General features: G+C 38.8%; 4 protein-coding genes across 5 annotated transcripts; 2 read left to right on the top strand and 2 right to left on the bottom strand.

Moving 5' to 3' along the window:
- The first annotated feature begins 15416 nt into the window (after positions 1–15416).
- SUPT5H (Transcription elongation factor SPT5) lies at positions 15417–45972 on the top strand. The gene is made up of 8 exons (XM_051215408.1): positions 15417–15682; positions 27972–28616; positions 29975–30235; positions 31655–31981; positions 38336–39013; positions 41885–42085; positions 43563–43701; positions 44336–45972. The coding sequence occupies exons 1-8, from the start codon at positions 15470–15472 to the stop codon at positions 44407–44409; spliced, it is 2538 nt and encodes an 845-aa protein (XP_051065910.1). The 5' UTR covers positions 15417–15469; the 3' UTR covers positions 44410–45972.
- A 747-nt stretch (positions 45973–46719) lies between these two features.
- Positions 46720–56327, bottom strand: RPAP3_1 (RNA polymerase II-associated protein 3). Of its 2 annotated transcripts, XM_012943741.3 has the most exons (5): positions 55944–56327; positions 52043–52278; positions 51728–51979; positions 49580–49761; positions 46720–48042 (listed from the first exon to the last, which is right to left on the bottom strand). In XM_012943741.3, exons 2-5 carry the CDS (start codon positions 52226–52228, stop codon positions 47127–47129), a joined length of 1536 nt encoding a protein of 511 aa, XP_012799195.1. In that variant the 5' UTR covers positions 52229–52278; positions 55944–56327; the 3' UTR covers positions 46720–47126. The 2 variants fall into 2 exon arrangements, with proteins under 2 accessions (XP_012799195.1, XP_051065909.1); XM_051215407.1 differs by having other exon boundaries at positions 46720–49761.
- Positions 56328–62542: 6215 nt separating this feature from the next.
- MFI2 (antigen p97 (melanoma associated)) lies at positions 62543–86209 on the top strand. The gene is made up of 9 exons (XM_051219275.1): positions 62543–62621; positions 63716–64075; positions 64118–64523; positions 71952–72253; positions 73351–73627; positions 75863–76062; positions 79358–79589; positions 83726–83938; positions 85689–86209. Exons 1-9 carry the CDS (start codon positions 62561–62563, stop codon positions 85975–85977), a joined length of 2340 nt encoding a protein of 779 aa, XP_051065908.1. The 5' UTR covers positions 62543–62560; the 3' UTR covers positions 85978–86209.
- An 8125-nt stretch (positions 86210–94334) lies between these two features.
- On the bottom strand, positions 94335–116066 carry MS3_00007151 (uncharacterized protein). The gene is made up of 9 exons (XM_051215406.1): positions 116022–116066; positions 113466–113605; positions 113304–113425; positions 113097–113251; positions 112921–113048; positions 107866–108772; positions 106616–107382; positions 101807–101949; positions 94335–96262 (listed from the first exon to the last, which is right to left on the bottom strand). The coding sequence occupies exons 2-9, from the start codon at positions 113595–113597 to the stop codon at positions 96118–96120; spliced, it is 2499 nt and encodes an 832-aa protein (XP_051065907.1). The 5' UTR covers positions 113598–113605; positions 116022–116066; the 3' UTR covers positions 94335–96117.
- Between the last annotated feature and the right edge of the window lie 5203 nt (positions 116067–121269).

Here is a 121269-nt window from a genome sequence, read left to right as displayed (position 1 = left end):
ACGGCGTGATCGACACACGTGCACAATTCCTCGCAGCAGTCAAGGCACTACCGCGCGAATTCAACAGGTACGTAAAACCTAGTATGTTTACTAGTGATGTTTCCGATCCTTACGAAATCTTAAAACGCTCGATTCTTAAACGAGGAGATCTAACTGATCGACAAAGGTTAGATCAACTCTTCAACAATATCGACCTGCAACACGGTTCTGCGACGGACATGTTGCAACGGATGAGAGAGGTTATAGGCCCAAGAACTTTCGACGAAGGTCTATTCAAACAACTCTTCTTGTCAAAACTTCCCCAACAGGTGCAAGCAGTTCTGGTCTCGTTCCAGAACAACGGCTTAGACGAGCTAGCTGCATCTGCCGACCGCATTCTAGAAATTACGAAACCTTCTACTACCGAGGTATTTTCAGTCAAAGAAAAGCCTCACACGACTCGGAATGATATAACCGACTTATGTCACACACTCACGCGTTATCTTAGTCTTCGTACCGACCGTAAGAGATCGCGCACACCACACAGAAGCATTTCTCGTAAGCGATCTGTCTCTAGACCACGAGAGACAGATAACCCCGACTGGTGCTGGTATCATAACCAGTATGGAAAGCTTTCCAGAAATTGCAGAAAACCCTGCAATTTTCCCAACACGAAACCGACTGATTCGAAAAGCAATTCGGGAAACTTCCAAGCCGGCACGCGTTAACGGCAACCGTAGCCGGCGAACAAAGCCGTCTGTTATTCGTCACAGATGTGACAACGAGAGTTCGCTACCTCGTCGACACTGGCGCAGAAGTTAGCGTTCTCCCAGCAAATCCTAACGACCGGCTTCACGAATCGACCCTAAACTTACAGGCGGCAAACGGAAAACCGATCGCTACGTATGGCAAAAGGTACGTTTACCTTAACGTGGGTTTACGCAAACCCATTCACTGGATTTTCGTTGTTGCAGATGTTTCTATACCAATCATTGGTATGGACCTTCTACAACACCACAATCTGATCATCGATACGCGCAAACGGAGGCTATTAGACGGGAACACTAATTTGTCCGTTTGCGTAACTTCTTTTACTGGTTGTAGAGTATCCCCAGTCACAGTTAAACATATGATAGACCCACTCTATCAACCACTACTCGATAAGTACCCTGGGATACAACAAACTCAACCGAAACTACCGTGTGTAACCAGCAACGTTACACATCACATCACGACTACAGGACCACCTGTATTCTCTAAAGCACGACGACTAGCTCCTGAAAAGCCAAGGTTAGCGAAAAACGAATTCGACCATATGATAGACTCAGGAATCATACGACCGTCAAATAGCCCATATGCATCTCCGTTGCACATGGTCCCTAAAAAGGACAGCAACGATTGGCGTCCAACTGGTGACTATCGGCGATTGAACGCGAAAACCATTCCCGATCGTTACCCGTCGCCTCACATTCACGATTTGACAGCTACCTTGAAAGGTACAACTGTCTTTTCGAAAATCAACTTGGTTAAAGCGTATAACCAAATACCTATGGCTACTGACGACATACCGAAAACAGCTATCATAACTCCCTTCGGACTCTATGAATTTTTGCGAATGCCTTTCGGTCTAAGAAATGCTGCTCAAACATTCCAAAGAATCATAGACGACGTTTTTCGAGGTCTCAACTTCGTACATGCGTATGTTGACGACTGTTTAATCGCAAGTCCGGACAGAGAAACATATCTCAAGCATCTGGATCTTGTTGTCGAACGACTACAAAAACATGGCATAACTGTAAATGTTCAGAAATGCCAATTCGGAACCGACTCGTTAGACTTCCTAGGACACACTATCGATGCTCAAGGTATCCGACCCCTTAGAACCAAAGTGGCGGCCATTCTGGATTACCCAGAACCGACCACCGTCAAGCAATTACGCACGTTTAACGGCATGGTAAGTTTCTATAGACGTTTCATACCGAAATGCGCATTACTTATGAAACCTCTGACCGACCAACTTCGTGGAAATGCGAAATCCATCAATTTGGACGACACCGTGCGAAAAGTATTCTCCACAGTTAAGGAACTTATCGCTCAAGCAACAATGCTCGCTCATCAGAACACTGAAGCACCCATTAGTATCGCAGTAGATGAATCCGACTCAGCAATCGGAGGAGTCTTACAACAATGGGTTAACAACTCCTGGCAACCCTTGGCATTTTCTCTAGAAGGTTGCTAGACACCGAATCGAGGTACAGCACATTCGGTAGGGAACTCCTAGCTATGTATTGTGCTGTACGACGTTTTCAACACTATATCGAAGGTCGTGAATTCATTCTTTTCACGGACCATAAAGCGCTCACTTTCTCGTTAAGCTCTCCTTCTGACAAGTACTTTCCCCGTGAGTCTCGACAACTGGACTACATTTCGCAGTTTACTTCAGATATTCAACACATCTCTGGAGCAAACAATGTAGTTGCAGACGCCTTATCTCGCATAACTTCCTTGAACAGTTTCCAAGGAATCGACCTTCTTAAACTCGCCGAGCTTCAAAAAGAAGACAGTGATCTTCAGCACGAGTTATCGTCCACAACACTTAAACTACGCATCAAACAGATGGGAACAGGTAAAGAAACCTTACTTTGTGACACATCTACAGGTAGGGATCGCCCAATCGTGCCGAAACATTATCGACGCAATGTCTTCAACACATTGCACAAACTTTCGCATCCAGGTGTTCGTGCAACCATCAAGCATATAGCAGAACGGTTTTGCTGGCCTGGAATGAATAAAGACGTGAAGGAGTGGGCACGCTTCTGTGTAAGCTGCCAAAAATCTAAGGTTGTCAGACACAATAAATGTCCCTTAGGCTCGTTTAAAACTCCCGATGCTCGTTTCGACCATGTTCATCTGGATTTGGTAGGACCTTTACCAGATTCAAATGGATACTCTTATCTCTTAACCTGCGTTGACCGTTTCACTCGATGGCCAGAATCAGTACCTATCAAGGACACCACTGCTGAAACAGTGGCCCGCACCTTCGTCGAACGATGGGTAGCAAACTTCGGCTGCCCTTCAACCATCACTACAGACCGCGGACGTCAGTTTGAATCTGATCTTTTCCGTCGTCTGACCACACTTTTAGGGACCACTCGCTTCCGAACGACTGCCTACCACCCACAAGCAAACGGGTTGGTAGAACGTTTTCACCGACAACTAAAAGCTTCACTATCAGCTGCAAACGTTTCACAGTGGACCGACGCTCTTCCACTCGTCTTACTAGGTATCCGCAATGCAGTGAAAGCTGACATTGGATACACTGCGGCTCAACTCGTTTATGGAACGACATTTCGACTTCCAGGAGAATTCGTGGATCCTTCATCCTTTTTAATGGACATGGATCTAACCTCCTACACGAACAGGCTTACAAACGCAATGCGTTCAGTTAAACCTGCTTCCACTCGACCTCAATCAACTGATGTTTTCGTTCAACCTGACTTACGATATAGTACACACGTTTTCGTTCGTCGAGACTCGCATCGACGACCTTTCGAATCAGCATACGAAGGACCTTTCAAAGTTCTTCAACGCGGACCGAAGTACTATATAGTCGATAAGAACGGAACCAACGATAGCATCAGCATCGATCGCTTAAAAGCAGCGTATTTAGAAGGAAATCCTATCTACGTCAATTTTCCTTCGATACAATCGAACGACACGACTCCACTCATAATTCCTCAACCGACAACCAACACTAGCGATGATACTCCGAATTTATCTGAATATAAACCTAAAACAACGCGTCCCGGAAGAAGAGTAAGATTTCCAGAACATTTAAACGACTACTGCACGTAAATCACTACTCGACATTTTATATTATCTCGATCTTTTTTTACGATATATATTTTTTTTAAAAAAAAGAATTTTAATATGCTCATATATTTATTTTTTTTACTTAAAAAAACAAAAAAAAACATTTTTAACGCTATTATGTGTGCTTGAGTATATTTTCCATTTTTCGCCGACATTGTGTTTTTACGCACATACGAGTGTATTTCGACATGCACTTACACTTTCTTTTTTCTTTTCCAGGACGGCTGGAAAAGAACAATGCAGTTTACGAGGAATCGAAATTTTTCGTTGTAACTTTTTCTTTTTTTACTATGTTGTCCCTCGGTCCCATATAGTAAGGAAAGACGACCAGACGCTGCTACACTCAGTAAGCTATCAGAAGAGTGTTTACCAACGACAAACTCGTTGGGTTTAAACTTCTGGCTGGCCACGTCTTAGGGTCGTCACTGCCTCACTAGGGGGAGAGTGATCTGTAGCGGTAAATAAATCCCCAAAATAAATAGCACTAAGTTTTCGACATTGGATGCTGACCATATGTTTTAGTGAACTCATCTAGCTGAAGGCGCTCGGTCATGCATCCGCACCAGATCACGTGTGGTAACGCCGTGCTCAACATCAACCGCAATCGCTAGCCAGATTAGATCAGAGAATTCCGATATATTGGTCATCGCCAAATATACTCTTCCGATCTCCTCGACTCTGTCTTTTGATTTCTCTGAGTGGGAACGAAATACATTAGAAGGTGTTGCTGGTAGAAGCGTTGTTCAAACACTGAATACCTGTGACTTCATCAAGATAAATGGTCAAACAATCGAGGTAGTAATGCTGGCGATCAATAAACAACAATCAGCGTAAACCTCGTTAGTACCTGCTGAGTTAAATTAAGCTTCGAGCATTCTTTTGTAAGATTCGCCTTAGGAAAGCACTTATGTGGCTCCCAATAGGAAGTTACTCAACTTCCTGACTGGAATAACGAAAATTTTTTGATGAAATTTCGTGCGGACACTTTAGTTTTCTAGCTTGAATGAATGTCTATTGAATGTGACATATTAGCGAGACGTATGAGCTGACTATTCGGTGAAGTATGAATAACATAATTCACCGTGATCACATCTTTTCTAATTCCCTGATTATGAACTTTCTTAGGAGCTGGGCTGGACTTATTTTCAGTCACACAAAAATTTTATTCAATCAAGATAAATAGTTCTAGATGGAATAGAACAACCCTACGTCTGATGGGCTTTTCAACCTATCAGCGATGGATCATCGATGACTCCATGTTGGAACCTACGTATATCAAATGATAAAACAGAGTATTGTTCGTAGATCATAGTGATACAATGTTTAGAATTTCTAAGAATATATCAGGTTTTCTCTTAAAGGACTCCTAGAAAGTCAATCGCACTTGCTCAGCCGGCAGCGAAATCTACTCTCAAGGAGTAGAAAGTGTGTCTACAATTTGTTATGCTATGTTGTGCCTTTAATTTCTGGGTGTCGCCCCAAGGTTTGTGTTGAGGCCAAACTTAAGTGATTGTTTTAAAAGGGTGTCTGGGCATGTACATAATGCTATAAGTCATGGCGATTTCATAACTGAGACGCCTATAAACCAATGGGTATAGATTCAGTGGTTTGAGACGCTCTTTATAAGGTTTGAATTTAAATCCTCAAACTGATTTCGTGGTTTCCAGTGTATTGCTATCCTTTCGGAGAGGAAGAAAACACTTCTTCCATACTCTAAACGTGGTCGAGCAATACTGTATAAGACGGAGTGGATAGTTCTGAAGTCGAACTGACCAAAAATGAGTTTCAAGGTTACCAGCTCAAGGTTTTCCCAAGAGGCATTTTTGTTGCAGTTGACGTGAGACTTTTGGTCGTTGTTATCCGAACAACTTTGAAGTTGTGTCACATCCTCCTGTAGTGACATCATTTACTCTTGGTTTCAAATCTCTCTACGAGGTTTCACATCATCAGCGAAAAGCGATGAATCAGACCGTGCATGCTAAGAGAGGTCATTTATGCGTACTGAGAAAAAGTAGGTTCTAGTACTGAACACTGGGGGAACCCCATAAAACATTCATTGGCCTGGGAAAAAGTGAAGTGAAATCTGACTCTGAAAGGTTGATTATTCAGGCGTGAAGTAAGGCAATCAATAAACAGTGACTTGATACCCCATTCGAAAATTAGTGAAATAAGAAATCTCAATGAGCGCCCACACCAAGTTGAGTGTGGATTGAGAAGTCCACTTGCTGTAGGTTGCCCTGTAGAGTTGACACATCAGATCGTTTGAAACGCTGGCACCTGTTCATAGTGGGATGTTGCAGCTCAGCTTTGACGGCAAAATTGAAGGCTATGACGGCGTGATCATATTTTCCCAAAGGGATTCAGGATTGAGAGGTTGTGTGACTGTTTCTCCACCGAGTTGGTCACCTCTCATTTTCGAATAATCTCAAACCGTAAATGAGGTCGAATAACCGAGTTTTCACCTTCAATGCAGATGTTCAGAGAAATTGACTTTAGGAAGATCGAAGACTCCTAGTATCAGAATATGAGTGTGGAATAATCTCTCCAGAATTCTATTGTCATACTGACTGTCAGGAGTAGGCTTGATGTATATGAATGCAACCGGATATCTCGAGATGTTGGACGGTTTCACTGAGCACTATATAGATTCGTCAAATCTGATAATCTCGTGAATGCACACTTGATGCGCTACAAAGTAAAATTGTAGGTACAGAGGTGCTCCGCAGCTGCCCATTCCTGTTTTTATGTCGTAAGGAACAAAGATATGCCGAGTATTGCCACCTATTGTTCCGTGATTTGAGAAGTTGCCCATCTTTCAGATATTATTAGCGTGAGTTCACCCAATTCACTCGGTTCGTTTGGAAAATCGCAGCCCCGTTGATCCTACTGACGTGCTGAGTTCCAGAATTTTGACACTAGCGTTGATGGGTGTCCCATAGATTCTTATGTTTTCGGGTACCCTTTTCTTCATACGTTACCCACCTCTGGACATTTTTTTCAAGGTTCTTGTCAGTTTGTTATTAATAATAATAATTATTTATTTATTCTCAAATAACAGTTTGTTACATGAGGCATGCCAGTTTACAGGCAAGATCAAATTGATACAAATGATACAATATCCACTGTAGTAAATTACATAGCTGAGTTGATAATTTATAAGATATGAATGTAGATGGTTTTAATCAGTACCACAGTTGGCGCGCTTCATGAAAGTTGCGTTGCGAATGTGCAACTGATGGTCAAGGATAGGTCCATTGAAGGTGGGAGCCTCTAAATGTCGCAACCTTATGTCCCTTTGTAATGTCTAAGGCTTTGAGGATGGTGCAGGATAAAATCTTTCGTTCCATATCACAAGGGGGCTGAAAGAGGGAGCAAGTAAAAGAAAGGACGAGAGGCAGAGTAGCCAATATTCACGAAGGTGTAGTGACTCACTTTTATCACGAGAACACGACTGGTTTAATAAAAACAATTATTATTATAACCAACTGTACCGGTGCTTGTTTTAATGTGCTTTTGCTTAACTGTGCTAATTATAGCCATTTTTTGCTTCCATTACCTCCCACCATTGTTTCGCGGTTTTTTGGTACTGTTCGCACGTACTCCTTTCTCCTGCTTCCACTTGTATCATTCCTTGGCACGATCTTGGTATTCGTTCGATACCACGAGATCGCCAACGAAATGAATCTGATTACGTTCAACCTTCGCCTTCTGATTTACTTGGCACGTGTTTCTTGGTAGCGGTGTTCATAGTCAATGTCGACTCGACTCCACGCTACAAAGGAATGTTTAGGGTATGATCACTGTCTAATTTTCTTTTATTAAGGTATTTTTTAAGAAAAAGCATTTTAATAGGGTAAAGAAAATAAGTGTTAACAAAATATGAGTGGACATACAACTGACAAATGGAGGCGATTCAGAAAGGAGCTGAGAGTGTGGGATTATGTGTGGTTATAAAATAAAATAAAGTGCTCGAAGCAGTATTGTGATATACAAATGGCTATCTTCCTTTTTTTATCGAAGCTATTAGAGCCCCTTTAGTTTTTTTGTATTATTACTTTTTTTCAGGTATCATAGGGTCTTGAGTAAGCTTCGTATATTAGCGAATTGTCTAGTTTGCTTATAATAGGATTACTGGGTAGGAGGTGAAACCAATTCAACGTTCGTAACACGATTTAAAGAGGTATTTTGCGTGATAAATCAGTATCAATACCATAAGTTCGTGACATCCCACCAAATCATAAGGAGCCGTAATTAAACAAATTGTTTTGCACTACAGACATGGGTGGATTGAATTTATCTCCCCACCATCATGTTTGCTATCAGCAATGCCACCCTCCCTCCCTTTGTTATGTAAGGCTCTCTTACGTTTGTGGTAAGTATGAATACTGCTTTAATCAAAGCCCATAGTTGGAATACACTGTCTCTACTAGGTCCATGTTACAAGCAAATCAGATAGTTGAAAAGTTCGTTTTATGGGTTAGATGTCCATATAATATATCACACTGCTATGAAAATAACTAATGGTTTAAAGAAGTAAGGACTAATAGCAAATCAAAAGATATGAGAGGGTATAAAATTGTAGAAAGAAAAAAAAGATTTCAGGGTAAGACAAACAAAACATTGAGAAACTCACAAGACTTTGTGGCCAAATTTTGAGCTTTGTATGATCGGCCTTAGTAGATCAGCATCCATAAGATTGAGCAATCTGTCTACTTGCAGTAGAAAAAAAGGCATGACTTTTAGGAAGTGTAATGTACATTTAACCTGTAGAGATTTGGGAACTGAAAGCTAGGGTTAGGAGCATAAGGTCATGATTAATAAACAATGAATAATAGGAAGGGATAAGCCATATATTCTGTGATTTTGTTATATTCATATTAATAACAGTCGAACTTGTTATATTCTTGTTCTTTCTGGATACTAGGCGGTCCGTAATAAAGTGCCTCATTGGTGGGCGGGAGTTCAAGGAAATGTTGAAGTTCTTTGGAGTCTAGAAATAGGGTTATTAGCTTTTTGAATCTGGTAAACGTATCATAGTTACGGATAGGCATTGGCAGCCTGTTCCACAATAAACTGTACCGTACTGTAAAAAACAACGCATTTGTTTTTGGTGTTTTACGGTAAGTAGTGTAGATGCGCTGTTTCTAAGTCTATAGGCTGTTCACAGACCTTTTACATAAATGATGAGGTTGCTCAGCAAATTCCCATTATTCACGTTGCATATGCCACATACTCATCTGCTATCTAATCTACTGAGTTTACTGCAAGCACTTACCATGAGACTTGTTCATGCTTTGTGAAACCAACCTTTAGAATTGTCCCACTGTGTACCACAGGCTACAGCAAGATGGCATCCAGGCCAGTTACTTGTGTTATTCATAACTATGGTGGAATAAGAATCGTTGATACATCTTAGTAAAACTTTACGACTGTAAGAAAACAATATGTTGAAGTTTCGTAAAACGGGTAGTGTAAAAAGTAAAGATTTACTGAATATAGACTCGACGTGGAAAGCTACAGAACCCGGATTGTCAGTGGGATCTGGACCACAGTTATCTGTTAACTTAGATAAAACCCAGTAACAAAATCTACAAGACATGAGACCCAGGGCAGATTCTTTGGATAAAAAATGGTACTTTTGTTGAGTGAGGGCACAACAAAAGTTTGAGAAATGAAAGTTACGTTGGGGCTTAACTTCCCGTTTGTAGGGTGACCGCACAGAATTCCGTGAAAACATTTCTGTGGTCGGAATCAGTAAGTCATATAACTTTCTATCTGAAGTTATGCAAACAATGTAGTGGCATTGGTCGCTAACGTGGATCGGCCTTGCGGGCTAGGTCACTCCTTGTACCTTCTTCCTTTTTTATCGAATACATTACTCTCACCCCATCGTAGATGTGGTTTTCAGAAGTTCTTGGGATTATATCGCTGATTTTCACAATTGGACGAGTCAGTGAATGCTATGATCTGACCTGTGGATTAGTTAGTCACATCATAACGAATATATAATTTCGGGATAAGGTCTATCATTATAGTACCAAAACTAAATACTGGATTAGTCCCTAAATCTGCAACCGTAATATGTTCTGAATCTTCCAAGAGACCGCTCGAAGATCATTTAAGCTTTCCGTGCCAGTGAATTTATATTGCTCTATTGATAGAAGAAACCAGACTAGTAGTGAAAATGCTTTCATTTAGATCATGCGATAGAATAGTTATAGCACAAGGTTATTATTTCGAACACAAATTTCTTCGAAAGTCGATATAAGGTAATAGGAAATATTATGCCTACACAAATTATAAAGTGGATGAATACTTGAGCTGTGATGCTCAGACATTATTGTGATATTTGCCACCTACTCCTAACCAATCAGCCAAAGTTGATGCAAGCTCTATACATACTAACGAAAATTACTCTAAGTGTTAATTCGTGATTCCATGTATTATTTGCTGGATTGTTCGACCCTTCAGCTTTTAGAGAAAAAATAAATTATATCATGCCTTTCCTTAAATAAAGACCCCTTAAAGCTACCCTAGCTAATATCATGTGGGAGAAAAATTTGCTAATTCTTCCAAGAAAATTTTAAGTTGAGGTCGGATGCGCAAAACTGAATTCTTATCGACATGGATCGATGCAAAGTATCGGGAACAATTTTATATACTAATTTTACAAAAAGCAAATTAGAATAATTGTCCAATTTAGTATTGAGACAAAGCGCGAAGAAATCAACTTATTTGTATCACCCCACTAGCAGAAGGAACATTATTTTGCAGTCTTCTAGGAAATACGAACCCTGATAACGCAGTTTACGGTATTAAAATGCGGAAGTTCATAAGGCAGCTCTTGAAGTTTATGAATATCTTAACGCAACGAACACTGGTGACCAAATGAATTCCATATGCATACGAACTGACCACATGGTTCAAGAATTAAGCACATAGGTGAATTTGAACTGAATAGCTTTCTAATGAAATATCAAGAACATAAAAGGACTTGGAAAAGACAAATGTCTTCTGCTTGGAAAATCTTGTGTAGGTAAGTCACCTCACAATTTACATGAGGTTTATTCAAACAAAAAGGATGAGGACCAGTGTGAGTCTCACATCTAAAGTAACAAATGCTTACATATGAAACTACGAGTTTACCGAACAAATTTGATGAGTTACTTGAACTAAGTAATGCTAATTCTACACTTCTGCTGAACATATCTGAAATACGTGTATCTTCTCAGATCACAGGCCAATACCCGATAAGTGGTTACTTTGAAGTGACAAAAAGAACGGAATAAGAGACAGAACTACTCTATTCCTAAGCTCTGGCCTGGTAGTAAATCAAGTAAACACTAAAAATCTTATCAAGCGGGATTAATCTATATCCTATTGCAACGCTCTCACACTCACCAGGTCATAGTGTGTCCCCAGAAAATCTAAGGCTAACACATATCACACCAGTTTTCAAAGAAGGCCAACGCAGTCGATCTTCAAGTTACCGAATAGTTGCATTCCTTACCGTACCCTCGAAAATGATGGAGTTCTTGATACACTATAATTAACTTGACCACTTATTACATATAAACTTTTACACTGACAATAACACAGTTTCTAAAAGGGACATATTCGTTTTATAAATTTGCTGGATGTAATGGACAGATGGACAACCATTCTTTATAAGGAGAGTAATGTGTGTATGATATAGCATGGTATTTCCATTAAAACTAATGTGGTCAGCACCAAATGTCGAAGACCTACAGAGCTATTGATTTTGGGAATTTGTTTACAGCTACACCTCTAAGCTCTTGGTAAGGCCAACCAAATAAGCCTCACCAATAAGTTCAAACTGTTAAGTATCAATTCGCCATCAACAGACTAATCCAAGGTCATATTACAAATAGTTTTTCCCTGTGCTTCAGAGTGTTCAAGTAGGTCCACCATGGTCCAGTGTAAAGAATTATTTTTTCATTCATCGGCTAGTATATTCCAACTTATCGCTCTTCGTTGACGGTGCAAAACTGTGGAAAAAACTTTGCAACTAGGATGATAAACTAAAACTGCACCAGCACTCCACCGGTGGTAAACCTCTTCCATGAGACTTCCATAAAGAATTAGGAGTAATAATAAGTCATGACCTAAAAACAACTACGCATTGCAACGCAGACGCTGTCAAAGGTTTTCATGCGTTATGGTCACTTCGCTGAGCGTTCAAATCTATTGACGAGGAGATGTTTCGAGTTTTATATCCCACTTATGTAAAACCGCATTTAGAGTACTGTATCCAAGCAACTAGCCCATGTCTGGCAAAGGATATTAACTCACTTGAGCGTGTCCAACGTGTGGGAACGAAATTAGTGAAGGGTCTTTCTAAACTCCCTTACGATGAGTGTTTAAAACGCCTCAACCTTTTCCCTTTATCGTATCGTAGGACGCCATGTGACCTTATACTGGCATTTCGTAACTTTAATTATGATTTCAGATTCAGACTTGTATAGTAAGGACAGAACGCCTACGGCCTATGTTATTCCTTTTCTATGAGTGTCCAGTCTTCTCTTGAATGAGACAATTGAAGATGCGGACACCACTGCTTCGGGCAGCAGGTTCCAAGTATTGATGACTCGGTGTGAAAACCTGTGTGCCACGGGTATTTTGTTTGTTTTTGGCTTTTCTACTCGCTTGCTATGTCCTCTCAGATATCTCGATCTAGCGGGTAGTAAAAGAGAGAATAAGTTAGGTCCATAATCACTTCTCAGTATTCTGTACATCAAAATTAGATCTCCCCTTAGTCTGCGATAGGACGGAGTAAAGAGGTCCAACTTTTCAAGCCGCTCTTTTTATGATAAACTCCGGAGTTCTGGAATTGCACGCGTAGATGCTCCCTGTACTTTTTCTAGTATGTCCGAGTCACCTTTTAAACAGGGGCTTGCAGCCTGAACGCAGTTCTCAAGCTTAGTCCTCACTAAAGATGTGTATTTTGTGGTGAACATTTTAGTGTCTAACTCAGTGAATGTCCGTTTTATAGCCTAGGGTGTTCGAAATCCCTTAGCTGCGACCTCCTGACAATGGGCCGTCATCTTAAGATCATGACTTACTGTCATTCCTAGATCCTTATGAGACCGGACCATGGTTAATGGAACATCCCCTGCGTTGTACCTATTACCTTTGAATCCCCAAAAGTGCACGTAGACACACTTTTCCACGTTGATAGGCATCAACCACTCTTTAGACCAGTTAATCATTTTATTTGAGTCTACCTGATGAGCACATGCGTATTTGTCTTCAGTTTTTACTCTCCAGATTTTTACATCTTCAGCGTATAATCACATTGGAGATTGTACTATTCTTGGAGGATCAATAACACACATTATAAAAAGTAAAGGACCTAGAACGGAACCTTGAGGTACCCCACTAAGTACTGCTCTCCAGATGGAGCACTTGAAATTTATTCTTACTTTCTGTCTACGACCTACTAGGAAATCCTTAATCCATTTTAATAGAGGTCCAACAATACCAAGGTTTTCCAACTTCAATTACAGTCTTTTGGTTTGCACCTTGTCAAAAGCCTTACTGAAGTCTATGTAGACACCATCCACTGAGTTTCCGTTGTCTGGCGTGTTTATCCAGGACTCGCTTGCCATAAGGAGGTTCGTTGTACAATATAGACTCTTTCTAAAACCATGTTGTTCTATATTTAGCAATTCATTGGTTTCCATAAATGCCATTATGGTTCTTTTTTGACTATTCCTTCCATTACTTTAACCACAACACTGGTGAGGCTTACAGGTCTGTAATTCGATGGAATTTGTCGCAGACCTGTTTTGTGTATAGGAGTGACGATCGCGTCCTTGCGGTCCATAGGTAACACACCTTGGTCAAGTGACATGTTGAATGTCACAGTCAGTGGGGCCGCGATATATTGTGCAATATGTCTCAACATTTTGGGGTGTAGTTCATCTGGTCCTGTTGACTTTTCCATGTTTAAGGTGCTAAGAGCCTTAAGCACATCGTCTTGATTGAAGTCCACGGTGAGCAGGTGGATTGTTGACTGTGTATTTTGGTCTGGTTCTTTGTCTAGAGGAGGTTTCTGATTGAAGACAGTCCCAAAATCGTTAGCCATAGCCTCTGATTTTTCCTGATCTTCCTCTATCATTTCAGTTTCACTACCTTCTTTAATTAGGCTGGGAATTCAATGATGTGTCTTTGTTCTGTTCATGTACGAGAATATTCTCTTGGGTTGCTTGAGTGCAGATTGTGCTAGCTGCATTTCATATTTTGTTTGAGCTTCCCGAATTTTCGTTATACACTTGTTTCTTATCAATCTGTAGCGTTTCGTCGTACCTGCCGTGACAAGGCGGATGGCGACATTCCAACATTTCTTATTTTGGTTTAGTAAACGTCGAATATCACGGCCAATCCAGGGTTGGCCGTGCTTCTTCTTCTTTGGAACTGTCCAGGGTATGTATGGTTGAGTTATCCGATTGTATAACTGCCTGAAAAGAGTCAATATCCCAGTTCTCAGCCGATGCTGCGGAGTTGACTTCCTCCATATCTGCCTTCCATATGTTAGGACGGGCCGGCGTAACTGTTTGACAGGCAATCGCAGCCATGAATTTGAATAAGATGACTGCATGGTCACTTCTCCCAAGTGGTGGGAGGAAAGTCATATGGCCAACGTCATCACTGTGTGTGAAGACTAAATCTAATAGAGAAGAAGAGTTTCTTAAGTCATAACGTGTAGGATTTCTAATGTGTTGGAATAAAGCTAATCCAATCGATGTTTCTAAGAATTTACAATCGAGCGACGTTATCGATGACCCTAATTCTAAGTTAACCCAGTTTACATACTGTGCATTGAAGTCACTCACTACAAGGCTTTTACCTTTGTTACACCAGGACTTAGATTTACTTAAGAGAAAATCATCTGCTACACATTCTGGACTGCGATATACTACAACCAAGTCAATATCTTGCCGTCGACATCTCAGCTTACATCGAACCAGTTCACATGTCCCTGAAACATGTGCCACTGTCTCAACTAATCTTATGGTTAGGGTAGTTTTCGTGTACAGGACAACCCCACCTCCCCCACGGTCTAGTCTATCAGTCCTATTAGTTAAAATACCAGTCAACTGAATTTCAGTATCTAATACTTCTGATTTTAACCAAGTCTCCGAGACAGCAATACTATCCGATTTTTCTTTATCCATCATTGACTTGAGCTGCGCCATTTTATTTAGTAGGCTGCGAGCATTTGTGTAGCATACCCTTAAGTCTGTGGAGAGCTTCTATCTTTTTGCTCCCTCCAGCACTAATAATATCCGAGGTCATAGCAAGAAGGTTCAAAGATCGCGATCTAATAAACTTAAAGTTGGGTTCCGTTTTTCTCATTGAGCAGTCAAAGACTGGAACGCCTTACCCGAACAAGTGGTATCATCCCCATCAGTGAATATTTCCAAGGAGAAGCTGGACTTTCACTAGAACACAGTCTGTCAGAATTAAAACAGGTTCACCAACCCACTATCCTTATTACGGAAGATTGAAGACTGACTGATTCTCAAAATTGTATTGGACACAATTTACCCAGAAAGTTTGCATAAGACGCTACTTTTCTGGTTAATGTATTGAGATGAGTGACTGTTCAAATTCAGACGAATCGGCAAGCCCGTCTCCACCTAAAAAAAAGAATAAAACTCAAAAGTACACGAAAAAGGATCTTTACTATGATAATGATGAAGATGAGGATGATGACGACGAGGAAGACGAAGAAGAGGATGTCGATGAAGATGAAGAACCTGCCTTAACCTCGAAAAAAAAGAGAAGAATGAATTTTGCAATTAAGGTAAGAAATTTGAACTTGTGAGGAGTTTATTGATTTTTTTCCGCCCCATTTTGATGGGAATATCCACGCCCTTTCTGATAATACCCATGAAATTTTGTACACAATGCCAAGGAATTTTTTTTTGTTATTTACAATATGTAGAATTGCAAAGCATATTTCTACATGCTTTATTATGTGAATTTGGCCTTGGTTTTTAGTTTTCGAGGTAAAATAAACGTGTCCATTACACGTTGTTGACATGTTCGGTAGATTACTCACTAGTGTACTTGTATTCAAGTCGATGTACATGTGAAGATTTAAACGCACTAAGTAAAATGAATTGATTCAACGACAATCGTTATTACATTCACAGGGTTAATCAAGAGGGCTAAATGCATGGTATTCTGTTACAGTTGGTTAAAAGAGAAGGCTAACTAGATTTGTATTAATTCTGAATATATAATTATTTCACTTACTCTTCCAACTACATTACTATCTAAGTGAAAGATAATCTGCACATCGCACAAAACGCCTCAAGTTACAGACATTGTATATATGTAGAACAAATTGATATTATTGCTCTTATTTCAACTAAATGTCTGTGAAGTAAGATTAAAAAAAATATGGTGAGTATGACAAAACTTTCTTTGCAAGACACGAACCTCGAAATTGTGCCTAAAATGCATACATTCGACCGTAGTAATTTGCTATACTCCTATTTATGGTGAATCATTAATCGAGTAATTCTAATGATGGGTGTGAATATTTACGAAGATGGTCTGACATCAATACGTTCATGGTCTCAACCAAAAAACAATCCACAACCTCATTGATAATTACCATGTGATCACTAGTGAGCAGTTTCATGAGGGAATTCTCGGAGCTCTAGTGAGAAGGCATGACCGGTGGAGCTAATCCGTATCAGATAGAAACAGGTGTCTACCTCAAGCAATGGAAGATGGTCACGCAGTCTCGTGGATTGATTGAAGTTAGACAGCACCGTTGGATGCCGGCTCAGTGGTCTAGGGGTTAATTGTTCGCGCGCGATATCGAAGGTCCCGGGTCCGAAGCCCGCGTGTAGGATTGTGGATGCGCACTGCTGAGAAGTCCCGTACTAGAACGAAACAGCCGTTCATTACTTTCAGGTTTTCAATGGTGGTCTAACATCAATCGACTCACGATCTCAATCAAATAACGTCCTCATTAATGTTCACTAAGTAATCTTAATCAGTGGTAGAGAGTTAATCATATGGCTCAGAACCAGCTTTACATTCAAATTTGTCTAATTTTCGTTCCCCGTTTCATTTTTTCTAAATCATAAACCGTTTACATGCCATTTAGATTAGACTCCCAATCCCTATTTCTTTTGTTCATTTTGGTATTTCTTTCTCAACTTATTGGGTTCCTCATGCTAAACGTTAAAACTTAGACATACACTTTCTTGCAAGGTTTTGTGTTCGTATGTATGCCTCCTGTTAAAATTCACATAATATACTTTATTGCACTCTATGGTTGGCGACTTAAATGACATAGATCAGTTTCGTCCATTTTCCTTCATGTAATTCTCCAGTCTAATCATAATTCTCATTCCACGATCCTGTTTATTGCTTTTGAACTAAATTTATTATGTCAAGTTTTACACTGACTGATATTATTTCCACTGCTTTCCTTTCCGTATTTCTAACTTTGTTTCTTATCGAGCTGATGCGAGTTGTAGGAATTCGCTTTGATGGGCAATTTCGCCAGCTCATACTATTTTCGTCTACAAACCTGTGTAATCAGTTACCAAAATGAAAAATTAAATTAACTCGTTCTCAAGCTATTTGGATATGAGCCACATTTCAAGTGTGAGAGCTAAAAACACTACCCGGTTGCCCTAACCGAGACAGCCTGGGGTGCTTGAACCTAGGACTTAGTGGCTGAAGTTAAAATGCCTAAATCACTAAGCCATCGCTCCACCAATAGGGAGTTACATGTATATTTTCTAAAAATCAAACCACTTCCGACAGTTTTTTCTCTTCGGTGTTCCCCAAGACCGTATCAACATCGGCAGTTTGTATACTTACATACACCTGTTACCCCTCATAGACGAGCATAGGCCACCCACCAGCATTCTCCACCGAACTTTGTCCGGGACAATCGTTTCCAGTTCCTATTAATCTCTCTCATATCTGCTCCCGATTCTTGACGGAATGTGCTCTTTGGACTTCCTCGTTTCTGTTTCCCTTCAGGGTTCCAAGTTAGAGTTTGCCTTATGATGCAGTTTGATTTCCACAATGTATGTCCTATCCCCTTACAACGTCTTTTCCTAATTTCCTCTTTAGCTGGAGGCTGGTTTGTTCTCTCCCACTGTAGGATGCTGCTGGTGGTATCTGGCCAACGGATATTCAGTATCTTGCGTAGACAACAATTTATAAATACTTGTACCTTCTTGATGGTGGTTGTGGTGGTTCTCCAAGTTCCAGATCCATAAAGTAGAACTGTCTTGACGCTCATATTGAAGATTCTCACTTTGATATTGGTTGACAGACAGTTGTTTTGAGTTCCATATGTTCTCCAACTGTAGGGATGAGGCCCTTGCTTTGCCAATCCTCGCCTTTACGTCTGCACCGGATCCTTCACGCTCATCGATGATGTTGCTGAGGTTAGGTACGTGAAAGATTCCACTTTTTCCAGAGCTTTTTCCTCAAGTGTGGTTGGATCGGTGTTCTCCGTTTTGTATTTGAGGATCTTGCTTGTTACCCTTTGTATTTCGCCGCCTACTAATGTAGAGGCTGATGCTACACCAGTTACTTTCATCTTCATTTGTCCATATGTATGGGATAGAAGGGCTAGATCATCTGCAATGTCCAAATAGTCTAGTTGCATCCAACTTGTCCACTGTATTCCGTGCTTCCCCTCAGATGTTGAGGTCTTCCTAATCCAGTCAACCACCAGAAAAAAAGAAAATGGAGGAGAGTAGGCAACATTGTCTGACTCCAGTCTTCACTTGGCATGTGTCAGTCAGCTGTCCTCCATGCACGACCTTGCACTATAGTCCATCGTATGAATTCTGTATGATATTGACGATCTTCTTATGTACACTATAGTGTAGATAATTGTAACTGTCTGCTGTGACTGTGCTCAGACAATAGTTTGTTTCTAACAAGCACTAATTTCAAACATAGGGAGAAACACCATCTAACATGGAGACCTTTGCTCTAAACTAATGATGGATTCAAGTTGACCATATTTTCATCAGTCATGATTGGAGAGGTTCAATAGAATGCTTCCGCTCGTTCTGGAATACATGTGTAGACTTCGATTGTGCTCTAATACTAGCACGTAATCGCTTGAGCCTTACTGGACTCAGAAAAGTCACATTAAAAGACCCACTAAAGTTGGACTCAGCGATGAGAAAGCTAAAGGAAAATTTCATGAACGACCGAGGTCACACTTGGGCGATTTCGTAAACGAGGCTGACCCAGATGTTGCTTGGGAATATATACGAACTACTGTGGAAATAGGAGCGACATCTATTAGTGATTTGAACCAAAAGGTTACGAGAAATCAGTGATTTTCTACTAAGGCTATTGCACTGAAAGATTCTCGTAAACTCATCCCATCAGGCTCTGAATCCGATGAAGAGCGAAAACAAATCAGATCTAGGTTAGCCAAAAGTCCAAGAAACGAGCGTGAGCAGTGGTGGGCAACAAAAGCAAAAGAGATGGAAAAGGCAGCGGCCGTAGTTAACACTAGACAGCTTTTCAGACTAATAAAAGAAACTGGAATTAAGAAGTCAAGTGTAAATGAGACAATCTCGGAAAATGACGACACTTCTATCTGCTCTCATGCCAGACGTTTAAAACGATGGGCGGAACACTTTAAGAGGCAGTTCAGCTGACCTTCGGCTTTTCTACAACTACCCACCATTCCCAGACAGCATGGATGGAACATTGAAGTAGGTCCCCAGATCCTGGCTAAAGTTCAGAAAGCTAGGGCTAATCTGAAACGAGGAAGAACAGCTGGTTCAGATAGATTGGCTCCAGAGGTCTTTAAGTATGGTGGTCCAATTTTAGCGATTAGGTTGACTAATATTTTAGCTAAAATCTGGGAGTTGGACGTAATCCTATGTGACTGATCGCAATCACTGAATGTCCCAATATATAAGAAGGGGTCAATATCATCCTGTGATAACCGTAAAGGGATTATTTTAACTAATACTAGCCTCAATGATTATCGGACGCCTAACTCAGACTCGTGGTCTTCAAACACGAGAAAATTAGACTGGCTTCAGACCTGATCGTGGCTGCATCAACCGCATATTCACCATTCGTCAGATTTTAGAACATAGGCATGCTTACCGGCGTCCGACAATGACAGTTTTTCTTGACTTAAAAGCAGCATTTGATTCGGTAGACCGCGAGATTCTGTGGCAGTGTCTGTCATTGAAAGGCGTACCCCAAAAGTACATAAACCTTGTAAAGGCTCTTTACTCGAGCACTACCAATCAAGTTAGAGCTTATAGCGAACTGCCATCTGCTTTTGCAACCTCAAGTTGTGTCCGTCAAGGCTGTCCACTTTCTCCATTTTTGTTTAACTTCGTCATAGACCTACTGATGGAAATAACGTTCTCGTCTACTGAACTCTCAGGCATTGATCTCCTTCCAGGAGGTCCACTTATGGACTTAGAATACGCAGATGATGATGAAGATGCCTACAGAAATAGTTACTTCAATGGTTAGTAATATATAAAAGAAAGATTGTGTCAACCACTAAACTAAGAATAGGGAGTGAAATAGTCGAACGCGTTGACGACTTCACTTATCTTGGAAGTCTGATCATCCCTAATGGGTTGGTGTCTGACGAAATCTCAGCACGGATTCGAAAAGCTCGTTTGGCTTTTGCCAACTTGCGTCGCTTATGGCGAAGGCGAGATATCCGTCTATCAATAAATGGACGAGTATACTGCGCGGCAGTTTTACTTTGCAGCAGCGAAACATGGCTATTGAGAGTAGAAGACAATCGTAAGCTACTAGTATTTGACCACAGATGCCTTAGAAATATTGCTGGCATCTGCTGGGATCACCGGGTAAGTAATAGTGAGGTTCGACGCATGGTATTAGGGAATGATGGTAAATCAGTTGATGAGGTTGTGAATCTTCATCGACTGAGATGGTTGGGCCACGTGTTACGTATGCCTGAACACCGATTACCACGACGTGCAATGCTAACCGGTGTTGGAGATGGTTGGAAGAAAGTTAGGGGCGGCCAAACCAAAACGTGGCATCAGTGCTTGAAGACACTAACTTCTAGTCTGAGACATGTTGGTAGATGCAGACTACTTGGTTGGGGTCCACGTGACTTCCGTAACCAATGGTTGGAGACTCTTGGTGACATGGCTCAGAATCGATCACAATGGCGTCGGTGTATACACTCCCTGTCTTTCCTTAAACTAAGAGATTAAAATCACTTCATATCTTTCTTTCTACGAACCAATTCTTTCTTCTTGTACTATATCTCTATATGCAATCTTTCTCTTATATATTACCACCTTTGACCTAACCACTGCTATGAATCCGGTGTTCATCTTGTTGTGCTGATGTGGTATGGCAACCTGGACCGATGCACATATGTGCCTGGTCCTACGTTGTAGCTGACTAACACCATAGTATCGAATATGGTTCCATAAAGTTCTCCCATCCACATTGTCAAACTCCTTCTCATAGTCAATAAAGTTAATGTATAGTGGCTATTTGCATTCAATCGATCGCTCAACTTTGATCTGTAGTGTTGCTATTTTGTCTGTGCACGACCGATGCTTACGGAATCCGACCGGTTGATCTCAGAGTTGGACCTCTACTAAATCTTTAATCCGGTCCAGCAGTCAGTCAGTCAGCCAGTAACAACGTAGAACTTCGTACGTACGTACATCAGTTCGAGTTGCCACACCACATTAGCACAGAGATGCAGTGGTCGATTCAAATCCCGTAGTGCTAGATGTAGTAAAATTATAAGCTGTAATCAGAAAAATTAGAGTTTGAAAATGTTATTCAATGAGTATAATCCAGTGAAATAAATTTGGAAAGAGAAAAAGAAAGGGACATGAAAAATTCAGATTAGAATTTGGGAGAACACAAAGAGTGGATGCACCTGCTGCTCCATTACAAACGATTTTGATCCATGTCATTCAAAGTCTCTAACCATCGGTTGCTATCGAGAAACCATTTTTAAAAACTATAAGACGTCATGCAATTCCTCGGAAAACTCTTCATTAACATTGTGTTCAAGGGAGATAATACCGCAGAAATCTTGAACTATCGTCTGACGAAATTCTTAAGATAAACATTTTATGTCGCTAAGATTCATATCGTCCTTTCGAGCCTCCCTATCATTCGTGGATGTGTCCATGACAAGCCCTTGCACGGGACCACATCAATATTTATTTAAAATTTTACTTGCTCCTGTGGAGCAGGTTAAGTAGAATGGGAAGAGAAAAAGAATGTAAGGTGCGTAAAAGGAAAAACAAGAGAACAATAACGACCACACATTAGTGTATAGTAGTGTAATGATAATAACAATAGCGGAAACGGAAAGGTACAACCAGAAAGAATTCTTTCACTTAAGGAAGTTACAACCACTTTTTATGAAGGACGTAAAAGAAGGTTGCAGCAGGATCGCCACTGACTTCTATTCTAAGCCATATCTGATAACGTCTCTAGCCACTGTGTTGCACTATCTCTATGACCCTAACCAGGGAGACGTGAAGGAACAACAGAAGCCAGTTCGGTACAGCTTTCTTTCATACCACGACATCATGTCATACACTGACCACCTCTCCGCTTTTTCCAACCAGTCCCACAGTCGGAAAATAATGCACGACGTGGAATTCCCTAGGACGACATTCATTGAACATGTCCAAGCCACCGAAGTCGGTGTTTCAAGATGGTGACACCAATTGAACTATCGTCTCTGCGTCCGAACACACGACGCCGAACCTCTGCATTACTAACATGGTGTTGCCACTGGATGTCAGCAATCCTTCGGAGACAACGATGATCAAACTCAGAGAGTCGTCTAGCATCCTCAACTCGGAGAGACCGGGTTTCACAAGCATAGGGAAAAACTGCTCTCACCGACGCGTTGTAAATCCGACCTTTTACAGTCAGACTAACATCACGAAGGCGCCAAAGATGGCCCAAATTGGCATAAGCCACTCTGGCTTTCACTATACATAAATTGATCTCACCACTCACACCACCACCAGCACTTATGTAGTCACCTAGATACACGAACTTCTCGACTACTTCTATCTGCTCATTACCCAGGGTGTGAGTACAGGATTAGAATCCTGCCAGTCTTGTAGAAGTACTTTGCACTTCGAAGGTGCAAAGAACATACCATATCTACGGACATTGATTGCCAACTGATTAAGTGCGGATTTCATGACTTGGGCATTATCGCACAGTAAGACAATATCATCTGCATACTCAAGATCGAGAATTCTTTCTCCAGGCAACAGATCCATACGACTACCACTCACATCCATCAGAGCTGTTTCCAGAATGTCATCGAGGGCAAAGTTGAAGAGGAATGGTGAGATTGGGCAACCCTATCTAACCTCACTGCTTGAATGGAACAGTGGAGAGAGGTGGTTGTATGCCCTCACTCTGCCTGAGGTGTTTTTATATAGGGATTTTAGGATGTTAATAAACTTCTCAGGCACACCCTTCTTCAATAGACAATCCCAGAAAACACTCCTGTCCAACGAATCGAAGGCAGCCCTAATGTCAAGAAACATTACGATTGTTGGCCTTTGATAAATATGGCGGTGTTCTAACAAATAAAATGAAATGACGATGATTACTGAAGATATATTCGTACATTCCCAACCGAAGCTGCTACCTTGACGCGGTGGTCGGGCTTGCCTATCGTGACGACCCAACCGAGCTATATTGGCTGGAACATATGTTCCTGTAGGTTCTACCATGCCAGGCAGGTCGATTGGAGAACGGTAAGACTAAAAGTAGCAACTCAAGGTCTGAGGGCGAAGTCGTACTGCTGACTGTAGAGGGGTGTGACGGCAGTAAGGTGTTTCGCTCGGACAACCAGCATGACAGCGATGCTGCCTTCCCACAAGGAGGGGCGGGGTTAGAAAAGGTCGACCCTAAAAATGTCACACCTCACCTTACCTCACGGATTTCCGTCTCCGGCGGTAAGGCCCTTTCAAGAACGGAGCCAATACATTAAAAACCTTCCACGAAAAAGCCGTGCGCGACCGGCCTCAAGCAGTCCCTTTGGCTCTGTGGTGACGCTCCTAGGTCGTTAAGACTAACACTAATCCAATTTCCTTTTCAGGTTCCTCAAGAAATACCCTTCCACGGTGTGGGCAGCCGGGAAGTGATATCAGCCCTCATACCCGTAACAGCACACGAGAACAAGTTAGTCACATTCAAATCCTTCCTACACTTCCTAATACCTCTCTTACCTCCATGACTAACCCTTCTCACGTCTCTTTATCATCTCGCACCGCTAGGACAAACGATTCGAGTACGCGGAACGCTATTCTTGGTCTCCTGAAACCACGCTCTAAACTACACGTAGGAGCTTTTAACGTCCGAACACTGTGCCAAATAGGACAACAGGCTTCCTTAGCTAAGACTTTAGAATCCCGTGCCATCGATGTGTGCTGCGTCTCGGAAACGCGCATACAGGATCCGAGTAGCGTCATTCATCTGACCTCACCATGCCAAAATAAAGAACCGACTCGATTCACACTTCGTGTATCTGGAAGCCCAGATTCTGCTTCCCGTGGCCTCGCCGGCGTAGGTATAGCATTGAGTCCTAGGGCAAAACTAGCTCTCCTAGAGTGGATCCCAGTAGACAGTCGTTTTTGCGCTGTCCGGCTGAACGGAACAGTAAGGACCCGAAAAGATAGGGACACTCGTCGTTGCCTCTTCGTCGTCTCTGCCTATTCTCCCACTGACTGCAGCGCAGATGATGTAAAAGATGAGCTTTACAGAAAGCTCTCCGACCTCCGAAAAGCTAAGCGCTCGGATGTAGTAATAATGGCCGGTGACTTTAATGCTCAAGTAGGTAAACTAAGCGATAGGGAAAGACACCTGAGTGGATCTTATGGTGTCGTGGCCCAAAGAACAGATAATGGCGACCGTCTGTTGCAGCTATGCTCAGATAACCGCCTCTTTCTTGCAAATACTAACTTTAGGCATAAGGAAAAACATCTTTTAACATGGAGACCCCCTAATTCGTCCCAACGTTGGACCCAAATAGATCACATCGCTATCAGCCACCGATGGAGGGGCTCGATAGAAGACTGTCGCTCATTCTGGAGCACATGCCTAGATTCAGATCATGCTCTAGTGCGAGCGCGTATTTGCTTGCGTCTTACTGGACGTAGGAAAGACGCTGCAAGGAAACCTCTTAGGGGCCTACTTAATGATAGTCAAGCTAAGAGTATATTTCAGGAACAACTAGGGAAACAGTTAGGCAGCCATGTATGTGATGTCCACCCCGAGGCAGCATGGAATGATATCCGAAAAGCTGTGGAAACAGCAGTGATATCTGCTAGTACGGTAAGCCGTAAGGTTAGGGAGCAACACTGGATCTCAGCAGCATCTATCGCACTGATTGATGCTCGGAAACTCATTCCACCTGGCTCTGAACATAATGAAGAGCGGAGTCAGCTTAAGCGCAAGCTGACAAGAAGTCTACGCAATGATCGTGAACAGTGGTGGGTAGCGAAAGCAAGAGAGATGGAAAAGGCAGCGGCAATAGGTAATAGCAGACAATTGTTCAGACTTGTTAAGGAAACTGACTGTTAGCGAAACAATCTCAGAGAAAGATGGACATATTATACATTCTCAATCCAAGAGATTGGATCGATGGGCAGAACACTTCAGGGATCAGTTCAACTGACCTTCAGCCACACTTCGGTTTCCCACGATCTCCAGTCAACCTGAATGGCAAGTTGATGTAGGTCCTCCGTCTCTTTACGAAGTTGAAAAAGCCATAGGAAATCTGAAGTGAGGAAGAGCAGCAGGCCCTGACAGGTTTACTCTTGAGATTTTTAAGGATGGTGGTCCAGTATTAGCAATGAGATTAACTGAGGTCTTAGGTAGAATTTGGGAACTAGACGCAATCCCATCTGACTGGTCTTGATCACTGATTGTACCAGTTTTTAAGAAAGGACAAAAGTCCTCTTGTGACAATCACAGAGGAATCAGTTTGACTAATATAGTGTCTAAAATATTAGCTTCGATAATACTTCGACGCCTAACCAAAGCTCGTGAAGAACAGACTAGAGAAAATCAGGCTGGTTTTCGACCTGGACGTGGTTGTATAGATCAGATATTCACACTACGTCAGGTTCTAGAACACAGACACATGTTCAGACGCCCCACAATGGTAGTATTTCTCGACCTTATGGCGGCATTCGACTCTGTTGATCGTAAGGTTCTATGGCAGTGTTTGTCACTGAAAGGAGTACCAAAGAAGTACATTAACCTCATTAAAGGCTCTCCACTCGAACACAACTGGTAGAGTGAGAGCTTATGGCGAACTGTCATCAGAATTGATTACCTCAAGTGGTGTTCGTCAGGGCTGTCCACTTTCCCCATTCTTGTTTAACTTTGTCATTGACGTACTTTTAGAGATAACACTCTCCTCATCTAAATTTACAGGGGTTGAACTTCTACCGGGAGGTTCACTTGTTGACTTAGAATATGCTGATGGCATAGTTTTATTTGGCGAAGACGCTGACAAAATGCAGTCTTCTGACCACTAAGCAACAATGCAAGCATGTTCGGCATGCGATTCTCCCCCTCGAAATGCAAAATGTTGCTTCATGATTGGTTTGCATCGACACCCGAACTAATGATAGGGAGCGAAGTAATTGAGCGTGTCGATCGCTTCACTTATCTTGGAAGTCTCATCAGCCCTTGTGGTCTGGTGTGTGACAAAATCTCAGCACGGATACAGAAGACTCGACTAGCTTTTACCAACTTGCGTCATTTATGGCGTAGGCAAGATATCCGTCTATCAACCAAAGGACGTGTTTACTGCGCAGCAGTTCGTTCCGTCCTGCTTTATGGCAGTGAAACATGGCCAGTAAGAGTAGAGGATATTCGTAGGTTACTAGTATTTGATCATAGGTGTCTTCGAAATATTGCTCGTATATCATGGGACCATCGAGTAAGTAATGCAGGTGTTAGGAAACGGGTACTAGGTAAGGATGGCAAATCAATTGATGACGTAGTGAAACTTCATCAGTTGAGATGGGTTGGACACGTGTTACGTATGCCCAACGACCGACTGCCTCGACGTGCGATGTTCAGTGGTATAGGAGTAGGTTGGAAGAGAGCTAGGGGCGGCCAGATAAAAACGTGGCACAAGTCCATAAAGTCACTGACAAGTGGTTTGAGTCATGTCGGTAGGTGTAGACTACCTGGTTGGGGACCGCGAGATGATAGCAACCGATGGTTAGAGACCCTGAATGACATGGCTCAAAATCGTTTGCAATAGCGCAGGTGCATCCACTCTTTGTGTTCTCCCAAATTCTAATCTTCTGAATTCTTCATGTCCCTTTATTTTATCTCTTTCCAAATTTATTTCACTGGATGATACTCATTGAATAACATCTTCAAACTCTAATCTTTCCGATTACTGCTTATACTTTTACTACCTCTACCACTATGGGATTTGAATCAACAATTGTGTTTCTGTGCTTATGTGGTATGGCAACTTGAACTGATGTACGTACGTACGAAGTACTGCTTTGATGCTGACTGACGGACTGAATTTTCAGAATGTTGGAGAAACTAATTTGTTGTTGAAAACTTATCTTTGCCCACATAGACCGAACTAGATAGGAATGTTGGGTAGTTGATAGAAAATAGAAGCAAACAAAAAATCCGAAGATAGTTAACTGGACATGCGAAGAGTACACACTCTATATCTGCCAACATCGTGAGATTTTTTTCTTCTTACACTTTAATGTCTTATTAACTCGTTATCAAGACATCTAGTGAATATCTGATCCTAGATTCTATGATCATTTTGGAAACCTATTTCATACAATCTGCTTTGTAAATCCACATTCATAAGCAGTAAAACCTAAATGAAAATACCTTCTATTATATCCTGGTGAAGATTAAATTGCGAGTAACTTCCGAAAACTATTAATGACCTAATATTATATATATATATATATATATATATATATATATATATATATATATATATTCGTAGATACCCAAAGTATTTGTTTATAAGTTTTCTGTATTGCTAATTAATACGTTCCATATTTGTATAGGATATGTTTCATGATGAAGCTTCGGTCGACGAAGACGATGAAGAAGAAGATGAAGAATATGACGACGAGGGGGAACTGATTGGTCCGGAAGATGAAGAAGCCCTGGACGCTGTACCTGCAGCTCGAGAATTAGATTCTCGCCGGAGAATACGTGAGATCATGGACCAAGATGAAGAGGAAATAGAAAGATATTATCAAGAGCGTTATGAGAACCAAAATTATGTCGATCGTTTTGGTGATGGTGAGGCTATGGCTGATAGTATTGTTCAAAAGGAACGTCTTCCAGGTATCAAAGATCCTAACCTCTGGGCACTTCGATGTAAAATGGGTGAAGAAAAGGCTACTGTACTTGCACTGATGCGTAAATTTATAGCCTATCAATTTTCTGACACTCCACTACAAATTAAGTCAGCCTTTGCTAAGGAAGGTTTGAAGGGTTATATTTATGTTGAGGCTTTCAAGCAAACTCATGTTAAACAAGCCATAGACGGTATAACAGCTTTACGACTTTCAATGTACAAGCAACAACTTGTTCCAATTGAGGAAATGACAGAAGTTGTACGTGTGGTGAAAGAAACTGGTCAACTTAAACCTGACCAGTGGGTTCGGATTAAATCTGGACTCTATCGTGATGATTTAGCATTGGTAAGCACAAAAGGTTTGCCATTCAGCTGTGCGCTATTATCCAGTGTATCTTATTATCAGTTGGTATATTTTTAAAATTTATCTATTTCCAATTATTTGTTTTGCGTTTCAGTTGAGGAGCTTTCGTTGTTATTCTAAATGACGTTCTGGGTTCAAGAGAAGTAGTACCACAATTAACCTGTAGTTTGGTGAATATTAATAACAGTACTAATCGCTTTATTCAGTACTATATGTTTGAAACAAAAGGGAATTCTCTGGATAAAATATTTAAACAAGTTCCTCTTGTCCCACACAAATATTACGAAAAATATGTAAATAAAATAAGTACAGTGATTTAAAATGAAATGAAAAGCAGCCTTTACAATTAGTATGCGAGCTTTTGTGATTGTCGAGTTTTGTAGCTTACCTTCTGGTTGACTCTAGGTAGACAACCATTAAGAACCAGGAAGCACTGGACAGTTTCATCCTAGTAAGGGACTCCTTGCTAGTATTCAAGCCCCCAAATGCCCTGGTACGGCTGAGAGTGGGGAGAGTTCGCTCTCCTTCTAGAAATGCTCTCACATGGCCACGCGTATATAGCCTCTGCCAGGGAAGTCCCACTCACTCCCTTCTCGTGACGGGAGTGTTGTTTATGAAATTGAAAGGACGAAAAGAGAATGTCCGGTGCTTTAAACGGGTTGGTGGACATGGAGAGTCCACCTAGGGGAGTTGGAAAACCCTGATTCAAAACCAATGGTGCACATGGGCTCCAGTATCCTGAAGGAACAAATGGCGTATGAACCAATTGTTGGTCACCGGTTACCATGGGACTGCACCTCTTCACGTTACTCCACCGCCTTGTGGACCAGACCTTTAGGTCGAAGGCTCCGGGTGTGCCCCCCTGAGAAAACCACCTGCTTCGGTTTGGGCACTCGAGCAGTATCACAGCCCTCATACAAATCAAATGAGATTTGTGTAACGCATATGTATTTGGTACCGCTTTGTACTAATATTTATGTGTTCAAATAAATAAATAAAACTAGTATTCATCCCTGGTCTTGCCAGGGGTCGAACCTGGGAACTAAGTACTCCACAGTGAGCGATTAACGCATTAATTTTAATCACCATTAGCTTTATAACAATAAGGATCATGAAAATGTTCATTTAAGTGTAATAAGAACTTCAGAGATAACCGCTTCTAATCACAGTATGTAAACAGTTAAAGGGTATTTAAACGACCACTGATTATTAATGGGTAAACGATGTTCTGTTTAATTCTGATGTTTTCAGGGTTTTTATTATCATATTTGTCAAATCATTATTTTAGGTTGCTTGTCCCTTGAGTTGATTATCAAATCAAAGTTTTGATCTTTTTCTAGGTTGAATATGTAGAGGATGCACAAAATTTAGTTGGTCTTAAGTTAGTTCCTCGAATTGATTATGAAAGAAAACGTAATCGTGGCACAGAAACAGAAGATGATAACAACAAGTTTAAACGTTTTAAGCGCCCAGCACCAGCACTATTCAATGCATCAAAATTATCTGATCGTGTACAACGTGATGGATCATCATTGGTTTTTGAGGGGAATCGATACGATACTGACGGATTCTTGCATAAACAATTTCGTATTAATGCTGTTGTAAGTAAAATTTTTTTTATTCATGAAATATGCGTTACATTTTTAAAGCATTTATATTGTATTGAACTCTGGATATATAGTTTAAAGTTGCGACCTTATAAACTACTATGTATTCGTCGTTTGTGTTGTAACTGCGCGAGACTAATGTGGCCACTTGTTATAACTGCGGACAAACTGGCGCTTGTTATGTGTTATAACTAAACAAGACTGATAAAGCTTGATTCAAGGAAGAAGGCAAGACTGTTGATCAAGATCTTTTATGCACCAGAACAAATCAGAATTTATCGAAATATACTAAATCATACATGATTTATTTATCTGGTCAGTAGGTATATGTGAATGTATTAAACTGGTAAAATATTTGTCATAAATTAATCAATGAATTAACGGATGTATACAATTTATAATATCAATAGATTAAACTGCTTTAACTAAAGTGTATGATTAAATTACTGAGATATGTATTTGCTCTTTCATAACAGCTTGAAACTCCAATTCTAACTTGAACACTATGTTGAAGACACTGGAGAGATGGCTCATTGATTAAAACATTAGACTTTTAACCACTAAGTTTCAGATCCGAATCCTCCCTACCTACTTCGGTTTGGACAATCGAATAATATCGTTAGCCTTCACAATTAAAGTGTGACTCGAGGCCGAGTACATGAATCCATATTTGGTATCAAGACAAAAACCTCTGTAATCGGATACTTGTCGCTCTATTACTTTATTTCACAATAGAAATACCTACGTTGTGTCCAGAACTAGTTGCTACATAAGTGAAAAAAACTAATAGTAGTTGTACTTAAGTTGTCTACTCATGGTTGTCCAATATGGATCGATATTTCTAGGATTCATAAACATTTTTTATGAAAAGTAGGATTACGTGATCTGTATCTTGAACAGTCTAGAGCTAATATATCAAAAAATAATCTCCTAACTTTGTTTATCATACAAGGTAATGTACTAGTATGTTTTGGCCAAACCGATGCATAACACCAATATATAAAATTATATTTATCTGGATCTCAGCAAATGAAACTAACCAGTTACAACATTTCTATCACGGCTAGATTCAAGCATATTCAGATGAACCATCAAAATTATCAAAGTCATGAAAATAAATTATCTTTTGACATTCATAATCTTCCTTTAAGAATTGAAATCGATAATAATACCAATTTTCAACTTAGAAATATCCAGGGGCATCCAGCTGACAAGTCCAAAGTGGGACGAGACGTGCGTCCTAGATTCCACTGATAGCCACCATCCATCTCTGCTTAGAGATGAGCAGTTCTATTTTAGTCATTTAGCCGATGTGATCAAATTTTTTTTGTAAATATACGAAAATGATGAAGTTAAATAAAATATTTATACTTAATAATTAAAAGACTACAAAATAAATCGTTCTTGTTTCAGTTTACTGAAGGCATTCGACCTACACTGGCTGAACTTGAAAGATTTCATCATACTCCTGATAGTCTACAAATGGCTGCTGCCGCTGCTAATGCTGCAGCTAATTTAACTTCAACTGTTAATGTTGAGATTGCTTCAAATCATTGTTTCACTCCTGGAGATGTTGTCGAAGTATGTGAAGGTGATCTTAAGAATCTTCGTGGTAAAGTTGTCTCCATTGAAGGCAATAGCAGGATTATTGTTCAGCCGAATCATTCTGACTTACGAGAACCCATACCGTTTACACCAGTGGAATTAAGAAAGTTCTTCAACCAAGGTGATCATGTCAAGGTAATATTATTATATGTATTATATATTGCTCCTTTAAAAACAAAGTCCGACTCGATGTCTCCTCGTAGCACTGCTCAGTATTGAGGGCAACCTTGCTACCTAATTTGGGCGGTTAACAGAGATCGGACTAATCCCCCGCCCTACTGTGAACTGGATTACTTGGGTCCCAATTTCGAAGCTCAATAAATCTTTCGGGCTGTCCGATGTGTGTGTTTATGTATATGAATTGTATGAGTCTCGGTTTGTGTAGTTGAGTACGTAGGTACATGCCAAGGGTACGCTCCGGGTTCGCAACAGGAACGTCAGCTGAAATGTCTGTCCTAGGTCTAATGAAATCAGCGGCCTAAACCATCAGGTCGAATACATAATAAAAAAATATGATAGCAAGTACTAGGAAGAAGTGAGCATCAACCCTCCTTAAATGTGTCTTATGCTTATGGCGTATCTCATAAAGTAAATATGTGAAAGTCTTTGTACCAGTGGTATGCATGTGATGTGTAAGAGAGTCAGTCGTAGCAAATACGATCAAAGGGAGCGGTGAGCATCTACCTCTCAAGTGGGTGAATATTCCTATATGTATGTTATTGGCTTCATAAGTGAAAATTTGAGTTATCGGTGTGGGTATAACGTATATTCACTCACAGAGTGAGTATACCTATGAGTATGCAAAGAGATGCATCGGTGAAAACTTGTGTTGCCGAAATGGATGTAGCGTGTACTTGCCCCAAGTGCGACGCCTGCGCGCCAAGACTCGGGGGTTCCAACAATTTCCCTAAACTATCACGTATACGCGATGGGTTTCTGAACCTTGGAAAGCGGACTCTAATCTAGATAAGCTGATCGACCTTACCAAATGGGGCTTAACCTCTGTGATCCAATACTCAGTCAGTCAGCTACAACGCAGGGCTAGGCACATATATGCATCGGTCCAAGTTGCCACACTTTACTCATCAGCACAACAAGATGAACACCGAATTCATAGTAGTTACTTCAAAGGTAGTAATATATAAAAGAAAGATTGCATATATGGATATAATACGGGAAAAAGAATTAGTTCGTAGAAATAAAGCAGTAGACAAAGAGTGTATACACCTACGCCATTGTGATCGATTCTGACCCATGTCACACATAGTCACCAACCATTGATTACGATAGTTGAGTGGACCTCAATCAAGTAGACTGAATCTACCAACATGGCTCAGACCAGAAGTAAGTGACTTTGTGAACTGATACAACGTTTTGGTTTGGTCGCCCCTAACTTTCTTCCAACTGCCTCTAATACTAGTCAGCATTTCGCGTCGTAGTAATCGGTGTTCAAGTAAATACTAGTAGATTACGAGTACCTTCTACCCTTAATGACCATGTTTCGCATCCGTAAATTAAAACAGAGCGAACTGTCGCGCAGTATCCTCGCTCCTTAATTGATAGACGGATATCTCGCCTTCGCCATAGGTGACGGAGGTTCCGAATCCGTGCCGAGATTTCGTCAGACACCAACCCATTAGGGATGATCAGACTTCCAAGATAAGTGAAGTCGTCAACGCGTTCGACTATTTCACTCCCTATTCTTAGTTTAGTGGTTGACACAATCTTTCTTTTATATATTACTAACCATTGAAGTAACTATTTCTGTAGGCATCTTCATCATCATCTGCGTATTCTAAGTCCATAAGTGGACCTCCTGGAAGGAGATCAATGCCTGAGAGTTCAGTAGACGAGAACGTTATTTCCATCAGTAGGTCTATGACGAAGTTAAACAAAAATGGAGAAAGTGGACAGCCTTGACGGAAACAACTTGAGGTTGCAAAAGCAGATGACAGTTCGCTATAGTCGTATGGATCTATTGCCTGGAGAAAGAATTCTCGATCTTGAGTATGCAGATGATATTGTCTTACTGTGCGATAATGCCCAAGTCATGAAATCCGCACTTAATCAGTTGGCAATCAATGTCCGTAGATATGGTATGTTCTTTGCACCTTCGAAGTGCAAAGTACTTCTACAAGACTGGCAGGATTCTAATCCTGTACTCACACCCTGGGTAATGAGCAGATAGAAGTAGTCGAGAAGTTCGTGTATCTAGGTGACTACATAAGTGCTGGTGGTGGTGTGAGTGGTGAGATCAATTTATGTATAGTGAAAGCCAGAGTGGCTTATGCCAATTTGGGCCATCTTTGGCGCCTTCGTGATGTTAGTCTGACTGTAAAAGGTCGGATTTACAACGCGTCGGTGAGAGCAGTTTTTCCCTATGCTTGTGAAACCCGGTCTCTCCGAGTTGAGGATGCTAGACGACTCTCTGAGTTTGATCATCGTTGTCTCCGAAGGATTGCTGACATCCAGTGGCAACACCATGTTAGTAATGCAGAGGTTCGGCGTCGTGTGTTCGGACGCAGAGACGATAGTTCAATTGGTGTCACCATCTTGAAACACCGACTTCGGTGGCTTGGACATGTTCAATGAATGTCGTCCTAGGGAATTCCACGTCGTGCATTATTTTCCGACTGTGGGACTGGTTGGAAAAAGCGGAGAGGTGGTCAGTGTATGACATGATGTCGTGGTATGAAAGAAAGCTGTACCGAACTGGCTTCTGTTGTTCCTTCACGTCTCCCTGGTTAGGGTCATAGAGATAGTGCAACACAGTGGCTAGAGACGTTATCAGATATGGCTTAGAATAGAAGTCAGTGGCGATCCTGCTGCAACCTTCTTTTACGTCCTTCATAAAAAGTGGTTGTAACTTCCTTAAGTGAAAGAATTCTTTCTGGTTGTACCTTTCCGTTTCCGCTATTGTTATTATCATTACACTACTATACACTAATGTGTGGTCGTTATTGTTCTCTTGTTTTTCCTTTTACGCACCTTACATTCTTTTTCTCTTCGCATTCTCGTTGTTTTGTGTGGCGCATATGTATTTGGTGCCTCTTCATACCACAATTTATGTGTTCAAATAAATAAATAAATACGAATTACATGAGTTTGCAATTCAGGTTGGTTGGGGATAGTGGGTAAATGAAGTGTTGCTAAAGGCCAGTTGGAGTTTTCCCTAAAGTGTTCAGTCCATCAATTCAATCTCCTGGATTAAGAGTGAATATTAGTCCTGGATTTTTAACACCTGTTTTCTTAATAAGTCGGGACTGTTTTCTGCTGTTACCTATCGCTGCTGCCTTTTTCATCTCTTCTGCTTTCGATACACACAACTACTCATGATCATTACGTGAGCTTTGGACCAACTTCGTTTAAACTTCCTCCGCTGATCATCGTGTTCATAGTCAGACGGGATGAGTTTTCGATTATCCATCAGTTATGTAGACGCCATTGAAATCGGCTGAGTCTTCCTAACCTTTTGCTTTAAGTTGCGAGTAGATGTCATAACTGTTTCCACAGCTTTTCGAACATTATACGAAGCTACTTCGGGGTGGATATCATTTTCACGGTTGACTAGCTCCCTCTGTAGCTGTTCCTGGAATATATTTTTTAGCTTTTCATCATTAGTTTGGACACTAAGGGGTTTACTTGTGGCTTTTCTACGTCCATTAAGACTCAGACAAATATGTGCTCGAACTGGGTCATGATCCGAGTCTAAACATGTGCTCAAGGATGAGCGACAGTCTTCTACGGAGCTCCCCCCCAGGTATGGCTAATTGCAATGTGGTCTATTTGAGTCTATGGATGAGTCGATCGCGGAGGTCACCACGTCAGATGATGTTTCTCCTCATATTTAAAGTTGGTTTTTGCCAGAAATAGACAGTTATCTGAACATAGTTGCAACAGATGGTCACCAGTATCTGTTCTCTGAGCCTCAATACCGTAAGATCCGCCTAAGTGGGGTTCGGTTTGGTTTATTGTACTTGCTTGGGCATTAAAATCATTTGCTACTACTACTACTACTTCATCAGAGCGTTTAGCTTTTTGAAGAAGGTTAGATAGCTTCCTATAAAAATCACCGTTAATTTGGTCTGAGCTGCAACTAGTGGTAGAGTAGGCAGAGACAACGGAAAGGTAACGGCATGTATCCCCATATTATCGAGTTCTTAATGTCCCGTTTAGTCGAACAGCGCACAAGCGACTGTCTATTGGGATCCAGTATACGAGAGCCTGTTCTGCCTCAGAACTTAGTGCTATACCTACACCAGCGAGACCACGGGAAGTAACAGTGGGGTTTTAAGATACTTGAATTTTAAATCGTGCCGGTTCTTTATATTGACAATGCGAGGTCAAATGAATGACTAGTTGGGTCGTTTAAGCGCGTTTTGGTGACGCAGCATACATCGATGGTGCAAGATTCTAGAGTCCTAGCCAAAAAAGCCTATTGTCTTGTCGGACACAAGATTCTAACAGTAAAAGCTCCAACATGTGATTTAGAGCATGGTTTCAGGAGACCAGGAATATATCATTAAGTGAACTCAAGTAATTAGCATTATTGATGCGTGGTGATAAAGATATATGAGAAGGGTTATTCGTGGGTATGGAAGAATTATTAAGATGTGAGAGATTCGATCGTCAACAAGATGATCTCGGGTTCTAATGGAGGTAGGAAGGTGGTTATCACTCCCCGGCTACCCGTACCGTGGAAGGTTATTTCTTCTTGGAGGACCTTAAAAGGGAGCTGAATTAGTGATGATTTTAGCTACCTGCGAGCATGACCACAGAGCCTAAGAGACAACTACCTAGAAGCGTTCGCGCACGACATTTTCACTGGGAGTTTTTGACGAGTTGGCTCCACATTTCAAAACTCTTTACCTCAGGAGACGGACATCCGTGAAGTTAGGTGAGGTTGACCTATTCTAACCACACCCTTTGTAGGAGGGCAGCATCGCTGCAGATGCTGGTTTTCCGAGAGAAATACCTTACTGCTGTCACAACCCTCTATAGTTAGAAGTACAAATTCTCCCTCGGACCTTAAGTTTCTGCTTTCAGTCTTACCGAACTGCTCGACATGGCAGAACCTAAAAGAAAATGTTTTTTTTCAGTTAATACAGCTCGGTTGAGTCATCACAATAGGCACACCCGACCTGCACGTTAAGTTAGCAGCAGCGGTCGATTAAAAACACTAAGTTATAGTAAACACTTTACATCTCAATTAAGTGTGCGTAGTTGGTGACTTTTGTTAATAATTGTGAGGTTAGAGGAAAGGGCTTTAAAAAGATTCAATTATTAAATCTTCTTAAAGTCTCGTATACATACATCTACGTATCTTGTTGTGTGGTGTCACAAAGCGTATTCGACCAGTTTACAAGTTCATTCTTATCGCTTTACGCGAGTAATTCACGTCTTTCGTACCCATTTCTATTTTCCTATGGAGACTTAAGAACGAGAAATTACATATTATGTAGCGACAAAAGCCATGTTATTCCTAACTTTAAGAATTTATCCAATGTCATTATTTAATGAGGTACAACTATGAGAATAGATATTTTGATAACAATTCCCGGTCTTTTTGGGATATCATAAACCCATATTTTTACTCTGCATAATTCAAAATTATATAACTTGTACGATTTGCTTATCAGAACATTTATTTGTCAGTAAATATATATTTAGACAGGTACATACTGGCACTTAGAGTTCTATTGTGGATAATGATCAGCATATCATTAAGAGTCTTGACTGCGAGAAATCGTGGTTCAGAATGTTTTATAATCTGAACATGAAGGAACGCTTTTCGTTATTAATTAACCTGTTTTCCATTTTTTAAAACCGATTTACTGAGTAATTACTTCGTAAGTGTCCATGCTATACTACTCGTTATTGACTAACTTTCAATAACTAACCCATTTATTAAGGTCACTCAGCTATATGATACCATCGATGTTGAAATACTTCAGCGATTCGGATGAAAACTGAACATTCTCTCTCTCTCTCTCTGTGATATCAGTTTCGCGAAAAGTTAGTTGTTAAAGGACTTGGATTCCAACTAGTAAGTCACAAATTCTAACCCTCTCCACTCAATATACTTCAGTTTGGATAGTTGAGTAGTCTCACTAATCATTACACCAGCAGTGTGACTCAAAACTGAATACGTTAAGCTGTTTTTGGTTAATAGGTTATCTTTCATAAGAGTTAATATAGTGTATGCCACTAATTAGACTTGTTTTTTTTTAAATTCCGATTATCACTATTCACTTGAGGCGCATACTCACTCAGTTGATTGTCAGATAATATAACCAGTTTAAGTTTCTCGTAGTCTAATAATAAACGTTTGTTCATTTAGCTGTTAAATCTCGATACTATGTGATTGCGTTATACTGTATTTATAGTCTTTTGTGGTATCATCCTATCCGTCAATTTATATTTACCTCATATTAATCATCGCAGTATTAGTTATATGTATGTTAATATCTTTATTTCTTCATATTTAAGGTCCTCAGTGGTCGACATGTTAATGAAACTGGTTTAGTCATACGTTTTGATCCCAGTCTAGCTGTTGTTTTATCCGATCATAGTATGAATGAAATGAAAGTTGCACCGAAGGATTTACGTTTATGGCAAGATCGTGCTACAACTGTTGAATCATCTGGGCATGTACAATTGATGGATTTAGTGCAAGTTGACCCGCAAACTGTCGGTGTTGTTGTTCATGTTGAACGTGACCAAGTCTCTGTACTAACATGTTTTGGTAAAGTTGTTAATTTAAAATCGAATACAGCATTGCGTCGATTAAATACTGTTCGTCGACCACCACAAGCATTAGATCATAATGGAAATTCTATACAATTAAAGCAAACTGTTCGCTTATTAGAAAAACCACATTGTGGATTAATTGGTGAAGTGAAACACTTGTATCGTTCATGGGCATTCATATATTGTCGTACACATTTAGAAAATGCTGGACTTGTTGTAGCTAAAACTCGTCAACTCTCTGCATTAACCACTTCACAAGGAGGTAATGAACAAAGCAATACAGAAAATGGTATTTCAATGAAAACAATTACACCTATCAGTGGTGCAAGAAACTTTGGTGGTAATAATGAAGGTGGACGTGGAAAAGGTAGTCGTAACGAACGTCAGCTAGTTGGCAGGACAGCTTTGATTGTTAAGGTCTGCCTATTTTTAATTTTATTTCCTAAAATCTTTAAAGTAGTTTTATTAATATCACTTACAGATAGTCTTGAAAACTAAAATGAGTTCTCTTATTTCACTTCGAAACTGAAGTTTAATTCTTATTTAAAAAACTACATCCAAGTTCATATTAATTAACCATAAGGCCATCATTTATACCAAAATAGTGCTATTGTTTTGGTAGGTAAAATCGCATTCAAATTAAGAATCGACTTGCTAAAAGTGAACTGCCCAAATCCCTTGTTTAGGATATCTAGTCTCAAATTACAATTTATAAGAATCAAATCAATATCAATTACGTTAAAACTGTATGAGAGTAAACTATTCAGTGTGAAAACTATCTATGGAATTTCAATACATTTTTACTATATTTTGTGCCTATTACAATCACTTAGTTTAAATATCCTAGCAATGTTTTAGTCATATATATATAATCGACAAACCTAATGTATTTTAATTGATTACATTAGATCAACATCAAATAACTTCATTTGCAATTAGTGTTTTTACTTTAGTTAGCGGGGCAGGTAAAATAAGAGGACAGAATGGTTTCGTTCACGATATTGAAGTCGGAGTAGCGCGAGTTATTAGTACAGTGCATGAACGTCTCACTCCTCAACACATATATTTCATTGGATAGTCACTCCACTAAAAGTGTGCATGGAACCGTAGGTCTAGGGCTTCATACCTAATGTCTCCAACCACCTAACACGCATATGTATTTCTCTGTGATTTTCAGCATGAATTCCGCTGATATCAGTTTGTAATTCAAGAGCCATATTGATACCTGCTTGAAATCTTTAGTTTTTCCATAACAGTCACATGGTTATTTGTGAAATTTTAAAATAACAGCATTCATGTTCTCTCTCTTTCCAATCTCAATGAAATGTCATTCACGATTGGTTTAACCCAATTAGAGTTGTGATATTTAAAAACGGACAAGTTAGCCATTGAAATAGTTAGATGTTTCACTCAGATTATCCTTCTTAATTAGATCTCGCAATATACACGAAACTTCAAAGTCGAAGTCTACTAGAACTCATCGATTTATGCTTAACAACATATATTCAATTCAACAACAAAATCTACGAACAAACGATACGGACACCAATGGGATCACCAATATCAGGACTGATCGCAGAAGCAGTGATGCAAAGACTAGAAACCGCGATATTACCAGTGATCAAGCCAAAAATTTGGATTTGCTATGTAGACGACACATTCGTCATCGTCAAAAAGGATGAGCTGGAAAACACCTACAGGCTGATCAACAACGTCTTCGATGACGTCAAGTTCACAATGGAACAGGAGTCAAACGAAAAACTATCATTCTTGAATGTATTAATCACCAGAACCGACAAGGGTGAACCAGACTGAAGTGTATAGGAAACCGACCCATACAGATCAAATTCTCAACTACAATAGCAACAACCCAAGAGCTCACAAATTCATCTGCGTACAAACTATTCAAGAGGGCGAGGACACAGTGTGACACAGCGTGGAAAAATGAAGAAGAATACTTGAAAACCATCTTTCAAAAGAATGGCTACCCAATCAACTTCAAAAAATACCAGCCGCATACATCATCAGAAATAAAGTCAAGTACAGAAATCAACAAAAGGATCACCTTACCATACATGTCAGCCATATCAGGAACCGCAAGGAAACTGCTGAAAACCTTCGGAATAGGTGTTGCACACAAATCAACGAAATCCCTACAATCAGTCCTATGCAAACCAAAAGAAGAAATGACAAATACAAACCAAACATGATCTACAAAATAAATTGTGTCAACTGCGAGAAAAACTACATCGGACGAGGCGGACGCCCTTTTCATCTTCACCTGCATGAAAATCAATTAGCAGTCAAACGCCATGACTTGTCCTCACTTATATCAATGCACGTGAACAACTGTGGACACATATTCGATTGGAAAAATGTGGAGATTTCGGATAGAGGCGATTCCAAAAACACCAGAGAATTTTGAGAAGCTTGTCACTCAGGTCAATCAGCAACAAACAAGCGCATTGAAATCCACCGAATTTATCAACTAATCAGAGAAATTATCCACAAACATAGGAACAAAAATCAAACCAGTGGGAGATACACCCAAAATAAAGAATTAAACGATGGCGGGTTTAAGGTCAACGAGAACCAATCAACATCGAGGTGTACAGGACAAGCTGTGAACACATATATGGAGAAATTCGGACACTTCAATTCTACCACGACCACACCATCCAACTCAGAGAACAAAACTCCTTCAAAATTAAATAATTTGAACTTCACGGATTGACTCAATGTTTTGACAATATCCTAAAAGTGTTATGCACATACTAATTTTCAATGATCACGGCAAATCTTTTGACTAATCGAAAATGAATGAATTCATCCCTGTATTTTTTTTTAACCTCTTCATATTTTTCAACAAAATCTGCGTTAATAATATGCAGCAACGTGCTGATATGAGATATGAACAACTGTTGCTAAGTGTTTTCGATTTTCCATCTAATATAAACAATGTCAGTAAGACTATAATTTTTGGACGACCTTAGAGCGACGCCTGACTGACCTTGAGAGTGTCCACTTAATAACCGGGACCAAATGGAGGTCGTAAAAACTGTGTGAAGACTTATAATTATAATTTACAGTTGATGATTAAGGTTAGTAAATAGATTTCGGGTTTTCATCACAAACTCTTGTCAGCTATAATCCAAAAACTCTATTCACTCAAATGGATGAGTGAATTTTGCGCCAAAATCCGAGACTTGTTTTCAACTAGGAAATTGTTTCATTAATTTATTATCCTGTAACCTTCTTTTCGAATGTTTTCTTTTTATTCTTATACAGGGTACATTAAAAGGTTTATTGGGTATTATATGTGATGCAACACCAACGCATGTAGTACTGGAATTACATAGTCAATTTAAAAAAGTACCTGTTGCACGTGAAAATATGGCTTTGTTAGACAGTGGTGGTCGTATCATGGATACACAATATGGTGCTACTACACCTCGTATTACACCAATGCGTGAAATGCGTACACCACAGGTAAGTATTTGTCATTTTTAATGATGTTCAAAAATTTGTTTTTTCTTATATTTCAGTTTAACTACATATTTTATTTGTATTCATTAATTAATCATTTTAATCATATCAGTTTCCGTATAAAAGCAGACTATAGATTATATTTATTTTTTACGACTGACGATATTGATTAATAAGTGTCTAATTTAAACTATAACAAAGAGAGATTCAATCGTGATTCAAAGATTAAATAACAGTTCTGTTGAAATCAGCCCCCAAATGCCCTGGTACGGCCGAGAGTGGGGAGAGTCCGCTTTCCCTCTCGAAATGCTCTCACATGGCCAGGCGTATACAGCCTCTACCAGGGAAGTCCCACTCACTCCCTTCTCGTGACGGGAGTGTTGTTTACAAAAATGAGAGGACGAAAAGCGAATGTCCGGCGCTTTAACCGGATTCCAAACCAATGGTGCACATGGGCTCCAGTATCCTGAAGGAACAAATGGCGTATGAACCAATTGTTGGTCACCGGCTTCCATGGGACTGCATCTCCTTACGATGTTCCACTGCCTTGTGGATCAGACCTTCAGGTCGAAGGCTCGGGTTGTGGCCCCCTAAGAAAACCACGTGCTTCGGTTTGAGCACCCAGGCAGTATCACAGTCCTCACACATATCGGATGAGATTTGTGTGGTGCATATGTATTTGGTGCCTCTTTGTACCATTATCTATGTTGAAATAAATAAATAATAATCTGTTGAAATCCGAACCGCAGACGAACCAACAGATAAATATTTCGATGATATTACTCTCCATATTGTCATATATATATATATATATATATATATATATATATATATATATATATATATATAGCGAAAAGATCATTTAAACAAAAAAATATTTCCTTTCTCAACTTGTGTATGAAATAGAAATTTCGCACATGTAATTGTAAAAGAATTTTTCCAGGTTTGTGAGCATTAAGGTACTTAATCATAGATAAATATCCATATCGGGAATCAATCTCAGCTGGGGTACTACTAAAAACCTGAGAGTTTTAGACAGTCGCCTTGAGTCTTTAGAATGGGACTCCCTCAGCAGTGAATACCCATGACCCTACCATGGGTTGGACCCCTCCCAGGTATCATGACAAGGATGTGATTCTTCCTAAGTGTCACTGTAACCCAGTTGCCCGAACAACTTATTATTAAACATAAACTATGTTCTTTCTTAAAAGTAGTTCCCTCAGATTTATCATAAAAATCACAGTAGTAATCTTTTTTCTGTTCAGTTACCTTTCTTCACATATGTAGTCAACAGTTCTAATAAAGATTATATCAGTGAATAATGATATGACATCTAGAGTTAACTTATCGATAACACATATATTTCTAATGCATATAACAGTGCATAATCATTAGTTCACTTTCTTGATTGGCAGAAAACTTATTCCATTTTCAATGTTACTTACTTTTCGTTATATCTTTTCTATCCATTAAATAACAGTTGGCATATGGTGCTCAAACACCACATGCAGCAAGTACAACTCCTCGTGGTGACAGTACCCCCTTACCGAGTGCATTTAATGCTGGCATGGCTACACCAAAAATTAGTAATCTTGATGAACCCATGACTCCAAGTTCTAGTAAGTTTTGTCCTATGCATTTTACCCAGAATCTTTTTATATTAGCAACTTATTATTAAGATTTATGATTTCCCGTTGATCATTTTCGTGGCATTACATTGATTGCTGACTACGATACATGTTCATCATACTTAAATTATCAAAATAAAACGGTGTTTATACGTAAGATTCCACAAATTGGCAAATAAAATCTGAGGCTGACAGTAATTTGAAGACAGGGTTTACAAACCTATACCAGTCAAATGATGATAGTTACCAAGATGTGCTAAACAAATGTCTTAATTTTCAGGGGCTTCGTAGTATTTTTTCTATTTACTAATCATTTCGAATTTCTTAATCCCAACTTTATTTTGCCTTTATCGCGTGATAAGGTTTTCTAATTTCATAATTTTAGTCATGGGTTTACATTAGTTCTAATATAATATACCGTGGATTTTACTTGACACTGTGTCTGTCTTTGTGGCTTTATGTTTAGAGTAACTGATTTACAGTTATTGGATTACATGTTTGAACCACCTACTTCAGTTTAGACAGAGGGATAATGTCATCAGATCTCACATACATAAAATATGTGCATCAAGTCCGAATGAATTCATTCTGACCTGATTAATAAGTCATATTCTTTTCTTTATAGGCTTTCTGTGGACTTCAAGTGATCTTCATCGTATGTCAAGTTCAAGTACCCATTCATTGTCTGATACTGAATAGATACAGAATTAATGATACTTCAAAATACTAAGAATCAAATAATAACTTATTCGTTTCAAATTCATTCAGTCTGTGATGAAATGTGAATAACTGGAATGACCACAATGATCGGGATGTATACACATAAAAAAAATTGAAGAACCATTTGTGCTCTTTTTATTGTGACCTTTCTGTGTTTGTTTTTTGTACCGTTGTGATTAAATGCAATGAGGTTGTGTATATTACCATGTTACAAATTCATGGGTGGTGGGAGGTCGTCTCAAATACTCATGTAAATAAGCAATGTATTAACCTCAGTACTGACAATCGTTCGTTTAAATGCAACTAATCTAAGTAATTTATATGTAAATTCTTTTCATCGATGACATTCTGAGTCGTTAACAGCAATGAGATGTAGAATATATATTTCTTGGATTTATTTGCATAACAATAAGTTTTATTGTTTACAATGGAAACTTGAACCCAGCACCCATTACTTTGATAGGCTGATTCATTAGAATACTATACAGAGTCGACTGTTTTCGAAATGGCTACCAGTTATTAATAGAGCTAGTAAAATTTGATTCCGAAAGCAGCACAACTCAAAAGGATCTCCAGTTCTGGCAGTAATTTTCAAGAACTTTTGCTAATCGATGATTCTTTGCAGCTATAGAGTAGGTATTGTCCTCTGATGTCACTGTCTTTTAATGAAACATAAGGCAACAAAGAGGATCAATCGTATTTTGTGTGAATTCTTGCTTCATTAACACAATCTGTTCTTGCATTCATATCGATTCACTTTGCCATATTACTTTTGTTTGTACGGAAAACAAAACGAAAATATTATAGAGTCTTCTACTATCAATTCCGATAATGGTTAACTTTTGTTAAACCCTTTTATTAACCCATTTAACAGACAATGTTATTTGGATATTAGCAATCTGTCTATTCCTTTGTTCTATTATGATCACTAGCTTGTCAGTATAAATGTGTACGCTTGATCGCATGTGACAGCCTACGCATATATTTCTCTCTGTCTTAAAAATATGGCTCGATGAATCATTATCTTCCCCATGTATATATGTACTTGAATCCTATTAATGGCCTATGCTGCGCTTTTATGCGATTTGACTACAAATTTGCCTCCGTATTCGCTCGCGCATAAATATTAGTCTCTGCTCAAAATCCGCTCGGTGTGCTTGTAGCTTTGCTATGTTTGTTATCTGTCAATAAACTGTAGTTGCCGCTTCTGATTCCAAACACCGTTGGGATTTTTATTTATTTAAACACAAACATTGGTACAAGGAGGCACCAAATAGATATGCGCCACATAAATAATTCGACTTGTATGAGGGCTAGGATACTCTGCCCGGGTGCCCAAACCGTTGAGAATTATATAATAACGGTTATCAGGATGATTAATTAACGAAGCTAAACCACTTATCGACTTAGAATACGCAGATGACATAGTCCTGTTTGGTGAAGACGCTGATAGAATGCAGTCTTTTGCTAGCACTAAGCAACAATCCCAGAATGTTTGGAATGCGCTTCTCTCCCTCTAAATGCAAGTTGTTGCTTCAGGACTGGTCTGCGTTGACAACTTCACTTATCTTGGAAGTCTGATCAGCCCTAATGGGTTGGTATTTGACGAAATCTCAGCACGGATTCGAAAAGCTCGCTTGGCTTTTGCCAACTTGCGTCACCTATGGCGAAGGCGAGATATCCGTCTATCAATAAAAGGACGAGTATACTGCGCGGCAGTCCGTTCTGTTTTACTTTACGGCAGCGAAACATGGCCATTGAGAGTAGAAGACACTCGTAAGCTACTAGTATTTGACCACAGATGCCTCAGAAATATTGCTGGCGTCTGCTGGGATCACCGGGTGAGTAATAGTGAGGTTCGACGCAGGATATTAGGGAATGATGGTAAATCAGTTGATAAGGTTATGAATCTTCATCGACTGAGATGGTGGGGCCACGTGTTACGTATGCCTGAACACCGATTACCACGACGTGCAATGCTAACCGGTGTTGGAGATGGTTGGAAGAAAGTTAGGGGCGGCCAAACCAAAACGTGGCATCAGTGCTTGAAGTCACTAACTTCTAGTCTGAGCCATGTTGGTAGATGCAGACTACTTGGTTGGGGTCCGCGTGACTATCGTAACCAATGGTTGGAGACTCTTGGTGACATGGCTCAGAATCGATCACAATGGCGTCGGTGTATACACTCCCTGTCTTCCCTTAAATTAAGAGATTAAAATCGTTTCATATCTTTCTTTCTATGAACTAATTCTTTTTTCCTGTACTATATTCTTATTGCAATCTTTCTTTTATATATTACCACCTCTGAATTAACTAGTTTTATGAAATCCGGTGTCCATCTTGTTGTGTTAATGAGGTATGGCAACTCGGACCGATGCATAAATGTGCCTGGTCCTACGTTGTAGCTGACTGACTACAATATAGATAGAAATATTATGAAGGAACTACATAATTTATAAATCGAGTTCATAGCTGACGAACCTTTGAAAATCAAGGTACCCTAGGATAACTTCAATACAATATTTTTCAATAAGTACATTTTTCGGTTTCTTTATATCAGATGTTACTTTTTAGAATTTAGCCCATTACTCAAAACAGACAACTTGAAATAAAATATAACAAATGGAAAGCTATTTGATTATCGTTAGTCAACGATTGTCCAGTAAGAAAATATCCTCTTATTCCACATTAGAGATTTATTCACATTCAAACTGTACATAAATTTGTTTAAGTAATTCTTTATCAAGTGAATTATCATTCTGTAAATTTTTAATAAATTTAATTATATTTACACGTTCTGATCCATCAACCATCATCCAAGCAATATCAAATCTTGGCAATTTTGATAAAAATAATAAACGTTCTACAATGTGTTGATTTGTCAATTGATCTGAAAGATAAAATGCTTGCAGCATACGTGATACGAAATCACTTTCCATATTTTCACCGAATAACTTCACATAATGAACTGGTTGAATATTACACAAATAAATGATTGCTTCTTTGTTAAGGTTTGGCTGGTAGTTAGATGAAGAATTTCTTTGGCATAATTCACGTAGTTCACGTTCTAACTGAAACCAATTTGATGGTGGTTTGTGTAAGTTCGTATTTAACAATGGGAGTTGTCGTTTAAAATTATGATCAATTCCAGGATTAATCGTTTCACTGGTTGGTACTATTGGCGTTGACGTACTGGAGGATATATTCCGAGATTCCAAACGATCTGATGTCTGTGGAGTCGAATGCAAAACATTCTCATTTTTTGATTGATCTTTATTCAAAATAGAACACTTGTTATTATTTGAGACGGAACTATCATCATTAGTACACACAGATTTTGTACTATTCTGCACAGGTGTACTCAACATTTGTTTATTATGATTATCATCATCGACTTCAATGATTGGTATTCGTCTCATTTTTCTCGGATTACTCGACTGGATTGAACTACAAGACACGGTGGAATTAGATATGTGTGCGACTTTCTTTTTACCAATTAAAGCTTCGAGCTCATTTATGGCAGTTTTATTATCTGAATCGAATCTAAGCAATTCTTTTAAATCTTCAATTGCTCCAGTAATATGACCCAAACCTTTTCGAGCAAGTGCTCTCCTAAGAAATATAATTTAATACATAAATAATAAATACGCTAAATAAAGCTTAATATGACACAGTATTGTAAACAGCCTTTACTAAAATGTCGATGTAGATTTTTATGCTTGTTATTACTGATCAACCAAATATGTGACCTGAACATAAAATAAAAACATCATTCATATCAGAACTCAATTCTATATTTTCTATTAGTGATACAGTGTTCCGGTTACCTATGTTGTTATCTTAACATTATATATATAATGTCAGTTTTAAAACACTAACACAATTTAATCCAGTAATGTTACATGGATGATACTTTCTGATGAATGCCAAAAACACGAGTCTTGATATTCGCAAAAATTAATGCCTAATTTACTTAGTTCAATATCAGATCACGTAGTTTAGTAACAACGTTGTACTTCTTGATAGATACACGGATATGTCAACCAGCATGTCAGTTACCGTTACGATATATCTAATTAAGTGAGTATTGTAAAAAGTAGAAAGTTAACTCAGCGAAAATCAACATCTTATGAACCACATGATTTTTTGTGTTAGTTATGAGTTCTCAGAAAAGCATATAATTGGAAACTCATAAATACTCTCGATGTTTCTATTCACTACATGTCTTCAATTCTAAATTTCAACACAACGTAGTAAGCTTAAAGTCTGACAATAGTCTTTAGACGTAGGTTAAGTAGATATATAGAGTAATTAAGAAGTAGGGAAAAAGGTTATGAAATGTTGAAGAAATCAGTTTATATGCTTCCTATGTGTATTTAGTAAACTATCAAGTAAATGGTATTTTTATATTATCCTAATAGGAGGCTTTCATTCAACTTACTGACTGTTGAGACATCCTTTTGCTGGTTATAAACTACTAGTAATTAATCATAACTCTTACTAACCTTATTATCACAAATGTCACAGCTGTTTACCAATTAAGATTTATTATTTATGGAGCTTTGTACTCTAGTATTTATATTACGTAATTAGGGGTCTTTTTGAAGCGATTAATACAATAACACGAAGAACACAAGGTACCTGGATGGTTTTTCTGATGTTCTGACTGTTAGGTTCAGGAATGAGCGAACTTCAAGTGAGCTATCAACAGTTGACGCATAAAGCAACTGATTCAGTGGGCAAAGGTAATACACAGATTGCAGAGGGCAGGTGGTTGAAGTAAAATGGCAGGAAGTTCCGAACTCAGGTTCCGTCTCGGTCACCACTAGTCAACAGGATGATTTTGGAATCCTAAGATAATTGATGCTCCCGCAGGACTCACAGTCATAGATATCATCACACTACAACTTGATTAATAGAATTCGATTAGCAATAAGGATTAGACACAATATGACATTGGCTATAATCAAACTATTAATTGATATGAATAAATATCAGTTTAAACTTCATTTCCAAATTATGAGTTGAATGTCTACCTAACTGAAATAAAACCCTACATATTATATAACGGTTAAACAAATTTTATATTTCAGCACGGTAATCCTACTTTAAGTTGAAGATATTAATAATAATCCAAGCAAGTACTTACCGATAAAATGCTTTAACAGAAGTTCTATCTAGTCTTAAAGCGGCTGTGCAATCGGCTTCAGCTGATGCATAACGTTCTGTTTTAATATAAGCAAATGCACGATTTATATATGGGATAGAATCTTCAGGTGCAAGTCGTATGGCCATAGTGTAATGCTCAATAGCTTCATTTAGTTTACCTTCCTATTTGTTTATGAAACAAAAATGTGTATATAAAAGTTTTATTTTGAAAAAATATAAATGGATAAACCTTTAAACAGACATTACTGAATGTTATCTAATTGGTTACCCCACACTGAATCTATTACCTCATGAGATATGCCTGTTGATTAGATCTGTGTTTTTTTAATTTACAATTTTGAAGTGGAAATCGAAAGGGATATAAATGAAAGTGCTGAAATATTAATAACACGATGAGAAAGAGACAGGTTAATCTAAACAGCGAGAAGCGTCTATACAAGCACTCATGGATTTAAATTTAATATATTTGAGCAGAAAGTTGTTATTGGCTTAAGTTTTCGTTAAATGATAGTAAACACAATTGGCACTCAATACACCGAGTTACACAGTAAACTGACTACCTCTACTTTTTCCAAATTATTACAACTACATCAAACACGTATAGGTGTGAATGATTATCATGTTAGAGACATTTAGGTTGTTGTTACAAGATGATTTTGTTTATAGTGTAACAGTCTCCATTAGACCTGGACTTATCACTAATTACACAAAGCTGGGTGATGAGTCCAGCACAGTCAAGAAGCATAATTGACTTGAATGAATGAGATCTCATCGCCACACGACAAAACTTCGTGGTTTTGAAGTGTTAAAATTCCAAACTGCGACACTTATGCTAAAAAAAAACATAAAGGGTGGTTTGGATTGATGTATGTCGCTTCGGTTTGCGCAATATTGAAACTTATTTCGTCCCCTATAAACTGCTTCCACATTTGAAGGCAAATCGAAAAAAACTAATTAGATTACTCACTAATTATGGTGGTTTTGTACTCAATTAGTTAAAGGGTTTAATCATTAAGGCTACATTGACTTTAGAGACAAGGTTTTTGAAGTCTTATTGTTTTACTTTCACTCAAAGCAGAGTGTATATCCAAACATAACCTATCTCGATGAACGATGGTGGGCGGCTTAGCAGTACGTTAAAAAATTTAGGAGTGAACAAGTTAATATTTGACAATAGTCCATGAATTTATTGGCTTCTAATTTTAACCATCTTGGCAGCTGCTGACCACTTGATCAGGGTCCTCGTGAGAGCCGCAGTCGATCCTTGGAGATGTTGAGAGACGCGACTTAGAGTCATTTGTAATGGTGAAGATTCATTCGCTTTTCTTCTAAGTCTGTAATTATTTGATAATTTTATTCAGCAAAATTATTCTTTCTTGCCGAATCGAGTTCTTAATATTTGATTATCTTACTATCACTGCTACTACTATTACTAATACTGCAATACCCCTCCAGATAATTCCATCTAGTTGTGCTTATGTTGTGTAGAGAATCGGGTTGATGCAAATCTATACTAGATTCTTTATTGCTTATGATTAAAGCACTGATTAGTAGCTGAGTGTGTGACAAAAAATATAGTGTACTATGACACATCTTGACGATTGGTTATAGAATTAGCAGTGCATACAGTGTTTATCCCTACTTAGTAAACTTTTATGTTTTCACTCAGGAAATACTTCGGATTTTTTCAGCTTTCATGTAAACCATGGCTACTGAAATACATCCTCAATGCAGATTACGGGATGTTTTGATTTTGGTGCATAGAATACTAAGAAAGGGTTTCCGGTTTCATATACCTCTTCTTCTTTCAACTAAATCAGAACAATTCATGGGATATAGCAGGCTAGTTCAAATACCAAGATAAAACAAAATACCCGCGACAAACAGGCTTCCTCGCTGAATGAAAAACTCTAGGGACTTACTACCGAAAGATATGGTATACACACTTTAAACTGACTCATTCAAGAGATTATTCACGCACAGCAGCTTACTAGAAAAGGAATAATAAATGCCCTGAGCCTTCTATCCTTGAAATATAATTTGAATCTGAGATCTCATGATAAGCTTAATATTAGTGAAATCAAATCTTAACATTTATTCTGTGAAAAAAAGATATAATTACACTAACTTTAAAACGAACATTGCCTAGTTCACGAGCTTCTTTAGATAACTGAATTCTTCTCTGATCCTCTTGTTCTTCATCCGTTTCACTACTGCAATCTTGGTCATTAGGAGAAGTGAAGTTTCTATCAACATCACGATCATCATTATGTTCATCATCATCTAAGGCCTGCTTAGCACTAAATTTATCCCAAGCACGATAATCATATGATTTGATTCGTTCAACCTTTTTATTGTTAACACTTTGTTTAACTGCTTTCTAAAATTAGAGAAAGTGATTTTTTGGAAAGAAAAATATCAGACACTCCTGGTATAGTTTTACCTTTTTATGCTTTTTTAGTAGACTATTACGAATAGCCGGCAACTCCGGTTGACATGTGCTCTCTAATTGTTTGCTTTTTGATCCAACTGTTTCCTTCCATGCTTCAAAATCATTTAGGAAATTTTCTACTTCTAAATTATTTTCACGCATTTGCATTTGGAAATTTAAAAACTTCTCGGGATCCATATCAGTTTAGTAACTTTAAATGAATAATCAGACAAATAAATCAGACCTAACTAAAAAAAATACAAAAGGTAAATGATCACACTTCGACAAGCAATATCGTTTAAGCATAAAGTTGTTAACAACCATACGTAAATATTGTAGTATATTAGTGCGTTATAGACAGAGCTTATCAAGATAAAATGCAACATCAAACTTAACACATAATTTTTAGATATACGAGAGGAGAATTTCCTGCTGTGGATACTAAAAATATCACAAAAATGAATTGTTGGTTTGACCTAATTATAGAATTGTTGATTGAAGTCTTTAATATACAAAAAATCAATAGTTGGGTAACTTCATTAATTTGTGCTGAAAAATAAATCAGGTTTGTTTATTTAAAGATGGTTTGATGTTACCTATCACAAACTTTTAAAATTTTGTTTTATTTGACGCATAATAACGTAATTTAGATATATGTAACCTGCTTCGAGGGGTACTGTCTGTATGAGGCCTAACGATACTGTCGATTTGTCTAATCCATAGATGATGTTGGATTTGAACATGGGATTTATGAGATGAGAGAGCTGTGTCGATAAATAACGCACCACCTTCCATGCAGAGTAATAAGACTAGTATTTAGAGCAAATGCTTTTGTGAAAACATATCTCATGCAAGTATTTGCTGAATGATTTGATACAGATTATTTGCGTAGAGACTGCTAATTAGTCAGCAGTTGACACAAGAAACACAATTTCCGTATTAAGTGATTAAACCAGAATTATTAATTTCCATGAAACTCAGAAAAAAACTTCATATAGATGACAAGATATAACAACCAAATCAATCTTGAAAAATAAACAAATGTGAAACGATCAGCTTTTATTCTGGAATATGAGAGTTACAATAGACTACTAGTATTTTCTAATCAGTATCGTGAAACCCAGCAATCAACGTTGTGACAATATCGTGGAAATACTTATGTAAGTTTCGTATTTGAGTAATGAACTAGTTGTTTGAACACAATACTATGGATGAAGCTTAACGTAAGTACCGCAAAAACACCCGACAATATTTTCCCAAGTCTTTTAAATAATCACAATGCTTAGAATTCCTTGTTGGTAGATGTATTATGATGCTTAGTGGTAATCACATCGTATTACGAAGACACCTCTAATTTATTTGATTAAAAAACATGAATCGTTATGCTATCATGACTATGATATTCGACAGTAAAGATACTAGAATTTGTTTGTAAGTTTTATTTTCAAAAGGTGGAGTTTAGGTTGTAGCTAAGAGACGTCTTTGTCGGTGTAAATTATTACTTAAATTTCTGGATCAATAAATGTTAATGCTAATGATCAAAGTATTTCCAGAAAACCATCGGAACACAGTAGAGGAGGAGAAGACCAACATCGGTTAGCAGTTTATCACATAACTGACCAATCACCACTCTGAGAATAAATATGTTTTGAACAAGTACGACATGGACAGGAGTCTTATAGACGTGAAACTAGTATGCTGTGATTTCCTAAGTGTATATAATAACCTTTCTTTAGCCTTATCCATGTCTCGAACGTATTATCATCCCATATATTTTATTAGTCGCTTTGGCTAATTCTAATGGCTTCTAGTTCTTTGATTCCGGAGATACTATTGCTTTTATAAATTAGGATTTTCATTCCTTTTATTGTGTTAATGCGAACGGTTATAACTTACGTCATCTCTTGTGTTAACAAAGTTCGCAGCCCTTACGGCTGCGAAAGGTGGCCATTAAGAGTAGAAGATACTCGTAAGCTACTAGTATTTGACCACAGATGTCTTAGAAAGATTGCCAACATCTACTGGGATAATCGGGTAAGTAATAGTGAGGTTAGACGCAGGGTATTATGAAATGATGATAAATCAGTAGATGAGGTTATAAATCTTGATCGACTGAGATGGTTCGGCTACGTGATGCGTATGCTTGAACACCGAGTACCACGACACGTAATGATGAATAGTGTTAGAAACAGTTGGAAGAAGGTTAGGGGCGGCCAAACCAAAACATGACACCAGTCCATAGAGTCGCTAACTTCTGGTCTGAGCCATGTTGGTAGATGCAGTCCGCTTGGTTGGGGCCCACACGATTATCGTAACCAATGGTTGGTGACTGTGTGAAATGGCTTAGAATCGATCACAACGGTGTAGATGTATACTCTTTGTCTTCCCTTAAACCATGAGACCAAAATTACTTTATAAATTTCTTTATACGAACTAATTCTTTCTTCCTGTTTTATATCCATATATGCAATTTTCCTTTTATATATTACGACCATTGAAGTAATTAATTCCATGAATTTGGTATTCATCTTGTGCTAATGAAGTGTGGCAACTTGGACCGATGTACATATGTGTCTGGTCCTACGTTTTAGCTGACTGAATGACTCCTATAGAACTAGTGGACTACTCAACGTTTTCTTCCAACAAATTACAACAAAAACTTTAATTAATTAAGTTGATCTCCATACAAATGATCGTGCAACATGATCGATAGCATTCGATCTGCACTAATAGGGACTAGACAAGCATGAGATTGATCACCACCCAGTGATCAATCAATTGTGATCGTGGGAAGTTGTTATTATGCTAAACCAACCTTACACTTCCAGGTTGAAGAGGAAATGCAGCATAACTACAAAAAATTGTAACACAAAACATGCGCAGAACTACTGTTGCTTACAGACAATGTCCCAAGACATTATATCGATGACTGGAAAGCATATTACTCAACAAAATCCCTTGGTATATAAAAGGAACAGAGATATTGCAATTCGCATTAAATCTTCCTAAAATTCAAGGGCTCCAAAAAACAAATCAAGTGTTAGATACAGATGTCCTGAGTGTTATACTAGGCCTAGTTTTACGGTCCGATAACCCTCTTGTTGAATATTCACTTCTTGTCAGTAATAGCGAAAGAAACAAGGATTAGAACTGAAGACAAGTTTAGACTTTGTCCTTGTAGTAAACAGGTCTTTTTAATCATTAGTAAACTTGGAGCATACTAAAAAATGTGATGTGTGTGACTTTAATTTTCATATTGCAAAGGAAACTACAAAAACAGAAGCGTACCTAGGAAGAGCAAACATAGAATTTCGGTTCTATGTCCTCGAAACACAAATCCGGAACGTTCAAACTTTTCTGTTTTATCTTATCCCGGGATTAGGAGAAGCCTTTGATATTTGTTACAAAAGTTAGAGTAGGCAGACAAACCAATTGTTATCATTAGTGAATATATATGAAGTACTCAAAAACCACTGGAAAGCGTTAAGCCTGATGACATAAACTTTTGTGAAGAGCATCATAACTATTGTGATCATTTGGAAAGACTCGGATAAAAGTGGTACGAACTGCCAACACCAGAACCAACTTCTCATTTAAACTACCTGTGCGCTATGGACATTAGAATAATCTAATACAACTGGACATTACAATTGATTATATTTTATTGTTCCCTGAGTATAAGTTGATACATTTTTCCTAGGGCAATAGATTGGTTAGAGGCAGCAGCAGTTGTCTGCAAATATCCTGTATTGAACTCCCTACTATGAGTACACATTCCGATATCGACTGTCTCTTACAATATTAATTCTGTAGGTGGTTACAAATGAAAAAAAATTCATAAAGTTCAAAATACACAAATAAATTAAACGAATGAAATAGACTAATACATGCTTTTGAGGATTTTAAAACGTACGTGTTCAAAATGTAAAAAAATGCTTTCTGATATATATGATGTGAATAGACTTTGTACAAGCCAACTGAATCCTCTACATCTAAGCCTTCACGTTTGCAGATAACCAACAATCTAGTGGCGCATATAACTTTAGAAACCCCGCATTAGGTCAATTGCTGTAACCAACAGTTATAGTCTACAGTAAGAAGTATAAAAAGTTGAACAACTTAAATTATTCCTATTGACTCATGATACCCTCATAATCTGATCTAAGTAATAATGCAACAAGTAGTGATGTCAATTATAATACCGCGCTGGTTTCAAAAAGGGCAGTGATTTTTGTACGTGTCGTGATTATCCTTGCTTTGTGTACTTGTTGCACCAAAAAGCATTCTTGGTCTACTTTAACTAAAAGTACTTTGGTTAAGGTTTGAAATGTTTTCTAAACTTTGTCATGTGGTATCTTTTTTTACTCCTTGACTGACACTAGTGTTCACAATGTGATCATTTTGTGTTTTAAACCTTTTTAATCTAAATTAAAATGGTTGGTAAGACTCATAAACGTGGACAACCAAACTGCCTATTCCCCGTTGAGGAAGAGATGCAGTGCGATGATTGTAAAAAGTGGTATCATAAGATGTGTACACGCCTAAGTCCTATGGCATACAAAAGATGCTCGAAGCCTAACTCACACTGTCTTTGTATGTTCTGCTGTACAGATAAAAATTTACTAATTCAGTAGGCTATGGGCCTATCGGCTTTGGCCTGTAGGAAAATCGATGGCGGTAACGCTAGTTACACGAGCACTGACGGTGAAGAATGTGCCAGTGTAGTAAGTGCTGTTACCAGACCCGCTAAACACCCGACTGCGATTGACGGGAAAGTGAAATCTCCGTTAACATTAACGAGGAGTGAAGTGCCACTTGATACTGACATCGGTAATCATCCACATCTAGTAGAAATTGAAGACACGGATAAAACTGTCACCGTTCCAAATTGTCCCGGTGTTGCTGTCTTGAGTGGTGATAAATGGACTTCAGTACGGAGAAAAAGGGATGAGTAAAAAAAAGCTGTGAGCAAAACACAGCTGGTCAGCAAGTCATTGAAAGAGACGGTATCAGAAACAAAAAATCCACTGCGTGTCAAGACAGATCCCCCTGAGAGGTCAATCATTTTTCATAAGATAAGAGAATCTTCCGATAAGGAAACGAAGGCTAGATCTGAACACAATCTCAGTCATATTAAGTCCTTAATAAGTAAACTAATCCCAGATACAGTTTCAGTTGTTAGTATTTGTAAGCTTCTGAAAGTCCTCAGTAAAACCGCCTCATGAAGGTTACATTTGCGACGGTTGAAGAAAGGAACCTGATTCTAGATAATTCACGTAAACTAATTTGATCCGGAATATACGTCCTTGAGAATCCCAGCCTAGCTGACCGTATTAGCAGACGAGCTATGGAAATGGAAATAAATGAGCGTCACTGTAGTGGTGAAAGAAACCTCGTACTTAAGGGTTTACAAATTGTGAAAGTTCGGAGCAAAACGATCCCTAAACTACTCTGGGTGGTAACGGAAATTTCCCCACAGACTTAAAGGTATGTTACACAAATGCTCGCAGCCTACTAAATAAAATGGCGGAGCTGAAGTCAGTGTTGGATAAAGAAAGACCTGATAGTATTGCTGTCTCGCGAACTTGGTTAACGTCAGAAATATTAGACAGTGAAATTCAGTTGACTGGTTTCATAACCAGTAGGGCTGATAGATTAAACCGTAGGGGAGACGGGGTTATTCTGTACACGAAAAGTACCCTAACCATAAGATTAGTTGAGACAGCAGCACATGTTTCGGGGACATGTGAACTGGTGAAATGTAAGCTGAAATGTCGACGGCAAGATACCGAATAAGTTATAGTATATCGCAGTCCAGAATGTGTAGCAGATGATTTTCTCCTAAGTAAATCTAAGTCCTGGTGTAACAAAGGTAAAAGCCTTGTAGTGAGTGACTTCAATGCACAGTATGTAAACTGGGTTACCTTAGAAGTAGGGGTCGTTGATAACGTCGTTCGATTGTAAACTGTTAGAAACATCGATTGGACTAGCATTATTCCAACACATTAGAGATCCCGCAAGATACGACTTAAGAAACTCTTCTTCTCTTTTAGCCTTAGTCTTCACACACAGTGATGACGTTGGCCATATGACTTTCCTCCCACCACTTGGGAGAAGTGACCATGCAGTCATCTTATTCAAATTCATGGCTGCGATTGCCTGTCAAACAGTTACGCCGGCCCGTCCTAACATATGGAAGGCAGATATGGAGGAAGTCAACTCCGCAGCATCGGCTGAGAACTGGGATATTGACTCTTTTCAGGCAGTTATACAATCGGGTAACTCAACCATACATACCCTGGACAGTTCCAAAGAAGAAGAAGCACGGCCAACCCTGGATTGGCCGTGATATCCGACGTTTACCAAACCAAGATAAGAAATGTTGGGATGTTGCCATCCGCCTTGGCACAGCAGGTACGATGGAACGCTACATATCGATGAGAAACAAGTGTATAACAAAAATCCGGGAAGCTCAAACAAAATATGAAATGCAGTTGGCACAATCTGCACTCAAGCAGCTCAAGAGAATATTCTCGTACATAAACTACAGAACAAGGACATATCATTGAATTCCCAACCTAATTAAAGAAGGTAGTGAAACTGAAATGATAGAGGAAGTTCAGGAAAAATCAGAGGCTATGGCTAACGATTTTGGGACTGTCTTCAATCAGAAACCTCCTCTAGACAAAGAACCAGACCAAAATACAGAGTCAACAAACCACCTGCTCACCATGGACTTCAATCAAGACGATGTGCTTAAGGCTCTTAGCACCTCAAACATGGAAAAGTCAACAGGACCAGATGAACTACACCCCAAAATCTTGAGATATACTGCACAATATATCGCAGCCCCACTGACTGTGATATTCAACATGTCACTTGACCAAGGTGTGTTACCTATGGACTGGAAGGACGCAATCGTCACTCCCACACATAAAACAGGATCAAGATAACTTCCATCGAGCTACAGAGTTGTAAGCCTCACCACTGTGGTAGTTAAAATATTGGGAAGAATGGTCAAACGGACCATAATGGCATTTACGGAAGCCAATAACTTGCTAAATATAGAACATGGTTTTAGAAAGGGTCTATATTGTACAACGAACTTCCTTATGGCAAGGAGTCCTGGATAAACACGCCAGACAACGGAAACTCAGTGGATGGTGTCTACATAGACTTCAGTAAGGTTTTTGACAAGGTGCAAACCAAAAGACTGTTATTGAAGTTGGAATACCTTGGTATTGTTGGACCTCTATTAAAATGGATTAAGGATTTCCTAGTAGGTCGTAGACAGAAAGTAAGAATAAATTCCAAGTGCTCCATCTGGAGAGCAGTACTTAACGGGGTACCTCAAGGTTCCGTTCTAGGTCCTTTACTTTTTATAATGTGTGCTAATGATCTTCCAAGTATAGTACAGTCTCCAATGTGATTATACGCTGACGATGTAGAAATCTCGCGGGAAATAACTGGAGATACAGACGCATGTGCTCTTCAGGCAGACTTAAGTAATATGATTAACTGGTCTAAAGAGTGGCTGCAAACCCCTGTTTAAAAGGTGACTCGGATATCTTAGAAAAAGTACAGAGGCTGGCTACCCATGCAATTCCAGAACTCCGGGGTTCACCATACAAAGAACGGCTTGAAAAGCTGGACCTCTTCACTCTGTCCTATCGCAGATTAAGGGGAGATCCAATTTTGATGTACAGAATACTGAGAAATGGTTTTGGACCTGACTTATTCAATCTTTTTCTTTCCACTAGATCGAGACATCTCAGATGACATAGCAGGCGAGTAGAAAAGCCAAGAAAGAACAAAATACCTGTGGCATACAGGTTTTCACACCGAGTCATCAATACTTGGAACCTGCTGCCCGAAGCAGTGATGTCCGCACGTTCAATTGACTTTTTCAAGACCGGACACTCACAAAAGTATACTAGAAAAGGAATAACATAGGCCGTAGGCCTTCTGTCCATACTACACAAATCTGAATCTGATGTACATCTGTGCAGAAAACTTCAGCAATTCTTTGTTCAAACAGTTCGAATGCTTGTAAACGGAATAAAATTTTTTTGCTTAAGGTTCGTAGCACATGTCCCATCCATCAGAGTCTGGATTTATAGATAGTGAAACTAATTTGGTTATCCTCAGTGTGCACGAATACACTCAGTTGAGCCACTACATTATTATTTTCAGTTTCACTTTAGAATAGACAAGAGGCTTGACGGCCTGCGTTGGTCCTGGCAATGATTGTCTCCCAGTTGATCCAACCTTCTTCTGAAAGAGTCGACGGATGGAGCCTCAACCACGTGCTGAGGTAATGAGTCTCACTCGTTGATGATTCGATGGGAAAGTCGATGGTCAGCTGACAAGTAATTTGACTCATACATAGGTGTACACAATAAGGCGACGTTCGACAGATTCCCTTTGAGGAAATCCAAGAGTATTCAAGATGACTTTTGAGCCTGTTAAACGGCTAAAGGATAAAGTAGCTCAAGCGTCTAAAATGACGTATCCGAAATTCAATCGCCTACTCGCTTTGATGGTGGATGCTTCGGACAAAGCATTATGTGGTATTTTTAAAATATTATGGTTCAAGCATTCATTCACATCTTTATTTCGTATAGGCATTATACTTCCAACTATTTTACATTGAATAGTGAAAATTTTCGCGTTTGAAAAAAGTAACCTTGCGCTCCAAACATGTTGCCCTACGATTAAAATAAACCTACTCACCGTTAGTTTGGTCTCCCCTATCGATAAACTGGGGTCTCAAGCAGCATGATGAAGTTGTCGAACTTCATCTAATCGCCGTTACTTTACAATTCCGTTGGAGTCAGTATTTTTACACTTTTGGTACAAATACGATCACTTTTGTGGCTTATTGTCCGATGATTTTTCCGTAGGAATCTCGTAGAATCAATATGATGAAAACAACCTCATTCATATAAGAGCCATCTACGACATTACAGATGCAGATATTAGAGAATAGTTGTATACGTATCTGTGCCTAAAAAAAGCTTGATTTGCGGTTCTAAAACCAACTGAAATATCGATTACTCAATCTTTTCCTGAAAGAATTAAATAACTCTCAGTTTTACGTAATATGGGTATTGAAAACCAAACAAAGGCCTTGATTATGAAAAGGTTTGAGTCACGGTAAAGTACACTTTGTCTTAGGACACTAAATTTTCTGGTGTGGTCCTTCGTTGTTTTATACTAAGACCTGTCTCTTCTCAATTCGCATGAATGATCTCCTTTAACATATATCGTCTGATTTATTGCTTTTCGCTGAGGTGAAGCTTCGTAGAAAGGTTTTAAACAAAGATGATAAGATGACATTTCAGAAGGATATGACTCGACTTCGAAGTTGTTCGGATAACGACCGACTTAATATATGGTACTTAAAAGTGTAGGGTAGTTCATCTGATACCTGTGTCAGATAACGCAAGTAACTTAGATAACTCTCCATATAGAGATATCCCAAGTTGAAAAAGATTTAGGAATACTAGTACTCTCTCTGGCATTTTTTATCATGTAGCAGTAAACGAACCCCCAAAATAAAATGCTCTGTAAGTTTTCGACATCTTCAGTCAGTTCAACCGTGGAGTTTTCCACTTAGTGTTAAACAGTTTTGCCCGACGACATTAAAACTATGGAAATAGCGTTTCCTCCATCTCTCCAAAGAAATAACAATACACCGAAACGTAACCAGCGAGCCACGAAACCAGTTTAGGGATTCAATTTCAAACATTATGAATAGCGTCTCAAACCAGTGAGCCTTTACACATTATATTATAGGCGTCTCAGTTGTGAAATTCTAATGACTTATGGCATCCTCAATACTCTTGGACAATCCCTTAAATAACCATTTAGGCTAAGCCTCAACAAAAAATAGGATGACGCTCAGAAATTAGAAACACAACATAGCATAACGAACTGTAGGCACATCTTGTACTCCTTAAGAGTAGAAGTCGCTGCCGACTGAGCAAGTGCGATTGGTTTCTCAGGAATCCTCTTAGAGGAAACTTGATATATTCTTAAAAATTAAGGATAGCATCTCACTGCAGTTTACAAACAATTCTTTTTTTACCATTATGTATACGCAAGTCCCGACCCGGAGCCATCAGTTATCGAATGCTGCTAAAAGCGAAATCTCGGAGAACAAAGGCTTCTTTCATTCTGTCCAGAACCACTCGATTTATTTAGACCATTTGATATTGCTACTTTCTATCTCCAGCTGAGGCATGGGACAAGTCTGGTACTCAGAGTGGAAGCGATTGTGTAGTAGCATTTATATTAAGCACTACCTACGTGAATAAGGTTACCTAAGCCATACTTACAGTATAACGAACCTACATTTATAAATTTGGGTTGTTTCTTCTATATATAAGCATAATTTTTCCATTATCATAAGTAAACCTGATTGGAGTCGACTCTAACAATAGTTAGTGATGTGACCTTGTTATTGTTTATATCCGTTAAACGTAATAAACAAACGAAAGGAAACTTTTTAAATGTTCCTTAACACGGATGTTACAATTCGCCTGTGTTTTTCATGTATTCCTCGGAATAAGTCTTATTCACTCTCAGAGTACGTTGTAACGTGTTGGTCTTTTGGAATTACAGTCTGTAACGTTCCACATACTTGATAGATTCGCCTGTTTTTTCATTGTTTATAAATATATTTGTAGAAGTAAGTGTGTACAATACCTCCCACTACTATTCAATAAATTACAAATAATACATCAACTCTAAAATTCATGCAGGGATTGACGATAAAAACTAAACGGTCAGCCAGGATTTTGAGTTGCTTTGTTTCAAGATCATAGAAAAACCTTATACATTTTTACTGGTCAAATTTTACTGCTGCTAAGAAATCGAAGCTTTTTATTTTTGCGTTATTTATTTAGCAAGTATTGCCGAAAATCGTCAAGCTGCTATATTCTTGTGGAGTGTATTACAAGTACGGGTACTCCTTGAAAAGTTAACTGAAGCAGAATCTTTTAGAAATAAACATCTTTATTTACGACGGCTATAACAAATGTTTTCACATTTCTTTGATAGTAAGTATGTAGTTAAGGCTATAATATAGGTGTTTTTAGCAGAGACGTACATCTGACAAGTTCCAAACCACTTTGGTTCAAAGTGATTTTGGGAACTTATTACCTTGAAAACTATCTCAAGTAACAAAGTATTGAAAAGCTGTTTCATACTAGTTTTAGAATCTTTAAAAGTATCCACTGTTATGATGAACAGTTTTGCTAGTGTTTCTGAAAGTGAAATCCCTTCTCACTATAAATTCCATCTAAGTTGAAGATAATCTAGTACTAATGGGTTCATTCATTACATATTTTCTCACCGAAAATGTTACATAAAAACTTGACAAACGCAAAAGTTGTTTACAGACAAACACTAATGTTCAATGTTGGCAGAAAAAGTCACACTCCATCGCAAAATAATTTATTTTAGAAATCATTAGTGTTCTGATAAAGTCTGAAGTTTGTCAGTTTTCTTTGTCATGTTCTTCAGTGTAGACATCGAATAGAGTTCTTAGATCTTGTTCGGAATTTCTTTTTGTAGTTTCACGGTTTTTATTGTGTCTTAGGCCGATGAAGATAATTCGATTCCTTATACATCAATTAATTGACTTTCAGTCATAAATATGATCTTATTGTTCACTTTTAGCAACAGTAAGATGGTGTTCAGTATCACCTGAAGAAGAAATCAAGTGCAACCGCCTTAGTTCAGTGATTAAATCCACTACCGCGATTTCAAACAAATATAATTTAACCTGTATTCTTGGCTCAGATGAATTTAATTGTATGAAGTTGATCAATGAAAAGCAGGCTGATTTAATGAATTTGGATGTTGGTCTGGCATATTATGGCAGCTCATTGTACAGTTTACGTCCTATTGCTGTGGAAAACTATGCAATAAGCAATGCACCTAATGCAAGGAACTTGTACTATTATGCGGTCATGGTTAAGCCAATCAGTATAAGTATAGATCCTACAAATTTAAGGGGCAAAGAAATTTGTTCAGCTGGTAAACTGATTTTATTCTGACAATAATTTATTTTAAAAATAGGTGCTGGGACAGCAGAAGGCTGGGTAATGCCTGTTGGTACACTAATATCAGACTTGAGAGCAATTCCGGTTACGCAGTGTAACAGTGTAGTACAAAACTTAATTCGTTATCTTGGTGATTCTTGCATACCGAATTCATTATCTGAAATTTTTAATCCTTTCGGAGACAACACACAAGAAGTCTGTCGTCTGTGTTACAATACAGGGCTATCTGATTGGTGTGGATCATTAGATAGGTACTCAGGAAACCAAGGAGCTTTGAGATGTTTGAGGGAACATACTGAAAATTTTGAGTCAAAATATAAGCCTGTTGTCGCTTTTTTGAGAGATCAAGAGGTTGAATTAGCTTCTGGTGATGGGTTTCCAAAAGAAAATTATGAATTATTGTGTCCATCAAAAATGCCTAAGCAAGTTAACACTTTTAGCAACCAGTGTTTCACTCGTTATTGCACTTCATTAGCATCGATATTTTTACTTATATAGTGATGATATTGAGGAAAACGTTCTAACAGTCATGATGTCTTGAGCATTAGTTATTAGATGTTTTAAGATCACATATTAGTTCAATTTAATATTTCGTGTAGATATATTTAAAGGTCAGCATTTGGACTTATTATTTTACTACACAGAGTAGAAATTTATCGTATTGTTTTTCTTTAAATACATTTTGGATGTCAAAGTTTAATATTTTTCGTGGAGTAACACCACCTAATAAGTAAAATACTGGAAGATCAATATTTGGGCTAATGACATAGGTCATATTTTTCAACTTTCAAGTATTGGAGTTGGATCATAATTTTTCTCAGTGGACTTTTCTACACACCGAAAATTTTGTTTTTAGTTTCTGTAGAACACTTATAGGAAGCAAAAGGTCAGTTTAGTGTGAGATTCAATATTAGGCATCTAACTTTTATGATTGGAAGTTTGGATCCCTCTCTAAAAGCTGAACTCTGGATGCTTCTGGCAAAAAACCCTAAACCTTGATGTTTTCGTCCATAATAAACAAAGAATTTTCTTGAGGTAGTGGTTTTATCGTCCGCCAAAGTGTCATTCTCCGTTCCAACCCTTATTACCACCAAAGAACGTGAAGTACAACACGTTAAGCGTCAAAATTAGTATCCCCTAGTTTGTTCAAACCTCAATTTTGATCACTGGTTCTTATCGTGTGATCCTTATATTTCTTGTAGTGACTTCACCGATACCAGTTCACGAGTGCATTGAAAATCGTACTGAACATGGCAATAACTGTTTGTTATCTGGTTGTGCTCCGTGCGATTATCGTAAATGTAATAACTTATGGCCTTGTGCCCTATTAATATACAACGTAATGATACCGCCAATTAGAGGACAGTGAATTATCAACCGAACCAATGACGCATAAACCCGTTCGAGCAGTCTAGAGTCTTTATCAATTCTTCTCCCTACCTAACCCTGCCTGTTAAGTCTAGAACACTTATCTCAGCCCCTGCGATATGAATCGTGTATTTGAAATATACTGAATTTATATACAAACCAAGCAGATCACGTCGCATCATAAAATAGAAAATAACATCTGTACAAAATCTAGCCAAAAGTGGCTGTGAATGTCGGAGACTGGAATTAATAGACTGGGCATAACTTGGGAATGGTAAATCGTACAATATTAGGTTATAGGTCAAAATAAAACTTGTAATAGGAGGAGTATAGGTATACATAATTTAGCTACTGAATAGTTATACATTATAAAATACGTATATTATTTGTCCATAAGTAGTTCTCAAATGTTACCATTCATAATTCACGTCGGGATATATTTTCCCCTTTTTTGAAGATTCGAAGTTTAGGTCCTGACTTTAAATTTTCTAACTTTATCCTCCTCCACGAAATAATGTTGGATCCTCATATGCCCAAGTTACAATTAATGTGACCTTATTTAAAACAGATTTCTTGCATTGAATAGAGGATCCACTAGAAGTGGCTAGATGGTGGGGATGAACGACATTTGACTGGAGGTCATCAGGGTTTAATTCTTCTGGAACATTCTCATCAAATTTACTGAGAATCTCATTAGTAGATAATGGATCACTACGAAAATCAGTATCTATCAAGATGTCGTTGGGTTTTTGATCATCATTTGATTCGCCCGACATACTTTTCTCATTTTTACAAGAAATTTCATCGTATCTTCGACACCAAGTCCTTAAACAGTTCCACAACGGGCATCAGGCGGTCAGTAAGATGAAATTACTAGCTCGGATCTACGTATATTGACCGTCAATGGACCATAATATAGAACAAAAGTGTCTCGGTTGTTGGTCCTGTCTAGAGGTCGCGAAAAATCTTACTAAAGCAGAAACACAACCATGACCAAAACCGGACAGACCTTGGCAAAGAATACACGCTCATTTTTCCGGTTCCATTAAATGTAGAAGTTACTTGGTTGTTGTAGACGCTTTCACGAAATTGCCGGAAGTATATGACATTTCAAACACGATACCAGAGAATACAATTAGAGAATTTTCAAGATTGTTTGCTTGTTTCGGGGTTCCAGTGATCTTGGAAACTGACAACGGCACTCAGTTTGTCATCTGCTTTTATACGGTTTTGCAACGGAAATGGTACAACACGTCTACAGTCCTCTCCGTACCATCCTTAGTCGAATGTTAAAACAGAAAAATCCGTGGATACGATTAAAAGAGCTCTGGTCAAAAGGGGAGGAGAGGGTATTCCCGAAAAAGTGGCCGGTAAATTCTTAATGTATTACAGAGTTACCGCAAATCCGGCGGTGCCAGAAGAAAAGTCACCAGGTAAATGTATATTCCGAAGGAAAATTCCGACAGTCTTTAACAATATGTTGTCGCTAAGCAAGATAAATAAACCTACAAATGAGTATCAAAAGGCTACTCGCAGCCTTCAGGTGGAAGGAAGGGTACTAGTCAAGTCGTATCAAAGTAAAAGGAAGTGGGAACCAGGAGTTATAGAACGTCGGATTGAAAATACACTGTACTTAGTCCAGAGAAATGTCTGGACGTGTATAAGATATGTAAGCCAAATTCAAAGGGACTGCAAAACATTGACCACACAAAACCGACTGCCGTTTCAATTGCTCGTGGATTCATTTCAAAAAATACCTAAATAAAATGAATGTAGGAGATATAAAGACGAGGGAGCAAAGCGGCACAACCTTCAAGAGTGATGGATTGCAAGAGGAATGCTGCAACCAAGTGTCAGCTGGATACAAAGGAGACGTGTTCTATAAGAGATTTTAAAGAGGGTAGCTCTTCTAGAGTTACTGCCGGTCCCAAGCTCGGGTGAAGGAGGAGGGTTGGGCATGGGGTTAGCGTCCCCATCCCGTAGAAAACTAACTCGCTAAAAAAACGTTTACCAGAAAGATGTGAGGACGTCTCGCGGGTGAACTCGAGGAAGCTTTAAGAAGCTTAGAAAGAGCCGAAGATATTCCACCCAATTATCTTTTGGAAGAACATTCCAGAATCTCCGCGTGTAGCTTCCCTATTGGGCAAATGCTAAAAACCACTGTTTGCGGATTACTTAATTACTTACGCCTGTTATTCCCAATGAAGCATAATCCGCCGACCAGCATTCTCAAACTTACTCTGTCCTGAACCTTTCTTTCCAGTTCTATCCAGTTTTTGTCCATTCTTCTCATGTCTGTCCCCATTTCTCGGCGTAATGTGTTCTTTGGCCTTCCTCTTTTCCCTTGGCCTTGAGGATTTCATGTGGGGGCTTGCCTTATGACACAGTTTGGTGCTTCCCTCAATGTGTGTCCTATCCACTTCCAGTACTTCTTCCTGATTTCTTCCTCCGCTCGGATCTGGTTTGTTCTCCCCCACAGTAGGTTGCTGTTAATAGTGTCCGGCCAACGGATCCGAAGTACTTTGCGTAGACAGTTGTTAATAAACACTTCTATCTTCTGGGTGATGGCTTTCGTAGTTGTCCAGGTTTCCGCCCCATACAGTAGAACTGTTTTGACATTTGTATTAAAAATCCTGATTTTGGTGTTGGTTGACAGTTGTTTTGAGTTCCAGATGTTCTTCAGTTGTAAATCTGCGGCTCTTGCTTTGCCGATCCGTGCCTTCACGTTTGCATCGGATCCACCGTGTTCATCAATGATACTGCCCAAATATGTAAAGGTTTTTACATCTTCCAAATCTTCTCCGTCAATTGTGATTGGATTGATGTATGCTGTGTTGTATCGGCGAATCTTGCTTTTCCCTTTGTGAATGTTGAGACCTACTGCTGCTGAGGCTGCTGCTACACTGGTCGTCTTCTCCTGCATTTGATGTTGCGTGTGCGATGGAAGAGCCAGATGATCTGCGAAGTCTAGATCGTCCAGCTGCATCGTAGCTGTCCACATTATCCCATGCTTCTCCTCAGATGTTGATGTCTTCATGATCTAGTCGATCACCAGGAGAAAGATAAAGGGTAAGAGTAAGCAAGCTTGACTGACACCATTCTTTACTTCGAACGACTCTGTGAGATGTCCACCATGCACGATTTTGCAGTTTAATCCATCATAGGAATTCCGTAGGATATTGACTATTTTCTGAGGCACGCCGTAGTATCGAAGGATCTTCCATAGTGTTCTGTCCACGCTATTAAATGCCTTTTCGTAGTCAATGAAGTTGATGTAGAGTGATGAATTCCATTCAATTGATTGTTCCATAATGATCCGTAGAGTTGCGATTTGGTCTGTACACGATCTATCCTTACGAAATCCTGCCTGTTGGTCTCGATGTTGGGTATCTACGGAGTCCTTCATCCTGTTTAAAAATACCCTGTTGAAGACTTTTCCCGGTATTGAGAGAAGAGTGATGCCCCTGTAGTTATCACACTTGCTGAGATCGCCTTTCTTCGGTATTTTGACAAGAAGCCCTTCTTTCCAGTCTGTTGGTACTTGTTCCTCATCCCAAATCTTATTGAAGAGGATGTGGAGTATCCCTGCAGTCGCCGCTACGTCTGCTTTCGGTGCCTCTGCTCGAATGTTGTCTGGTCCTGCCACTTTGCCACTCTTGATTTGTGTGATGGCCAAGCTGACTTCTTCAATTGTTGGTGGGCCAACATTGATTGGGAGGTCCGTGGGTGCTGCTTCGATGTTGGGTGGGTTCAGTGGGACTGATCGATCCAAGAGTTCTTTGAAGTGTTCTTCCCACCTGTTTCGTTGTTCTTCAATGTTGGTGATTACCTTGCCTTCCTTGCTTTTCACTGGTCGCTCCGGTTTACGGTGATTTCCAGAGAGTTTCTTTGTCGTGTCATACAGTTGTCTCATGTTTCCCTCTCTCGCAACCTTTTCCGCTGTCGTTGCCAAATCTTCCATATATTTACGTCTGTCAGTTCTGATGCTCCTCTTCACTTAGTTTTTTACTTCTGTGTATTCAGCTTGTGCCTTGGCTTTTTCTGCTCTTGTTCGACTGGTATTGATTGCTGCCTTCTTGTTCCTTCTTTCTTGAATCTTATACAGTGTATCAACAGTGATCCATTCCTTGTGATGGTGCTTCTTGTGGCCAAGAACCTCAGGGCATGTTGAAGTGATTGCTTCTTTGATCCCCTTCCAGTTGCTCTCCACAGTAGTTCCTTCTCCATTGTGTAGATCACGAAAGGCCTGGAACTTGTTGCTGAGGTCTATCTTGAATTTGTTGAGTTTGTTAGTATCCTGGAGAAAGGCCGTATTGAACTTTTGTGATATTGTCCGCCCCGTTGTCCAGTGCTTCTTGAGTTTCAATTTCATCTTGGCGACCAGCAAGTGATGATCTGATGCTATAACAGCTCCTCTCTTGGTTCTCACATCCTCCATCGTCCTCCTGAACGTTTTGTTGATGCAAATATGGTCGATTTGGTTTTGTGTAGAGTGATCCGGTGAAGTCCATGTGTTTTTGTGTATGCGTTTATGTGGGAATATGGTGCTGCCTATGACCAGCTTATTGAAGGCACATAGATTTGCAAATCTCTCACCATTTTCGTTTCTTTCTCCCAGTCCGTGTCGTCCCATGATGTCTTCATATCCAGTGTTGTCCGTTCCAACCTTGGCATTGAAATCTCCCATCAGAATGGTCCAGTTCTTTGTTGGGCACTTCTCGAAGATTGACTGCAGCCTATCATATAATTGATCTTTAGCGTCTTCATTGTAGTCGTTGGTAGGCGCATAGCATTGGATGACGTTCATTGAAATGCCTTCTTTCTTTGTTTTGAAGGAGACTTTGATTATTCTTAGTGTATGAGATTCCCATCCTATAAGTGCATTTTGTGCTTGTTTGGATAGCATCAATGCAACTCATTGTGTATGTGGGGCATTCTTTTCATCATGGCCGGAGTATGACAGAAGCTCCCCTGAAGCTAGTCGTTGTTGTCCTACTTGCGTCCAATGTGTTTCTCTGATTTCAAGAACCGCTGGGTTATATCTCTTCATTTCTGCAGCAATTTGAAGGGATCTTGTGGTTTTCCTTATTGTATGAGCATTTCATGTACCTAAATTAATAGTTGCTTTGATTGTCAGAAGGGGCATCAGCTTCGTGACTTTCGGAAGAACTCATCTTTCACCATGAGGCGTCACAGTTCTTCCTAATGAAGACTTTCTAACTCTCAGGGCAGAGTTTAAATGATTTGAATTATTTTTTCTGGTTAGCATTTTTTAGCGAGTTAGTTTTCTACGGTATGAGGTAGTTAACCCATGCCCAACCCTCCTCCTTTACCCGGGCTTGGGGCCGGCAGTAGCCCCAGAGAGGCTCCAGGCGGAGTTTGCATGCGGATTAGATGACTATAATGATGATTTCGTTTTCAACTATAAACTATAAATATCTAAAAGTTTTGTACCAAATTTGACACTGTTTGGAATAGCATTCGTTCTCACTCTTCTTCTATCTTCATATTTGCGACTCGGAGGGTTCTAGCGTTTGAGTGCTCCAGTTGTACGTGGTATATCAAGAATATGAGCTCTGTATATAACAGTAAACAATGAATTTTAGGTGATATGGCTCAGTATCGTTCATAATAGTGCATGTGCAATCACTCCTTGTATTCCCGAAAAACCTGAGCCTAAGGATCTTCTTGTACCTACTTCTTTTTCTATATCTAATCTTTCTTACTTCTTATGTAGTCAAATCATGGAGTGTTTACCTAATATGTACATATAGCCTTCGATCATCTAGCGGTACGCCCTTCAATCTAGCTAGTTATAAACTGTTTTCTCTTCTGGTCCTCAAGATTTTTTCCTACACCTTGCCTTTTGTGATACTGAAACTCTTCTCATCGTCTGTCGAATGTGACAGCTTCCACGTTACGTTCCGCTACATATTACTTATGAGCGATTTTGTTAGTAGCACTCAACTCACTACTACTGATACTGTTATTACTCTTACCACTCCTATCTGTCTTGAAATAACTCTAGACTAGATGTTTTTCTTCTAGAATTTTTACATATAATAACAGATGAATATCTATTCACTTCGTTGCGTTATGAATTAAGTTTCTTAGCTAACCAACGAAATAACTTGACTTTAGTAGAAGCTGTTGTAAGCAATTACAATGAGTAACTTTGAAAGGATTTAATTATTAAAACGTTACACCCTCAGTCTGATGATAATCGACCAACACTTTACCAAACAGTTTTGGATTTTTTTTAATGGAGTAGTACATCTTTTAAGATGATCATTCGCATTGTGCTTTATCAAAAAACATACATTTAATTAGACTTCTTGGTATAAAAGTATAAATGTAATAAAATGTAGTAGATCTTGAATCCTTATTTGTAGTACTACATTTTTAGAATTAACGTTCCATTATCATAATGACAATGGTTAGTTTATTAATGGCTCCACGACTTGTTTTTTGCTCTTTATTAGTGGGATGTGGACAGCCAACATCTCTTCATCTGCAAACTGTAATTGGGGTAAAATTCCATCTCGTATGATTATGACGAGTTTAATTCAAAATGATGTAACTGTGTACACAGATTTTCTTGAGTTGTTGGTTCAAAATTTTGGTCCGAGTGGAACTAGTGTGTCATCGTTCAATTTATTCTCATCAGCTGGTTATACAACTGTCAGTGGGAACAATGCTACACATCATTTAATGTTTTCTGATCATACAAAAAATATTTATATTCCTCCTGTAACCGAAACTGAAACTTACTATCGATGGATTGGTAAATGATCTTGTTTATTTTCACTCTATATGTTTCACTTTTACACTGCAAACTCGTTATTAGACTATGATAATTAAGTTTCATAAAAAACCCAGATATTTCAGTTGCTGTATGTTGATTCAACTGTCTCACTTTCTGAATAATTTAATCAGTATCTGTACGAAGCGTACGTGGGCTTTGTGCGGTCGAATCGATCTTGCTTTCAAGCTATTAGATACCGTTTGCCTGGGCATCACTTGGAATCTTTGTAATACAGCATTTCTTTCATAGAACCCCGAAAAACTTATCTAAACGAATGTTAAAACATGATCTAGTGGACTATTTATTTTCTTTTAGGTATACATCACGTGTAAGGTTTGCTAGGGTCTTTGAAAATTCATCAACTTTAGAAGTTTCTTGTATGTCTGTTTTATGAAATCCAAACTTCAATGGCACAACTCAATAGCTAACCACCTTCCCGAGTGAACAATAAACACGATCCTTTCAGAAAACATAGCCCAACTTGCTAAGTATTGAGTTATGTTTTGAAGGTAGTTTTTATCATGAGCATATGCTAGTTAACCAACGTTCGAAAACCAATGAGAAATATAGATCATTTTGGAGTGAAACGTATTCCATTCCAAATATATGAAACTTGCTACATGACCCCTAAAACGTATATAATCAGTCAATTTTTGGTATAATAGAGTAAACAAATTACATTGAGTTGAGAATTTTATCTACATTTTTATTATTTGACAAAAAACTACCTTAAAACTACATCTTAAGTTAGATAACTGTTTAATACGTCAAAACAGTAGATAAAAGCAATTAAAAACAATATACAAAGCACTCTAAGGTGATCAGAATGAAGCCTTGTTTTAAGGCGTCAGTTTTAGCTTAATCCCTTTCGGAGTAGGTGTTCTTCCGTATTTCTTCGTGATTGCTTTGACAAGTTGACCACTCAGTTGTTTGTATTTTCTTCCATGGATGGTTTCGAGATCTTGATCAGTTTCTTCTTTAGGATGTTTCTTCTTTCTTCTCTGTGTCGTTTACCATATCTTATTTAACATTCATTTTATCATATATTTATTTTTTTGTCTGTTTTCATATACAAGATCCTTCATTTAAAAAAGCTCTAGAAAAATTAGATTCATGTCCACTTCCTACGCTTGGATGGTGTGTAATTGATGAATTTGAAATGTCTAAATGTCAACGTATGTCTAGTGCATTCTCTGCAAAACGTATTCAACCAGAAATGTTTTGTTTGCAAGCTAATTCAACAATTGATTGTATGAAATTAATCAAAGATGGTTATGCAGATATGGTTACATTAGAAGCTGGTGATTTGTATATAGCTGGAAAATATTTTGATTTAGTTCCAGTTGTTTCAGAGTAAGACCTTTTTAAAAAATTTGGTTAATGTTATATTCTGTGCCCTGTGTCCTATTAATGTATACGTAATGATACCGCCAATTAGAGAACAGTGATTTATCTATCGGATCAATGACGCATAAAACCCGTACGAGCAGTTCAGAGTCCTTATCGGTCCTGCTTCCTGTCTAGCCCCTCCTGTTAAGTCCAGAACACCAATCTCAGCCTCTGTGATGTGAATCATTTATTTCAAACATACTGGGTTTATATACCAACCAAACAGACCACATCGTACTATAAAATAGGAAACAACATTTGTACAAGAATTAGCCAAATGTGGCTGTGAATAAGGGAGATAGTAATTGATAGACAGGGCATAATTCAAGGATGGTGAATCGCATAATAATAGTCCATAGATCAAAATAAAGCTTGTAATAAGAGGATTATGAATATGAATAGTTCAGTGACTTAACAATTATACAATAAAATATACGCATAGTATTGGTCCATAAATGAATCCCAATAGTTACCATTCATTATTCTTATCGGGATATAATAGTTAACAGGGTTAGTATTTACTAATAACTTATTATTTTGACTTCTGCTTACATCAAATAAATGCAATGGTTGGGAAAACCTTCCCCTTATTCATTTACGTAATAAAAACTTTCAATAGATATTCCTCTTACATTTGACTTTTTGTTTACCTTTTGGAGTTCATATGGACAGAATTAATCTGTAGAATATTAGTTTAATTCCCCCAAACTTTCACAGTTAATCTTATGTTTCAAGTTATTATTATGTAGAAAATTAAATGAATAACATTACCAATGGAAGCATGGTTTCACTGATCCACGTTGTTATCATTAATAGTAATTTCCCAGTTAAAAACGTTAGTGCAGTTCAGTATTCTTCTAACCACTACATTTATTAGAATATTATGCCAGAAAGTAATCGTAAATTATACTAGTCGTTGGTCCATTAGTTTACCACACAATACTGAAATGTTATCATCACGTAAACAGTACACTTCGAATTACGCTACAAGATATTAAAGTGTGTGGTTACGAATCGATGTCTGGCTAATCATGTTCTTCCCAAAATAAACACTAACTAACGACAAGTTATTATTACTTAAACACATAAACATAGGTACCAAAAGGCACCAAATACATACGCGCCACATAAATCATTCGGTTTGTGTGGGGGCTAGGATACTTTCGGGGTGCCCAGACCGAAGTAGGTTGTTTTACTAGGAGGCCACATCCCGAACCTTTGACCTATGAGTCTAACCCACAAGGCAGTAGAGCAATGTCAGGAGATGTAGTCTAATGGTAGCCGGTGACCAACGGTTGGTTCATACGCCATTTGTTTTCTTAGGATCCGGGAGCCCATGTGCACCAATAGTTTACAATCATGATTTTCCAACTCGCCTAGGTGAACTCTCCGTGTTCACCAACCCAGTTAAAGCAGCGGTTATTCGCTTTTTGTCCTCTGAATTTGGTAAACAACACCGGTGCAGCGAGAATGCAGTGAGTAGGACTTCTCTGTTGGTGTTTGTATGCACTTGGTCATGTGAGAGCATTTCGAGAGGGAGAGTTGACTCTTCCCACTCTCGGCCATACCACGGCATTTGAGGACAAGATAACAATTGAGTAGCCGGAAATTCTCACCATTTAAGAAAAACAGACAGTGAAATTTTAATAGCTGACTAACACAAGCATATAAATTTTTTTTAAATTAATTTTTCGTTTTCAATAAACAGTTCTGCCCTGGTAATATTAACTTATTATCCAGAGTGATGAAGTTTCAAATTGTTTTCACATTATTTATTTATTATCCATGTCACCTTTCACCCTCCATTTCTAGTGTAGTTGGCCTTTTATTTTTATATACAAATGTTATTAACAACTATATGTGTGATCAGATTGTTTGAAATGTATCGCGCCAACATATCATCACATAGTTCTGATAATCTTCTTATTATTATTACACTATCGAAATTCTGTTGGTACTATGGAAATGGTTGTAATTATCCATGCAAATACACATAAACAGAAGTATGAATGACTATTCGTACGCAAACAAATGATAAACAGAAGATAGATTTCAAAATATCTTCGACTGAATGTATTAATGATCTCATAGAAAGGAGAATTGCTTAGTCGTAAAATTCCCTTACATCATTCAATGTCTTCAGTCTACTTATAAGTAGTATACCTTAATTACAGAAAATTTTTTTTCATCTTTTGATAGAAATTATGGTAATGGACCATTCTATTACGCAGTTGCTATAGTTGAAAAAGTAAATCCTGGTTTATTAATTTCGAATTGGCGTCATCGTCGTACATGTCATAGTGGTGTAGGTAAAGCAGCTGGATGGATCATTCCATTGAATACGGTCCTGGATACAAGACAAGTAATTGTACTGGATGGACATTTAGTTCATGCATTTGGTGAGAAATTTCATTGAATTATGATATATGATTATCAGCTTACTTATCTGATTATTTTAATCCTTCGCTGCCATTATATATCTTTTAGCATTATGAAATATGTGATGCAACTGCTCTCCAACATGTATACAGCGAAAAATTGTTAACATTGAAATCTCTTAGCAATGACCTATATTTATCTGCTTGTTAACTCACAGCCAAATGAATTAGTTGAATAAAGTTGAAGTTAAATAACAGCGTTTGCTTTCAGATTTATTATAATGATTCGTTTGGGTATTTGCAGGTTGTATACAAGAAACCTTATGCCCATGCTTCATGCTAGTTGTCACTTATCAACAGTGCGCACCTGTAATATCCTATGAACCAAAACTTCCAGTGAGATTCGAACTTATGCCAATCAGTTTCACGGTTTGAGTTATGACGGCTGAGCTATTTGGATGGCTAGTGATCTCCTGTAGGACTGATATATGCACAAATGATTGATCACTTACACGAAAGGTAACAGAAAAATGTAGTGCACTTACATCCAGTTTGATTCTCACGAACGAAGTGGATATATATTATCTAGTAGTACTCGGTTTATAAACCTCAGTGAAAGGCTGTTTCATGACAAAACTCATATTAATTTTACAGAACACTTTATGTAGTCCTACTGGTTTGTTCTAAGGACTCCTTCTCTGTCTAAAATACCACATCAAGCTTGCCATTATCATAGACGAGTTAAAAAATATATACAACAGAACTAAAGAGTACAAGTGAAAATTACGACAGTTGACCAGCTCCTACTGATATTTATGATAAAGTTACAGTTTGTATGTTGCACAAGCTGTCAGTTAAGTATTTTAATTTCTAATTATGAAAAAGTATGCCGATACTTCATATTTAAGAAAAATGAACAATATTTATGATAATTCATGAAGTTTCACGGTAAGTATAATTATTTTGTTTTTATTTGAACATATAAACATTGGTACAACGAGGCGCAAAATAGATATGCGCCACATAAACCATTCGATTTGTGTGGGGGCTAGGATACTGCTCGGGTGCCCAAATCGAAGCAGGTGGTTTTCTTAAGAGGCCACATCCCGAGCCTTTGACCTATGGGTCTAATCCACAAGGCAGTGGAGCAACATCAGCAGATTCAGTCTAATGGTAGCCGCTGACGAACGGTTGGTTCATACTCCATTTGTCCTCTGCGGATCCTGTAGCCCATGTACACGATTGGTTTGGAATCTGAGTATTCCAACTCGCCTAGGTGAACTCTCCGTGTTCACCAACCCGGTTAAAGCACTAGACATTCACTTTTTGTCCTCTTAATTTCGTAAACAACACTGGTGCAGCGAGAATGCAGTGAATAGGACTTTCCTGGCAGTGGATGTGTACGCGTGGCCATACGAAAGCATTTCGAGAGCGAAAACTAACTCTTTCCACTCTCGGTCGTACCAGGGCATTCTTTGGCTTAAGTAAGTATAGAGTGGGGAAGGGTTGTAGCTCAGGTGATGGAGTTTTGCTCTCTAAGCTGGATGGTTTGTTAGCAGAACTTTCATCGTTCTTCTGAACGACATCATCAGCACAAACTTCAGATAAAAGTGAAGTGTTCGAATTTCTCCATATGTGTGTTCACACCTTGTCCTGTACACCTCGATGTTGATTGGTTCTTGTTAACCTTAAACTTGTCATTGTTTAATTCTTTGTTTTGGTTGTGTCTTCCATTTGTTTGATTTTTGTTCCTATGTTTGTGCATAATTTCCCTGATTGGTTGGTATATTGGATCGATTTCAATGTACTGAAAGTTCCACAACCAAACCATCCAACTGAGAGAACAAAACTTCATCAAAACAAGTATAAAGTCCCATACTTTGATATACATTTTCATAGGTAATAACTACTGTACATTATAATTGTTGGAAAATGTAATTAATAATCATTCGTATTAATGATTGAATAATTGACTTAATTATTTGATCGATTTTATACAAAATTCCATTAGTCAGTTTATAGGAAACTAGTCTACTTAATAAATAGCCTTTTGTGATAAAACAGTAATATTATTATTCTATAAAGAAAATGTCACATTTCAAGTTTAAATATAGTGATTACTTTTTTAAAAGTAGATATTCAACACTCGCTGTTGGGCGGCTTATGCTCCTCCACGAGGAGTAACAGGCGTAAGTAAGTAATTCAACACTTGAACAAAAAGTTGTCCAGAAATCTTAAACTTCTATTAGTTGTAATAAAAACAAGGAACTTGAAGTGGTTTTCACTTGTAAATCAATATAAAATGTAATTTTAATCAAAGGCAAAAGAAAAGTCGTTTTTATTTGACTATCATGATTGAAATTATAAAGTTTCCTCAATGGAAATCGATCTAGATTACAATGATTGAATTTTTGTTAATCGGGTGTTTATTCAATATAGGCGTTTTCATGCTATTCTGTTGTATAACTAACATAAATATTGAATGTTTAAAGATTGTGTTTGAACTCAATCTCTATGTATGTAGCCAACTATTATAAACGTTTCTTGTTATATTCAGTGCAATTCATATTCAATTGAGGATTCAAATTTGTATGTTTCAACTATTCTAGCTGCAATTTACACCTAAATAAATGACTAGCATAAAATGCTAATTATTCGATAATGGTGGTCTAGCTTCAATTGACTCATGATATCAACTATTGAAATTACTACAATATCCACAAAAACTCCTTCTGATATTGATCAACATATGCTCGCTAATGACTGGCTTCAAGAGGTATTTCCTGGAGTTTTAGTGAGAAGCGGTGACCAGTGGATTTCAACCTGGTCTGTTGTGAGATAGTAACTCACTGAAGACACTGATGGATGTGTCGCTCAATTTCATGGATTAGTTGAAATTAGATATTAACACCGTTGGATACCGGCCGCCTCAGTGGTCTAGAGGTTAAGCGTCCGCGCGAGACTGATAGGTTCTGGGTTCAAATCTCGTGAGGCGGGGTTGTGGATGCACCCTGATAAGGAGTCGCACAATAAGGCGAAACGGCCGTCCAGTGCTTCCAGGTTTTCCATGGTGGTCTAGCTTCAGTTGACTCGTGATCTCAACTATTGAAATTACTTAAATATCCACAAAAATCCCTTCTGATATTTGATAATAATCAGTGTAATTTGCTTTTTATGTTCAATAGTAATTTCTTATCATAATGAAGACTAAACTATTGCAAGAATAATTAAATGACGTCGATTTACCTATATTTTGATTCTTTCTATATTCATATAATAACTAAATTCACGAATGATTCTTTTTGTTATAATGCAGGTGAACTAATTAGTCGAGGTTGTATACCTGGAATACTAAACAAAGCATATGATCGTACTGGAACAAATTCATTAAATCTTTGTGAATTATGCACTGGTGGCAATGCTGACAGATGTCGTCGAAATAATTTAGAGTTGTATTATGGAGATGCTGGTGCATTTAGATGTTTAATAGAAGGTGCAGATATTGCATTTGCACGGCATACAACAGTTCATACAAATACTGGTGGGAGGTTAGTTTTAAAACATGTATTCTACATAATTTTAATCTTAAAAACAATGCTACTACATCATGAATCATCTAAAATTAAAAATATAGTATACCTATTATCTTCTTACTTACTTACTTACTTTCGCCTGTTACTCCTAATGGAGCATAGGCCGCAGACCAGCATTCTCCAACCAACTCTGTCCTGGGCCTTCTTTTCTAGTTCCATCCAATTCTTGTTTATTTCTCGAACGTCTATTTCCATTTCCCGGCGTAATGTATTCTTTGGTCTACCTCTCCTCTTTCTTTGGCCTTCAGGATTCCATGTGAGGGCTTGTCTTGTGACGCAGTTGGGTGCTTTCCTCAATGTGTGTCCTATCCACTTCTAGCGCTTCTTCCTGATTTCTTCCTCCGTTGGGATCTGGTTTGTTCTCCCCCACAGTAGGTTGTTGCTGATAGTGTCCGGCCAACGGATCTGAAGTATTTTGCGTAGAGAACTGTTAATAAACACCTGTATCTTCTGGATGATGGCTTTCGTAGTTCTCCAGGTTTCCGCCCCATACAGTAGAACTGTGTTGACATTTGTATTGAAAATCCTGACCTTGGTGTTGGTTGACAGTTGGTTCGAGTTCCAAATGTTCTTTAGTTGTAAATCTGCGGCTCTTGCTTTGCCGATCCGCGCCTTCACATCTGCATCAGATCCACCCTGTTCATCGATAATGCTACCCAAATAATTAAAATGACTGTACTATCTACAAAACCCCTTCTGATATTAAAACGAATAGTTTAACAAATAATGGGCTCTGAAATTAGTTCAATGATAATTTTCAGTGATAATGTATGTCATGTATTTACCCAAATGAAAGAAAGTGACACTAGTTAAAGTATTCCACTGAAATGACAATCTTCTCTTTTTCATTCATAGTAAATTGTTGTATTTTCCAAATATCATTTTAATTACCGATCAACATTTTGAAAAACCAAAAAGTAAAAAAATGTAAAAAAGAAAAAAAAAACGCCTTGCCAACTGGATTGGTATGTGTATTCAGGAAAAGATCTACTAATCAATATTCAATAGACTAATCAATAAATGAAAATTTAAAAAAAAAACTTTTTTTTTCTTCGATAAATTCTCTTTTCACATTCTACAATTTAGATATCCAAATTCATAATCTATAAAATTGATTAAGTTTAGGGGCAAAGTGTATCGTTTTAAAGTTATAGAATATGTGAATATAAAATTGTGAAATAAAATTGTTCATGTTAATTGAATTGTAATTGTTGTGAACAGGGAAATCAGACGTCCTGACAAACTACGAAAGCTATTTTCTTGGGACGTTATTTCATTTTATTCAAAGCTTGTAAAACGCTGACATTTATTTTTGTCCCTAATGTATTCTACAGAACATGAGCTTTCGTTTGATGTATCATTCATTGCCATACCCCTTTTCTGTTCCGAAACTATTGTAATTTAAACATAATATTTTGCATCTTATTTTCTACCCTAACTCCCAGTTTCGGGCATAATTGTATTTTTCCAAATTATTGTACGTTGTGGTCAGGATATTCACTTATTTATTCATGTACATTTTTGTACTAATCCGAATTCAGAATTCAGTGTTCCAACTGTCTTGTTCTTCTCTCACTTGCGTGTTTGCCAACCAATCAGCTTCTAGAATAGTTCTCTTTCTACCCCATCTCGAACTCATGCGTACCAGCCTTAAGGTTAAACCGGCCAGCCTATTACGTCAAGGTCTTAATCTAGAGTAAACAGATCAAGGTCATAACAGTATCGTTATTTCTTTATCACTCTGCCTGATCTGTATTAATTAAGATCATGGATTTTAAATGATCATTTAACATATAGGTAGATTCAAGTTGTTAACATTCTATGTAATTCATATCAACATGACAATCCTACAGTTCACATGCTTTAACTTGAAACAATGCTCTTTACCCTTAACCTGTCCATTTTTTGGATTATTAATTTAAATATATGAATTGTTGAACCTGAAGAGAATTTGTCGAAAAGAATATTCTTCACTTGGTATTGTTTGGTTTGTATCTTCCCATTGAGTTTTAAAGCTGCAATTGATCAGTCTGTTATTGGCATATATGCATACTGTGCGTATGCCTCGATATTACCTTAATTCACAAGCTATTTTGTAAGCAATGATGGATAGTGGCGTTTGAAGCGAATGGTACTGGGTTCGAGTCCCAGAGTGAACATCAACTCTGAGATGCACGTACATCCAGCCGACGAGTCCCAAATAGGACGAAACGCGCGTCCTGGATTCCACTGCTAGCTACTATCCATCATTAAGAATGTTCTTCATTCAAATATTGAACTTTTCATTTGATAGGGACCTTTAAATATTCATCATTAACAAATGGTTATAATGAAACATGACGGTAGTAAACCGACGTTTAATCACTTAGCTGATGTTTTGGTTAATCAATATTTAAAATGATATGATTTTAAACTCATTTGGTGTTGTTCGCTTGCATCTTCCGATTGTTGTTTAGGTCTGCGATTGATCAGTGTCTTATTGGCATATGTGCATTGTGTGCGTACTGCCTCGATATTACCTTAAGTCACAAGCACTCTAAGCAGGAATGGATGGTGGTTAGCGATGGAATCCAATTTGACGCGCGTTTCGTCCTATTCGGGACTTGTCAGCTAGATGCACCTGCATCTCAGATTTAACGTTCCCTCTGGGACTCGAACTCAGTACCGTTCAATTCAAGTGCCATCGCGTCATCCACTTAGCTACTGAGTCCTATAATTTTGATTTCTTGCTCTCTATGAACTAATGCTTGACCGATATTTATATGGTTGATCTAGAATAAACAAAACGTAAATATGAATTCCACACCACGATATACCATTCCAGATATGTAGATAATGGTGTTATTATTAGTGATGGTGAATCATACTTCATACTTTTTATTGAATTTTAACCTGTCATTGTCAGCCTGCTTATTTTGATTGTATCTCTCTCTGACTTGATTCTTGGTCCTATGTTTGTTCATGATTTTTTCTGATTGATTCATACATTGGATCGATTTCGATGTGTATGTTGATTGATGAATGATCTGAATGCCAAGCTTCTAAAACTCCTTTTGCACTTTTAGTATTCTATTTATCCAAGATCTCAACATTTTCCCAATCAAATATGTGTCCTCAGTTGTCCACATGCATTGATACAAGCGAAGATATGTCTTGGCATTTACCACTAATTAGTGTTCGTTTAGGTAAAGATGAAGGGGGGGTCTAATTTGTCCTATGTCATCACCTTTTTATTACATTTAATCACTGATAACAAAACTATCACCTTTCTATTCCGTGTTATTATTACTATTATTATTCATATTTTGAACATGTAACTGCGTATCAATATTAATTATGTTAAGTCACAGATTTCGTATTTTGTTCTTCTGATGATTTTTGGTATTGTCTCGGAAAACGTTCATCAGCTTTGGTGACTTAATTATGCTAAGCCTTAGTTTATATAAGCATATTTAACTTCCTGTAATTTCAGGTTGTTTTAAACTAATGAGAGGCGTTATCAAGTAGAATAAAATTCATTTTGAATCAGCAAAATTTATTGTTTTTGTATTCCCGACCGTTGTTGCTACCTTGATGTGGTGGTCGGGCTTGCCTATCGTGATGACCCAACCGAGCTATATTGGCTGGAACATATGTTCCTGTAGGTTCTACCATGCCAGGCAGGTCGATTGGTGAACGGTAAGACTAAAAGCAACAAACCCAAGGTCCGAAGGCGAAGTCGTACTGCTGACTGTACAGAGGTGTGACAGCAGTAAGGTGTTTCCTTCAGACAACCAGCATGACAGCGATGCTGCCTTCCCACAAGGAGGAGTGGGGTTAGAAAAGGTCGACCCTAAAAATGCGCACCTCACCTTACCTCACGGATTTCCGTCTCCGGCGGTAAGGCCCTTTGAAGAACGGAGCTAACACGTCAAAAACCTCCCACGAAAAGGCCGTGCGCGACCGGCCTCAAGCAGTTGTCCCTTGGGCTCTGCGGTCACGCTCTCAGGTCACTGAGACCACTTCTAATCCAATTTCCTTTTCAGGTACCTCCAGATTGTTCTTGTATTGGTTGTATAAAACTGATGTTCATTTCAATTCTTACATCATAGAAATCCAAATTTTTGGGCTCGTGATTTACGTGAAGATAATTATGAAATATTATGTCCTGATGGACGACGTGCTGAAGTTCATGACTGGATCACTTGTAATCTTGGTAAAATTTCTAGTAATGTTGTAGTTACTGCAAATTATAAATCTGAAAATGAAAGAACTAATATGTGGCGTTTATTACAATATGGTCAAGAGTATTATTCATCTGATAGGTATGTGATAATTCATATGATTCAATAATATTTTCATTGTAACTTGCATAGTTTATATAATTTAAGTAATAAGAAACTCAGTAATTGTGTTGCTTGTCTTTTAGGCATGTGAATTTTATGCATAACTAAAAAGATTGAGTGATATTGTATTGTAATGAACAAGAACACAAGTGGGGACAATTGAATGTATATGAACATAAAATGACAGAATACCTTAGGTAAAATCTGAGAACCATACAGTAAATGTTTCATTTGCAAAATGTCAATCAATCATCTTAGACTTCACTATTCCTTCACTTCCAAACCGATCATTCTCTGTTCTTGTTCTATTTCCTTCGACCATAATTTTTGTGCCGCCAGACATTTCACTTTCGATTGATGATACATACTACTTATATCTGTCAACTTCAGTAGCACACACCATAATATGATGTTAATTTTTACATCTTACTAAAAATTACGTATACTTATTCATCGGCACCAGTGGACTTTTGAAAATAATGCGCGTCATTAACGGACATCGATTAAATATCCAGTGAAGATCGTAGTGAACTGTAAGATGTTTTGTCTCAGATTTCGACTACTCAGAGGTGCATACTAACGGCACAGCTGTGGATCTAAATGAGGAACTTAAGGTTTTCTAGGGAGTATATTATTCTCAAACTATTAAGTCAAAAGTTATATTTCAGTATACTTTTACCCCAGCAATTTGTTCATTGTGAAATATAAATTTCTTACGTTTCGTTTTGAACTAAACATCGGGGTCTGGTATTATTAAAGGTATACTATTCTCTGGATGATTTGGTCCTGAAGCTCTCATTGACTTTCTAGTCAGTATCATCACTACATATTAAAAATGTAGTTAACCATTAAAAGTTTTCCAAAAGTTCTTATCAGCTTGTTCTGTTGACATAAAATTTGATCATTCTCCATATTTGGGCTGTCATTGTCTACACATTCATTTCGTTTGAATTCTCTTGTGACCTGATGTCTGACATTGGAATGATTTTGCATTTTTCGTATAGATTGAATTTGTTTAGATATACATTGATCAGTTAGTGAAATAAATACTTAGTTTCTATAAACTTTCTAGCTTCCTTATGTTCATTTTTTTTAATTTTATGTAAACACTTAAACATTGATATAAGGAGGCACCAAATAGATATGCGCCACATAGATCATTTGATTTGTGTGAGGGCTAGGATACTTCCCGTGTGCCGAAACCAAAGCAGGTGATTTTCTTAGGGGACCGCAATCCAAACCTTCGACCTAAGGGTCTAATCCATAAGTGGACCAACAATTGATTCCTACGCCATTTGTTCCTTCATGATCCTAGAGCCAATGTTCAACATTGGTTTGGAATCTGGGTTTTCCAACTGCCCTGTGTGAACTCTCCGTGTTCACCAACCCGTTTAAAGCGCCGGACATTCACTTTTTGTCCTCTCAATTCCGTAAACAACACCCGTGTTGCGAGAAGGTAATTAGTAGGTCTTCCCTGTTGGTGATTGTATGCACGTGATCATGTGAGAGCATTTCGAGAGGAAGAGTTGACTTTCCCCACTCTCGGTTGTGCTGTATTCCAATATTTTAACGTTTTCCCCATTCGCATTTTATTTTTTGAGTCACTACAAATTCATGTAGTGTTTGAATAAACCATATCTTCGTAAAGAAAACTGGCTTCAGTGAACAACAGTAATAATAATAATAATAATCAATACCTTGTACTTTCTTTTTTCATTTCATGAAATAGTGATCCAGTTTTTCAAATGTTCAATTCTGAATTTGGTCAAAAAGATTTAATATTTAATGATGATACAGAAAGTTTAAGTTTAATTCCATGGGAAAATCAAACATATGAAGCTTGGCTTGGTCAACAATTTATACAAATGGTTGAAAATTTACAAGTCATATCAAATCGTTATGAAAATGGTTTATATAATAGTGGTATACTTAAAATAGATCAATCTATATCTCATTATACCATTAAATGGATATTAACAATGATCATTTGTGTTTATTATTGTTTGATCTGTTTATAGATATAGACTTGATCATGAAATTCTTTGTCGAAGTGTATATTGTATATTTATTAGGTACTTTCTAATTATAAATGTGAAATATTTCCATTGTATAAGGGTCGTTAATTATCTTTTTTTTTTCTTTCAAAAAAGACATTAGAATACACCTTGTTGAATACTTTCACAATTGACAATCTGTGTATAACTACTGAATAAAGTCTGTTTTAGTGTAATACATAGATTACTATACTTACATAGTCTTTATTATGTGTTCACAAGTGATATAGATAATTTTCTGAATGTATCTTAATTAATGATGATAAGTTCTGTAGTTCAATAATCTGACAAGACAATTTAAATTGACGAACAAAACAAGACTAACTAGGGGATTATATAGATTTATAGGTCGACAAATCAACCTCAACTTGGGCACGTAGGTGATGATCCTGTCTAAAAGAATAATTCAGTTACTCCTTAGAGCTCACCAACGTTTATATTACCTTGAATCATCTTATGGTTTGTATAATAAGACCAGTTAATCACGAGTGTATTTGATATTGATGGTCAGTGGGTAAAAAGCATGTACCTAGGCAGCATAATCGATAAACAAGAAGAATCTACTGTTAATGTAAAGGCATCAATTGACCAAACAAGGGCAGCATTACATCAGCTGAAGAATATCTGGAACTTTAAAGAACTATCCATCAAGTGCATAGTCATAATTCTCAACACACACATCAAGACGGTCCTGTTGTGCGAAGCTGAAACGTGGAGAACTACTACAACGATCATCAAAAAAGTACAGGTATTTATGAACAGACGACCACTAGACTGTTTGGTACCTGTGTGGTTGCGCTACAAGATTGAGCTGTACTATTCTGATTATAGCGTTAAAGCCTCTATGGTGTCTGGTTCTCCTGGAAACGGGATTGAGCTGTACTGTTTTGGTTGTCACGTGAATGTCTGGATGGTGTCCGTTTCTCTCGAAAACTAATGTAAATTTACCCTGGCCCACAAGGGTATATTATATAACTGTCTACACAGGATAATTTTAATTGCTTGACCAAAAATTATCAGATATAATCGACTGTGACATAGGACAAACTAGCCACTAGCTGAAGAGGAAACTAGAAAAAGACGCTAGATATGGGTAGGACAAACTTTTCAGAAACGATCAAACTGCATCAAAAGTCAAATCCTAAATTGGAATACTTAAAACTAAAAGAGAATAGTTAGACCGAAAAACAAATGAGGGTGTGAATTGTAGGCGAACGTCACGACCATGGAAAGCACGTAGCAACAACTGGAAAGGAAGGCCCATTAATTGGTTTCATATCCGTTGTTAGCATCCTGTACCCTCATGAGAAGTAACAGGCTTATATTCGTAAGTAAGTGTAACACGTTTAGTCGGTCAAACACAACGTAGAACCTGGTACGTGTGTATATCAGTTCAAGTCACCACATCCCAATAACTCAACAAGATAAATTTGTTAAAAAGAATCCCAGAATAGTAGAGATAATAACAGTATTAGTTGTATTAAAGAGTGAGCATTTAAGATACGACTTAATAAAATATAAATCAGTGAAATGAAAAAAATAATATGGAATTCACAAGCTTAGAATCTGGAGAAAGATCAAAATCAAACACAATGCTCTTAAGTATCTATGTACAACTTTACTTACTTACTTACGCCTGTTACTTCTCATGAAGGAGCATAGGCCGCCCACCAGCATTCTCCATCAAACCCTGTCCTGGGAAATCCTTTCCAGTTGTTATTCATCCTTTTCATATCTCATTCTATTTCCCGACGTAATGTGTTTTTTGGCCTTCCATTCAGTATTCAAAGTTAGGGCTTGCCCCGTGATGCAGTTTGATGATTTCCATAATGTATATCCTATCCATCTCCATCGTTTTTTTCCTAATTTCCTCTTCAGCCGGAAGCTGATTTGTTCTCTCCCATAGTAGGCTGTTGCTGACGGTATCCGGTCAATGGATGTTGAGTATCTTGCGTAGACAGCTATTTATAAATACTTATACCTTCTTGATGATGGTTGTTGTAGTTCTCCAAGTTTCAGCTCCATACAGTAGAACTGCCTTGACGTTCGTATTGAAGATTCTCAATTTCATATTGGTTGAAAGTTGTTTTGAGTTCCATGTGTTCTTGAATTGTAGGAATGTGACCCTTGCTTTGCCAATCCTCGCCTTTACGTCTGCATCTGAACCTCTTTGTTCATCGATGTTGCTTCCCAGGTATGTGAAGGATTCTACATCTTCCAGAGTTTCGCCATCAAGAGTGATTTGATTGCTATTCTCCGTGTTGAATTTGAGGACCTTGGTTTTCCCCTTGTGTATGCTGAGGCCTACTGATGCAGAGACTGCTGCTACAAATGGCTGTCTTTGTCTGCATTTGTTCATGTGTATGCGATAGGAGGGTTAAGTGATTTGCGGAGTGCAAATCGTCTAATTGGTTCTCAGCTATCCATTGTATGCCGTGTTTTCCCTCAGATGTAGAGGTCTTCCTAATCCAGACAACTGACAGAAGAAAAGGGGAGGGGTAGACTAGATAGCCACGTCTGACTGCGGTCCTTTCTTGGAACGCATCTGTCAGCTGTCCTCCATGCAAGACTGTTATGACCTTGAAGTTGAGGGTTCAAAACTTTTCTCCACCCCGTCGCCAATTGTTATGACCTTGGATGTCTGACTTTTCGATCACACGACTTATCTACCAATCCGAATACGAATTATACGAATCTTCGCACTAGGCCAACCAATGACGTTCAACCGGTGTGGGCAGTTTAGTGTCCTTATTGGTCCTATGTCCTACGAGCCCTTCCACTTGAGTCCAGAACAAGATACCAGCTTCCGAATCAGAGCAGATCGTTTATTTCATGCATACTTGGTTTATATATCAATCACACAGACCGCAACGTACCATAAAATAAGAAATAATATTTGTACACAAATAAGCCCAAAAAGTGGCTGTGAATGTGGGAGGCAGTAGTTAATAAACTGAACATAACTTAAGAAGCGTAAATCGTACAATAATAAGTTATAGGTCAAAATAAAGCTTATCATAAAAGGAATATAAATATACATAGTGTAATTGTTGAGTAGTTATACAATAAGAATATTTATAGAATATTAGTCCATTAATAGTCCTCGGGAGTTACCTGTAATTTCATCTCCACTCGGACATAACAAAGACTTTGCACCGTAGTCCGTCGTCTGAGTTCTGGATATCGTTAACAATCTTCTCAGGAACTCCGTAGTGTCGAAGAAGTTTCCATAACGTTCTCCTATCTACGCTGTCAAATGCCTTTTCATAACCAATGAAGTTGATGTACAGTGACGAGTTCCATTCAACTGATTGTTCGACGATGATCCGTAGTGTCTCAATTCGGTCTATTCACGACCGATCCTTACTAAATCCAGCCTGTTGATCTCGAAGTTGAGCGTCTACTCCGTCTGTCATCCGGTTCAGTAACGCTCTGTTGAAAACTTTCCCTGGTATTGAATGTAGTGTGATGCCTCTGTAGTTTTCACATCTGCTCAGATCTCCTTTCTTTTGAATCTTGACGAAGTGTCCTTCTTTCCAATCTATCGGCACTTGTTATTCCTCCCAAATCTTGAATAGAAGGTGATGCATGCTTGTAGTTACTTTGATGTCTGACTTCAGTGCTTCAGCTGGTATGTCGTCAGGTCCTGCTGCTTTCCCTCTCTTGATTTGTCTGATGGCCATTCTGATTTCCTCCATCGTTGGTGGATTGACATCTATAGGAAGATCTGTGTGTGCTGCTTCGATGTCCGGTGGATTCGTTGGAGCCGGCCTATTCAGGAGTTCCTCGAAATACTCTACCCATCTGTTCCGCTGTTGTTGAATTTCAGTGATTGGCCTGCCTTCCTTGTCTGTGACCGGTCTCTCTGGTTTACTGTATTACCCTGCTAGTTTCTTCGTAGTATCGTAAAGTTGTTTCATATTTCCTTCTCTAGCAGCTTTTTCCGCCGTCGTTGCTAGTTCTTCCACGTATTTCTTCTTGTCGGCTCTAATGCTCTTCTTCACTTGGTTGTTTGTTTCTATGTATTCTGCTTTTGCTTGGACTTTCTCTGCTCGTGTTCGGCTGTTGTTAATTGCTGTCTTCTTGTTCTTCCTTTCTTTGATCTTGTCCAGTGTTTCTGTAGAGATCCATTCCTTATGATGGTATTTCTTTAGACCCAGAACCTCTTGACACGTTAAAGTTAATGCTTCCTTGATCCCTTTCCAGTTGTCCTCCATAGTAGTTTCTTCTTCTTTCAGTAGATCTTGTAAGGCTTGGAACCTGTTGTTGAGAGCTATCTTGAATTCATTGAGTTTGTCAGTATCTCGAAGGAAGGCTGTATTGAACCTTTGTATTGCTGTTTGTCCACTTGTCCAGTTCTTTTTTAGCTTCAGTTTTAAATTGGCTACAACTAGGTGGTGATCTGAAGCTACGTCAGCACCTCTCCTGGTTCTCACATCTTCCATTGTCCTTCGGAATTTTTTGTTGATGCAAATATGATCTATTTGGTTCTCTGTAGTGTGGTCCGGTGAGATCCATGTAGCCTTGTGTATACGCTTGTGTGGAAATATTGTGCCTCCTATGACCAATTTGTTGAATGCACATAGATTTGCAAATCTTTCTCCATTTTCGTTTCTTTCTCCCAGTACATGTCGTTCCATAATATCTTCATATCCGGTGTTGTCTATTCCGACTTTGTCATTTAGATCTCCCATCAGAATGGTGAGGTCGTTTCTTGGGCACTTCCCTATGATTGACTGCAGCCGCTCGTAGAACTGATCTTTAATGTCGTCGTTTTTATCATTGGTGGGTGCATAACATTGGATAATATTCATTGTGATTCCCTCCTTCTTTGTTTTGAATGATGCTTCGATGATTCTGGACCCGTGAGATTCCCATCCTACAAGTGCATTTCGTGCTACTTTGGACAGCATTAGAGACACTGCCTGAGTGTGTGGAGCATTTTCCTCTTCGTGACTGGCGTATAGCAGCATCTCTTCCGTATTTAGCCGTTGTTGTCCAGCTTGGATCCAATGGGTTTCGCTGATTACAAGTACTGCCAAATTGTATCTCCTCATTTCCGTTGCTATTTGACTTGTCTTCCCAGCCTCCCACATCGTCTGGACGTTCCATGTACCTATAAAAATTGTTGCTCTGTTTGTTAGAAGGGTCATCAGCCTCGTGACTTTCGACAGAACTCGGCTTTCACCATGAGGCATCATAGTTCTTTTAAATGAAGACCTTCTAACTCCCAGAGCAGAGTTTAAATGGTTCGATTTTTTTTTGTGGTTACTGTTTTTTCGCGAGTTAGTTTTCTACGGGATAGGGTCGCTAAGCCTATGCCCAACCTTCCTCCTTTACCTGGGACCGGTAGTAACTGTAGAAGAGCTACAGGCGGAGTGCACATACACACAATATTTTGTTGACATTCAGATATACAATATCTGTGGCATTCAAATAATTAATTGTATATGTACAAGAGAGTAGAGGATTTTATTATTAGTGTTGACAAAATATGGTTACATGAAAAAGGATATCAAATGAAAGTTGTATAGTTCTCGTTTCAATTTTTTCTTTGGTTAAACTGTTTAACTGCAAGCGTTATACATAATATCTTAGTAAAATTCCATAATTATGGGCTAATAAAATCACATTTTATAAGTTTATTAAACAATAACAATGACTTGAAATGTTAACTATGATGATTAGTGTGAAAACAACACTTGACCAAACTTTAACACAACTTTCAATCTAAATATTTTGAATAAATATATTCTAGAAAAACATGTTATCTACAAAGTGATAAATTGTACTGATTGGAACTTCTTTAAGAATTACGTTTATTGAAATTTACTCACTTACTTACGCCTGTTACTCCTAATGGAGCATAGGCCGCTGACCAGCATTCTGCAACCCACTCTGTCCTGGGCCTTCTTTTCTAATTCCATCCAATTCTTGTTCATTTTTCTCATGTCTATCTCCATTTCTCGGCGTAATGTGTTCTTTGGTCTTCCTCTTTTCCTTTGACCTTGAGGATTCCGTGTGAGGGCTTGTCTTGTGACGCAGTTGTGTGCTTTCCTCAATGTGTGTCCTATCCACTTCCAGCGCTTCTTCCTGATTTCTTCCTCCACTGGGATCTGGTTTGTTCTCTCTCACAGTTGGTTTATTGAAATCCTTCAGTGTAATGCAGTCTGTGAATCACATATGTATGTAATGAGTTATTTTCTAATAACAATGGGTATAAATGGTTGACTAAATATTCAATGTCATTGACACCGGCTTCGTATAGAATACAGCTTATGCACAATAAAACATGAATTTGTGTTATTTTGAAAAAGCACAACTCTTTGTCAAATAAACTAACGTTAGTCAAGTCAATAAGACTGTATTACGCAAGAGAAAAAGTCATGAGATCATATCAACAAATCCGTTGTCATTATTCAATATAACTCGATATAAACAGTTTAACATTAGTAAGGTCAACATGTGACTATTAGTATTCTCAGCTAATAGTCTATTGTACATCAGAATGTACACGAACTATATGTTTTTCCATCATCTTTCAAATAAAATTAGATGATAAACACTACAAACAGAAAAATACGAAAGCTTATAGAATACAAATGAACTAATTTATGAATTGTAATTACCAAATACAGTGTATTGCTGTCATAGAATGGGAACTGATTAACTCAGTGTTTTAAAACATATTGAATAGATTATTCACCTATTACTACAATATAATTTCTTGTAGGCATCAAATGAATATGTTTTTAATTATTGGAATACATTACTGATTGTTTGAAAATTTCTATCATATTCAAAAACACATTCGAACGAAAACACATGCTTCTCAATAAATTCTACTGAGGTACTATGATTTTAGAAATTAAGGATAATTAAGTTTTTAAAATCTCCGAGAAAAACTGAATTTAAATTCGGTAATCTGTAAGTAGTGTTAACCAGGAAACTTAAGTAATCTAAAAAGTTGTTGGTAGAACCTGCTGAGCAGTTCGAAGTCACGATAAAGTAGTAATCCATTTCTGCCCAAGATTTTAAGGCTTCACTAGCTAGAGCCATTTTATGAAGAATTTCTTCATTACTTGAAAACAGTACGTCGCAATACACATTTCGTCAAAGCTGGAGATTTATGGTTTGAATGAACATCGATGTCCATCTAAAAATATTAGTCAAAAGTATACAGAAAAACCAATAAACGTCTGATACCTGACCCCCTCAGTAAATGACAAGCCACCAAGCACTACACACGTATCTGGAACACACAAGCCCCCAAATGTCCTGGTATGGCCGAGAGTGAGGTGGGCACCATCCGGGCAGTATCACAGCCCACACACACACAAATATGGTGTGGCGCATATATATTTGGTGCCCTCTTGTACCACTATTTACGTGTTGAAATAAATAATAATAAATAAAAGTCTACCGACGGTCATGTTACCATTCACTGAATAGGTCATAATCCTAGTCAGTTCCGTCCCATTCGGGGTACTACGTGGACAGAATGTCTGTTGGTGTGGGTTAGAGGAAGGCAAAATATCAAACCAATATGACATATTAGTTCGTGAAGTCATTAAGTGTTGATCTGATCTGTGCTATTAAGTACAAACTGCCAGTGTTATTAAAAAAACTCGCCATCAAATATGACCATTAGTATAGGTTATTGAAAGTTCTCCTAGTTGAATTTTACAAGAAATAACAAGCAGTCTGTTGGATATTTTCATTGGTCGGTTAAAAGACGTCAACAGTGAAGCTGAAGCATCTGCACTTCAAACACGTGGTATTTCGGGTATCTCATATCTATATGAATTTCATAGCAAGCCTCAGTTTCATGTAACTAATTTTATTGTTAACTTCATTGTTCTGGACTCTATTCATTGTGATACTAGGTATATTGCCGAATAAACTGATCGTAATTATTCAACATCAACATTAGACCAAGTCTCCTGTTCTTGTCTAATGAAAGGACTACAGTTTAAAACCTAGATGCTTCAGGTTCAAGTTGGATTATCCTATTGCACAGCAATCGTTATCATTGAAGGTGAGGGCTGATCTCAAATAGGAGTGAGATTTAAGAAATCAAGATAAATCCCAGGTATCTAGAAATTCTGAAGCACTTTCACAATTGACTTAGCCCAAAATCTGTAAATTTCCCCAGTCGAATGACGGCATTTACAAAACTGTAAGGGATGATACGTATAATGTCCTCCAACTGCTAGCGTACGTTTATGAGGTCGACCCCTCCCCAATCACGAAATGTTACTAAGTTGACGAATATCTCAACCCGTAATGATTGTTGTGAACAGGGAAACAAGAAGCCCTGACAAACTACAAAAGCTATTTTTCGGGACGTTATTTCATTTTATTCAAAGCTTGTAAAACGCTGACATTTATTTTTGTCCCTAATGTATTCTACAGAACATGAGCTTTCGTTTGATGTATCATTCATTGCCATACCCCTTTTCTGTTCCGAAACTATTGTAATTTAAACATAATATTTTGCATCTTATTTTCTACCCTAACTCCCAGTTTCGGGCATAATTGTATTTTTCCAAATTATTGTACGTTGTGGTCAGGATATTCACTTATTTATTCATGTACATTTTTGTACTAATCCGAATTCAGAATTCAGTGTTCCAACTGTCTTGTTCTTCTCTCACTTGCGTGTTTGCCAACCAATCAGCTTCTAGAATAGTTCTCTTTCTACCCCATCTCGAACTCACGCGTACTAGACTCAAGGTTAAGTCGCTCAGCCTATCGCGCCAAAGTCATAATCTAGACTAGGCAGATCAAGGTCAAGTCGTAACAAAGTATCGACGGGGTAAAAGCGATTCAAGGTCATAACAATGATAAAACAACTAAGCATCTTTGCGAAATTTGAGAATGAGGTTTTGCTATGTATACAGCTAAAGCAATTGGTAAGACATCGATTCAAGTAGATAAATTTCTTCCATAGAAGTATAAGTCCACAGAACAGCTCACTTTCTTCGTTACTTCAACTTCATAGTTGATTTCGCACTGGAAACAATGATATAACAAATTATCAGAATGGGTTTTGTGGAGAGTTTTAGAAATTTCACAGGTTGAAATCACCGTTGGATGCCGGCTCAGTGGTCTAGTGGTTAAGTGCTCGCGCGTGAAGCCAGTAGGTCCTGGGTTCGAGTCCCGCGTGGTGCGGGATCGTGGATGCGCACTGCTGAGGAGTCCCATACTAGGACGAAACGGCCGTCCAGTGCTTCCAGGTTTTCCATGGTGGTCTAGCTTCAATCGACTCATGATATAACAAATTATTGAAAGTAAACTATGAGATCATATGAGGAAAATCAATGGATTAGGTTACCTCATAAGAATGGCTAGGAATGCGGCAGTAAAACAATAGCTGAATTCGTTAATGAACACTTTCACAATAAAATAACATGTCATCGATTCTTTAAAACCTAAACGGGGAAAAGTGTAGCAGTAATAATTATTGGAATAACAATAAAATGTATTTTGCTAATTAATGCAAAAATTGATAAGATATACGCATACAATAAATTTAAGATGAGAATAACATTTCCACAAGAGAGATAACACTATGAATCTCACACAGAAGAACAGAGAAAAGTGAGACTAAATCACAATGTTTTATAAACAAATGAGATCAATGTGAAACAAGCACCTTGACCATAGCAGAGAAAAAAAGGTGAAGTGTTCAACGTTGGAAATTTAATAAAGCAAGAAAATTGAACTACTCTGCACAATGATCAAACAACGCACAAAATGTGAAAAGATTAAGCAAGAAGCACAAGTTAGAGGAAGGTAACAAATTTAAACTAATCGGCAACTAGATACCCAACTGAACCAAAATAATTCTAATTAGGAAACAAAGAACAAAAAATGCTTTAGATTTTTAGGTCATCCATAAAATATTGAAAAGCACAAAAAGTAATTAATAGGTTCCTATTTTTTTTTTATTACTTTTATGTAAGATAAATGATTTGAAAACAGAGGAAAAATATGTAGAAAAGGAAAATTATAAAGAACATAGAGTTCAGGATAAGGGAAATTTTAATACACAGGGGATGCTATTGATAGGTCTTTTAAAAATGTTTCTTTTTTAATAATTTATGATTGCCTTGGACGTTTACGAGCCCAACATCGAAGAGGGAGTTGTTGTGAAGCTAAACTTCGAAAGCACTCATTTAGTAGACGTGGACGATGTCGAACCAGCTGTTCATAGCCTTCAGTTTCGCACACATCATGAGCATGGCTGGGAAAATAAGAGACACTTCATTAGTTTTTTCGTTAAAAAAAAAGATAAAGTGATTAGCTTAAAATAAGCTTTTCACAAGTAAACACGGTTTGTATCTTTCCTAGATCGTTCGTTACAAAACATCCAAGGAGAAAATCGAACCAGAGACATTAACAAATGTAGTCATTACTACCACTTTAATTTCCGAACATAAAAAGTAGTTAAATGGAGCTTATCTTGAAAGGTCACCATTGAAAAATTCCGTGCTTCTTACTCATACTCACTGAATCCGAAAAATGTACATAAATGTAAGGGATCTTTTATCAACTTATTATTCATAATAAAATACGTTACTTCCATTGAAGAGAAAACGCAGTGACACCATTAATGATGGTAGATTCATTGGATATTTATTAACTTTCGGATATTATTGTAAGTTATAATGGGGTTACGTTGTCTGTAAATTATAATCATATTTAAATTATCTCTGTTGGAAAGATCCAGAAAACCCCTCGAAAAAAGGCTCTGGAAACGCTGAGAAACATCTTATCCAATCAGCATCCAATAGAAGTTTTACCAGAAACATCTAGAAAGTCAAGTCACATACTGGGTTTCTGATTGGATGATTATCCATACTACTATTATGTTTAGTAGCGTTCCAAAAATTCCCGAAAGGCCAAGGCCAGACAAAATACTATAAATATCCTAGATTTTCAGTATACAAACGAACAAACAAAAGCGTTTCTTCCATATTTCGCGCCTTTTCTCTTATGTTCAAGTCGCTGTATAGATTAAACCTGGGGGTTACTAGAGAGCTTAAGAAACCGAATCTAGCGTTCAATTAGAAGACTTATCACTCCCATGTTTTGTTTGTGTTACTTTACTAAAAAGATAAATTTAACATATGTGCTGCCTACTTAGTTGTGTTGTCTTTTGATGATACTACACACAACGTCGAACCGGACATATTTGCATCAAGTTGTCATACAACATTAGCACAGTGAGATAAAATTATTTCAGGACGAATTCCAGAGTAGAAGTAGTGACAGTATCAAATTAAGTAGGAAGAATTAAGTATAGAAAAAGAAAAGGTGTAAGATTTCGGGACTTCTGTTCTCGAGGAAGATAAAGAGTAAATGTAGCTGCGCCATTACGAACGATTAATAGCAGTATCACCCAAACTCTAACAGTTGATTACGATAATCACGCAGACTTCAATCAGGTAGTCTAACCTATTACCGTGCTCAGTCCGCTTATAGATGACTTCGAAGACTAGTACTCCCAAATGCCTTGATATGATCGAGGGTGGAGAGAGTCCCCTCTCCTCGAAATGCTCTCACATGGACTCGCGTATACAGCCATTACCGAAGAAGTCCTACCCATCGCCTTCTCTCGGCGAGGATGTTCTTTACGAAATTGAGAGGATGAAAAGCGGATGCCCGGTGCTTTAATCGGGTTGGTAGGTACGGAGGATTCACCAAGGGGAGTTGAAAAACCCTGAATCCAAAACAATGGAGCAGCCTTTACACAAATCGAATAATAATTACAACTTTGAAAAATTATTCACGCCTCGATTTACATTCAGACAAACAATATTCACAATCAATTGGTGTTGGGGACGTTAGATCCCCAGAACTCACTTTGAAAAGGACCTAATTTTGTAATTTTATTTAGAAAATTTGAATTTCTTTCACCTTCATGTCGTATTTCCCACTATTGGTTCGTTGTGTCTTTTAGTATGCTATTTTGTAACTCTCCCCAAGGATGGTTTTGTGCTGAATATATACGTTTTGATTTGTGCTTGTTATTATCGCTCGTTTTTTGGCTCTTGTGGAATATACTTCCCCATTCCAAGCCCAGACTTCTTCCTCTACTTAGCGGGGCTGGGACGCATCGAATAGCTAGCTTATTTGGTCTTCTGGTCACCGAGTCTTTGTTGCGTTCGCAGATTAAGTGAACTCGTAATCGCTTCAAACCTAGCAAATTTGGCGACGGAGTTGGCGCAAACATGGATCCTTCAAAAGTAGAACAGTTGCTCGAGCAGCAGCTAGAACTAATGCAAATGTTAGCAGATGCAAAGCTTACGCCTAACACGAAACCAAGGACTTCTAATACAACTGCTACTGCACCATCAGTTGATGGAATCGCTAACAGTATCTCCGAGTTTCATTATAATCCTGATTCCAGTGTTACGTCTGATATGTGGTTTCGACGTTATGAAGACTTATTCAAATTTGACTTAGCTAATCAGGATGATGCTTGGAAAGTCCACTTGCTGCTTCGAAAACTGGGTACTAGTGAATTAGATGGATACTGAAACTTAATTCTGCCTCTAAACCCACGTGAGCACTCATTCTCGGATACCGTCCAGTCATTGAGCCAACAATTTGGAGATAACTCTTCACTGTTCAACGCACGTTATCGATGTTTGAAGCTGACTATGAACGAAGACATTGATTTTCTCACGCATGTGGGTATCGTCAACCGAGAATGCGAACGCTTCCAGTTGAAGTCGCTTACTGAAAACCAATTTAAAGCCCTTATTCTCATCTGCAGCCTTCAATCGAAGAAGTTCAGTGATATTAGAACACGTTTGCTAAGTCGATTAGACCAAGACCCTAAATTGACACTCACTGATATTGCAAGTGAATATCAACGTCTAATGAATTTTCAGCGTGACACTACGATGGTCCAGCGTGGTGGTCTAGATCGTACCGAAGTTCATGTAGTCCAACAACCACCTAACCCGCATAAATCTGCCCCGACTACACCTAGTTCCGGTCAACAGGCAAAAACAAATCCTCTTGCCCAACGATGGCACTGCGGTGCATGGCATTTTGTTCGAAGCTGTCCATATAAACAACATCGGTGCAGGAAATGTAAAGCTGTGGGTCATAAAGATGGGTTTTGTCAAAAAAAGAAGATGAACAGCTCCAGAAGTACCAGGAAGCCTGTCCCTAAATCCTGCAAAAATTATTTGAGTCTAGTAGCAACCTGTCAGAACTAAACCCCAGGTGAGAGGAAATTTATTACCCTTAATATTAATAGGCATCCGTTTAAATTGCAAATAGACACTGCATCTGACGTGACAACTCTCACGAAAATCTTGGATCAGAATGGGCAGACCACACACGGTGCCAACAACACAGAACAAAAATCAAACCAATGGGAGACACAACCAAAACAAAGAAGTAAACAATGATAAATTTAAGGTCAACAAGAACCAATCAACATCGAGGTGCACAGAACAAGCTGTGAAACACATATGGAGAAATTCGAACACTTCACTTCTATCTGAAGTTTGTGCTGATGATGTCGTTCAGAAGAACGATGAAAGCTCCACGACCAAACCATCCAGCTCAGAGAACAAAACTCCATCAAAAACACAGAAACCTCGTATTGCATGCGGTAATCACCTACGTTTGTTGGGACAACTAGATTGTAAAGTGTCTTTTCACGATTCCACGTATGTTACATAACGCCAGCTGATCTAAATTAACTTGGTTTAGATTGGATCGACCAGCTGCATTTAGCTGATGTCCCGTTAAGCACCGTATGCCATTTGGTGGAACAACCCCATGAACCTGAAGCATATGCAAAGAAGCTAATGACGGAGTTTTCAACCATTTTCCAGCCTGTATTGGGTCAATGCACTGCTATGAAAGCAACGCTTCGGTTGAAACCTGGAGATAAGCCTGTCTTCCGTCCAAAGAGACCTGTGTCGTATGCAGCATTATCGAAAGTTGGTGAAGAACTCAATCGCTTACAACTAAAGGGAGTTATTACCTGTTTCTTATTCTGCTTGGGCAGCACCCATTGTGGTTATTAAGAAAGCAAATGGTAAAATATGAATATGCGCTGATTTCTCAACAGGTCTTAACGCAGCTCTAGAACAACATCGTTACCCGTTGCCAGTTCCTGCAGATCTGTTCACTATGCTAAATGACGGAAAGTTTTTTGCAAAGCTGGATCTTGCTGATGCTTACTTGCAAGTGGAAGTAGATGAAGCATCAAGAGAGCTGCTCATTATCAATACTCATCGTAGGTTGTTTCAGTATAACTGCCTACCTTTTGGAGTCAAGACTGCCCCATCTATCTTCCAGCAACTGATGGATACCATCCTATCAAGTATATCGGGGGTCGCGGTTTATCTCGATGACATCTTAATTGTTGCGACATTAGAACAGCTAGAGGGACGCACGACATTGGTACTGCAACACATCAGTGACAACAGGTTACAGTTACCCCCGGAGAAATGCCAGTCACGTGCCACGTATGCCTGAACACCGATTACCACGACGCGCAACGATGACTAGTGTTGTGGATGGTTGGAAGAAAGTTAGGGGCGGTCAAACCAGAATGTGGCATCAGTGCTTGAATTCACTAACTTCTGATCTGATCCATGTTGGTAGATGCAGACTACTTGGTTGGGATCCACGAGACTATCGTAACCAGTGGTTGGTGAGTGTGACATAGCTCAGAATCGATCACAATGGAGTAGATGTATACACTTTTTGTCTTCCCTTAAACTATGAGATTAAAATTATTTCATATCTTCATTTCTACGAACTAATTCTTTCTTTTTGTACTGTATCGTTATATAAAATCTTTCATTTATTTATTACACCATTGAACTAACTATTTCTATGAATTCGGTCTTCATCTTGCTGTGTTAATGAGGTATGGAGACTTGGACTGATGTATATATGTGACTGGTTCTACGTTGTAGCTGACTGAGTTCCAGCACGTATAGCTCAAATAATTCATTACGATAGGCAAGCCCGACCACCACGTCAAGGTAGCAGCAACGGTCGGGACTGGTACAAGTACTGTGTGTGTAGTTGTTTGAAGAAGTTCAAGCTTTCCGTAAAATCCATTTTTCACTTCATCCGGGCTGCAGTCAGTGAAGACGTAGGCAAAAATGACGAGAAGGAAACGTGTGTCCCAGCCCTTCCGAGTTCTTACGGAGCCGTTTAGCCAAACAGCACATCGGCGACTGTTAACACTAATCCATTCTAATAGTACTTGTTCTGCACTGACTGAATCTGAATATCTCCTTGGTAACGTTAAGAAAGGAACTAGTGACAAAGTCAAGTATACGTAACAACGATAATCATTGTTTTGGTTTTAAAGTATGCTGTAATCCAAAAGACTGATACGGCATTCATCCAACTTGCTGGAAATCTTCCTACACGCTACGTTCCCAAAGCTGGTCGTTTCACTGAGTCTTCTAATTGATTTAGAACAAAACAACTTAAGTTTGGTAGGCAACTACGATTACTGATTGCGAACTAAGGTTTTCAAAGAGTACGTGGTACAAGAAAATATTAAAAGATTGAATGCAATCAAAAGAAAGCCAAGGGACTTATGTTTTTAGACCGCTGACCTAAATCACAAAGAACGTACAATTTTGAAGGAACCGATACTCCGCATATAATTCAACTCCCATTACCTATAGTTACAGTAACAGACGTCAGAACAGACCTAGTTGGACAGAGACTTACCTCCTAGAAGGCTGGGTATTGACATATACAAATTAGTTACAATCTACTAGAAACTTACAGCATTATGAATTCTAGCGTATGTGCTTTCAATTGTTCTGCATTATGCATATCAGCAAGTCCAAATATATCACACGCATTCTCTACAGAAAGACTTTCCACAAGAGCCTCTTCACACATTGTTTTTAATCGTTCTAATTGGTACTGAAAAATTAACAACACAATTACAAAACGAAATGAAGCAGAAATTTCAAATAAAAATGTAATGAATGAACTACTTTTTGTAGGGTTATGGAAACTGTAGAATTACATTTGAGTCATGAACCGATCAATGTTAGATCACCACTGAAAACCTAAAGGCAAAGGACGACCGTTTCGCCATAGTGTGGGACTCCTACGTAATGAGCATTTACGAACCCCACGCAGGGGTCGAACCCAGAATCTTTGGTTACGCGCGAACACTCAGTCTTTTAACCACTGAGCCGGTATCCAGTGGAGTTGGTTGAAGTTAGATATTCAAATCTACAGCAGTTCATATCTTTCCAAGCAACATCTGGGCTAACTTAGTTTACGAAATTGACCAAGTGTGGCCTCAGTTGTTCCCGGAATTTACCTTTATCTTTCTTATCGCTGAGACCAACTTTAATAGGTTTTCTCAATGTGGCTTTTCTGCGTCTAGTGAAGTGCAAGCAAATATGTGCTCGTATGAGAGCATGATCGGTCTCAACATGTACTCCAGAACGAGCAGCAGTCCGCTTTCAAGCCTCTCTAGCAATGACTGATGAAAATATGGTCTATTTGAGCACATCGTTGGTTTGGTGCAAGGGGTCGCCATGTTAGACGATGTATCTCCTTACGCTTAAAACTAAAGCTTGCTAGAAATAAACGATTGTCTGAGAACAGTTGCAGCAGATGGCCACTATTATCTGTTTGCTGAGTCAGAATACCATAATACCCACCTAAATGTATTTCTGTTTGGTTTAAGCTATCTACTTGGACATTAATCACCTTCTACAAGTCAGTCAGTCAGCTACAATATAAGACCAGGCACATATATGCATTGGTCCAAGTTGCCACACCTCATTAGCACAAGATGAACTCTAAATTCGTGGAAGTGGTTACTTCAATGGTAGTAAAATATAAAACAAAGGTTGCGTCATCACCTGAACTAAAAATAGAGAGTGAAGTAGTTGAACGCCTCGAAAACTTGAATTATCTTGGAAGTCTGATCAGCCCTAAGGGGTTGGTGTCTGACGAAATCTCAGCACGGATTCGAAAAGCTCGTTTGGCTTTTGCCAACTTACGTCACTTATGGTGAAGGAGAGATATCCGTCTATCAATTAATGGACGAGTATACTGCACGGCAGTCCGTTCTGTTCTACTTTACGGATGCGAAACGTGGCCATTAGGAGCAGAAGGTAGCCACAAGCTACTAGTATTTGACCACAGATGTCTTAGAAATATAGCTCGCATCTGCTGGGATCATCGGGTAAGTAATAATGAAGTTAGACGCAAGGTATTAGCGAATGATGGTAAATCAGTTGATGAGGTTGTGAATCTTCGTCGAATGAGACGGTTGTCCAACGTGATGCGTATGCCTGAACACCGATTACCACGACGCGCAACGATGACTAGTGTTGTGGATGGTTGGAAGAAAGTTACTTACTTACTTACTTACGCCTGTTACTCCCAATGGAGCATAGGCCGCTGACCAGCATTCTCCAACCCACTCTGTCCTGGGCCTTCTTTTCTAATTCCATCCAATTCTTGTTCATTTTTCTCATGTCTATCTCCATTTCTCGGCGTAATGTGTTCTTTGGTCTTCCTCTCCTCCTTCTTTGGCCTTCAGGATTCCATGTGAGGGCTTGTCTTGTGACGCAGTTGGGTGCTTTCCTCAATGTGTGTCCTATCCACTTCCAGCGCTTCTTCCTGATTTCTTCCTCCGTTGGGATCTGGTTTGTTCTCCCCCACAGTACGTTGTTGCTAATAGTGTCCGGCCAATGGATCTGAAGTATTTTGCGTAGACAATTGTTGGTAAACACCTGTATTTTCTGGATGATGGCTTTTGTAGTTCTCCAGGTTTCTGCCCCATACAGTAGAACTGTCTTGACATTTGTATTGAAAATCCTGACCTTGGTGTTGGTTGACAGTTGCTTTGAGTTCCAGATGTTCCTCAGTTGTAAATATGCTGCTCTTGCTTTGCCAATCCTCGCCTTCACATCTGCATCAGATCCACCCTGTTCATCAATGATACTGCCCAAATATGTAAAGGTTTTTACATCTTCCAAATCTTCTCCGTCAATTGTGATTGGATTGGTGCATTCTGTGTTGTATCGGAGAATCCTGCTTTTCCCTTTGTGTATATTGAGACCTATTGCTGCTGAGGCTGCTGCTACACTGTTCGTCTTCTCCTGCATCTGTTGTTACGTTTGGGATAGAAGGGCCAGATCGTCTGCGAAGTCTAGATCATCCAACTAACCTTGCCTGTATGATATTGACTATCTTCTGAGGCACGCCGTAGTGTCGAAGAAGTTTCCATAGTGTTGGTCTGTCCACGCTATCAAATGCCTTTTCGTAGTCAATGAAGTTAGGGGCGGTCAAACCAAAATGTGGCATCAGTGCTTGAATTCACTAACTTCTGATCTGATCCATGTTGGTAGATGCAGACTACTTGGTTGGGATCCATGCGACTATCGTAAGCAGTGGTTGGTGAATGTGACATAGCTCAGAATCGATCACAATGAAGTAGATGTATTTTTATTTATTTGAACACATAAATACTGGTACAAGAGGGCACCAAATATATATGCGCCACACAAAACAATGAGAATTTGAAAAGGGGAGAAAAATGAAAAATAAGGAGCGTAAAAAAAGAATAACGAACAAATTAGTGTAATAATAATAATGAGGGAAACGAAAAGGTACGATCAGGAGAAATCTCAGTTAAGGAAGAAGCAACCACTTTTTATGGAGAAAGTAAAATAAGGTTACAGCAGGATCGCCACTGGCTTCTATTCTGAGCCATACCTGATAACGTCTCTAGCCACTGTGTTGCACCATCTCCCGGACCCCAACCTGGGAGTCGTGAAGGACCAACACAAGCCAGGCCTTTACAGCTTTCTTTTATACCAAGACACCACGTCATACATTGACCACTTCTCCGCTTCTTCCAACCAGTCCGAGTCGGCAAATAATGCACGACGAGGAATTCTCTGGGACGACATTCATTGAACATGTCCAAGCCACCGAAGTCGGTGTTTCAAGATGGTGACACTAATTGCATTATCATCTCTGTGCCCGAATACACGATGCCGAACCTCTGCATTACTAACATGGTGTTGCCACTGGATGTCAGCAATCCTTCGGAGACGACGATGATCGAACACAAAGAGTCATCTAACATCCTCAACTCGGAGAGGCCAGGTTTCACAAGCATAGAGCGAAACTGCTCTCACTGACGCGTTGTAGATCCGACCTTTTACAGTCAGAATAACATCACGAAGGCGCCGAAATGGCCCAGATTGGCATAAGCCACTCTGGCTTACATTATACGTGGACTGATCTCATCACTCACGCCACCACCAGCACTTAGGTAGCTACCCAGATACAAAAACTTCTCAACTACTTCTATCTGCTCACCATCCAAGGTGAGTACAGGATTAGAATCCTGCCAGTAGATGTATACACTTTTTGTCTTCCCTTAAACTATGAGATTAAAATTATTTCATATCTTCATTTCTACGAACTAATTCTTTCTTTTTGTACTGTATCGTTATATAAAATCTTTCATTTATTTATTACACCATTGAACTAACTATTTCTATGAATTCGGTCTTCATCTTGCTGTGTTAATGAGGTATGGAGACTTGGACTGATGTATATATGTGACTGGTTCTACGTTGTAGCTGACTGAGTTCCAGCACGTATAGCTCAAATGATTCATTACGATAGGCAAGCCCGACCACCACGTCAAGGTAGCAGCAACGGTCGGGACTGGTACAAGTACTGTGTGTGTAGTTGTTTGAAGAAGTTCAAGCTTTCCGTAAAATCCATTTTTCACTTCATCCGGGCTGCAGTCAGTGAAGACGTAGGCAAAAATGACGAGAAGGAAACGTGTGTCCCAGCCCTTCCGAGTTCTTACGGAGCCGTTTAGCCAAACAGCACATCGGCGACTGTTAACACTAATCCATTCTAATAGTACTTGTTCTGCCCTCAAACTTAGTGCTATGCCTACATCCGTCAGCCCACAAGAGCTTGCCGTCGCGTCACCAGATAAACAGAGGGTGTATCTTGTCAGCTACCCGTTTTGGCTGGTGAGGTCAAGTGAAATCAAATGGTTTAAAGTCGACGTAGGAGAAATAATAGGAATTAAAGGAGAATGATTATGAATAGTGATCTGGTGTGCTGCTAGATGCATGAGGGTGATTGTTATTCCCCGGCTGCTCACACCACAGAAGAATATTTCTTCTTGAGAGATCTGAAAATGTGATGGCCCTAACGACCTGAGAACGTGACCGCAGAGCCCAAAAGACGACTGCTTCAGGACGCCGCGCACGGCCTTTTCACAGGATGTTTTTGACTGTCGTCACACTCTCTACAGTTAAGAGTACGACTTTGTCCTAGGACCTTGGGTTTGCTACTTTTATTCTTGTCGTTCTGCAGCCGGCCTGCCGACCATGGTAGGACCTTGAGGAACGATTGTTCCAACCAGTATGGCCTGATTGGTTCATCACTATATGCAAGCTCGACTACCACATCGAGGTAGCAGCGACGATCGGGAAATAACAAAAAACCTATATACAAGTAAATTTTATTAGACTATATTTTGTAAACTTAACTGAGTACAAAATACAAACAGAAAAATACCAACCTTGTCAGCCGCAGCCAATAACTCGTGAGCAAGTCGATTCATACCAACAACTTGTCCCGTATATATGTATCGCAAAACTTCTGCAACGGTATCTGGCTCCATGTCCGTGATTTCCACCCTATTCGCTCTGGACTCCTCCATGCCGTGTCCAAACATCGCGGCAAAAACTGGGCTTCGAGCGGCTAGAATAGCTTTGTGTGCTTCGAATTGGCGAAGTACAACACTGGAACTTGAAGCTCCGTTTACTGTTGAACTACTACTATTACCGGTACCCATGCTAGAACACTTCACAGTCTGGTTTGTTGTACCCAACGAGCACGCTGTAGAGCTCGATGGAGTAGCGACGAGATTAGAATGAGATGAAGTGGTTGAAGCAGCCTTTGAAACTGTAGCCAAAAGTGATGAATCCCGACTATTCCGGTTGCGTGGACGATTCGAAGTTGTGGTAGTTGAAGTAGTGTTTCTTCTACGTGTACTACGCCGTACACGACTAGAAGTACCAGAGGTTTCGGCTTCAACAGACTCCTCAGTATCTTCAGATTCCTCTTTCGAATTAAATAAAGGAGTAGATACAGTGTTGACAAGAGAGCTACTTTGACTAATGGTTGTGCTACTTGTAGTTGTACTACTGCTTCCGACATCCGCGTTATGTCCAGCAGTTTGTTTTATCTTAACGCTTGAAGTGGAAGATGATGAAGAGTCAGTAGTTGTCGGCAAGGCAGAAGATGTGGACGGCACTGAACCGGACATCCGGCACCGATGAACACCTAAAAACACAAGTTATATCATCAGCGAAATAAAATTTGCATGTATCTTGACTATCATCGAAATTTTTTAGATATTATGACACGTCAGTAAGCTTTAAAACCATAAACCTCTCTTAAAACTTATTCCAGAGCACACCCCCACTCAATAAACTTAGTTTAGTCCTGATTTCAAGGAATATAGTTGCTAACGTGATAAAAAGGGGGAAGATAAACAATTCTTCTACATGAAAGAAACATATCTGCTCCTTGTCAAGTGCTTTACACAATCTCTGCAGATCTTATTAGGATCAGGCTTCTTCCTGTTAATGTCATATAATACAACAGCAGACCTCAATTGTAAGCAACTACTATAGGATTGTGATCAATGTTTGAAATAATTTCATACTTAAGTTGGGTTCATTCTCAAAATACGAAACAAGAAAGTAAACTTGCTTCGAACTCAAACAAGCAACGTATAGGCCAATTAGGAGATCCTTTACTTACCATTTTTGGACGAAGACCAGGTGCCATCGGAAGTCCTCTGACTGACATCACAAATACCATTTGATTTCACTTCTTGGTCGTCACGATTTGTGTGCCCTTGAGTAGAAACAAAGCTGGAAGATGTGGCTGAACGCCAATCACCATTAGAAACATTGTTAATTGAATTATCTAACGGAAATTGTTTTACTGAGGATGGATCTGAAGCACCACCCGTACATGGGACTAACAATGGACTAGGATTAGCAGAAGCAATAGGAACTATTACACCTTTAGTTGGTACATTCGTTGTTGTGGCCGGAGTCAGTGTTGAGGACATAACATGTGTTAGTTGATGATTAGGATAAGATGAAGTACTGGAAGCATGATTATCACTGGTGGCTAAAGTTCGATGACTTGCTGTAGCTGCTTCTGCTTCACCTTGTTCGTTATTATTATTATTACCATTAGAAGCTAAATGAATCCCATCTTCAACCAGGAAAGTTAACTGTGATTCTCTATAACTGGATTGTGTATCCTCTTCACGTTCACTCTCATTCTCTTGTTGTTCATCTTCATCTTCGTCATCGTCATCTTCATCATCAAATTCCTCACCTTCATCTAATTCATCTTCATCTTCTTCGCCTGTTGATTCGTAAGCTGAGAATTTAGTTACTTGTTCATTTACAGAACTGAAACCGGGTAAAGTATGACCTGAGGTACAAGAATGTTGGTGTACATGAGATATAGAACAATCACTTAAACATTTCCCATTTGGTGGATTATTAGAAACAACAACTAAAGTAACGTCAGTCAGCAGTTGTTTAAATAACAAGCTTCCAATATCTTCATGTAAATTGCATTCTGGAACGGTGATAGGCTGATTGTTAACCTGTCCACTTTCCGAAAGAATCTCGCCCACGACTGAAACCTGAGGTTTTAATGAAAACAAATTGTTTATACATTGCATTACACTGTGGTGAGTTAGTCGGTTATTATGAAGTTAGAAAAATAACGTTAACATAGGCATGCTTGTTTTTAGATTTATTTGCATCAATACTTAGTTTAACATCACATATAATTGAAGTATTTTAGCAATTTTGACTACGAGAGGATTCTACGTTAAAAAAAACTAAGCCAGTCAAACATATCTTTGTATTATTACAAAACAAATGGCGCAGGTGCATCCACTCTTTGTGTTCTCCCAAATTCTAATCATCTGAATTCTTCATGTCCCTTTTTTTTCTTTTTCCAAATTTACTTTACTGGATTATACTCATTGAATAACGTCTTCAAACCCTAATCTTTCCTATCACTGCATATACTTTAACTACCTCTACCACTATAGGATTTGAATCGACAATTGTATCTCTGTTTTAGTGTGATGTGGTAACCTGAACTGATGTACGTACGTACGAAGTTCTACGTCGTTGCTGATTGACTGATTACAAAACGATTACGTCCATCATAAACTGGAAGCCTGTTAAAGGAGAATACATACTACACAGTCAGAATGTGACTGGAAGCTCACTACGGGAACATGAACCCGGAATATGAATCAAGTAAGGTATAAAAAGTATGTACGATAACAGTAAACACAGGTTTACACAGAAAGACAAATAAATTTAAAACTATTATGTGCCTTATAGAAATGCTTTCAAAAAATACTTAATTAGTTGCTATAAATCAAAGTGCTATATCTGTTTTTACTGTAAATACGAATGTAAGACTCAAAACGATGACAATGAGAAGTTTTCTTCGCCAAACCCTTATTTACCGCCCCGGGTACTTCATAAATTAGAATCACACATGATCGGCTGTGAGCCCCATTTCGTTTATGAGATAACACACTTGCAGATAAAAAGCACAACCAAGAAACTTGCAGAAAAGTGAGACAGCAAATCCACAAACATGAAAACACATCACAATAAACAAGAACCAAATAAAATCATTCAAACATTCCGAAAAAAATAAGACGACACAGTGAAGGAAATCTTATTTTCGACGTCATTAGGCAAGCCTATACATGTGCATATGTAGATGTTAAACATAATGATTACTTAAAAACTGATCAAAAAAAGTAATTTGAAATATCAAACAAAAGTTACAAAATAGCTTATAGGGCAACGAGACAGTGAGCTGGAAATAGATCATAGATGAGAAGTATGAACAAGAATCGTTCATTTCATGGAAATACAAAGTGAAGGAATGAGTAGGTATCAGCTCATTAAATTAAGAGGGTTTTTCAAGGTAGTAGTAAAATGAAGGAATGAACAGGTCATTTTGTAGAATATAGACCAGGTTTGAGATGAACTGGTAACGTTTCTGCGACACAATAGTTTTAAATTTGTATCCTTGTAAACCAAACTGTTTAACTTTGTAGATTATACTTAAGGTGGTGGGTTAAGACATATGTTTAGTAAGCCTAACCAACGCGTCTCGGCGGAGTATATTTAGTGGTTTAGGGGTGAGTTGGACGGTACGAGCAACCAAACCAAGAAATTGAATTAATTTACGGAGTCGTCGACTACTGATTTAATCCATGACGATAGATAGTGACTACTTAGATGTAGTTATATGATAACCACGGTTAGTGATTAAAAACTGGGTGGTAAAACTTAATCGTTCACAATAGCGATGTATTCCAACCATAGTTGCTACCTTAATGTGGTGGTCGGGGTTGCATGTCGTGATGAACCAATCAGGCCATACTACCTGGAACAATCGTTCCTCAAGGTCCTACTATGATAGGCAGGCCGGTTACAGAACCCGAGATCATCTTGTTGACGATCGAATCTCTCACATCTTAATAATTCTTCCATACCCTGACTAACCCTTCTCATATATCTTAATCACCACGCATCAATAATGCTAATTATTTGAGTTTACTTAATGATATATTTCTGGTCTCCTGAAACCACGCTCTAAATCACATGTTGGAGCTTTTACTGTTAGAATTTTGTGTCCGATAAGACAATAGGCTTTTTTGGCTAGGACTCTAGAATCTTGCACCATCGATATATGCTGCGTCACCAAAACGCGCTTAAACGACCCAACTAGTCATTCATTTGACCTCGCATTGTCAATATAAAAAACCGGCACGATTTAAAATTCAAGTATCTTAAAACCCCACTGTTACTTCCCGTGGTCTCGCTGGTGTAGGGAAAGCACTAAGTTCTGAGGCAGAATAGGCTTTCCTATATACTGGATCCCAACAGACAGTCGCTTGTGCGCTGTTCGACTAAACGGGACATTAAGAACTCGAAAATATGGGGATACATGCCGTTACCTTTCCGTTGTCTTTGCCTACTCTACCACTGGTTGAAGCTCAGACCAAGTTAACAGTGAATTTTATAGGAAGCTATCTAACCTTCTTCAAAAAGCAAAACGCCCTGATGTAGTAGTAGTAGTGGTAAGTGATTCTAATGCCCAAGCAAGTACAATAAACCAAACCGAACCCCACTTAGGCGGATCTTACGGTATTGAGGCTCAGCGAACAGATAGTGGTGACCATCTGTTGCAACTATGTTCAGATAACTGTCTATTTCTGGCAAAAACCAACTTTAAATATGAGGAGAAACATCATCTGACGTGGTGACCTCCGCGATCGACTCATCCATAGACTCAAATAGACCACATTGCAATTGGCCATAGTTGGGGGGGCCTCGGTTGAAGACTGTCGCTCATCCTTGAGCACATGTTTAGACTCGGATCATGACCCAGTTCGAGCACATATTTGTCTGAGTCTTAATGGACGTAGAAAAGCCACAACAAGTAAACCCCTTAGTATCCAAACTAATGATGAAAAGCTAAAAAAATATTCCAGGAACAACTACAAACGGAGCTAGTCAACCGTGAAAATGATATCCACCCTGAAGTAGCCTCATATAATATTCGAAAAGCTGTGGAAACAGTTATGATATCTACTCGCAACTTAAACCAAAAGGCTAGGAAAACTCAGCCCATTTCAGTGGCGTCTACATAACTGATGGATCCTCGGAAACTCATCCCATCTGACCATGAACACGATGATCAGCGGAGGAAGTTTAAACGTCGGTTGGTATGATAAGACTTGTCAGGGAAGACTTTATCTACTGATCTGATTTATGATATGAGTTGAAAAGCCGTAATGGATGGTATTAAGATCTTGAATGTGAAACATATAAACTGAAGGCATTTACCTCAGTGTGGTCAGTTTAAACCATGTCGCCAACGATCTAATTAGCCCACTAGGGAAGCGGAGATTTTAATCAGTGCTGTTAAACGTATGAGGGTATTTACCACTTACTGGTTGCCCACACTGTGGAAGGGTTCTTCTACAGGCACCTGAAAAAGAAATTGTCAGAGTTGTTCTCAGTGACCTAAGAGCGTGACCACAGTGCCCAAAAAACAACTGCTTCAGGACGGTGGCGTACGGCTTTTTTGTGCTAGCTCTGTACTTGAGACCCTACTGACTGAGACGAGAATCCGTGGGAAAAGGCGAAGTGTGTATTTTTTAGACCGACCTTTTCTAACCCAAACCTTCCTTTGTGGGAAGGCAGCATCGCCTCAGACACTAGTTCTCCAAGAGAAACACCTTACTGCCGTCTAACTCCCCTACAGTTAGCAGTACGACTTCGTCCTAGGACCCAGGGTTTGCTGCTTTCAGTTTTGTCGTTCTGCAGCCGGCCTGCTAATCATGGTAGGACCTTGAGAAACGATTGTTCCAGCCAGTATGACCTGACTGGCTCATCACTACATGCAAGCCCGACCACCACATCGAGGTAGAAGCAACGGCCGGGGACAGTATACAGTGGACAAACCAGCTTGATCGGCATAAATAAGAATACAACCAGAGACGCTAAAGTTATTAATCATTAATATGTCATTTAGCAAGTACAAAATTATGTGCTACACTGTGAGCCGCGTTGCTCGTGTAAGGGTCAATGACAGATCCTAACTGCCTAAACCCACGTTGTTGGAATGGTGTTTAAATGTGCAATGTTCTGCTTAGGAATTAAGGGCACCAGCAAAATTAATAAGAATCAGGACAGAAAAAATCGATCTTCAAATGGTAAAAAGAAAGAATGATCTTCATACCTCGCATAAAATCGTCAAGCGGTCATTTGGTAAAAGACCATTGGCTTCATCCATGAGAACATCTCGACGAATAAACTTCTTGAAACCCCAATCCTTGCCTTGCACAAACCTATAAGCGCGTTGACTTTCTTTAGATAAGATGGAGGAAATTAGTAGGCGTTACTATCAATACAAACCCATTGCTTTTGTTTCCTCGCGCTTTGCATTCAGGATAGAAAATTTAAACTTTGCTCTGGCCTCGCTTTTAGTTCCACAATTAACCAGTAAAAGATACAGTGATAAATATTCTCTGCTTTCTTCATCTAAGCCCTTTGGATTTATTCTAAGACACCTTGATAAGTAGAGGAAACACAAACAACATAAGAATAATGCTGTAAACTAACCATTTCAACTTATCATTAGGGCCACAAGAAAAAAATGAGCTCTTTACAACCTCTCCCATCTCTTCGCGACAAAAGCTAAAATTGCTTATCGTCCAAACGTATTTCATCTTCGTTACACGCACCTTTCGGAAGTATAGAGAATGGTAGGAAGGAATGAATTACTTGCGTATGACACCAATATTCAGCAACAACGGGAGGAGGACTGAGAAGATCCAAAGGAGGTGGTGAACTAGTTCGACTAACAGTAGCCACTTGACCATCAGTACTATCCAATGTAGCTCTTAAAGCGTCCATGGAACTAACTATGGATGAAAACAAAGAAATTGGGTAAATTTATGAAAGTTTATCGATTGTACTAGAAGCGACTGACAAAAAATTGAGTTAATCAAAAGTGAGTGAGTAAAATTCCTACTTAAATGATCTATTCGACCACGCCAATGGTAAGATTTTGTGGCGATATCTGTCACTGAAAAACATGTGAGTTTATGAAGCGCTATTATCTGAAGCGGTTATATACGAACATAATAAGCATTCCACTAGAGACTAAACTTATTTGTCAACTGGAGATCCTCATTTTAGAAAATGAGAAATAACTTACGACAGGCACAACTTTTGTTAGTCTAAATTGCTATCCCTAACAAAAGCACAAAGAAAATCAATGATAGGCGAACGTAAATACTAACACTAGTGAGTAAAAGTAGAAGATATAAGCACAAAAAGTGTTTGACCTATTTAGTGAAATGTGACATTCTTTCCGACCACTGGAGTATTTTTGAATCCTTCTTTGGTCTATGTTCGAGACAACTATTTTTAAGAAACTGAAATCACACCCGGATAACCTAGAGGATGATAACTAAACAAGATATTCAAAGACCTGGGTGGTCAAAATACGATAGGTTTAATGACTGATTTGGCCTGATATCGCATCTAATCCATTTTACGAAAGTAGAAGGCAATTATCAGTCTGAAGACTGCATGATGATAGCAAATCTGTAATTCCTTCTAAAGATCATTACTGCGTCAAGATCCATCCTAATTATTTTCGTCAATGAATGACAGCATAAAGAAATATTAAGTAAAACAGCCAATATAGATAGGAATCAACGCCTGCTTGGTATGCTCCACAGTTCGAAACTAACTATATGGAAAGTAAGCGAATAGAAATACCAGTATCAGTACTAGTGAGTAATTAACTATAGGGAACATATTTTGGGAGGAACATGAAAATTGGGAGCGGCTAACTTTAAAATACATTACCCAAGGTTTGTAACCTCAGATAATTTCTAAATATTTTTGAAAAACGACAAAGGCTTATAAAATATTTTATTCCGGCCATGTAACTGAATAAGTAATAGTATGGCGTATGAACCAATTGTTGGTCACCGGCTACCATGGGACTGCATCTCCTTACGATGCTCCACTGTCTTGTGGATCAGACCTTCAGGACGAAGGCTCGGGGTGCGGCCCTCTAAGAAAACCACTTGCTTCGGTTTGGGCACCCGGGCAGTATCACAGCCCTCACGCAAATCAAATGAGATTTGTTTGGCGCATATGTATTTGGTGCCTTGTACCAATATCTATGTGTTAAAATAAATAAATAAATAACTTTGGTCCAGTTCAGTCAAAATGTGTGTAAGAGTTTAACTTCATCTACGTCGGTATGAGCTAAGTAGTTTCACTAACTCTCAAAGTAAATCCAAGCCGATGTAAAAGGTACCGAGAGAAGATGGTCTAGTCGCATACCACGAAATGCAATGCAGGCTGGCATATAGCTAGAAGCCATCACTACCAAGTGGTATAAGTTCACAACTGTCCGGCAATGGGTCTGGAGAGGGAACTCGTCGTCAACAAGATGACCTCAGGTTCTGATAGAAGTATGAGAGTGGTTGTCACTTCCGGCTGCCAACAACATGGGAGAATATTTCTTCTTGAGACCTGAAGAGGAAGCTGAAATTGATGATTCCAGCGAACTGAGAGCGTGACCGCAGTGCCCAAAAGACAACTGCTTCAGGACGGTGGCGTACGGCCTTTTCATGGGAAGTTTTTGACGAGTTAGCATCGCACTTCAAAATAACTTACTGACCAAGACGAGAGTCCGTGGGAAAAGGCGAAGTGTGTATTTTTTAGACCGACCTTTTCTAATCCAAACCTTCCTTTGTGGGAAGGCAGCATCGCCTCAGACACTAGTTCTCCAAGAGAAACACCTTACTGCGTCTAACTCCCCTACAGTTAGCAGTACGACTTCGCCCTAGGACCCAGGGTTTGCTGCTTTCAGTTTTGTCGTTCTGCAGCCGGCCTGCTAATCATGGTAGGACCTTGAGAAACGATTGTTCCAGCCAGTATGACCTGACTGGCTCATCACTACATGCAAGCCCGACCACCACATCTAGGGAACAGCAATGATATCGCAAAGGTATCTACAAAGTGATATCCTAAAATAGCCTGTATATTTTATGTTCATTAGGTGTAGCTCCCCAAATCCTGAATTACGGTTATATATATGTATATATATACGTATATATATATATATATATATATATATATATATAGAGAGAGAGAGAGAGTAGTGGTACATGTTGTATTATTCGCTGTTTAAATAATGGTGGATGGTTCGTGTGTTTAAAACGTAGGTACACAGTGACAGTTTAGTTAAGTCTGGTCTAGGACTTCTCATAGCCACTCACTGCTGTTTATTGCTGCTTATGTAGGGACACTTACACTCAGGAAAGCAACATATGTTGTGGCGCCTAATGGACACCTACTCCATTTAGAAACCTAAAACAAACTCCAATATCCAATGTAGTTATCAACAAATCTGAGTCAGAAAGTTTTCGGCTCAATCTGCTGATGTAAACAGACAACTGTGTGCTTTAAAAGACGTCCAAATATTAAAATATAGGTGTCTAGTGAGCATAGTTCGTGCGGATTTTATGGGTAAACTAAGGAAGATCTGATGGAACGAATTAATATTCCACCTAACTTGTCATTCGCTATTCCTGACCAACTGAATCTGAACATTGACAAGATGAGAAGTTGTAACCTCCAAACGGTTATTGTGAACTCTTAATGATGATTAGCTGCCAAACATGATAATTTAAAAATATTATGAATATTGTAAGTTCTAAAAGTAAAATTAGTGACTGACATAGCGATAGAGCGAAATTTAAACTCGGACATGCAATAGACCAGAAGCAAATAAGGACATAATCTCCCGTAGCGGGATACAAAAACGAAGAAAATAGAATGACGATGAACAGCAGAAGATCAATAACTGAATAATAATTACGGAGGCGGCGGCGGTTATGGACCGATGGGTGGAGGCTATGGCGGGTATGACGGAGGTTACGGGGGTTCCTACGGAGGTGAGTAGTTTGCTTGATGGTTCTATCGACTAGGTGGTCCTTATGGTGGATATGGCTCAAACGGTGGTGGTGGTGGCGGTGCCTACGGGGGTGGGAATTACGGAGGGGTTGGGGTCCAAATCACATGAATGGAGATGGTCCTGGTTGGGGCCAGGGAGGAATGGGTGATGGATTTGGGCACTACGGGAACCAACAAAACTATGCCGGTGGTCCAATGCGCGGTGGCCCACCAGGCGGTTACCAGAGGAATGCTCCCTATGGAGGTAAGTTCACACTCCGTTCAAACTAATCTGTCTTCTACATAGGGGCTATGGCCGCCGTTAATTTCAGTCAGGTAAGAATTTCTTAGTATGAGCATGTTTTCAACGTCTAATTGCTTCTTCATATCCGTTGCAGGGTTAGTATGGCCTCAACAGTTTGGTCTAGGCAGTTCTACTAGCAGAGGAGACAGAGTTGTCCTAGCGCCCTCAAGTTCTAGGTCAGCCAGCAGAAAGTCGACAGCCTGTCTATAGCTGAGGAGGCCAGGGATCCTATTATTCACTGTGTATATACTGTTAACTGTTAATTTTCACTGCATGTGCAATCGAGCGTTCTTTTTAACTGTCATGTCCGTTGTGAGTTAGCATCCAATCAAGAGTGACTTTCATCCTTAAGTGTAAAGTTTCGTATCATAATTGCATAAGCCCATGCAGCGTCATTTTTAACCCAGCTTTGTCACTAGTATTAAAGGAAATAAAAGTGTTGAAGCCAGTTAGTCTTTTGAGTTATGAGTTTTGTAATTGGTAGTGACGAGGGAGATGGATGCTTGTTGGGCGGGAGACGAGGTTGACTTGCTAGGTCTTCCAGCCCCTTGTGTTAAGCAGGCCTGTCACTATGTCAGGCGCTTGAAAGTGAGCAGTTTTAAAGTTCGTTGTAGAGCCGTAAATTTGGGTCCAGAAAGGCATGTAGCAAGGTCAAAACCATGGTATCCATTCACTTTGTTCACAATTTTTGAGTGGTTTTGCAGATCTCGCGGTGCCCCTTGGAGGATTGACACTCGTCCGTGGCGTGGGACGCAATGGACTCGGAAACTTGCATGGTTGAACCATCGTTATGTATGCTGTGAAACATTGTCAAAAATAAATTTACGGATCAATTCCGCATGTACAACTATCTTCTTTTTTATTACGGTTGTGACTGGGTGAGTTACATGGGTTTGGGTGGACAAGTGGGACCAGTCTTTTCTTTCGCGCGACAGTTCACACTGGTTCATCTCATACCGGCGTTCACGTCCCGTAGCGATAAGTCGTCGGTGTTCCTGTATATAGATCTGTGTATATGGAACGAGCGGAGCGTAGGAGAATGCTTGTCAACTAGTAGGGTGTTACTTTGGATCACTGAGGGATTGTCGAGTTTCCCAGACCCCTTGAAAAGCTCCCGAGACTACAGCGTGCTACAGGGGTGGGACGTGTGCTGATAACCCAACTCACTGTTGCACTCTGAGTTGCGAGTTTCCCTCGAGGTTTGGGTGAGGTGGACTCGTTGGAGGATGTCGACTATTTGGGATGTCAAGCGGTCGCCTACTTCGCGGAGGGCATAGACCACACCGGTCTGACGACTCATCGTCGACTACTGTGCAAAGTATTCCTGTGTTTCTGAAGTGGATGAAGCACTACGCAGTAATACGTCCCGAATAAAACTTGGAGATTAGGTGAGAGGCCATGTCATCGATCTGGTCAAGTAGATTCCAGATTTAGTGGTGATGAATGTGCTCTTAACCCACGTTTTCACGATGAAAGTATGTTCTGAGGTCGTCAGGAACCAAATATTCAGCTCTGGTCTAAAACGAACATTGAATTGTCAGGAGAGGAGCAAGGCATCTCCATTAGTTAGATCTTTCGGTTCGCGAAGGTTCATTCTAAGGTCTTTTTTGCACTTGTTTGTTGGCTGAAGTCTGTGGAGGCTGTAATTTTTTTGTGTGGGTTGTTTGATTGTTTATTAGTTAGTTCTCTACTCATATGTGAGCTAACGTGACCGGTGATTCCAGCCGTGTTTTATTTTGGCGTTCCTCCGTTCTTACCTCTGTTCTGATGCATTTCGTTCATTAGGTACTATAAAAGGTGGTCGCAGTTCAAATCGTACGTCTTATGTACTTAGTTTTTTCCCCTCTGCGGTATTTGGGGTTCGTTTTCGCAAGTGTTTTGGTTGATATGCGTCATAATGTGGAGCTTGATAAGTGCTTTGTTCATTGTGTATATATGCAGCGGAGTTATTACACCTATGGGATATGTTTAAGCTTCTTTCCGAATGTCGATGTTATAATATCACTTTATATTTAAAGTGAATATGAAATTGATTTTATAGTAGCCTAATGTACATTGAACAGAAAATGCCAGCTATTTATGTGGAAATACACAAGTAAGACTGTTATGATCACTTTCCTCAATAACTTTTGCATATGGGAAAGTGAATAATGTTTAAGTAGCTTTCGTTAGTTTGCAGCTAAAGATTCTTGCTGTTCGCGTGATCACGACAATAATATTCGGGAAGTCTTAGTAATTATGACATAATCGCTTACAGAAGTATGTGTTTATATCGGAGTTATTGTATAATTACCTAAGCATTGATACTAGCCTGTGTTCACAATGAAGCCGTTCATCTCAGGATAGTCTTTCCTGTTCAGTCTCTTTCCGCATCAATACTGAATTATGAGGTGTTAACAATCTAATAAAAGATTAGGAGTGTTTTGTTTCTTCTTGATATATTTTGAATATATCTACTTTCTGCTTAACTTACAAACCGTAGAATTCTAATGAGGCCTAAATTAATAACAATCAACATCAGGCACAAGGTTGAGTGTTAGTGGTTTATACAATTTCCCCGTAAACTAAAAGAAGTGTCAGACACTATAGATACTTCTCCAAACCTTCCTCCATTCTGCTCGAAAGCGTGTCGGTTGTGTTCTCTTATCATTAGATGTTTTGATAACTTAGTTGTCAGTGGAACGCACTTCATGTAAAGACTACCGTATAACTGACAGCAATAATGTCCGAGCACGCCTAAGAGAACTACCTGACTGAGTGAGCCTAACTGCTTTGATGTGTATGAATGACGGGTTTCCATTGATCTACATGATCTCCTTTCCCGGTCACAAGCTAGAACCTTTAAGAAAGTTCTTCTGGCTTATTTATTCATTATTTATTTATTTATTTGAACACATAAATTTTGGTACGAATGGGCATCAAATACATATGCGCCACACACGTCAATCGATTCGTGCGTTGGCTGTGATACTGCCTGCGTACACAGACCGAAGCAGGTGGTTTACTTAGAGGGCGCCACATCAGGATCCTTCGACCTAAACCTCTAATCCACAAGCCAGTGAAGCAACGTCAGGACATGTAGTCCCATGGTAGCCAGTGACCAATAATTGATTCATATGTCATTTGTTCCCTCAGGATCCTGAAACCAATGTGCACCATTGGTTCGGAATCAGAGCTTTTCAATTTCCCTAGGTGGGTCCTCCATATCCACCAACCCACTTATAGCGCCGGACATTCGCTCTTCGTTCTCTCGATTTCGTAAACAACACCCATGCTGCGAGAAGACAGTGAGTAGGACTTCCGTGGCAGTGGCTGTATACACGTGGCCATGTGAGAGCACTTCGAGAGGGCGATCTAACTCTCCTCCTCCCTCGACTGTACCAGGGCACTGTCTAATAAACACAAAAATCACCCCCTCCTTCGACATCAGTAAATCTAGGATGATAGTGGTGAACATCAGTGATCCATCCACCTCTTACGTTCTGAATGATTTCAGTATCACATTACCCTGTGTGATACTGTAAGTGTCTGCTCATCGACATCTTGCGAACAATAAGGCTCATCCTGTCTTGCTGTTTCCTTCCAGAACCTTAAGTAACCTGACTCCAGGTTTCTTTGAGGCCATTTTCAGTGCTCGTTCGAAACCTAGTCTGGAAAAAATCCCCTTAGCCTAACGGGGACCTTACATTCTTGGAATGTGTTTAAAAATGGGCAAACAAAAAGTTACGTAGACTAAGAAACAAGTCTTACATGCTTTCTTGGCGGTTTAGACCTGCAACCTGTATAGTAATGCAGGATCAAATGGTTGCGGACGGAATAGAGTTCTCATACACATAGTTCCCTTTATTATCTTAAATAGAGCAAGAACAAAGATTGGTGCGGAATAATATGAATTCATTTTATTTCGTTAGGAATAGAATTCTCTTTCGCTTAACGGGCTTTCGTGTCTAGTAGTAGTGGATAACCGATACCTCCATACAGGAATCTTGGTATATTAACAATAAAAGAAAAAGAAATTGGTAAATCATAGTAAAATACTATCCTAAGTTCTTAAGAATAGGTCTGGTTTTCTCTCAAACGACTCCTGGAAAGTTGCTTGGACTAGCTCAGTTGGCAGCGAATTCAAGCATTTGATAACTCTTAAAGAGTAACATTTGTGTCTACAATCCGTTCTTCTGTGCTGCGACTGCAGTTTCTGTGTGTTACCCCTTAGGTAAACTTAAGTAGGTGTTTAAGGGGATGTCCGGAAGTGTTAAGGACACTGTAAACCATTAGATCACCTCTAAGATGCCTGTACTGTAA

The sequence above is a fragment of the Schistosoma haematobium genome, chromosome 4 (assembly GCF_000699445.3).
Source record: "Schistosoma haematobium chromosome 4, whole genome shotgun sequence".
In the NCBI taxonomy this organism is placed as follows: Eukaryota; Metazoa; Platyhelminthes; class Trematoda; order Strigeidida; family Schistosomatidae; genus Schistosoma; species Schistosoma haematobium.
This window is presented reverse-complemented; position numbering and strand designations above follow the sequence as displayed.

Bases quoted from the DNA above. Each gene is read 5' to 3' on its own strand.
- SUPT5H (XM_051215408.1), top strand. From the start codon at position 15,470: ATGAGTGACTGTTCAAATTCAGACGAATCGGCAAGCCCGTCTCCACCT. The intron at 30,236-31,654 runs GTAAGTAAAATT...TTCTTGTTTCAG, and splicing joins AATTTCGTATTAATGCTGTT to TTTACTGAAGGCATTCGACC. The intron at 39,014-41,884 runs GTCTGCCTATTT...ATTCTTATACAG, and splicing joins GGACAGCTTTGATTGTTAAG to GGTACATTAAAAGGTTTATT.
- RPAP3_1 (XM_012943741.3), bottom strand. From the start codon at position 52,228: ATGGATCCCGAGAAGTTTTTAAATTTCCAAATGCAAATGCGTGAAAAT. The intron at 49,762-51,727 runs GTTAGTGTAATT...ATAAACAAATAG, and splicing joins TAGGCAATGTTCGTTTTAAA to GAAGGTAAACTAAATGAAGC. The intron at 48,043-49,579 runs GTAAGTACTTGC...TATATTTCTTAG, and splicing joins TCTGTTAAAGCATTTTATCG to GAGAGCACTTGCTCGAAAAG.
- MFI2 (XM_051219275.1), top strand. From the start codon at position 62,561: ATGTTACAATTCGCCTGTGTTTTTCATGTATTCCTCGGAATAAGTCTT. The intron at 76,063-79,357 runs GTGAGAAATTTC...GTTATAATGCAG, and splicing joins ACATTTAGTTCATGCATTTG to GTGAACTAATTAGTCGAGGT. The intron at 83,939-85,688 runs GTATGTGATAAT...TTCATGAAATAG, and splicing joins GAGTATTATTCATCTGATAG to TGATCCAGTTTTTCAAATGT.
- MS3_00007151 (XM_051215406.1), bottom strand. From the start codon at position 113,597: ATGGACGCTTTAAGAGCTACATTGGATAGTACTGATGGTCAAGTGGCT. The intron at 113,049-113,096 runs GTTTGTATTGAT...TCTTATCTAAAG, and splicing joins CGAGGAAACAAAAGCAATGG to AAAGTCAACGCGCTTATAGG. The intron at 108,773-112,920 runs GTATGAAGATCA...TTAAAACCTCAG, and splicing joins GCTTGACGATTTTATGCGAG to GTTTCAGTCGTGGGCGAGAT.